This window comes from Manis javanica, chromosome 1 (genome assembly GCF_040802235.1).
Source record: "Manis javanica isolate MJ-LG chromosome 1, MJ_LKY, whole genome shotgun sequence".
Lineage (NCBI taxonomy): Eukaryota > Metazoa > Chordata > Mammalia > Pholidota > Manidae > Manis > Manis javanica.
In genome coordinates this window covers 72,925,552-73,069,730 of record NC_133156.1, presented here as the reverse complement: position 1 = coordinate 73,069,730, position 144,179 = coordinate 72,925,552, and the positions used below count along the sequence as shown (strand labels likewise).

At 35.6% G+C, this 144,179-nt stretch overlaps 1 protein-coding gene across 5 annotated transcripts; it reads right to left on the bottom strand.

Moving 5' to 3' along the window:
- Window positions 1-40,165: 40,165 nt before the first annotated feature.
- Window positions 40,166-114,427, bottom strand: CHD1 (chromodomain helicase DNA binding protein 1). 5 transcript variants are annotated; one of them, XM_037011922.2, is made up of 37 exons: window positions 114,273-114,427; window positions 112,011-112,207; window positions 86,019-86,220; window positions 84,929-85,021; window positions 82,888-82,949; window positions 79,254-79,397; window positions 78,861-79,171; window positions 77,585-77,810; window positions 77,110-77,210; window positions 76,702-76,880; window positions 75,720-75,847; window positions 74,762-74,978; window positions 73,993-74,082; window positions 72,786-72,976; window positions 71,931-72,119; window positions 70,547-70,709; window positions 69,534-69,686; window positions 67,545-67,616; window positions 66,949-67,098; window positions 64,205-64,353; window positions 63,753-63,849; window positions 63,473-63,568; window positions 61,496-61,672; window positions 58,926-59,086; window positions 57,571-57,612; window positions 56,320-56,450; window positions 55,529-55,667; window positions 55,166-55,316; window positions 54,108-54,227; window positions 53,173-53,301; window positions 52,445-52,708; window positions 51,627-51,767; window positions 47,083-47,261; window positions 45,205-45,301; window positions 44,178-44,229; window positions 43,478-43,688; window positions 40,166-41,919 (listed from the first exon to the last, which is right to left on the bottom strand). In XM_037011922.2, the coding sequence occupies exons 2-37, from the start codon at window positions 112,061-112,063 to the stop codon at window positions 41,580-41,582; spliced, it is 5,400 nt and encodes a 1,799-aa protein (XP_036867817.2). In that variant the 5' UTR covers window positions 112,064-112,207; window positions 114,273-114,427; the 3' UTR covers window positions 40,166-41,579. The 5 variants fall into 5 exon arrangements, with proteins under 5 accessions (XP_036867817.2, XP_017521006.2, XP_036867818.1 ...); XM_017665517.3 differs by having other exon boundaries at window positions 78,861-79,135; XM_037011923.2 differs by lacking the exon at window positions 52,445-52,708.
- Between the last annotated feature and the right edge of the window lie 29,752 nt (window positions 114,428-144,179).

Here is a 144,179-nt window from a genome sequence, read left to right as displayed (position 1 = left end):
TATCTATCAAGAATATCAAGATGAAGGCTGTATAAAAGGGAAAAGTTGACTCTAGAACTGGACTGATTCTGCATCCAACAGAGAGGAAGCAAGAGGATCCTGTTTGTTGAACACCTATTATATCCCAGACACAAGGCAAGCACCTTACAAACTCCATGAGCTGTAAGGAACTGAGCTGAGAGGTTGAGTGATTGATTAGACGGTGCTCACCAGGCAGTGAAGGGCAGAGCCGACATCAGCACCCAGGCTCACGGGGGCGGTAAAGCCCACGCTCCAGCCCCATTACCGCTTCACTGTTGCTGTGTGATTTACATTAAATTATAGTACCTACTTGAAAGAAAAGGCTAACAAAGTCCAGATAAATAGCCTAGTAGCCAAATCTTTTGTGAATAAGTAAATACAATAAATTACCATTTGTTTGCTAACAAAGCATCTAAAGTATTTGAGAATATTGTCATAAAAAAGATAAATAATACATCTAAAGTCTTACTTATCAAACATTTGGTTTAGTTATAAAAATGAACTCATCCTTGTTTGAATCAATTAGGTCAAAAATTAAATATAAATATATAGGTATATGTATAACATTGATAAAGCCTTACATGTATCAACATTACTAATCACCTTATAAAAATGTGCCAAAACTTGACAACTCACCAGAACCACATTCTTTGGCAACCACAGGGCAAGATTATGAATTCAATTTATAAAACATCTCACTACAACTGAAGAGGGATCTCAGTGAGTAGGAAAATTGGACTGTTACATGAAAGGGAAGAGTTATTCATTTATCAAACACTTATTAAATACTTACTAAGTACAAAAACATTATAGAATGCCAGAGATTCAAAGCTGAAAATTCCTATTTCCTTACTTAGAGGAACATAGAGTCTAGTAAACAGGCATATGACATGTTCATCCCTCAGGGCTCAACTTTAAAATGAAATGCCAGACATCCAAGATGGCCCAACAGTTGATGGTCAGTGGGGACTGAGTGCAAGTGGGACTGTGAACTGAAGTACCTGCACCTGGCTTTTCCATGTGACTGACTGGGGCTTCTCATACATGGCATGGGGGCTTGGAGGGGTGCACCCTGAAAGTAAGCCTAGTGCGAAAGGAGTGCTTCAATGTCCACGGGAGACAAATTAAATGCATTGAGGGCCGTATAAGGAACTAGCAAGTGTCACTTCCACTTTATTTCATAGGTCAAAACTGTCACAGGGTTTATCCAAATTTAAGAAAATAGGGAAGTAAACTGTCTGCTGATGAGGGCGTATCTAGACACACTGTAGAAGTGGATGTGGGACTAGACCTCTCTGTAGATACCTTTGGAAAACCCCATCTGCCACAAAATGAAAAGTCATTGTCTGGAGCAGTGTTTCATTTCAAATCATTTTAACCTAGCACTAAGACTTCCAAATGCAGTAAATCATTACCTATCTGGCAACTGAGGCTATCCTATCTACAGTTTCCTCAGGGAAAGAAGGAAATGCCTCGTTTGGGGAAAGAGCTCCCCTCAGATGGTAAGACCAGGGCAGGTCTGATACCCATATTAGACCACCACACACAGCCACACCCCACAGAGCATGGGAACAGGTCTTTCATATCCAGGGCAAGATAACAAATCCACATTCCGTCTTCAGTGGTAATAAACTTAAATGCTTACCTTAGCACCTTGGCATGTCATATCCTTTCAGCTCTTCATCAATGCAAACAGAAATTAATCCACTGAATAATCAATATGATGCTGTTAAGTGTTTTAGGCTGTAGAAAAGCTGATAATCCAGAAATCATGTCTTCCTGGAATTTACAGCCCACAACGAAGGGCAGGAAAATACTGTTTCTTTTCCATGATTAGTCTCAGCAGTGGTTGATGTGTCCCTTATTACTTAGTGTTGTTTTCCCGACTTTTTTCCCCAAATGGCTACCAGAATAAGTTGCATGAAACGCAGGATTAATGTTGAGGAGGCTGTCTTTTAACCTGCATTAATTTAAAAATAGGTTCAAGGCATCTCTTATTTACTCATCAATAGAGACAAGATCACTATAAAACTCTCAACATTTTCCATAGTGCTCCATATAAAAGAGAGATATGAATAATATTCACAATAACTAAGATAAATTAACTTTGAGGAAACTTAGCAATTCTTCATGTTTGAATGCAGTCATTAGTAGGCCTGGAAAAATCCCCCAAATTCTCCTGATGCTTAAGAGTTTCTAGGTCTCTGTATGTTTTAGTCTTCTTAAAAAGGCAGTTTACTTAAGTAGGGGCCTAGAAAGTCCCAAATGGTATTCTACAGGTTCTACCATGGCAGGAAGAGAGAAAAGTATGAGAAGGCTGCAGTTTTTTCTAGCAAGAACTTCCTCCTGCCTCCCTTTTTGGTACACCGGAGAGAAATGCTTCCTTTGCCTCCTGTTCTCCATGAGCAGATTCAGTCTCCCGGCCACTCCCCAGCCCAGGGTGAGCCTTGCTGCCATTTACCAGCACGGCCCCAGGCTCTCTGGGATGTGGCCTCACGGAACTTGCAGGCTGCTGGTTCACTGGAGGGAACTTTGAATCAATTGTGAACAAGTGTTGCAGTTTGTCGGCCCATGAATCCTGGGAGTGGGCTCAGGTGGCTCAGGGAAGGAAGTTACTTCCTTGGGCTGCTTTTAATATGACCTTAAACTGAAAAAGCAATTGACAATGCAATGATCACCCACTACGAAGCCCACTCTTTTTCCAGGGAAGTGATGCATTTAGATCTTTGGGAGGAACTTGATGGGCCTAACATGGTAAAGTGTGGGAAGAAATTTCAGAACCAAAGATAAATGGTTTGTGTCTTAGAGGAATATATGGGTCAGTGTTCCAAACACTCTGTTGCATTAATCGGGTTGGCAGAAGCATCAACAAGCTCGATGGCTCTAGCAAATGATTATGTGATTATAATAGGAGGAAGAATATGCACCAATAGGTAGACTGTGGACTAAATTTGATAAGATTTTAGAATATTCAATGCATTCTTTTCTGTCAGTGATATATTGGGTAACACTTTTTATTTTTCTCACCAGGAAAAAAATCCACAGGATTTGCTTCTTTTTATAGACTATCCCTTGTTCTCTTGAGAATCTTACTCCACTTTTCAAGTTATCTCAACTACATTGGTCCACTTAAAAAACTGAACTGACCTAAGTTATCCTTTTTCATCATGACGTTTAAAATGAACTCCTTTAGGTTATGTGTTACATTTGGCTGCGCATTTTATTGTGACATTCCAAAATATCTCCAGGCACCGAAAATGGAGATGGGATTTTCCTCCCAGCCACACCTGCTATGGGGAGGGGGTGGACGGCCCTGCCTGTGAGCACACGTGCACATCGGCCACATCAGAGGCTGACCCACCCCCTAGTGTGTTCCCAGCAGCTGTGCCCCAGTCACAACAGGAGGGCACATGGTGCCACACACTAATCATCAGGGAAATGGAGACTCTGTTTCTGGTGACCAGGGAGGCCTGTGCTTCTGGGCCACACAGGATGCCTTCTATGTAAGATCACTACCTTCAAGACCAGGAGAAGTAGCAGACCTCCCTGATACATAGGAACAAACACGTAAAGTTGGGTAAATTGAGGAGATAGAGAAATATATATCACATGAAAGAATAAGACAAGACCTCAGGAAAAATAACTAAGTGAAGTAAAGATAAGCAATCCACCTGATAAAGAGTTTAAAGTTAATGGTCATAAAAAATGCTCACTAAATATGTGAGAAGAGTAGATTAATTCAGTAAGAATTTCAACAAAGAGAAAGAAAATATGAAAAAGAACTAAACAGCTGAAGAAAGTACTAACTGAAGTGACAAATACACTAGAGGGAACAACAGATAAGAGGATGCAGAACAAATCAGCAATCTGGAAGACAGGGGAAATCACCCAAACTGAAGAGAAAAGGATTTAAAAACTGAGGACAGACTATGGGACCTCTGAGACAACATCTGGCATGATGACATCGGCCTTACAGGACTCCAGAAACGGAAGAGAGGGGGAAAGGGTTAGGAGAAAATGATTTGAAGACATGACAGCTGAAAATTTCCTCAACCTGGGGAAGGAAACAGACATCTGTGTCCAGGAAGCAAAGACAGCCCTAAACAAGATGAACTCAAGGAGGTCCACACCAAGACACATATTAAATTTCAAATATCAAAGATAAAATGAGAATCTGAAAAGCAGCAAGTGAAAAGCACACAGTTAAGCACAAGGGAAACCCATAAGGCTGTCACCTGATTTTTTTTATGAGAAACTTTGCAGCCCAAAGGGGAGTGGCAGGGTATCTTCAAAGTGCTGAAAGGAAAGAAAATAAAACAAAACCCTGCAACTGAGCATGTTCTATCTGGCAAGGTTATCATTTGGGATTAAAGGAGAGATAAGGAGTTTCTCAGACAAACAAAAATAAAAGGAGTTCATCATAACTAATCCAGCCTTATAGGAAAATGTTAAAGGAAAATTTTTTTAAGTGAAAGAAGTCTATAAGTAGAAGAAATTTATGAAAAAATATTTTTCACTGGTTAAAAACAAATGTATAAAGGTAGATCAATCCCTTATCAAGCTAGTATTAAAATTAAAAGACCAAGGTAGTAATATCAACTGTATCTACTATAATTAGTTAACTGATTCCCAAAATTAAAAGATATAAAGATGATGTCAAATACATAAATTGGGAAATAAAAATGTAGTGCCTTTAGAATGTGTTTGAACTTAAATGATAACCAACTTAAAACAGACTGCTGTATACATAGGGGGTTATAGATGAGCCTCATAGTAACACAAATAAAAACCTATAATATATAAACAAAAAAATACAGAGAAAGGGATCCAAGCATAACACTGAACAAACTCATCAACCCACAATGGAAGAGAGAAAAAGAACTACAAAAACAAGCAGAAAACAGTTAACAAAATAGCAGTAAGTACATACCTATCAATAGTTACTTTAAATGTAAATGGACTAAGTATTCCAATCAAAAGACATAGGGTGACTAAATGGATTTTAAAAAAAAACAGAACCATCGGTATGCTGTCTATGAAAGACTCACTTCAGATTTTAAGACACATACAGGCTGAAACTAAAGGGATGGAAAAGGACATTCCGTACACGTAGAATATATCTCAACATAATAAGGCCATATATGAAAACCTCACAGCTAATATTATACCCAGTGGTGAAAAGCTGAACTTTTCCTCTAAAAATAAGAACAAAAGAAAGGATGCCCACTCTCATCACTTTTATTCAACATAATACTGGAGGTCCTAGCCACATGAATCAGTCAAAATAAAGAAATAAAAGTCATTCAGATTGGTAAGGAAGAAGCAAAACTGTCACACTTTGCATATGACATGATACTATACATAGAAAACCCTAAAGACTCCACCAAAAGACTATTAGAATAAATAAATGGTTTCAGATGCAGAATACAAAATTAATATACAGAAGTTTGTTGCATGTCTACACACTAACAATGAACCAGCAGAAAGAGAAATTTTATAAATGATTCCATTTATAATTATATCAAAATAATAAAATACCCAGGAATAAATTAAATCAAGTAAGTGAAATACATGGGCTCTGAAAACTGTAAGACATTGATGTCACAAATAAATGGAATGATATAGTGCCTTTAGAATGTATTTGGATAGGAAGGATTAATATTGTTAAAATGTCCACAGTACCCAAAGCAACCTACACATTCAATGCAATCCCTATCAAACTATCAATGGCATTTTTCACAGAATTATCCTAAACAACAAATAATCCTAAAACTTGTATGGAACCACAAAAGACCCCAAGTAGCCAAAACACCTTGAAAAAGAAGAACAAATCTAAAGTTGTCACAATCTCAGACTTCAAACTCTACTACAGAACTATAGTAATCACAACAGTATTGATACCAGCACAAAAACAGACACAAAAATAAATGGAACAGAAGAGTCCCAAATAAACCCACACTTACATGGCAAATTAATCTATGACAGATGAGACCAGAATATACAGTGGGAAAAAGACTGTCTCTTCAATTAATGGTGTTGGGAAAACTGGACAGCTATATGCAGAAGAAGGAAACTGACCACCTCTTATACCATGCCCAAAAATAACTCAAAGTAGATTAAAGACATGAAAGCATAAAACTTCTAAAAGAAAACATAGCCAGTAAAGTCTTGGACATTGGCCTTAGCAGTATTTCTCTGAATCTGTCTCCTCAGGTAAGGGAAATAACGCAAAAAATAAACAATTAAGAGTACATCAAGTTAAAGAGCTTTTGCACAGCAAAGGAAGCCATTAACAAAAAGAAAAGGTAATCTACTGAATGGGAGAAGATATTTGCAAATGATATATCCATTTAAAAAATGGGCAGAGGTCCTGAATAGACTTTTTTCCAAAGGAGACATACGGATGGCCAAGAGACACACGAAATGATGCTCAACATCACTAATCATCAGGGAAATGAAAATCAAAACAGAGATATCCCCTCATACCACTTAGAATGGCTAAAAGAAGACAAAAAATAATAATAGTAATAACAAGTGTTAGAGAGGATGTAAAGAAAAGGGAGCCCTTGTGCACTGCTGGTGGGAATGTAAACTCATGCAGCCATTGTGGAAAGCAGTATGGAGGTTCCTCAAAAAACTAAAAATAGAAATACCATATGAGCCAGCAACTCCACTTCTGGGTATTTACCCAAAGAAAACAAAAACACTAATTCAAATAGACATATGTGCCCCTATGTTCATTATAGCATCATTTACTCTGGCCATGATATAGAAGCAACCAAAATGTTCATTGATAGGTGAATGGATAAAGATGTGGTACAAACATGCAATAGGATATTACTTAACCATGACAAAGAATGAAATCCTGCCATTTACAACAATGTGAAAGGACCTAGAGGGTATTATGCTCAATGAAATAAGCCAGACAAAGTCAAATACTAAATTATTTGACTTTCATGTGGAATCTAAAAAACAAAACAAATGAGCAAACAAAACAGAAATAGATTAATAAATACAGAGAATGAACTGGTAGTTTCCAGTGGAGAAAGGAGTAAAGGGAAGGGAAAAAAGGCAAAGGGGATCAAGAGGTACAAACTCTCAGTTATAAAATAAGTCCCAGGAATATAAAATACAGCATAGGGAATATAGTCAATACTATTGTAATAACTTGGTCTGGTGACAGCCACTAAGCACACTTATTGTGGTGAACATTTATTAGTGTATTTGTACTATGTGACATAACTGAAACTAATACTATAGTGTATGTCAACTGTACTTCAATTGAAAACAAAAATTAAAATTAAAAATTCATCTGAGCCACCAAAGGAATCTTACAGAATATGTGCACAAATCTTGTACATTTTACTCATAGGAAAATTTCTCTGGCCATCACTCAGGGCCTATTTACTTCTGTTTTAGATATAATTCTTACATGGTATTCAACCAACTTCTTTCTAAACATCAGAAGAAAAGCAATAAATCTGCAGAGGGAAGGAAGAAGGCTGGTGGAAGCAGGCACACCGGCAATAATAAAAAGTAAACCTGTCAACTGCTTTTGATGCAGAAGCTAGAACTTCAAAACATACATCAGAATAAAAGGCACATCATTCCAAATTTGAGTGTGATAACAGACTTACACATTTCAACATACCCGAAGCCACCACCGGCTTTACATTACAGTGGAATGTACATTACATTATACTGTTCATTACAGTGGGACTGAGTCATCAAGAAAACATAAAATTATATTTTGAATTTACCAAAAAAAAGCAGAATGTGTATTGCCTATTATATAAACCTTTTCAATAAAAACAGTTGATACAAAGAGTTGATTCAATTATGTATTAAATAGATATTGAGTGCTTACTATGTGTTAAGTTCCTCTGCCATCCCTTGTCTTTTGTTTTCAGTTTTAATCTGTAGATAAACTCTCTACTTATTCCCAAGGACACTCTCAAAGTTCCTCCTGCACTGAGCCAGGACATAAAGATAGTGTGGAAACGGCCCACAGCTTTCTGCCTTCCGCAGGTTTGCTGCAGCCCAGGGTTACTCTTAATGGATTGCTTATGATGTGACTGAAGGGGATGAAGAGACACAGCCTAGTAAAACCTGTTGCTTCATTAACTATGAGAAACTTAGTGGAAATAATACATACTGGGAACTATGGGTGCATTTCTCTGTTCTTAATATAAGGAACGATCTCTCGTTTTTGGACTATATGGATCATGTAACTGATTGCCCTTCCTGCTTGGCGGTAGCAGTGGTAAGAGTGAAGACAACCCACTTTGCGCATTAACACCAGGATTTCATGGGCATTAGTTTCTGTACCGCATTTTGCTCCCATACCTTTTGTTTATTGTTTGCTTCATCCTCCTCACTTATGTTGAATTCATATCTCTTCACTATACTGTTTTATTTTTCAAAGCTGGTTTGGAATTTACCATGTGCTAGGAACGGTTGTAAGCAGTTCACAAATATGAACTCATCTATTTCTCATCATGCCATGTGCTAGCTCCTAGTGTATCCTTTTATAGAGAATTAAAAACTGAGGCACTGAGAGATTAGTTGTCATATATATCTTTTAATCTATATAAAATCTTTTTGGAAAATAAGAAACACATTAATTAATTGGAAAATTTACTTATATTTCTATTATTTCCCAGCAGGGTCAAATATACCAGAGATGTAGATAAATGCTTGAATTCAAGTAATTTTAAAATGCTTATTAGATTCTTAAATCCCTTAAGACACCCCTGATCTAATCAAAGGCACCAGAGTAGGAAATTGTAGTGCCCTACACATGCCCCACTGAATGGCTGCAGGCCTTCATTGTCTTGGTGAATAGTGCCATTAGCTGTCTGAACATAAGTAATCCAAGTCTCCAAAAATCTTGGGAACCCAGGAACAGCATTTCCATGATTGCCCTGAGGATTCTTCTTGAGGTTTTTAGCGCAGTATGCCACAAATAATTTCTTTAATTATTGAAAATAATGGAACATCTGGGTCAACTAGGTGAGTCAACGTGAGCGACTCCTTTACTCCCAAAGCTCAGTGCTCCTGTCCTCCAGTCAATATTATGCCATTGAATTTGGCCCTGGACAATCAGAGGCTGCAGGAGGTATTATCAGCTCAGACAAGATTGATCACACTCTCAGGTACTAAATGGCAAAGAAAATACCTTTGACCCCTTACTTACTTTAAAATCAGCCCCAAAATGAAAACAGAAAAGAAACAGAATGTCAATTTTTGATGTTACTAAAATAAGTCTATGTTCCCTGAAGCCCCTGTAAGTGAGAAGTGAATAGGGGAATGGTCATTCATCTACCAGAGAGCAGAAAAGACCAAATGCAGGTAAAGGCAAAGGCGGATACGGGCTGAGGGTGGGGGGCAAGCAGATTCGATCGCCCTCAGCACCTCAGGAAGCTGTGGAGTGGGAGGTGCGAGGAGTAAGGGAAGCCTGGGTGATGCTGTCAACGAAACACATGGAAACTACGTATGAGGCAGTAAGGCCCAGGTCTCCACTCAAACACTGGCCCAGAGAGACAGCCTCTAGATATCGCCATCGGGGGAAACCAGTAAAAAGTGACAGCGAACACCTTGTGTCCCAGGTGAAAGCTCACGTACAGAGTCTTCTAGGACACAGTCTGCGCGCCGAGCAGGAGTGGGCTGAGTCTCTGCGCCTGAGCAGGAGGCCTCGGACACCCGAGGGTCAGGGCCCCTCACAGGATGAACCAACCCCACCTCCATCCCTACGCGACCCCAAGGCTTAAAAATACAATGCGAGGAGGGGACAGGGAAAGAGAAAAAGAGGAAGCAAATGGGGACAACGCAGAGAGGCCAACCCCACCCATGCAAGATGTCACATCTGTAGCCAAGAAACTGACTCCATTTTTTAAAATCATGGGAACAAATAAGAGGCTCTGGGAAATTAAAGGTGTGGCAGCAGAATTAAAGAGATCATTAGGAGAATCAGAAAATAAATTTAGGAAACCCAGGGAAGTAGAAGAGAAAAACAAAGTGCTAGACAACTGGAAAGAAACGGTTTGCTCTGTTCAGAGTATGAATCCAGGATGTGAACATCGACTCGGGAGTTCTGGAAAGACCGAACTGAGAAAACAATCTGGAGGAAGACATTTGAAGAATACCAAGCAAATGAAATTAATTGCGGGGAGGTCGGGGTCCAGGGGGAGTTGTACAAGGGAAGTCGGCATGATGCACTGATGGGCCACTGAAGAGATATTTGAACACACCAGTGGGAACGTGGTAAGAATTAACTAGACTCGTGATCATACGGGACTGCAACAAGGAGGTGGAAGAAGGATCTGAGGGCAAAAATTAGCAGCTATTATTAAAATATAATAGAAAATGCTTCAAATTGATGAATTAAGACAAAGCAATAAATATATAGACATATGGAGTAAATATCAGGGGAACAAAAGCTAAAAGTTTAAAATACTTGCTTTTGGGAAATGGAGTTTCGGTGTAAGAGGGTCATGGAAATTTTGCATAGAATTTTTTTTAAAAAAAACCTTTCAGTAGTTGGAAAATTTAAAAACCAGGAACTTGAGTACTCTGAAGTATTGGAAATATGATGAAAACATCTACACAAACTTCTCAGATCACAAAAATGACTCTCCTTTGAAAAATGGCTGCTGTCCACTGAAAGTGTACGGATGGTGTGATGATACATTATTAGGGATTCCCGGGGTGACAGTGAAATTTAATGTCAGAATCTAGATGTGGTTCCAACTGAGGTTAGTATAGCTCTTCTGTCGTCTCACATGTCTTCAGATTTTTAAAGTTCTATTTCATTGATGCACAGTACAGGTCCTTTCAACTCAAAAAAGCTTACATTTCTAACGCTTATAACTATTCACATATATTTCACAAATTTGAAATACAAGATAATATTTTTGCTAAAATCTCATTGTGTTCTAACAGTTTCTAAGTTTTTAGGAGTTGTGCCTGTACTATGTGGACTATACTGATCAGAAACTCTTGCTTAACATTCAGCTAAATTGAAATATTATCCCTTTGCTCACGATTTTTTCAAGTCAATTGAGTATCGCCATTGAAAGTTGTTAAATATGCATTTTTCATGCTATCATCCTAATTCAAAGAAAGCATATCCATTGCTTAAAAATAGTTCACTAAAGATTAAAAGGAGTGATGAAAATGGTAATGTAAATATTGTGACTCAGAATAGCTGTGGGAATATAAGTAAGGAGAACTCCAGTGTGAATATAGAATGTGAAGCTGCATGAGCCACAGCAAGGAAATCTAAGCGTGTATGATTTTGCACAAGCAGCCCATAAAGAAAAATGTGATTAAATACAATGACGAATGTAAGTTAAATGAACTTACCTGAAAAATTCATCTGCTGCCACCAGTTTAAGGTTCTCTATGAAAACACTTGTCTATAGTGGCATATAGCCCTGGAGGGTTATTTCATGTATAGTGACTGTTCTTGTAAAATCAATCCCAGTTTATAAAACTATGCAAAATAATGCGATTCAATACACAATTGCTTGTATTTTTTTCTGATGGCAGAAAAATGGCCAAAATACAGACTGATACTTACTCCTATTTATATGCCTGATACCCTTTATTGCTGTGAAGACTTTAAAACCAAAAAAAAGTCAACATCATATGTGATAAGGGAGAGAAAGCAGAATAGTTTTGAAGAAAAATATACCCAAACACGTTTTACCAGGTATCAATAATTTACATGACACCATAACAATAAAAACAATGTGACTCTAACACAGAATGAGAAAAATAATCTAGTGCGAGAGAATGGAGGCCAGAAGTTGACCCAGGCACTCAATAGGAACTTGATCTATGATGGAATCGATCACTCAGATCAGTGGGAAAAGATGGAAGCAGTTTGAATAGCTGCTTATTTTTTTGCAAAAACTAACATTGTATCCTTACTTCACTCTACATGAAAATAAATTCCAGATGATTTAAAGAGAAAAAGGCCAAAAGAAAAATCTTTTTAAATGTTAGAATATATATATATATATATAATCTTAAATTAAGAATTTCTTAATATACTAAAGGCACAAGAAGCGAACTACATGAGAAAAAGTTTGATACATCTCAATTATTTAATTCTAATAGGAAATCTTAAACATTGCACATTTGTGTACAAAATATATTTTAAAGAATCATTGTTAACTTGGGAGAGGCAAGAAGGGAAACAGATTCAGAGAAGGTATTGAGATTTCAATTATACATATAATATTTTATCTCTCAGAAATATATAACATATGGCAAAATGTTATGGTTTGACAAAACTGACTTGCTGGTGTGAGATATATTGTTTTCTATAATCTATTTTATGTATACAATAGTTATAGTAAAAAAAAATAGAGTGTTGAAGAGACATGGCAGATAGAATATAAATCGTGTTTTCTGATCTGCCTAAATTTTGCGTATGAAGTGGTCCACAATCAATGGAAGTTTGCGTAAAATGTTAAAAGAAATGAAATAAGTATCTCATTTTTTTAAAGGAGTTAATGGCGAAAAAGTCATGAGGAACAAAGTAAATCAAGAAGGAACCAAAGGCCAAGTAAGACTTTGCTAACAGATATATTTCAGGGCACAGAATATCATACAATCAAAGGCATGGAAGTAAGAAGAGTGAAGTGTGTTTGGGGGTGGTGAGTAGACCAGTTCCTGGGAAAGAAATATTCACACATGAAGATGGAAAATGACTATAAACATAATTCAAAGGCTAATTTGTTATTTTCTATAGGGTTGACATATAAAATTCAATTTCCTTCATTTTTGAAGCTTTTGATTTTTTTCTTTTAATTCTACAGCTCTTCCAAAGGTAGAAGCATATATGATCATAAAGAATTCCCAGATCAGGTTGTGAGTGTCTGGCATAATGGATTAAAAGAGTAGGACATGTCATATAAATATGGACAAGGATTGTAAAGTAACATGTTTTTCTAGACACTTTGATTAGAAAAAAGGAAAAATGATTTCCAACCTGGAATTGCAAAACCTTCTTTATTATCAATTAAGTTGGAGATTTTTAAAAAGACATTTTTAAAAGTACATGCTCAAAACTTTAATTTCTATTCACCCTTTCTCAAATGCTACTGGAAAATATGCTCCACAAAAATAAGGGGATAAATCAAGGAGAAACATATGGGATCCAGAACCAGGAAATCCAGTGCAGGAAGGAAGCCAACAGAATCCCTAAGTAAGGTTCAGGGAGAGCCTAAGGCCGCAGCTGAGCCACAGGCTATAGGCACACCCACGGCAAACAGACAAGGTCCAAAGACTGACCACGGAAGAGACTTCTTAAAGATGAAGTGGTAGAGTACCTAATGTGTTTGAACACATTAGTTGAAATTTTATTCAAACTGATGAGACTCTGGAACTGAATTGAGTACACAGAAAACTATGTAAATGAAAAGACAAGACACAAATTTCCAGGAAACAAAATGTGCATCAGACAGAAAAATCATGGACTACGTGGCTCAGCAGTGTTACATGGTCATGATCATGTGAAAACTCAGCATTGTCCCTATTAAAATTATAGTTATTCAGGAAAGATCAGGGCATGGGAACTCTGTGTGGGGATCAGATGAAGGTAAAATTAAATAAATCTTCATTGTTCACAATGGAAAGTTAGTAGTGTCTAAAACTGTAAGATGGAGAATTAGCAATAGACACATTTTGGTATATGAGAGCTACAACAATGAAATCAGGCAAGAGTTAGAAAGGGAGGTAAACAGTTTGCAACAAACAACATGGATGGAGCTAGAGGGTATTATGCTCAGTGAAATAAGCCAGATGGAGAAAGACAAGTACCAAATGATTTCACTCATTTGTGGAGTATAAGAACAAAGCAAAACTGAAGGAACAGCAGACTCAGAGACTCCAAGAAAGGACTAGTGGTTAACAAAGGGAAAGGGTTGGGGAGGTTGGGTGGGGAGGGAGGGTGAAGGGGATTAAGAGGCATTATGATTAACACACATAATATAGGGGGGGGCATGGGGAAGGAAGCATAGCACAGAGAAGACAAGTAGTGACTCTATGGCATTTTACTATGCTGATGGACAGTGCTGCAATGGGGTGTGGGAGGGACTTGATAATATGGGTGAATGTTGAAACCACAATGTTGCTCATGTGAAACCTTCATATGATTTTATATCAATGATACCTTAATTTTTAAAAAAGGGAGGTAAACAATGCCAGGGGTGAGGTGGGTAAGATATAGGATTACTGTTTTTCATGAAAGCTTCATAGAGGTTTCTCTGTCTACACTATGTATATTTTTGACTTCAAGAAAAATTACAAAGTATATTTCAAACAACTAAAATGCTGAATACAAAATCTTATTTATGACTGTATGAACAAGAATTAAAGGAAATTATGGACTAATAAACCATTTGGGGAGAGAAATTTCCTGCTTGAGCCTTAAAATACTGTTTATTTAAATAAAAATCAGATTTTGGCCTTGCACACTTGTCAGTTTCATCACATGTTCTCAACTCAATTGATTTCAAAGACCCAGAGGAGAGAAAAGTTGTGTATTCTGAATTTGTTTTAAGTTAGTTAGGACAATAATCTTCCAACTGTTGTATTAGAAGCCGACTTTCCAAGGGGTATGTGCATGCAATTTCCAGATCCTCTTGTTTTATATGTAGTATATTTCTTAAAATGGTTCTGCCCAAGCCATCCTGGGGTTGAGGATCATGCTGTTTTCCTTGCCCAGTACCTCTTCATAATTGCTCCTCTCCCAGTTTACAAATGAAAGGCATATCCCTCACCAATCCTTAGTTTTCTCATGGAAGAATGATTTGAAAAACCTCTGGAATATGGAGCAATGGGACAATTCAAAACATTGGTTAAGCAAAGAGCAGGGGAGGATGGTGGAGTAGGAAGATCCCAGACTCATCTCTTCCCACAGGCAACAACTACATACAAGGAACTCACTCTGAAGACAACCTGAGGATCAGCAGAACAGATCTCCCATGGCTGAAGACACAAGGACAAGGCCACATCAAGAAGATAGGAGGGGCAGAGACATGGTCAGTAACCAAACAAAAGCACAGATTTAAAAATGGGAAAATATCAAACTAAAAAGCTTTTGCACAGCAAAGGACATCATCAAAAAAATGAAAGAGCAAACTATGGGAGAATATATTTGCAAATGATACATCCATTAAGGGGTTAATATCCAAACTATATTAAGAACTCATATAACTCAACACCAAAAAAACAAATAATCTGATTTAAAAAGGAGCAGAGGATCTGAATAGACATTTTTCCAAAGAAGTCACACAGATGGCCAACAGACACATGAAAGTATGCTCCACATCACTAATTATCATGGAAATGCAAATCAAAACCACAGTGAGATATCACCTCACATTAGTCAGAATGGCTGAATAGCAAGACCAGAAATAATGAATGTTGGTGAGGATGTGGAGAAAAGAGAACCCTCATATACTCCTGACAGGAATGTGAATTGGTGCAGCCACTGTGGAAAGCTGTATGGAGGTTCCTCAAAAAATTAAAAATCAAAATAGTATACAGCCTAGCAATTCTACTTCTGGGTATTTTACCTGAAGAAAAAGAAAAGACAAATTTGTACCCCTATGTTAATTGCAACATTATTTACAATAGCCATGCTATAAAAGCAACCTAAATGTCTACTGACAGATGAATAAAGAAGATGCAATACATATACACAATGGAATATTACTCAGCAATAAAAAATAACAAATCTTGCCACTGCAACAACATGGATGGACCTAGAAGGTATGATACTAACTGAAATAAGCCAGGCAGGAAAATATAAATATTATTTCACATGGTATTGGAATTTAAAAAAAAAGTGAACAAACAAAACAGATATAGACTCATAGACTCAGAGAACAGACTGTCAGTTGCCAGAGGCAAGGTGTGTGGGCCAACTGGTGAAATAGGTGAAGGGGATAAAAAGGAACAAACTTCCAATTATAAAATAAACCATGGAGATGAAAAATGTACAGCATAGGGAATACAGTCCATAACATTATAATAGCTTTGTATGGTGATGGATGGAAACTACACTACACGCACTGTATGTAATAATGTATGTAATTGTCGAATCACTATGCTGTACACCTGAAACCAATATAATACTGTCTTTCAACTATACTTTAATTAAAAATAAATTAACACAAAATATTGCTTAAGCAAGTGAACAACTCTAATGAATGGATAACAACCATTTTACAAATCAAGTATATTTCAATTCTTTCCTACCACAAAATAAGAGGTTCTAATCCAACAGGTATCTGCTAATAGATTATGAATACATTTTGATGATCAATCACTATGTGACTTTTGGCATATAACATGTGAGGAGTTCAAGGAATTTTATGCTACTGACTGAAAAAAACTCCTTCCATTTCTGTCTACTTATTTATGTGCCCATGTTTGTCAGAGTAATAGAAATAAAAAAATAATAAATAGTGAATCCGCATTCTAAAATACATCCTCATCCATCTCAGTATCTACATTTTAAATATAATTTTATCTTTTAGGTTCAGTAATTAATAAAAAAAAGCCTAAGTGTATTATAAATGTTGACAAATAAAGTATCATTGATATACAATTTTATGAAGTTTTCACATGAACATTGTGATTTCAACAGTCACCCATATTATCAAGTCCGCCTACCCCATTGCAGTCACTGTCCATCAGCATAGTAAGATGCTATAGACTCCTTGTCTTCTCTGTGCTGTACTGCCTTCCCCATGAGCCACCTCTACTATGATTGCTAATTATATGTACTTATGCTTTGGTAATTAATCATATATTAGTAATAACTATAATTATAGTCACTTGAAAATTTTAAATTATTATATATAACTATATAATGTATATGTATGTGTGTTGTAGGGAAGTATGAGAGTTTGATCCAAAAACCCTGCAAGTACAGATGTGATGAAAGTAGAATTGATATACAAATTAAGAAGAAAGTAGAAAATATAAATTTTTTGACTGCTAAAGAAAGTTTTCCATCTAAGTTTTTTAGGGGCTAAAAAAGAGGTTGTTTATTAAAAATAAGGAGGAGACCAGGCAAGGCAGGGGTAGGTAAAGCACCCACTTAAAGCCCAAGTTTCTTGCGGCCATCCCTCTCCTGCACCCGATCATATTAATTTTAAATGGACGGTAATGGGTGTCAAACTGTGATGGTATTTAGATTCCTTGGGCATACGGAAAAGGTGATATAAATTTCATTTTGAAATGTCAATATTTCAAACATGCCAAAAATGATATCCTTTGTTATAATATACAAACATCATTTCTCTTGAAAATTTTTAGCAATGAACAAACCATCAGAGAGATTTTTTGCTCTCTTCTTTCTAGAATAGCAAAAAAAATTTTGAAATTACTGATAATCTAAAAGCAAAAATTCTGCAGAATACCTATCAGAAGTAGACTTATATTTAAAAAAAAGTAAACAAATCTTTCTGTGGTTGAGTTTAATGGGTGGATTCATACTGCCCTCTGATGGTTACAAGTATTGAAACACATGAAGTACATATTTGGACAAGTGGCATTTTAAAAACACAGGAATGCCATGTCCTTTCTGTTGCATTGACTAAATAGCAACTTGTAGAGATGACTACATCTCAAATATTCTCCCAAGTTTTATGAAGAACAGGTATAGTAAAAGAATTTTGAAAATTATGATTGCATAACCCAATGGATCTGAAACTTCAGCTTGTCTCTTTAATAATTATGATTTGGTGTTGGCCAAGCAAGATTTTGCTTTCCAGAGATATCCAGTATGCATGAGTCAAGAAACATGACACAGACGCTCTATCAGCTGAATGCAAAATCAGCCAGTCGGTCTGGGTCATTCTCCATACAGTTGTGGAGGTCTACCCTTGTAAAAGTCTCGGCACAGAGTCCTCTCTCCCTGCCCAGCTCTGCCCCCAGGCAGTCCACACCCTGGTGCTGTTGATAACTAGGATGATAATGAAATTTGAAATCTGAAAGAATTATACCTAAATAATACCATCACTAGCTGTGATCATGGGTGAATTGACTTCTCTTGGTTAGTTTCCACAAGAGTGAAATGGTTAACATACTGGCCTCACAGTTGCCATGTAAAGCTGTAAAAACACACAGGTAAGGTTGCTCAGTAATAGCAGCCAGGTGTAATTATTGCTGTTTCACACATTTGAAAGATAAGCAGGTCTATCTATCTGCAGGAAGAATACGGTCACAGAGTCACTGGTTAGGGAGCCATGGTCATTTCTACTCAGTCGCAGCAACACCATCTCAAGTATTTTCCTAAGTGTTTTCTTTCCCATTCTGAGAGCAATGTTTCACTCTGTTTCACCTTCACTGAACTTTCTCAGGTGGCTGAGCTTGGTGTATAGTGAGGAAATAGGTGTGGCCTCCAAAATCAACGCCCTGTGAGCACCATGCCCGCATCCTGCTCCCACTTATTTTACTGCAGAGAGTAACTATCAAGGACCAGTTCCTCCCCGTGTGCTCAAAGCCTCAACCCTCTCCCCCTTCTAAAGCTTGGTCCTTGAAAGTATCCCCTCTGCATTGTTTTCTCCTCAGGATCATTTCCATCAAAGAAAAATATCCTCAAATAGCTGCTTCTCTTTCCAACAGCCTCTGCCCAACCCCACAACACAAAATGAAACAAAAAAACCCCAAACCCAGCTTGTACACAGCCCTGTAGCTAATCACTTACTTCTTTGTTCCCCTTCACCATTAAACTTGTTGAAAAAATTGCCTAGATTCACAGTTCCTAGGTCCTCAACTCAGGTGCTCTCTTCAGTCTACCACTCCCCCATTGTAGTAAAGTCTGTTTTCGTGGAAAACCTTGGCTAATACAGTCACAAAGAACAAGCTTGGCCAGAGAAGTCTCCTTGTGATTGGAGAACAGGTTTAGGAGACAAGATATGGGCAAAGTGGCCCAGCTATGTTAAGCTTATGATTACCAGAGCATTTCAGACTTATTTATAGTCAGTTGTGTGTGCTTAGAGATTTGCCAACAATATTAAACTATTAGCACCTAGTCATTATTGAGTCAATTTAAATAAATAGAATATTCTTAGTTACGTAATTAAACTTTGAGTCTTCTTTAAATAATTTCCCTATTGATATTGACATTTTATTACTTCAGAAGCTAGAATTAAAATAGGAAAATACTTTGGAATCCTCTGTATTCTTATAGTGAAAGGTGATAGCTTCAAAAGATATCCTATATATATAAGAAAAGTTCATGATAATGGAGCAGAGAGGAATTCAATTCACTGAGCGACAGCAGGTGGCTGCTAGTAAACCTATGTTCTTGCTCTCTTCTTTCTAGAATAGCAAAAAAAATCTTGAATTCCATACTAAGTATAAAATGTTCATTCATCCAAATGCTAAAATTACTTAAGAAATATAGATGGGTGGTGTTTTGTTTTTGTGTGTCTTATTTTCACATCATTTGTAGTTAGAGTAAAGCCATAATTAACTGGAATTCTACTGGCCAGAAAACAAGTTATGCAAAAACTGAGGTGAGGAGCAGTGGTCTGAGGAAGGAAAATGGGTTGCTAAAAATTAAACAGAGCTCAAGGTGCTTGAAGACCAGCAGATGAAAACTTCCAGTGGGCCTCTGAGAACAGGGCTCTGGAGCTCAGGAGATGTGACCGTTGGGCAGACCGTGCACAGGGCATAGTGCTTAAAGCCGCAGAACTAAGTGGGATTGCCAAGGGAGAAGGTGTGAAGAGAAAAAGTAGAGCTTGGTACATTTTTAAGGACTTCAAACAGCAAAAAAGGTCTAACACAAAGAAGATAAAATACCTGCGCTGTAGAAGGCACTGCTGTCAGCCTCTCAGGGGCCATTTTCCTCTTTGATTCTTGCTGTCCAAGTTCCAGTTTATCCCATTTTGCCCCACTTCACTCAGGGAAGGGTGAGCTACCGCCAGCTCCAGGGGTAAACCCTGGTTTAGGCATATACATACACCCGGTTCTGGCCAGTGAACGGTGACAGGCAAACCTCTCTAGGAACTGCTGGGAAAGGTATCTTTGCTGGTAATAGGAAACAAAGGAGAAAAGAGGGCTCCCCTTTGCTGTGCACGTTGCTCCTCTTTGAATTGCAGCGGCGGCCTTACAATGATGAAGGAAACTAGCTTAAAGATGGCAGAGTAGAAAGTGGAAGGAGTCTGGGCTCTTGATTATATGACCAAATTATTGATTAACTACCCTAGAGAAAAAGTTCTTCAGACCTATGTGAGATAACTTTTCAGTGTCTAGATTAATTAAGATTTTCTGTTACTTTACTTGCAGCTAAAAGTGCAACTTATTACATAAAATATAGTCAGAGTCTTAAACAAGAAGAGTAAAAATCAACACTGTCGATGTTCCTGATAATTAAAGAAGAAAAAGAGTCATTATTCTAGATCCAAACTGAAAAAAAACCCTTTAGTTTTGTTTAATGTACATGTTATATTAAGTGCATGCAGTTTACGACATTTTAATAACACTTGTGTGAATAAATGAAAACATTTTCTCAGTCAGTTTAATCAGGAAAGAAGAATGACGAAGAGATAAACAGCTGATAGATCATGGACAAATGGAGGAAAAATAGATGATGGGTAGCAAATGTATGAAGGGGAGGGATTGGGGAGGGATTGATAAAGAAGGGGATTTGATCTCATTGATTGTTGGAGCTGGTTAGGCAGTCTGTGGAAAGCTGTTGGCTTCATATTTGATGCTGGAGCTTGAAGTCCATGCAGCAGACGGTTGGGAAGGAAAAATGATCGTCAAGTGAAGAAGAGCAGAAATAATCCCAAACTCACAGGCATGAGCTGGAGCCCACAAGACTGACAAATGTGTCCATTCTAAGTTACCTCTCAGCTTAATGGAGGGTCCTGCAGGAACTAGGGCTCCTCATCAAGCCAAGGAGTCAGAGATGCTGACTCAAAGGGAGGCCCTAACAGGTGCAGACCTGGCCACTGCCTCACTAGGAGGTGAGCTGGCAAATAAGCAGCAAGATGTATAATGCGCAAATGGCTGCTTCTTCACATCTGCTCTCCAAATACCCCACAGAAATCTACCTTGTGTGTGTGGCTCACCCCAACTGGCAACATATAGGAAATCCTGGGGAATGTAATGTAGTCTTGCCAAGTTGACACATTACGAAGCACTAAAAATTGCCAGTCTCTTATGAAAGAAATAGTCTATATTATCATGGTACTATTTCATAATCTAATATGATAAACTTAGAAAGAACATTTAAAAATGTACGTGCATCCTTACCAAAGACTTTTAGTAGCATCTGTTCTATAAAATACTTGCACCTGCTCAGGCATCCTACCATTCCATTTAGAAGTTATAAATAAGAGCATTTATCACCACTGAACTTGGTGAATATGCAGATAGTGAGAATGTGCATTCTAAAAACAGTTTCTTTTACAGACTTATTTCTTGCTATAATAACAAGAGACCTCTACCAAAGCAGCACCCTCTAGTCTCAATTTTGCCCAAATTGATGAAAACTATTATTGTTCCCACTCTAAAAATTTAATCTCATAATGAGGATCATACAGGGACTAATGTGAAAAAATACTTGTTTAATATCTGAAAAACCTATTTTTCTAAAAATGTTTTCCTGTATTGTAATTAAACCAAAGACTCAGCAGCAAATAAACCATAGATAGATTCAGAACCATGTAATAAAGGCAAAGTTAAGAAATATGTCTTAACTACTGAATTCACCAATAATTAATCTGTATCTACTTAAGTAAGTCAGCTTATCTCTTGGTGTCTCTATGTACTAATTGGGATAAAAGAAACAAATTCAAAGATTAATTTCTGATTGATTCTAAAATCTCTAGATATGTTCTATATATTTAGTTATAAAATACTTAAGTATAGAACAATTTAAAATATAAAAATACTTCCAACTACTTGCTCTGACACTGGCTTAAGGATACATTATGTTAACTGTAATGATTTGCATAGACCAAAAACCATAAATCTAGCCAGAGAAATTCTGCATCAAATATATCACACATTTCATTTTTCCTTATACATTAATTTGTACAAATTAGAAACCTTCAGGCCCAAACAGAATATGTACACAAAAAAACATATTTTCTTAAACATACAGAAGTATCCATGACAGCTTTGAGAATAGCAAAGACAGATTTGTCCTACTATATAGTAACACTATTGTGGTATAATATCAGACAAGTGCATAACTGAAACAAAATAGCACAAAATTAGACTCATGTAGATACTCTCAACATCTCCCCATATCAACACTGTATCAGTGGTCCTATCTAATGCAATAAGGCAAGAAAAAAAATTAAAGTATACAGATTAGAGGGAAGGAATTAAGTTGTTTTTGTTTGCAAACATGATTGTGTACATAGAAAAACCAAAGAAATTACCCACCCCAACCCCCACCAATCTACGATAGTAATTGAGCATGTTTCCAGAATGCAAGGTCAACACAAAAAAAATCATTAGGATCAAAAACTATACACTAGGATCAAAAAATTGGTAACTGAAATTAAATATGTACAAAAATATAGAAAATCTTGTACATGTAGTAATAACTTTAACAAAATAAATGTAAGTCCAATTTACTGACAACTAAAATACATTGCTGGGTTCTGTGATTCTGCTGCTGTTTTGTTCCTTCAGTTTTTGCTTTGTTCTTATACTCCACAGATGAGTGAAAACATTTGGTACTTGTCTTTCTCTGCCTGGCTTATTTCACTGAGCATAATACCCTCTAGTTCCATCCATGTTGTTGCAAATGGTAGGATTTGTTTTCCACTTATGGCTGAATAATATTCCATTATGTATATGTACCACCGCTTCTTTATCCATTCATATACTGATGGACACTTAGGTTGCTTCCATTTCTTGGCTATTATAAACAGTGTTGCGATAAACATAGGGGTGCATATGTCTTTTTCAAACTGGGCTGCTGCATTCGTAGGGTAAATTCCTAGGATTGAAATGCCTGGGTCAAATAGTATTTCTATTTTTAGTTTTTGAGGAGCCTCCATACTACTTTCCACAATGGTTAAACTAATTACATTTCTATCAGCAGTGTAGGAGGGTTCCCCTTTCTCCACATCGTCGCCAACATTTGTTGTTGTCTGTCTTTTGAATGGTGGCCATCCTAACTGGTGTGAGGTGATATCTCATTGCGATTTTAATTCGCTTTTCTCTGATGATTAGTGATGTGGAGTATCTTTTCATGTGCCTGTTGACCATCTGAATTTCTTCTTTGGTGAAGTATCTGTTCAGCTCCTCTGCCCATTTTTTAATTGGATTATTTGCTTTTTGTTTGTTGAGGTGCATGAGTTCTTTACATATTTTGGATGTCAACCCTTTATTGGATATGTCATTCATGAATATATTCTTCCACACTGTAGGATGCTTTTTTGCTCTATTGATGATGTCCTTTGCTCTACAGAAGTTTTCAGCTTGATATAGTCTCACTTGTTCATTTTTGCTTTTGTTTCCCTTGCCCGGGGAGATATGCTCATGAATAAGTCGTTCATGTTTATGTCTAAGAGATTTTTCCCTGTGTTTTTTTCTAACAGTTTTATGATTTCATGACTTACATTCAGGTCTTTGATCCATTTTGAGGATCTACACACATAAACAGAATGAGAAATGAGAAAGGAAATGAGAAAGGAAAAATCACAACTGACACCACAGAAATATAAAGAATTATTAGAGAATACTATGAAAATCTATATGCCAACAAGCTGGATAACCTAGAAGAAATGGACAACTTTCTAGAAAAATACAACCTTGCAAGACTGACCAAGGATGAAACAGAAAATCTAAACAGACCAATTATCAGCAACGAAATTGAATGGGTAATCAAAAACTACCCAAGAACAAAACTCCCGAGCTAGATGGATTCAGTGCTGAATTTTATCAGACATTTAGAGACAACATAATACCCATTCTCCTTAAAGTTTTCCAAAAAATAGAAGAGGAAGGAATATGAATACTCATTCTATGAATCCAGCGTCACTCTAATACCAAAACCAGGCAAAGACCCCCCAAAAATAGAAAATTACAGACCAATATCCCTGATGAACATAGATGCAACATACTCAGCAAAATATAAGCAAACCGAATTAAAAAATACATGAAGAGAATCATACATCATGATCAAGTGAGATTCATCTCAGGGATGCAAGGATGGTACAACATTTGAAAATCCATCAACATCATCCACCACATCAATAAAAGTTGGACAAAGACCACATGATCATCTCCATAGATGCTGAAAAAGCATTCAACAAAATTCAACATCCATTCATGATAAAAACTCTCAACAAAATGGGTATAGAGAAAAAGTATCTCAACATAATAAAGGCCATATATGACAAGTTAACAGTATACTTAACAGCGAGAAGCTAAAAGCTTTTCACCTAAGATTGTGAATAAGACAGGCATGCCCACTCTCCCCATTTTTATTCAGCATAGTACTGGAGGTCCTAGCCATGGCAATCAGACAAAAGAAAGAAATAAAAGGCATCTAGATTGGTAAGGAAGAAGTCAAACTGTCACTATTTGCAGATGACATGATACTGTACATAAAAAATCCTAAAGAATCCATTCCAAAATGACTAGAACTAATATCTAATTGTAGGATACGTAATTAATACACAGAAATCTGTTGCATTCCTATACACTGATGATGAACTAGCAGAAAGAGAAATCACGAAAGCAATTCCATTCACAATTGCATCAAAAAGAATAAAATGCCTAGGAATAAACCTAACCAAGGAAGTGAAAGATCTATACCCCGAAAACTACAAGACACTCTTAAGAGAAATTAAAGAGGACACTAACAAAAGGAAGAATAATGCAGGGGGGATCTCGCTACCCAACTTCAAACTCTACTACAAAGTTTCAGTCATTAGCCACTGTTGTTCTTTTAACTGAAACATCTCCCATTTAATACCTAATTACTTGAACCATAGGCCTTACTGTAGGAACACACTGCCCTTTAAAATGAGTTTAAATAAATTGACATATTGTGAGGACTAAATGACGAGGTCAGTAAGACAAAACAATCTACCAGTATAATTGAAACTTCCAGGGAAATTTCAAAGGACGGAATTCTAAGGTCAAGGGCAGGCCACCCCAAATTATGCCACTTTGACATATTTAAAATTAACTCAGTCATTATAAAATGCATGCTAAACTTTTCCAAATACCTTTCACAGTAAGCCAAACCATATTCTGCTAAATATCAATTCAGAATTTCTTGGTCTTAATTTGTACTGATAGATTAAGGTAGGGCATATAAAGTATGGGAATAATGGGATTTTAAAGAATTGTGATATTCTCTGATATTTTCAGCTGACTGCTGTCAGGGCTCATGGTATTCTTATGATTGGGCTACATATTCTGTTAAGTGTAATTTTAATTTGTTCTTCATCTTTTTAACTACTAAGGCTTCTTTTTACTGTATCATGACCCAAGATGTTTCCTGAAATTGATCTAATCTTTTCAGTTAGTTACCTCCTGGGCTTGGAAATCTAATGCACCAAGGTCTCCAACTGTTCTTTCTAATTTTATTTTACTGCTACTCACATTATTTATACAGGTTAAATTGTTCCTGATCACTAAGTGTATCCGACCCTGAACTATGAGATTCACGTTGACCAACACCCGCACTTCTCAATACAGTGCACTTTAGTTTCCAAATGTCAGGCAGGCAAACCCACTCCTCCCATTTTAAAATGACAGTTACTGCTCTCTGAAATATGTTTGACTCTGTCCCAACTCAAATACTTGTTACTAAAAACTGTCCTAACCTTCTCCAGCTGCCACCACACCAAACACTAAATCATCCCTGCACTGGGAGACTACATGGACCCAGGGCAGGAAATAAAGCCGTCCTGCAATGAACTGGGATCTCCCTTAAGAAAAGAAAAAGAAAGTGATCCTCAATACTATCCACTGGGCAGATTTCAACTGAAAGGGGGAAATGTAAACATGCTGCTGACTTTTCTTTAGAAATCAAGATGGAGTCACACTTGTCAATCAAGTGGTCTTGATTGACAGGTCAATCATAATTGAGACAGGACCAAGCACATCCTCACTCTAGTGCAAACTTGAACTTTAAGCTGTGCTAAACCAAAATGTTTGTAGGACCAGTGGGACCAAATTCTGCTGACTGTAACCTTCTGGCTTTTTCAAAATACCAGCTGCAGACTCTAATATTTCCCCCTGCCAATCCTTACTCAATAAGCACCTTCACCTCTTGCCAGTACCAATTACAATTTTCGACAACTTAGATGATTTTCCCTAACCTTGCAGTTTGCCTATAAGATCCTCTATTCTGTAGTCTGATGGGGCACAACTCAAGTGCATCTTGAATCTGTGCCTCCTGGGCTGCAGTCCTAACAAACCCTGAATAAACTTTGTTTAATCTGACTAGGATTTTTGCTCCATTTCTTAGTTGAAAAAACACAGCTCTAAAATAAAACAAGCTGAAAGGGAGCCAGAGACCTCTAAGCATTCTCAAGACTCTTCACAAAATACCATTTCTCAATTGACTGAGGCAAAAAACAAGTAAAAGAAAGATAAAAGAAAACAAGTAAAAGAAAGAGGCTCTTTACCTCTTCACCTCCTGCACTATCCTTTTTCTTATCTCATGTCCTCTGTACATTCCACTTCCTCATCCCAATCCTCTCTCTGAACTTCGCTTTTCACGGCACCTCTCCCTGCTTCCTCCTCCTCTGAAGCCTTTGGAACCTGCCCCTTCAAAACTGGACCCACTGAAGATCTTAATGCCAGGTCCCTAATTTCCTATGTCCCCTGGACTAAGGCTGAAAGATGAGCCACAAAGATTTTTTTTTTCCCAAAGTAACTGAGGATCCCCACAGATTTGCTGAGGAATTTAATATAGTCATTCAGACTTACCAACAGGGATTCTCAGATTTGTACCAGCTAGTTCACATGCTTGTAAGCAAACACCCAGCTCAACGCTGGGCGAACCAGCTAGCTGGGATGATCCTGAAAAATCTCTCCAACAGCAAATGAGAGACCATCCCCCTGCCTCTTACAGGATTGGGTCCAGGCAATCACTACACCACTGCACCTGGCAATCCTTAGTCCTTTCTCAAACCTGTTAATTGGCATACGATTCACACTTACTCTCAGAAACTCAGTGAGCCTGTGCATGACTATTGTAATCCACTCCAAACTATTTTTAAGGAAAATTCCAGCCTTCCTATGGATGTTGAACCCAGGATAGTCTGCAGCTCTATGTTCCTTAGTAGGCTGAACTGGGATCTTTCCTTCTAGTTCACAGAACCAGGACAGAATGGGAAACCATGCCCACTCCAGCTTTAGTTAGTTTAGGCAGTCAGCCTGTCCTCACTCTAGACAGTTCAACTAGAAAGAAGACACGAAAATCCTTCATTTTAAACTCCAACAAAGGGAGGCCCCTGAACAAAACCAAACCCCTCATGGTCTTTGTCATTTTGCTGCAAAAAGCCAGGACACTGGAAGACAGATTATTACAAATTTCACACTTGAAGGGGTTTCAGCCCTCTAGCTAACCTTCCCCTGTTTATGGGACTCCCAGGAACCACAGGGGCTTTACCCAGTCCTTCTCCACACTGGGAATGAATCTGTCCTTAATGATACCAACACCAGAGCTGCCCTCTCAGTGCGGAAACCCATTGTTAGCCCCTGTCTTGGAGCACTGAAATGGTTCAGATACGGGGGTTTCTGATAAGCCTCAAAAGGTTCTTGTCTCTAAATTAATTTCCTTTTCTTGAGGTCCTCTAAGAGTTACTCATCCTTGTACTGTTTGTTCCTCCACCCTGTTCATTCACTGGGCTGAGATTTTTCTCTCGAAAAAGGAGGTATTTCCAGAATTTGATAGTATCAATCAAAATATCCAGCCAGGTGAAATAAATCACCCTTCCACATCTTTTGTTTCCTATGAAAATACTAGAGCTAATTTTAAGGATAGTAACCATTTGTCCCTATACCTGCTCTTAGGCATAAAGCGCATAACAGATTATAAGGCTCAGAGCCTCATAATCTCTTGCCTTGGGGAGAAGGCCAGCCAGTATCTCTTTGCCTTTATTTATGAAGGAAAACAATACAACTGGACAGTATAACCCCAGGGTTTTACTGAAAGTCCTTCCTATTTCTCCTGAATTTTAAAAGCAAATTTAGATGATACAAAGTCACCTGAAGGCTCTGCTTTATTACAATGTAGCTGATTTGCTTCTCTGGTTCCCTTTTCAGGCCTGCTTACAGGAAGACAGCATCCATCTGTCAAAACTTTTAGTCTTCTAGGGACACAAGTCTCTAAGGAGAAATTACAGCTTGCTCAGTCCGTATTTAGATCCAAATAGGCTTCATGGCATCCTGAGCTTCTCCAAACCCCAAACTAACACTAATTACAAGAATTTCTCTGGCTAGCTGGCTACTATATTAAAAACTATAAACCTGGTCCTATTATCTGGGAAGATCAGGATGACAACCACTGAAGGCCTTAAGGAAAGCTTGATTAGTTCCCCTGCCCTTGGACATGCCAGTTATCAACTTCCCCTTTGCCTTTCCCTCCTGAACTTTCACCACACTTAACTGCTCCTCACGTAACTAACCTTAACCCTGCCATTCCCCTTCCCTCCTGTTGTCAATTATTTCTCATGTTTGACTCTGACAGATCGCCTCCTGATCCCCCAGTGACTTACAGGAAAATCCTTTGGATAACAGACTTTCATGGCTTACCAAAGGTTCTTATTTAAAAGATGAAAATGGTAAATATTGTACTGGGTGTGCCATGGCACCTCCTTTTGAAGTCACTGAGGCAGCTCCTTTGCCCTTGGTTACCTTGGCCAACAGTCTGAATTCTTTCATGGGTCTGCATTTCAGCCAAGGGCGAACTGTGTCTGTAGGGCCGGTGGATGCCTTTAGAGCAGCCCTGGACTTTGGAACACAGCGAAGACTGCCACTCTCAAAGGGACCAGCAACCAAACCCCTGTCAGGGTCCAAAGGGACATTCCCCCAAATGATAATGCAGAAAATTGACTAGCGATGTTCAACAATCAGCCCCAGAAAAGGAAAAACAATATTGGGAATCTAATAACTGTTGATTTGATTAAAAAAAGAAAACTGGATTTGGCTTAATAATCCAGCCCTCCCAGAGACTCTTTAGTGACTACTATACCTGCATTAAATCATTGATCTACTGATAAAATGATCACCTTTAGAACCAATATGGTGGGCAAATATTGACAAGGCTACAAAGGCGGCCTACTTTGCTTGCCTCACCTGCCCCAAACACCATTCAAGAAAACCTGTCCACCTTGCTTCCAGGCACTAAATTGCCTAATGGACCACTGGAGGTTCGGCAACAGAATTTCACATAGCTCCCCCCACCTCATGGATACAATATGTCTTGGTAATGGTTTGTGTTTGCTCACTGCACTGAAGCCTTCCCTCTTAGGCAGGCTACTTACTATTACTTTGGTAACCCAGATCTTACTAAAAAAGATCATCCCTACCTGGGCAGCTCCCCATCCCTGCCCTGGCTGAACTTCACAGTGATCAGCGAACTCATTTCACCACTTCAGTGTTTGATGGGTCTGTGCTGTTTGGGCAGTTTTACAACACTTTCCCTGTGCTGACCACCCTCAATCCTCAAATGCACGAGCAGCATTGTTAAAATTCAATTGGCAGAATTTGTACAGAACCTTCAAATACCCTGACTGAAGGCCCTGCCTTAGTCCTTCTAAATCTCCAGTCTACCTCTTTTGGCAACATTGTAAAGTCCTGTTGTATTAACCATGTTTTAGCTGAACAATACATATGCAGTGCACTCCAGGGAGAGGAAGACCTTAAAACATTACAGCTTGCAGCCCGTAGATTTCATCATTGGAAAAGATAACCTCCAGATTCTTCAACCCTGTCAGAAGGGCCCTGCTCACTTAAGAGTTAACCAAACCTTGTGCCACCAAACTGCAAGGGACAAACTCCTGGATCTGCTGCATCTAAAGGAAGCACTAACCCTGACTGGACCTGCATGTCAACTGTGTGTGACATGAAAATGAGATTTCCAGAAATTATAATAGCTGAAGCAGAGAGCCTTTTCTAGGTGATGGGATCAGACCTGTATATCTTTTTCTTGTTCTTCCTTCTTGGCTATTTCTTCCCTTTCTTGGCCCAATCTATTGCAAAAGGGTGAAACTTTTCTGATAGCTGGATCTGTCACTAAAAACTCTGATCTATTTATAAAGTGAGATTCCTTGACTTTATTTGTAACCAGTTCCTCTTTGATTCCAAAGACTTATCAGGTTAGGCTGTTATACCAGATGTTCCCATAACAATGTTTCCACCTTCCTCCAACCATAATTATACCTCTTTAGCTGGTGGCCTTCAGGTTTGGGCTCCTGGTTTAGGACTATTATACATACAAACTGGGATCATTTCTATACTATATAACCATTTTTAAACTTTGTACCTCCTACCTATCAAATCTCTTCAGAAATGACACGCCCCGTAGGGTGATGTTAGTCAGACCTTTAAATGATTTCTGACACTTATGACCTTGATAAGATATAGACCTCAGATGGGAAAATGCCTGCGCGTTTTCCCTCTTACTGTTATTCAAATTGCTCTTTCTCTGAAAAGTGGAATATGACAACCAGGAAAGGTCCTCCCTGGCACTGAAGGATGAAACAGGTAAATATGAAAAATCTGACTCTTGATCAGTGATGATCTAAAGAGGGATATGTGGAAATAAAGGAAACCTTATGTAAAGTGAAGTTGGCAGCCCTTAAGGGGGAGCTCTGTGCACTGTGCACTACCACTTGCTGCGAGAAGCATACCTCGTATTCCACAAGCAGCATCTTACTTCATATACCCCAGCTGGAGGAAGGAAGAATGTCTCCTTGCCCATCAACAGCCCAGCCAATGAGAACTCAGCAAAAAATCCCCTCAGCTTCCTCCTTTCCCCTATAAAAAAGCAACCCCCCCTCTCCAGGCTTGCCCATGGCTTACCATAGTTTGCTTGTCCTGAATCTCAATTCCTCTGCTATCCTTAACCTCATTGTGCTGGTAAAATAGCTGTTCTTTTTGTTTTTTAAGATAAAAAAATACAAAGAGGGCCTAGAGTAGCCAAACAATTTGGAAAATATACAAAGCTGAAGCACTCTTAACTAGCTGACTTCAAGAATTACTATGAAGCTGTAACAATCAAGACTATTTGGCATAGGGAAAGATATGTGGTCAGAACAAAACAGAATGTCTAGAAACACACACACACAACTGTTACTAAAATCCTATTTTTAATAAAGGGGTCAAGTAATATAATGAGGTAAGGTCTCTTTTCAATAAATAATACTGGAGAAACTGGATATTCATATGGAGGAAAAAAATGAACCCCAACTCTTACCTCTCATCATACAGACAAATTAACTTGAAATGGGACAATGGCCTAAACATGAACACTGTAACTCATCCAGAATAAGAAAATCTTTGCAACCTGAGTGCAGGCAAAGGTTTCTTAGATGGGATACAAAATACATGAAATATTAAGGGAGAAAACTTAGAAAATGTATTTCATAAAAATCTAAAACTTCTCTTTCCAAATTACTCTTAAGAAAAAAAAGGCAGGCCATACATTTGGAGAAAATATTAATATAGATATCTGATAAAGGACTGGTATTCAGAATATATAAAAAATGCTTAGAGAGGATGTTGATAACGGGTGAGACTATGCATATCCAGATGCAGGGGTATGTGGGAAATCTCTGTGCTTCCACTTCATTTTGTTGTGAATTTAAGACTGTTCTAAAAAATAAAATACGTTTAAAAATGCAACTAAAAAAATGCTTGCAATTTAATACAAGAAAACAAACACCCTAATTACAAAATGGGCAAATGATTTGACAGTTATTTCACATAAGACATATAAATGGCCAAAAAGCACAATAAGAGATGAAGATAGTCATCAATAAAATGCAAATGAAAACCATAATGTGACTGCATACACAAGTATTATTAACAGCTTTGAAAACCTGACAATAGCTAGTGCTGGCAAAGATGCCAAACAACTGAAACTTTCATGTATTGTGAAATGGTACAGCTATTTGGTACAACAGTTTGGCAGTTTCTCTAACAGTTCAATAAGTACTTACTAAATGACTCAGCAATTCTTTTCCAAGGAATTTATGCAAGAAATGAAAACATGCACAAAACAACTTGAAAAGGAACAAAGAAGTTTTATTCAAATTAGCTAAAAACTGGAAACTTATTCATTAGGTGAGCAGTACATCTATACAATGGAATACTGCACAGCAATAAAAAAGGAATGAACTAGATACAAGCAACAACATGAAACTCAAAAACTATAAAAAAGAATTCATACTCTATGAGTTAGTTTGTTATTAATCTCTAGTTAGACAAATCTAATCTGTACTCATTTGAAGCAGATCAGTAAGTGGGTTTTGGACCACAGTTTTAAATAAGGGGATTGACTGAGGAGGGGCACATAAAAACCTCTGGGATAGAAGTATTCTGTACCTTGATTATGCTAGTGGGAATGTGTCTAAAACCTCGCCAACCTGTATACTCACAGGAAATGTAATTTAGTGTCTGTATATTACACTTCAATAAAGTTGACTAAAACAACACACCCATCTGAGACTTTCCCTTCTTCTTAGGATGTAGATAGCTGTAAGAGAACATTCTTCCTAATCTAATAAAAAAATATGTTAATCTAAAAACTTGTAGTTTCTCTTGAACCGAAGCCAAGAGCCGAAGTCACAAGGCAACCAAGTGAACTGAATTCTAAATGACAGACCCTCCAAAGGAAGCTGATACACATGAGCCATATGCTGCATCTGACATTATATGCTAAGGGGACAGTGCATGAAGCAGGTAAGAATAAATCTAGAACAAGATATTAGAACTAATTACTGAATATAGCAAGATCACAGTATAAAGGTCAAATCCAAAAATCAATGAACACTTAAAAACTGAAATTAAAAGAAATCATAGCAACAGAAAAATACAAACTACTAAGGAGTAAATCTAACAATGTATGTACAAAATTTGTACACAGAAAAACCACGACACATTAAAGACCTAAAAAATGGAGGCATATATTGTTATAAGCTGTTGTCTCAATATTGTTAAATTATTACTATTCTCCAAACTAATTACAGATTCAGTATAACCCCAGTCAGAATCCCAGCTGACTTTTTGGTAGAAGTTGACAAGTCAATTCTAAAATTTACATGGACTTATTTCTGGGCTCTCTATTCTGATCTGTTAGTCTATGTGTCTGTTCTTCTGTCAATGCCATACTGTTTTGATCACTGTAGTTTTGTCATATATTTGAAATGAGGGAGCATGATACCCCCAGCTTCATTCTTTCTTAAGAATCCTATGGCTATGGGGGTCTTTTATGGTTCCATACAAATTATGGCCAATGATATAAGATAAAAGAGGCAAAAATATACAATGGGGAAAAGACAGTCTCTTTAATATACAGTGTTGGGAAAACTGGACAGCCAGATGCAAAAGAATGAAACTGGATCACTGTCTCATACCATACATAAAAATAAACTCCAAATGGATTAAAGACCTAAATGTAAGACTGGAAAGCATAAAAATCCTAAATGAAAACAAAGAAGTAAACTCTAGGACACCAGCCTTAGCAATTTTTTTCTGGATATGTCTTCCCAAACAATGGAATCAAAAGCAAAATAAACAAGTAGAACTACATAAGACAAAGTACACCATCAACAAAACAAAAAGGTAACAAACTCTATGGTAGAATGTATTTGCAAATGACATATCCAATAGGGCCTAATATCCAAAATATATAAAGAACTCATACAACTCAACACCAAAAAATCAAATAATCTGATTAACAAATGGGCAGAGGATCTGAATAGCCTTTATTACAAAGAAGACAGATGGCCAACAGGCACAATGAAAAGATGCCCACATCACTAATCATCAGGGAAATGAAAATCAAAACCACAATGAGTTATCACCTCACATCAGTCAGAATGGCTATTATCAAAAAGACAATACACAACAAATGTTGGTGAAAGTGTGGAGAAAAGGCAAACCTTGTGCATTGTTGATGGGAACATAAATTGGTGTAACCTCTATGAAAAGTATGGTGCCTTCTCAAAAACTAAAAAATAGAAATGCCATACAATGCAGTAATTCCACTTCTGGGAATTACCAAAGAAAACAAAATCACTGATTTGAAAATATATATGCCCTTCTATGATTATTACATTATCACTGATTTGAAAATATATATGCCCTTCTATGATTATTATATTATCATTTATAATGGCCAAGATAATGGAAACAACCTAAGTGCCCACTGCAAGACGAATGGATAAAGAAGTTATGATACATACATACAAGGGAATATTATTCAGTCATAAAAGAGATGAAATCTTGCCTTTTACAACAACATGGATGGATCTTGAGGGTATTATACTAAGTGAAATAAGCCAGGCAGAGAAAGGCAAATACCATATGATTTCACTTATATGTGGGATCTAGAAAATAAAACAGATAAATGAACAAAGCAGAAATAGAGCCATGGATACAGAGAAGGGAATAGTGTTGCCATGGATAAGACAGTTGGATGAAATAGGTGAAGGGATAGAGATACAAAATCTATTTATAAAATAAATTAGTTATGGGAATGAAAGTACAACATAGAGAATATATAGGCAATAATTATTATAGTGTCTTTGTATGTGAACTTACACTGTGGTGAATATTTAGTAATGTAGGTAATTGTCAAATCATTACACTGTATAACTGGAACATTGTATTTTGACTATACTTCAATAAAAGATAAAATGTATGTGAAAAAGTAAAGGAATTTAGAGGAGAACAATTTTGAAAAAGAACAAAACTTAGTTCTTTTTCACTAAGTTTCATACTACCTAATTTCATAATTTACTATGTAGTAACCAAAATAGTGTGGCACTGGTATAAGGACAGAAATATAAATTAATGGGACAGAATAGGGAGCCCAGAAACAAACTCTTACATAGACAATCATTTTCAATACAGCAAAATAAAAATTCAGTGGAAAAGCAGTCTTTTAAACAAATTGCTGGAAAACTGGATATACTTATCTGAGTAAGAAACCCAAAAGACATACCCACCCACACACTTTAATCTATACCTCACACTACACACAAAAATCAACTTGAAATGAAACATAGGCTTAAAAAAATGCAGTTCCTAAAAGTATAATCCTTCTAGAAGAAAATGGGAGAACAATCTTTGTAATCTCAAGTTAGGCAAAGATTTCTACATAGAAATGAGAAAAATATGGATACACTGGACTTCATAAAAATCTTAAAATTATGCATTTCAAAAGACACTGTTAAGAACATGAAAAGCCAAGCCACAGGCCAACAGAAAGTATTTGTGGTTATCTGACAGACAGCTTGTATCAACAATTCTATTTCATAAAATTGGAAAAAATTTGAAGAGAATATTTTAACAAAGAGAAGGGTGGCAAATAAACACATTAAAAGATGCTGAATATTAGTCACTAGGAAAATGCAAATTGTTTCTATTATACACCTATCAGAGTGGCTAAAATGAAAAAAACTTCCAATACAAAATGCTCATAGAGTAATAAAAACCCTCATCTATAGCTGTGAGAATGTAAAGTGATACATCTGCTTTGGAAAATAGTTTGGCAGTTTTTATAAAGTAAAACATATACTTTATCATATAACCCAGCAATCCCACTCCAAAATACTTACCAAAGAAAAATTAGAATATGTCTACCCAAAGACCTAATGTTGACAGCATCTTTATTATAATGGCCAAAAAACTGGAAACCTTGTTGGTTAATAGATAAACAAATTGTACTATATGAAATACAAAGAATACCATTCAATAATAGTAAGTAATGAAGTACTGATAAACGCAAAAACATGGATGAGTTGTAAAAACATTATGCTAAGTGAAAGGTAGGTTCAAAAGCCTATATTCTGTGTGATTCCATTTATATGACATTATGGAAAAGATGAAACTATAGGGACAGATCAGTGGTTGCCAGGGGCTAGGAGTGGGGAAAGTAGCATCTTTTTTAGGGTGATGGAAATATTTTTTATCTTAAATGTTGGTGGTTGCTTAACTGCATAATATGTCAAAGCTTACCACAGTGTATACCTATATAAAGTATGAATTTACCTCATGTAAATAAGACCTAAATATTTTAAATGGGAAAAAAGCATGTACCAGCAAAAGGGGAATGTCTGCTTTTTCATGTCAAAAACATTGGTAGTGCAATGTATTTGTCTTGCATTATAGTGTCTTTACAAGTTGTGTTCTTTCCTTTAGTTGTGAGTAGGAAAGATAGTGCATCATGTCATCTAAAAACATTTCCTTTCAAAAGATAAAGGTATAATATACAAACATTTTTATTTTCCCATTATATGCCACATCTCTGAATATCTCTTGCAAAGTATCATATTTCCTAAGTAGTTGTTAAGTTAGAGAAACCAATTTTTTATTTACATGTGAGCATAACCATTATTTAAATAACAGTGAAATTAATCTGTATTATTCAAGCCAGTAAAATGAACATTAAAATCCCTAAAATCATATTACTTGGGGACTTTCTCTGCCAATTTCAATTCCTAGAAATGAGACATAAGTGCTTCTATAGTTTTCAAGTGTCTCACGTGATTTTTATTAGTAAGTTTAAAGCCTGGAATATAGTAGACTCTAACAATAGAGATAACTGATAAAGCATACAAAAGTTCCCAATAACAGTAACAAATCAGGTAACAATGGCAAGACAGAATGTTTGGTTAATACTGGCCATTTATGGGACATAGCACTTCTGGAAGACACCAAAATAATGGACAAAACACAATTGATAAGTAAGGAACTGTCTTAGGAACTTGGAATATAGCAGTCAACAAAATAAACCAACTGTCCCAAAGGAACCCGCATACCAGTGAGGAGGCAGTCAACGGCAAATGGAAAACAAGTCAAATGAAGGTGAATACCAGGTGAAAAGCAAGATAAGCGACATAAAAATGATAGAGGCAGGTACTAATTTGGACACCTGAGATGAAATTTGAGCTCAGACCTGAATTGAGAGAACAAGCTTTGTACAAACTGGAGGTAAGAGCATTTTTGATAGAAAAATAGTGTAAACACCCAGAGTAGTGGGAGTGAGGCAAAAAGAACTAGAGGGAAAGTGTCCTAGATTACAGAGTTGTGAATGCCAAGTCCATTTAATTATAAAAAATTGTATAACATTGGAAGTTTAAAAATATTTTGCCACTGGTGAAGGGCTGAGTCTAGTTTTAGGTATTTTAAGATCAGATTCCTATTAGATATCCAAGTGTAGATGAGTTCAGGGGAGTGATGGAGGCTGAAGACACTCGACACAGAAATGGAAAGAGAAGGGAAAATAGTAAAGCTGTTGAGGACAGAAACCGAAAGTCGTATGGTAGCAACACCACAGAAATTTCTGAAAGTAAAAAGAACTGTCCAAGAGGCAAGACCTGAGTAAAGAAAATAAATAACATACCTAGACTCAGTAAAGTGAAACTGCAGAGCACCGGAGACAAAAGATTTGAAAAATAAACAGGAGAAAACAAGTAATGAGTTCCAGTTTGATTAAGTCATCTACAGACTGGAAAGCTAACAGCAGCCTACAATAATGAAATCACAATGTAACCCACATTTCTGCTAGATAAAGAATGCATATGTCATTCATGCAAACAATATCCTTAGCTCATTTAAGAGAAACCCTATGAGCTGGGGTTTTTTGACTGTTTACAACTCTTTTAATATTTAGATAAAAAATGATATGTAGAGTGGAGCATAGAATCAAAACTTTGCATTCATTTGGGAGTTAGAACTACCAATCCTGTTTCAAATAAAGGTTGGGTAATTTTTTTAACTGAAGGACAATGTGACTAATAGCCTTTTAGGATAGAAAATCTGGCACATGAAGACACACTGGGTTGGAAAAATATGAGAAGTATTTTTTAATCCTAATTTACAGAGTAATCCTCCTCTTTCATTATTTAACATAGCTAGTATTTCCTATTCCCAGGTCCTTCTTTATAAATAATCCAAAGACTTCCTGTAAAACATCAACCTATTAGATTCTAAAAAAAAAAGAGAGAGAAGAAAATATTAGCATGAAGTATTCTTACTACAGACATTGCCAAGAGATATTTTAACTAAATTGTTTTCCTTTAAATATCTAAAATTAGATGCCTTGAGAATTTTAACATAGAAGTTTTCATATTTTGTCACAAGGTATTTTTGTTCTTCTACCACTTTCTAGATGCTTCCCCTTAAACACATACTCCAACCATCACAAACCTTGCATAAAGTGCTGCAATATTTTCTTTGTATTTTTAAATTTAATCTTGAATTTAAATAGTCTGTTTGATAGAGGCATCTATATTATTAGTATGCTTAACTACATTCCAGACATTTAAAAATATTTTTTGCATTATTTAGTATGTAATGATCTACTCAAAATTTTAAGCCACATTTACAAGTTCACATTTGTTTCTGATAAAGTGGACAAATCCTAAACAACAAAAACACTACAATTTAAATATCAGTTGCTTTTCCAACCCTCACCCACACCCCAACCTCCACCCAAAACTGTCATAAATTATAGATTTATTATGTCAAGTTATTTTTTTATGGTGTAAAGATAATTGTCTCATCAGAAACAGAGTAATGTGGTGCAGATAAGAATTATGCCATTTAAATATTCTAGCATATATTCTTGATCTCAAGGAAATGAAATCTGTTAAAACAGTAATCTATACAACCCTTTCATTAATCACAAGAACATGTTACAAAATAATCATAAAGGTATAATATACTTTTGTTTTATGCAACTGTAAAGGTTCTAATTTCATAAGCCTCTGAAATTAATCATAACTTGCTCTGAAATTAATCATTCACACTCGTTTTCCAGTCTGCAAATTATTTTCTAACATTTCCTAGACAAAGAATATTTTCTTCATAAGCAAACAGGCCATTTTGCTTTTAGTAAGAATCATTTATTGTAAAGTAAAGTGGAGGGTTATTTGGTACAGTACTATGCATAGTCTCTCATTCTTGAAGAATTAAACACAAATGGATGAAAATAGCAAAGCAGAATGAGCATGTAAAAGACAAAAATTAAGCATATTTTATAGAGCATCTTCCCTGTTGAATCTATGTATTAATGCTCTCCATTGTGTCTTCGTAAATTTATGGCTTGTTCCTTTTCTACATGATTGCTGGCTTCTTACAAATAATGAACACATTTTCCATCAATTAATAAACGTTACATACAGCTTTAGGTTTTTCATTCAGCTCAGCTGATTAGTTGACTGAAATATTCAACTAAATGTAGCAGTAAGAAAGTTAGAGCCCATTCCATTGTCTCAAAAATGTAATTTCTTCTATGAAATTTGCACAATAGGATATAATGCAAAAGTCTCAGCTACAAAGTGATGAATTAAAAATGCCAACACTGACCCAGTTATGACGTTACATTAAGAATTTCATTAAGTATTTTAATTTTTTGTTAAATGCTATCCTGTGGAATAAAGTAATCATTTATACTACATATGAAAAAAGTGAAAAAGTTTGAAAACTGTGTACTGGCACTGAATTGTTTTACTACTTTTATATGTAATATTTAAAACTTGAGTTATTCCTCATATGTTATCTGATATGCCAGGAAAAAACAGATTACCATTTTTCAGAGTAACTAAAAGAGAAATCACTGCTTTAAAGAAAAAGGTGGGAGGTGGGAAAAGAAAGTTTTTGTTTTGTACATAGTGTAAATTTAAAACCTAACTAAATAAAAGGAAAATATTAATAAATCCACCTGTGGACCAATCTCTGTATATTGCTCCAACAGCTAATCAATTGGGACACATTTAAGAGTCATATAGGATTATATCAATATACTTATATATTTGTCAAAGATTCAAATTTGTTACGTGTCAGCACACATCCATGATTCAAAAATTCCCACTGAATATAACAAAATAAAAATCTGTGAATAAATATAAGGTATTCTAAAATAATATCTTCAAGAAACCAAAAAGATTACAACAAAGATTTATTTGATCTAAATTTTACTTCATAGATTCATATAGTCTTCAAAATAAATTTAGTTGTAGTGCTACACATTAACAATATTAACTGTTTACCAAAATATCCTTTTTCTGGAAGCTAAATGTTACTACTTGAAAAAAAAGTTAATAAGTGCTTGAGGGAATAAGAATGCAGCAGAAAATTACAGGAGCCCACATATCCTTTTTCTTAAATTTAATTTGTCATATATAAGGTTTTTATATACAATCAGTGTGCATTTTAACAGTTTATATTAAAAGTCAATCAAGTTTATCTAAAATGTTACCTGGCTGCATAGCACATTTGACATTATTGCCCACATGAAAAGGGAAAACAAATGGATTTACAATAACTTTTGGCCATTTTGTATTCTGAAAGTGTTCATACACCTACCCTTTTAAACCAAATGCATCTGAAAAAAGTTTCCAGAGCATGCAGTTCAGATTTTATATTATCTCACCATTCTATTACTACAAACACAATATTGACTATAAAAGGAAAAAAAGGGAAGCAATAACATGTATCTAATAAAAGTCAATATAAAAAGAGGACTAATGGAATTAAGTGGCCCCTTTCCCCATTTTTTTACATTCTAAGCAAGAATTCCATCAAGACAAATCATTAAAAAAGTGTTATTACACTGATATATATATATTTTTAAATGATAAGAAGGCCTGAGTTGGTAGGGAAAGGAACAGTCAAAAAAAGCCTGAGAAGGGGAAGTAAGTAAGGAAAGCTCGTTTAATCCATTTACAATAATTTACAGCCATTTTGTTTGTGTGTGTGTGTGTGTGTGTGTAAAAAGGCATAATAATAGATCACAAACAGGAAATTCCTGGCTATTTTACAGATATAAGTACAGAATTTAAATATTCAAGCTTGTGATGAAAAGCGGCAAGGTGGTCGCAGTGTACAATGTAAACAAGTAGCTTTGGAAAGTGAACAAAGTCCTTGAGTGTTTTTTCTTTACTAAGAAAAGAACTCTCTTTCATTCCTTCCTGAAACGAGATCACAGGTCAGAGTAAAGTTCATATACAAGCATAATTTAAATGGAGGTCAGTCTAAAATCACTGACTTAAAAACAGTTTTATCCAGCCTACATGGAAGGGCAGTGTTGAGGTCCCTGTAATAGTAAACATTTTCCATTTCTTTAAAAAAAGAAAAAAAAAAGTACTACATTTGTAGTACAGTGCAGCATAATCCTTAAATATAAAAATATTTTCTCTTCTGTTGGGATAATAGACCTTGCATCCTGGAAAGAAGTAACAATACTGCTACTGATAGAAGATCTGTTTATATCTTTCAAGTCATGTAAGGCAATTACTGTGTTGGTTTATGATATATGGCTAAAAGAAAAGTCCAGAAAGACAAAGTATCAGTTTTTGTTATGTTTTCCGACTACTCCAGGTATGCTCAGGTGTACTTTTGTGTTCAATTGAGTGTTCAAATGGAGATCTGGAGCCAAAAGGAGATCTCTGATCTAGTGGTGATCTGGGGCCACTATTGGAAGCTCTGTAGTCCATTTGCCAATCTGAGTGATGCCTATAATCCCTGGAAGATTTATGGTGTATATATTCAGAACTTGACCGATGGTCTGAATGTAACCGATGGTCTGAATGAGAGCGATGATCAGAATGAGATCTATCTTTTAAACTTCCTTCCAACCTGTGATCTCTACTCCTGTGATCATCCACTTTTCTGCGTTTCTCTCTCTCACTGTAATATCTAATAAAAGAGAAATTAGGAAATTTTAATTAATAATGCAAATGAGGTTTCCAAACAAAAATCCTATTAAAAAATAAACAAAAATACTTTAAAGCATACTTTTAATTGTACACAAGCTCAGTGCATTTCATTATAAAACTTCATGCGTGAACTTAAAAATCACTGGAAATATCTCTGTATGCCTCTGGAAAAACTATTTGATTCATAAATCTTTTAAAGTGAGCCATGTGGAACACCTTGGATAGCCTTTATTTTCATATGCCCATTTTAGGTTTGTTGGTACTTTTTATCTAAACATGACTTGTAGTAACGCATCTTAATTATCTGGAAGTTGGAATTACGGTAACTGCAATCACCTAGAATCTTTTCTTTTACGATCAGAGTCTCTTATGAGCCTCTAAGCAGGAAAAAATAAAGGTCTCTGAAATGCAGTCTATAAAATAATTTGTAAAAGAGAATTTTCATTGTTGGTAATGCCTTTTAAAAGCTTCCTTAAATTGGATTTAGTTACAGAATAAGAACTGACTACGAATCATTAATGTGAAATTTACTCCATATAAAAATGTGGCAGTTCGCTAAAAAAGTAATTACGGCAGTTTAATGAAGAGTAATCTATTAAATGTTAGCCTTTTCATATAAAACACACTGAACATATAATATTTTGGTTCATGAAAGGCCCTTGTTACAAACAACTATGTTCTGTAAGTCTATGAGACTGTAAATATTTACTATACACAAACATAGCTTTTCCTTTTCATTTTGTGCCCTTTTCTAATTATGAGTGTTTCTCCTATTGATGAGATTATGTGACTGCTTCTCAGAGAGAAGAAATTACTGCAGAGAGCACAGTATATGTTCATAAATACAAAGAACATCTACTAATTTATTTCTGGTCTTTACTTTTATTTCCCTCAGTTTATTTCTTACCTCCTACTAATGATCAATAACTAATGAAACCATTACTTTATTAATAAAGGGAATAAAATGTATTGCTGTTATTAAATTCAAATTGTTTACTACTTAAAGGCTTCAAAAAACAACAATAATAGAGAAAATTCTTCCTGATTTCAGGACTATGTCAGATTGCTGTGGTTTAACCTAAATTATGAGGTGTTTTCACTGAAAGTAAATTTCTTCCATGATTTTTTTAATGGAATGGAATACAGAATTCCCACCAAATTTTAGTCATTTTCCATCAAACTTTTATTTATTTTATTATATTTTGAAGCGAATTTAAGCCAATATTCTCTCCAATAGTCTCCACCAATTACTATAAAATAGCAATAATCTCATGATTTGTAATTATAGAGCTTCCTATACTTTCCTCTTACTAAACTTTGATCTTAAATTCATAACCATTTTATAGAGAAATGCAGTTCTTAATATTAACAAAAAGTACTACATATTGTTTTTTCTTATTTATAAGCAAACATCTTTATTGTACCGTAAGACTTTTGATTACTTGAAGACAAAATTGCCTAAGGTCAAATGCAGCAGATGAAATCAGAAAGAGAAAGATATGAATAAGCACAATTTCAAATCTGATTGTCGAGTTTACCTGCTGTCTTGCTTGTAGTGGTCCCAATCACGATGGTCTTTACCGTTACTAAAAGAAGAATAGGGCCTTTTCCTAGAGTCACTCTTTTTGTAAGAATCTCCCTGATGTCGGTCTTTATGATGATCATGATACTGAGATAAATGTCTATCAGATGAATAACTGTCCCTGCTGCTATCATCGTGATTTGTATTCTCTTTTAATCTTTCCACATCTGTTAGATAAAAGAGCCCAGCTTTTGTTAATGACTAAAAAAAAGAAATACATGATAAACAAAAGTAACTTTGCTGCTAGATTGTAAGAAGTCATGTTTCAATTCTAGCTAACAAAATCAGCTGCCAAATACAGACAGTTCTAAAAGCATTTAGAAATTGTCTTTAAAAGCAATACTAAGGCTTATAAAAGGGTCACTCTGAAAAATCACAACTGAAAATATAAGGCCCAGTTCCTTCCTAGACAGACTTCGCTTTTTTGACTTCTGTACAGAGGGTCTTATTCCAAATAATTTTTAAAAACACATTCATTTTAACAATTTTTCTAAGATTTCTAGAGACCAGTAAAAGATTGACTTACAGAATGGTTAATAAATTAAAAAGGATTATTGTTTAAGATAACAGATTAAATATAATAATGTGGGTATGGATTATCTAAAACAAACTCCCCCCAAAAAATAATTACTTTTCAAAACAATTAGACTACTTACCTGGATTTCTAATCACCTGAACATTCAAGTTGCTGTTCTGGTCATTGATTTGCTAAAAAAAAATGCACATACATAAGAATCTTTTGAGTGGCTTCAACTATTACAAAACAGGAAAAAAAATTCCTAAAAAGAAAATCTTGAGACTGAAAGAAGTCCTCACGTACATAGGCAGGTGTCTTTTTTTTTAAAGCATAAACTATTTGTCCCATGACTTCTAAAAAACTTTTGACTCTGAAATTTAGACTTAAAGAAAATTTGTAAAAATAGTACCAAGAGTCCCCATGTCTTTCATCCAACTTCTTGTAATGTTAATATTTTTTATAATCATAGTATACTGATCAAAACTAAGAATCACTGGTACAATGTTACTGACTTAAAAGTACAAACTTCATTCTCATTTCATATTTTTCCACTAAGGTCCTTTTTCAGTTCCAGGATCCAATATGGAACTCCATAGTGTACGTTGTGTTCATGTATTCTTACTTTCCCTGAGTCTGGGACAGCTTAGCTTTTTGTTTATCTTCCATAACCTTAACACTTTTGAGAAGTACTACACAGTTATTTTGTAGACTATCTCTTAGTTGGGGTTTGTCTGGTATTTGCACATGATATATGTTATGTATTTTTGCCAAGAATTCCACAGAAGTGATATACCTTTCTCAATGCATCGTTATTAGGGGGTTCATGATGTATTTGTATGTATTCTTACTAGTGATGTTAACCCTGATCACTTGCTTAAGGTGCTGTCAGGTGCCAGGCAAGTTTCTCCACTATGAAATTATTATTTTTCTCTTTGTAATTAGTAAAAACCATGGAACAGTTATTTCTGAATATGCCCTATGTTGTTTCCCTGCCTACCAATTATAGCTTTCTTCAGAGAATCTTACCTGCAACAATTTTTATTGTGGTGCTCTAATAGTTATTTTCTGTTTCCTTTATCCTTCTATATTTATCAACTGAATTCTTCTTTAAGGCAAAATGTCTCATTTTTAATAACATAAATAAAAAATATGATGCATTAATTTACCTGAGATTCCTGCCGTTTTTTAATAGCATGCTTATATAATTTATGTAATTTTCTTGCATCAAACTCAGTAAACTTAGATACAAAAATCCACAGGTTTCTAGAAGAAGAAAAGGTGAATTAGTCTGGTTTTTCACAGAACCTTTTGCATCTTGACAGCAACATACATACTTAGCCCTGTATGGAACAAAGTCTAAAGAGATTATTTCTAGCATTTTTTCACAACTTCATGTATGGTTAAGACTCTAAATAAAACTAAACATTACTAAGTTTTACTTCCCTTCCAAACACCTTCATTTTATAGTATTTGGAGTGAAATGAAGTGATTAATCCTAATTTGAAATCAAAGAGATGTGAAGTCAGGAAGGGACTCATTATAATTCAGATAAGGTATAAAAAGAACTAGAACTAGCTACTTAGTAGTCTGAGTAAAGATACCACTAAATGATACAGATTAAGCTTGTGAAAGAAGGGTGCTAACTAATGCATTAAAAAGAAACGTTTGGAGCCATTGACAGACAAAATTGAATTTTGCATCTTGAAAAGAAAAAGAGAATTTGGCTCTATTCCCATTTAAGCCTAATATATATAATTGAACTTCACTGTGTTCCTCCTGTTCTATGGCTCTGTGCTTTGGGGATGATCATGAATTGAATGAACTTGAAAAGGATGGAATAATTCTGTTTCATGGTATTTAAAGAAAGCATTAAAGCTCCAGTATATATATTCCAACCGTAAGTAAAAGATTAAGTGAGACACTGAGTACATTACTTAAGATTATTTTATTGCCTCATTTCTCATAATGTATTGTATTATCATTCAATAATTGAAAAAAGTAGTGCCTTATGCTTTACAAAAGGCTTTAAGTACAGATGTTGCCATTTTACAGATGTTCATACTGCGAAGCTTAGAGATATTGGTAACTAACTGTTCAGGCTCACAAAGCCAAAAATCAGCCAAGATAGGGATGAAGCATTCTTCTGATGCAAACCCCAGTGATCATTCTGTGGCATTCTAAGCACATGACTTCAGGATGTTGTTATTGTCCATGAATGGCTTCAGTTTCTTTAGGCATGATAATTCAGTTTTACATGTTTCAAGAGCCTAGTGACCATGATCAACTTCTTATCTTCTAAAAAATGGGTCCTGGCTGAATTTAAGAAGAGAACAAGAATAGTGTTTTTTTTTAAAACTTTAGTATAATGGTCATCATTCCTTCAGAAATATGTCATCACAGTTTTTGTTTTGATGTATAGCTGGCACTGCATATAACAAGGAAATCAGTAGACTAATATACTGATAGGAATGACTGTATAGTCAATTTTTTTTTTTCTAACTTGTCTAGTGATTTGGCATAACTCTGACCTGGATTTGGTAAAATTATTAAGTGATTTGTGTAATAGTATTATAGCAGCTCAGATCTATAATTTTAAGATCAACTGTGCTACTGCTGCTTCTAAAATAAAGGGGAAATTAGAAGTCTGCATCTTACAATGCTTGAGGATATTAATTTTTACAAGGTTTTATGCTCATACCCAGAAGATGAGTTGCTAAATTTATTTGGCATACCAATTTCTACAGATACTACTGAGATAATTTGGTGACTTGCAGAGATTAAAAAAATAAAACAATCTGAATTTTAATGAAATAGCTTTTACTAGTTCTTGTTTAATGCCACCTGTAGTTTATCATGATGCATAATTAACTGATCACTCACAGATAAAAAGCTTTAAAGTTAAAGGAAAAAAATAAAAACAATTATCCACAGGTCAACTCTTTAGACAGTATTTGTTACCTAAACTTCAGAAGTAGAAAAATAAACTGAAATAGAAGAGATGAAACATGGTTACAAAATTACAAAATGAAAAGTATATCACTTACTTTCTCCATTGCTTAATTTGCTCAGGGTTTGAATACTCTTTCAGACATTCTGTGATATGGTCTCCAATTTTTATTAAACACTGTCTAGTATGCTCCAGTTGTTCTCTTTCTGACAGGCCTTTCTCAGGCCTATCAAGTTGTTTCAGAGCTGCTTTGACAGGCCTCATTCTTTCTTTACACTTTAAAAAATAAGGACATAAATAGATGAATCAAAAACATGAATTCAGCAAACAATTTCCTTCAATGGTAATTACATGAGTAAATACAGCATTGTCTGATGCTAAAAAAAAGCATCAAATCTCATTTAATAGCTCTTAGTATCAGGAACTTTTCCCCTCACATTTTCTTCAGAAAGCAAGATTTTCCATTACTTACAATCAATCTTTGTGTAAGTAAAAGCTTTGGATTTTGCTTACCTTCTGTAGAAATGTTTCCTTTTTATACTACAGCAGTCCTCTTTATACTACCTTTTAAGCAGTCTTAAACACATGTTGAACGATAATAAAATCTTTCAAAGTATAATTTAATATCCTATATTCACTATAATACAGAATGTAATGTAAAAAAGTAAGGCTCTTTATGTAATAAAATTACTGGCAAAACTAGTAAAAGCAATATAGCTACAAGTATAAACTGTCCTTCTAAATCTTTGGGACAAAACAAAATAGTTAATGATTAATTTTGGTACTATGATATTTTGCGTAGTCAGGGAGTCAGTGGCAGTTGACAGACACCAGCCTTTTCCTTAGCCTACATATGTATCACGAGCAGGCTAACAAAAGAATGCTATATCAAGAATTATACATTTCAAAATCCAATTTGTGTAGTAAAAGTTTATTTTATACCAAAACAAGAAGAAAATATTACTAAGAAAGCAAATTGTGGATATATTTTATTTATGTATATAAATGTGAAAATAAATTTAAAACTAACAATAATTATATCCACAAGTAGCAACTTGGTTTGATTCTAGAAATATAAGGATGTATCTAGTACAGACAGTATATTTAGTTGATATAACGCCATTTATTTTAAAATAGAAATCCTCATATTACTGCTGTGAAGAACCACTCTTATTGTAAAATTAAGTGTCCATATATGTGTGAATTTGTGTCTGAGTACTTCATTCTGTTTACTAACCTAACTGTCCAAATCATTCAGGAAATTTTCCAACTTTTGCCAAGAATAATTTAAATAATATTGGAATTATATACTAAAGAGTACATAAAGCAGAATTCAGTCAGGCCTGATGTCTTTTTTTTAAAAAGGGAAAAAAAAATTCTTTTTTTTCTAATTTTCTTTTCTAATTTTCTTTTTCTAATTTTCACTGATATTTAAACCTGTTTTATATATTCCCTGTTTCTTGTTCAATTTTGGTAGTTTATATTCTGCTAGAAAATTACTTATTCAGCATATGTAATCTGAGTGCATACTATGTTCTAAGCATTGCACTAGACCCAGGAAATAGAGCAGTAAATAAGAGAGAGACCCTGCCTTTATGAAACCTGTATTCTAGCAGGAGGAGAGAGCCAATAAGTAAACAAGACATAGTACGTTAAGTGGTGACAAATGTGACTAAGAAAAATAAAGCAAGAAAAAGCTGGGAGCTTTCTACTTTATATAGGATTTTAGAGAAGGATGATGTTTGAATTGACATCTAAAGAAAATAAAGGATTATGACATTTAAAGCAAGATCAAGTACAAATATCCTAAAACTTGTTTGACATATTCAAGGGAAAAATAAAAATGCCATTGTGGCTGGAACCGAGTGAGTGAGGTAAGTAGCAAGAGATTATGGGAGCACACCAGACATTTTATCTTTTAGACTACTGTTATGAAGGTTTTTAAGCAGAAAAGTAATATGGAGTGATTTTATTATCCCTGTAACAGACACTACCACTCTGGTTGCTGTGTACAGTACAAATTGAGGTATCAAAAGGGTATGAAAAAGGGAAGGGTAGAAGTAGTGAGAACAGCTATGAAGCTATTCAACTAATCCAGGAAAGAGGTGGCTGTGGCTTGAACCAGTGTGGTACCAATATGATTTGCTCATTGACTGAATGTAGTGGAGAAAAAAGAACCGATGACTAAAATCTAAACTAAGGCCAAGGCCTGAAGATGGGGACTGAAGCAATGATAACTAATATTTATAAAGCCCTTATTAGGTACCAGAGGCTGTGCACTGCAGCTAAATACACCACATTTGATTCTGACAATAGACCTTCACAATACTATTTATTCTATTTTCTCGAAGAAATTGAACCTTAGAATGAAATACATCTGTCAAACCCAGGTATGACCTCAAACTCTGTACTTTGTTGAATTATACTGATATTTAGGAAGACAAATCAATTAAGATACAAGGAAGATCAAGAGGTGTCAAATGTGGCAAAGATGTCAGAGAAAATGAAGACTGAGAAATGGCCACTTAATTTCTTAATAATTAGAGCTATTTCCAAGTAAAATTTATATAGCAGTAAGATCCTAACCATGGAAGCTCAGAAGTCTGGCTCTAGAGTCTATGTTTAGAACTATTCCATTTTTTCTTCTCCACAATACAAGAGATTTTAATTTTAAGATCACTTATGAAAGTTAATGGAGAAGAAATTCATGCATTGGACATAACAGAATTCTCCACTCAGCAGTTCTACGAATAAGTCAGAAGGCTAACTAGAAAATGTGGGCAAAGATAAGAAGCAAGAGCTGAGATTTTACCTAACTCAGTAATGGAAAAGGTACAGCAGGGGAAGCAGCTGAAGAATTTAATGTTTTCACCTCAGAAAAGCAAACACATACTATCACTTCCCCCAGGGAAAATGGGTAAAGAGGCTCGATTAAGACTTAGGTCACAAATAAAAAGGTTAGCTTTAGAAAGTTGTCATGAAATCCCAGCATGTGAACCTGGAGTAGAGATAAATATGAAAGTACAGATAAGATATGTGTTTGAATAAATAAGATGAAAGAAGCAGCTTATATTTGGATGTCCCTAATATTCTCAGAGATCAGAGGAATGCCAATAGCCAAAAGTGAGGAAGACAAGAAAGTTGTGGTAGGAACTATTATATTTAAAGAACATGAAAATTATCTGAGGCTATATTAAGGTATATCATGGATCTATAGGGAATAAATGGGTTTATTAATCAACATGCATTAGGGCACAGAATAGGAGAAAGTGGGACAAAAAGGTGAGCTGGGGATCTAGAATGGCATACTAGGTCAAACAAACAATTTTAGGTGAAAATTTCCATCTTTCAAGTATAACATTTAATTAGTATCAGTAATAAAACTCTCTTTACATTATGTCTAAGTAGTGACAAAAGTATGTTAATAGCTCCAAAAGTGTTAAAAGATCCAGATTCTAGAAATACCTGAAGACAAAATGTTCTTATATGAATAAGTATTTATGTATATTTGTGCACACTATAAATGTATATACATATGACATATTTACACACCAGACTATATATACATTTCCCCTTCAGTTGCTACCTGTTAAGTATACATATATAGACACACACATACCATGTACAACTGTTTAATATTATTCGGTCTTTTTTACTCTAAAATTTTACTCCTTCCTGAGTTTGCTCTGTATCTGGACTTTCTTAATCATCTGTCAACCTGCTGCCATGTCTGAATTCCCTAACACCCACCACAACCACTACCAATTTTTTATGCAGAGCATTGCTCTGAAAACTGCATGTATCAACTCATTTAATCTTCATACTTGCCTAACAGCAGCACTCTGGCTCCAGAGAGCCAGCATACTTAACCACTAGACAAACATACATACTGCTTTCCCACAAAGCAAAAATTTTCTTCAAAATTTCATCACAATTAATTGCACAGTTCAGACCACTTTGGGTTCCTGATTATATCCAGTAAATGAACCCTTTGGCAGAAGGCCAAGATAGATTCTCTCTTACTTTGATGAACATAAAAGTATGTTAGCCATGTTAAAACAGTGGATTTCAGATCAGTGATACTCAAAGTATGATCTATGAACCTTTGCTAATCTACAATGGGATAGGTACAGACATTTTAGAAACTTTGTATCAATTTGGCTATATAATTTTATGTCTACTGATTCTAGTAATAAACATTGGGGCTTATATTTTGTACTTAATTTTTCTTATTTTCATTTTTCTAGTGAAACATTTCACTTTTTTAATTTTTTTTTCCTAAAAATATGGGTCTGTAAAAGACTGGAAAAGAAGCTAATCCTTCACTGTAGATGAGAAGCACTGGTATATAGGTAATACGTTCAGAAATTGAAAAGTTTAACATTCTGAAGTTGGAGGAAAAAAATTCACTTTATGTATTCCCTAAATACCTCTCCTTAAAGTCTTTAACTTACTAAGAAATTTTTCCAAGTTGATTCTAAATTTAAGACACCTTTACAATTTTAAATCTACTGTTTTTATCAATCTGAACTGCAGTATTACCAAACACATTTCTGAATTAAAGGCTCTAAAAGATGAAACTATAATTTAAATAAAATGTTACATAAATTATTACCAATAGCAAGAAAGTCTGCTACTTACAATGCTGAATGTCTTCTGATCCAGCTCTTCAGATTCTTCAGATATGGGAACTGGTTCACCACTTGCAGTGATATGAACTGGAGCATCTGACACTGAAGATTTCTTGGATCTTTCTTTGCCATCAGACTTAGATTCGCTTAGCTGAAGAAAAAAGATAAAATAAAATAAAAGCAAAAACCCAGCAGCAACAAAGGCAAAATGATTAACACTTCAAAGACAATTACAATTTGACCCTTGAACAGCATGGGGGTTAGAAGCACTGCCCACTGTGCAGCTGAAAGTCCATTTGTAGCTTCTGACTTTCAAAAATTTAACTATTACTAATAGCTGACTAATGACTGAAGACTTACCAATAAGTCAATTAACACATATTTTGCATTTTATATGTATCATGTATTATATTCTTATATTCTTATCATAAGTAAGCTCGAGAAAAGAAAATGTTTTTCAAATTGTCACAATTTCCAAGAAAAATCTCCAACTATTTATTGAAAAATAATCCATGTAAAAGAGTGAACTCATGCAGTTCAAACCTGTATTATTCAAGGGTTAACTATACTGTCTCATTTTACTCTACAATTAATTATTTACATTCAATATTATCTATTTTATCTTTCCCCCAAATAAAGCTACTCTGTAATGTTACCCTATATAGGTAAGGCACTTCAAACAGAATCCAAACCTACTTCTTCCTCTACACATGTATTTTTGAAGAACTTAGTTATTGAGACTACTTTGGGCTGACAGGCAATTTATTTTCCTAAAATGTAAATATGCTGTTGTGTCACTTTCTAAATTTTAAATTATGATTTGCATACCTTTTCTTCCTTTATGTCTTTTTCTTTCTGCATAGCTTCTTTTACTTTGTTTTCTCTTTTTTCTTTAAAATCTTTTTCCTTTATATCTTTCTTAATCTCTTTTTCTTTTATCTCCCTTTTATGTTCTCTTTTATTCTCCTTTTCTTTTGTTTCCCTCTTTTCTTCTGTTTCCTTCTTTAAAGAAACATCTGGCTCAGGTTTTTCTTCACTGTCTCTTTCTGTTTTAATTTTTTTATTTGGATGTTTCACAGAAGTGATCTCATCCTGGAAAGTGCAAGTATGGCCAATGTATTACTAACCAAATCTTGACAAAGACTAATTTCTTTCATTTGCATGACTATGGACTGCATGTATGTGGATTCTGAAAGAAATAACCAAGAATCCCATTGATAATGTTACATGCAATATTCACCTTCCTAAAGACTAATAAGCTAGCCTAGTCCTATTCAAAAATTCATAATGAAATTAAAGGAGACAGAACTTCATTCAAACGGAAAATGTTTGAAAAGGAAGGACCTTTGCTCTAGCCCTCTACTGATATACTGTATTCTAATGGATGGGTAGAATTCTGTTCTGTAAAGGAAACTGTAATGAACTATAAAAAAGAACTTCACTTTTACCTAAAAGTGAAAATTAAGGCCATCGTTCAAATTTCAAATGTTAAGTATACTAAAACAGATATGTTCCCTTTTTATTTAACAGGCTGCTTTTCTAAAACACATTCTTACCTTATCATCATCTTCATCAGACTGTTCTGAGGGCAGGGGAGAAGAATCACTCTTTATGTCCTCTTTCACTTTTACAGACTTTATTGCTTTATTCTTCTTAGTTCTTGCTTTTCTCTTCTTTAAACCTCCCTAGAAGTAATTATTTTTATTCTAACCAACTTCATAGATTCTATTAAAAAAATAAAACTTCAAATACTAAATCTAAAAAGCTAAAAGAACCAGCCCTGAGTCTGTTAGTAATAAGCTACACCAATCTTAGACAACAAAAGTGATATGTAACTTAATGAGTTAGTTTCACTATTTTTGTGAATAAATGCTAACCAACAATAATTAATAATTCTTAAAAAAAAAAAAAAGAATTAGAGAGAAGTACAAGTAGAAACAGGAGGATTTTTCACCTTGCTTGGTATCTTTAACTAAAGTCAATGCTACCAGAGATAGCACTAGAAAATTATTTTTAACAGTACATAAGTAGTTATTGACATCATGGTCATTGGTAAAACTTCTAAAGATTGCTTTAGTTTTAGTTTCCAATCGTCTTTTTTTTTTCAGTGTCTTCCCACTTTTTTCGATCCTCCTCATAAATAAGTTCAGTGATCTTTAATGCTGTCCCTTAAGCTCCACAATGTCTCCAAATAAAACAGTAATGGACACATAACCTCTCAAAAGGTACTCCACTCTAAGCAAGTTACCCTGTTTCCTCTCCAAATACTAATGAAAAAAATGACCTAATTTCTGAAAGGTCTGACTTGCCAGTTTTATCGTGAATGCTGAGATAATTTAAGGTAAAACACTACCACAGTCAAATAAAACTACTAAATTACAGAAAAATACACTTTCAGCTCCTATTAACCACAGATCTCTAGGGTGATTAATAAACAAGATTTGTCTTACTGAAGAGTTAACTGCTCTTAAGCATCCGAATTTTAACTTACTGCACCAGAAAGTCTCTGAGCTTCTTTTCTTGCAAAATCTTTAAGTAATTTGATGAGGTAGTCTGCACGTGTCTGCAACTGTTTTGCTTGTGGTTTTTTATCAGGATCGTCTGGAAGAATCTGAAAAGCAATTTTTTCAGGTTATCTTCACGAGAAACTTACTGGCTAAAAATGCTTACCAACTTAAAACAAATACAATCCACTAACAAGTTACAATTCTTAAAATTTTGGGGAATAAATAACTTAGAATGCAAAATATATTTTTATACCTATGCCACAGCCAAAGAATTAGTTTCTTGGGAATGAATTCTGAATAAACACATGAGAAAACAAATCCTTCCATTCACAATGAGAATACAAAGTGTGAGGTTAGATATTTCTTTCCAATATACAATAGTGTATTTAACATCTGGTATTGTTACACCTTACAGTATTAGGTTTCTTTCCTCTCTCACTAACAGTATATTTAACAATAAGTCTACAAAAGTTCCTAGAATGCAAACTATCATCCATTTATAAGCTGACCCAAAGCACGCACTGTAGGGAAATTCCTACAGTGGGAATTTAAGCCATTTTGTTTTGCTCCACAGTAGCAAAGGACAACACACCAATACCTGAAGGTTCCCATTTGTCAATGAAGAAATAAAATACAAAAATATAAATCAAATGATAGGAATAAGGCAATGTTTCCAGTGTTTTCCATTCTAGGCAAAGAAGGGATTTTAGCTGGTGTGGTAGCATCAAATCATCCAAAACTCTAAAACATTATTTGATATTAAAAAAAGTATATTAGAGGGCAGAACTCTTTTTTGTCCTTGAATAATGTAATGATGGACTGAGAAATTTACCTTTAGCCTAATAATATGAAGAAAAATACAACTATGTTTTAATAACTAAAATATAATTTCAGAAGTAAAGCGGTATTTCAGAGATCATTTAAATTCAATCTCTTCATGAAAACCAGATTCCTGACTCCCAGTTTTTATTTCCTAACATAATTTAAAGGCAAAAATTAAACTCAACATTAACTGTTAAGAGATTTAAAAAAATATAAGTACCTTGTGTGTTAGACTGAGATCAGGATCCATTTTAATCATTTCCCAGCTTCCATATCCATACTCATAGATACCGATCAACAAATTGGAATCATCTTCTTTGCCCCAGTCTATATCAAAATGAGCTGGCTTTGTATGGCATGGGATAGTATATCTAGAATTAAGAAGACAGCACTTTCAAGTTTATAACTGCTTATTAAAAATTAATTTTGAAAAACATTATGAGTCATTAGAATTTCAAAATATCCTATTTTAAAAAATATTTAATTCAAACTAACCAATGACATATAACCCTTTTTACATAACTTCATACCCAAGTTACTGAATAAAACAAGTATTTTACAATGGAAGAAGTAAACAACTCACTGTTTTCTTTCTTCTGGATCTGAAGGAATGGATTTGTGCAATGGTATTAATTCTTCTTCATGGGAGATGACCAGCTTGGCATTCACCTGTACTCCTGATATTCGGAATGTTGGGCCCTTCATTTTTCCAAGTCTACCACCTTAATTAAAAAAATAATAATAAAGTATAAAGTATATAAGTCTACAAAATACAAAGCAACACATGCTGTTACTTACATAGTTAAGTATTACTTATTTATGTTTTATTAGAGGGGGGAGTTGCTGTTAAACCATAAATTTCACAAAATCTTTCAATACATACTAGTGATTATAATATTGCAGATGTAGATTCACAAAAAGCACTTCACATAATTGTTCTATCAACTGCACAAGATATATTGGTCTATTAATACTGTCAGCCTCTAAAGAACAGTACTAGTATGATTTTTCAGTATAACAGATTACTAAATCTTATCTAAATATTTTTGTTAGGTAGATGAATTGCAAAATAAGCATTAATGAAGTAATAACTATGACCAAAAAACAGTACCAATATGTGGATATCTTTGATAACTTTCCCAGGCATCCATACTGAAAGTATTTTACAAAAGGCAGTAATTTCTGAGGTTACCTCCCACGCAGATAGACTCTATTGCCTTCAAGAGTACAATTCTGTTCCCCATTTCCTACTGCCTAGGATTGGCCTTGCTTTGTTTTATAAAGCATCTTTTCTTAAGATATAATACCTACCTAACTATTACATTTTCAAACTTCCATTTACCTCTCTTTAAACTGCTCTCATTTTAGTATTACCTGTTCTTTCCGTTCCTGAAGAATTATCCTTTAAAGCTTTAATGCAACCATTATGTACCAATTCTCCTAGTCGTCTGAGGTCTGTCTCTGACTTATCAACTAATTCAGCATCTCGAGCAATTGCATCTAATCTGAAAAATAATACAGTTTTCAGGTAAATATGCAGAATAAAGTGGTGCCATGTGAGATAGACTAAATTTTACTCTCTTAAGCTCTACAAGTCATTTGCATGCCCTACAAATTCTAGTTCACACAACTGTTATGAGATATATAAAAACCAGGAAGATTTGGTGGAGAAACAATTCATTTATATACTCAGGAATAATAATAAAGTTAACCAGTTCTTTAAAGAGCAAATGTATGCTCCAAATATGAAGAATATTTAATAATTCGGTGAAAGCTCTTCAGAACTGATCAAATCTTGAGTTCAAAAGGAAGTGGTTAAGCATTACGACCATTACAAATGAAAAAGGTTATAAGTAAAATTCTGTAATTTTTTGTTACTATGCACTTTATAGATAATATGAATAATGATTAATGTTCAAACAGTTTTTCATCATCTAAAATAATTATGCAAGTATTTCAGGCAAGTCATTTCAAAACAGAAAAATCTCTATTTTAAGATGGGGTTTTTGGGAGGAAAAACAGAATTAAACCTATTTTAATCTTTGCCACTCTACATCCAGAGTGAGTTTTCCTATAACAAAGGACAAAGAATACTCAAATCACCAACACTTAGTAAGATTAACAGATAACTTAAAAAAACTGTCTTGACACTTTGATTTTTAATAGTTTGTATAAAAGAAGCTGTAATTAAGGAAACTTAAGGAAACTTTCTCTAGTAAGGGAAAATAGAACTGGTCTTTAAGTCAGAATACTAGGTTAGCAACTAGGTTTCTCTATGGATGAATTTGCTGTTTTGTTAAGTTTGTGATGAAAAAGATAAAACATTTGAAAAATGAAAAGTATTTTATAGAAAACTTTGTAGATAAAATTTTAAGGAAAAGTATTAAGGATATTACAAAAATATTTTAAAAATCTGTTTGAAATTTGCTTTCTACAGATTAACTTTGTAAATGCCCTAACTTAAAAAATAAACCGAATGTATTGAAATATACATTAATTACTCAAAAGGGCCACTATTCTGAGCCACATTTTAACAAAGTAGCTAAACTTTTATGAATATTAACATAAATAAAGCTGGTAGCATGTAACACATTCTATAATTCTGAGAATGGCAAACGTATTTACCTTTCCAGAGGGCCACCAAATTTCTTGTAACTCTTGATAAACCTAACAGAGAATAATCGTTTAGTTTTAAGTGTGGGCTTCACTGTCCATTAAAAGATAGATGTATTTATAAATATAGAGAAATAAGAAAATATTTGTTAGTGTAAAAATTAATTCAAGGCACTGTTACTAACAAAAATAAACTATGCTAGAAACAAAAATGTTAAAACATTAAGATATACCAAGTAAAACAAGACATACTTTAATACCCACAATGATGTTTAGAAGCCAATATAAATAAAACAAGAGAAGCTAAATTTTATTTTAGAAATTACTTTATTATTTTCAAAAGACAAAAAAGATTCAAGGCTACCATGAAGTGTCTCCAGAGTTATCAATCATATTACATCTCCTTACATCCCAAGTGTTGATAAAACCACTGAATATAGCTTTAATTCAGAAGATGAATGGTATTAAATCAGCAATGGAAAATAAAAATTTTACTTAAGAACAAAACTACCCAAATGGTTGATGGTTGATGGTTGAGGGAAAATACCCAGGAAAATTAGATGTTGAAATGCCTCTTCAACTAAAGATAGAAAGTGCAGCAAATCAGGTGGTCATAAAAGTACCCTTAATAAAATCTAACAATATGTTTACTTTTCTGGTAGAAAGAATGAAGAAGAACTTTACTGGTAAGGTCTGTGATTTAAAAGAAAAGAGTTACAATGGCTTGAAAGAAAAATTTAACAATGAATAACTTTTTCACAAATTTCATAAGCAAAAATATTGCATAAACAAAAGTAAGCTGCATCTCATTCTTCTTAAATAAATTTGTATATACAAACAAACATTTCTGAAAGAAAAAACAATTAATCCTGTATGGCCAATCTTACCTCAGTTCCCACTTGGACATATCAGAAATATTTTTAACATAGTTACTCTCAAAAAAGCAAATCACCTCAGTGTTCAAAAACTAGAAAAATATGGAACTAAATTATTCCCAATAAAAATAGTAATTCTGAGAGGCATAAATGTGGTGTGACTTTTTTTTAAATAAACCTAATGTATTCAAATATACATTCATTTTCAAAAGGGCCACTATTCTGAGCCACATAATAAAACCAGAAAAATTTTGCAGTCTAAACAGACTAACAATAATTAAATAATATGCAAACATTAGATACCAAACTTCTATTTTTTCATAGCTACAATTAATATCCCAAAGCAGAACTACCCAATCCCTACACAATTATCATACATATTTGCCTCCTCTAAAACTTTGACTTTATTTTTGAAAATTATGAGATTTCTGTATTTTAATTTCATCCTCTAATAAAAGCAAGTTGAAGTAAAATGGTCTTATGTCATCTTACCGCCGAATTTCTGCATCACTAAATCCTTTAATATTCTCCCGAGGGATAGTCCGTGGCCTTCCACGTTTCTTTGGACTCTTCCTTTCTGAGACAGAATCACTATCAGATCCAGAGTATCTCCTACTTCTACTACGCCTCCCTTCACTTCCATTGAAACTAATCTGGAATAGGAAAATAAAAATTGAACCAAGTTTACAGTAAAGAAGGCTTCTGTTGTAAGGGCAAAGAAAATACTTTAAATGTTCTTCTATATGTCAAAATTTCTCTATAAACAAAATTAAAAAGCAAATAGAGAAAAATGCTAATGACACAGTTATTAATAGTCTCAATATATAAAGCATTCTTATAAATCAGTAGGAAAACACCCACTGCCCTTTTGTAAAAATATAAGAAAGGATATTGACAAGCAACTGATCAAGTAAAAGAATTAAACAACCTCACTGGTAAATTTTTTTAAATGCAAATGAACATAACAATGAAGTGCAGTTCTTTTTTTAATCCATCAACTTAATCAATATTAGACTATGCAAAAATAGCCAATATTGGTGATGGTACAGAAGAACGACAGTCTTACACCTCTGGTGGATATTTAAAGTGGAACAGAGGGCAATTTGGCAGTTATATCAAAAGCCTTAAAAAAAAAAAAAAAAAAAGACCATTCTGCTGACTCAGCAACATCACTCCTAGGCATTTTGTCCTAAGATGAGAGAACATGAAGGAACACTGGCCAAAAGTCATTTAGATCATAAAAGTGTTTAAAGAAAGGCAAAAAATCTAAATGTTTATTGAAAAGAGACTGGACAAAATATTACAAAGGAAAGCTGAGATGCCACTAAAAACTGTGCAATAGAATAATTAACATACATTATATACTGTCAAAGGGAAGAAAGCAAGTTCTAAATTAATATGCCTCCAATTAAATTTGGCAATTGATATATTTTTAAAGTATCAGAGTTATGTATACCATAATATAATTACTAATAGTATCTCTGGGTGGACAGATTGTTGGAGGGCTGCTCCTACCTTAATAACAAATCTAATCTACAAAATAAAAACTTTTCTTAAATGTATCAAAATCACAAGGCTATCTAGTCATCTAAAATATAAAGAAATATAGCACTTTGTAAGAAGAGGTGGGACTCCAACACTGGCTCACTTGTGAAGAACAAGAATAGTGGACATCAAGTATCATATAAGCAGATATAGGGAATTTAGCTAAAATTTGCTAAAGGGTGGGTGTGAGCTACCATAAAAGCATAGGATCCCTGGGAACCAAAGACACAGGGAGGACCTGCACCCACTCTCAGGTGCTTCTCCACAAACCTCCACCAGGTGCTCATGAGAAAGACTGGAAGCAGGGAGAAGATTAGAGAACATTTTCCTTCATGGTACAGGCCTGGAGAAAGGCAATAGTCACCACTGAACAGACAAGCAGGAAGCCTTGTCAGATCCAAAGACCTAATATGGAGGTAGGAGAAGAAAAAGAAAACCAAAAACTCTACTTCTAGAGAAAGGTAGCAGGAGAGGGATTAGGCAAGTCCCTAGTTTGCCTCAGTCAAAATTGAAGGAGGCACCAAAAAACTCAGTATTCAAGACAAATAATCTTGTAGTGTAATATTCTAAAAAACAAAAGTTAATGCCAAAAAATCTAGTACTGTTTTTTCCTTTTGCAACAGAATCCAATGTAGCTTAGCATGGCATTGTTACTCACTTAAAAGTTTAACAGTTTGTTAATTTAGGCCATAAAATAAACATCAACAAATTTTTAAAAACTCAACTCACACAAGGGATGGTTTCTGACCATGACAGAATTAAACCAGGGATTAGTAAGGAAGGTAGTTGGAAAATATCCCAAATATTTGGAAATTAAACATATTTCTTACAAAAAAATACCTATGGGTAAAGAGGAAGTCACACGAGAAATATTTTGAAATGAATGAAAATGGAAACAACTGATAAAAATTTAGGAGATTCAGAAAAGGTAGTGCCTAAAGGTAAACTTGTAGTATTAATGCTGATATTAGTAGTAAAGGAGGACCTTGATTCTGTAGTCTAAGATTATACCTTAAGACACTAAAAAAAGAAGAGCAAATGAAAGGAAAAGCAAAAAGAAAGAAGAACAGAGATCAATGGAACCAAAAAGTGGTTCTTCAGGGGATATTATGAATAACTTTAGGTCCATAATTCAACAACAGATAAAACAAATTCCTAGAAAGAAACAAAACTCCCACACTCAAGAAATAGGCATTTTGAATTGTTCTGTATTTATAAGATAAACTGAAGTTACAGTTAAAAAGACCTTCTAACAAAGAGAACTACAGGCCCAGATGGTTTCCCTGACAAATACTGCCAAACATTTAACCAAGAAATAATTAACAATTCTACACAAACTCTTCCCAAATACAGAGGTGGGAACACTTTCCAACTCACTTCATGAGGCCAACATTATCAAATCACATGAAGACATTACAAGAAAACTATGTATGGACCAGTATTTCTAATTAAAAGATCAGTTCAATTGTGAATACTCTTACATTACAGAAATATCTTTTTAAATTTAAAAAAGTCACCTGTTTGGCACAGTTTCTCATTCTTGGGAGCATATAAATTTCTTCAAGTTCCTTTTGTCTTTCTTCCTCTTCTAATCGTCTTCTTTGATCTTCTGGAATGATTTCTTCCCAATTCTTTGAATTTCTTTCAGGTTCCAACTCAATGTCATCTTCATCCATATTTGAAAAGTTGGCAACCTGGTAAGTTCCAGAATTTTAACAGAATAAGCATCAGAGAACTCCTCCTTAAATTATATTTTTCTTTTTTTAGCAGGGAGGAAGCTGGCATACCAGAATAAGACAATAAAATTTAAATATCCTCAGGATAATGAATATGAATAGGGATCAAACCAAGTATGATTGCTAAACTAAGGTCCTTCTTTCATTAGGTCAAAGTGCATCAAACCAAGACTTATAAGCTCTCTTCCAGGAATGATTCTGTTTTGCTCTGCTGCTTAACAAAACGATTACAACAGAACTAAAGTAAATTCCACAGAATAACAACAAAGTAACTTATAGTAGTAGCACACTAAAGCACCTTCTAAAAGAATTACCACACCAGCCATTAACTACCTTAATAACAAATCTAATCTACAAAATAAAAACTATAAGTGCTGCAAAACAATCCAATACTCTTATTTTTTTATGACAATAAAAATAGTAGCTAATAAGCTACTGACAAGATACAATATTTACATTTCCTAAGCTCTGCTTTCTTATTCTCTAGAAAAAAGGGATAATTAACAGCACACTAACATTTGTGAGGATTAAATAATACATTTAAGAAACTGAAGAGGCTGTTTCATAGAAAGTCATTATAGCTAACTGCTAATACTAGTACATTAAATAAACCTTATAGATAAATGATTAAGACAAGAAAGCTATGCTTATGCTACAGAAGGAATGGGGCTGAAAATACAGTTTATTCTCATGTCTGTTACTTCAAATGTGATGACAGCCTTAAAGCCAGCTAGCTGTATATGAGTTATTAACTCACTGGTATAAAAATAATCTATATTGACTGTATATTATTACTATAACTTACCAGTGACTTTTTTCAAATTGCCTATTAGTCAAAGTAAAAGCATATAGTATTAACTTAATGTAAAGAAGAGTTAATTAAATCATATCCAGAGGAAGTGTCTCCCAGAAATCTTGATCTCTTACCAGTATTACTGAAAGTCTTCTCATTTATTTCCCTGCTTCAATTTTTGCCCCACTACAGTACATCCTCCACATTGCAGCCAGTGACCCATTAAAATTACAAAGGTTTTTATTCATTGTTGTGCTCCTGTGCATAGCACATTGTAGGTGTTCAATAATATTTGAATGAACAAATGATACAAACTGAATTGATTCTTAAAAAACCTCAGTTCATGGAGAATGGCTAATATTCAGAGGAACCTACTTTATAGCAAACAATTCACAACTTACTCTATATGGTTGTATATATACACAGCCGACTTGTGTTGCTTAAGGACTCCTTGCAACCTTTCAGCCCTCACCAAACCAGGTGTATTAATAAGTATTAAAAGGAGTCTATTGCTTCCTTTGTCAGACTGATTTACTTGAGTTTTCCTAGTTGTGATAAAGCTTAATCTAATGATTAAAACTACTCCAATAAAACTCAGCGAAGTCTTCAGTCATGGAAATCTAAATAAGAGATCATATTCATTCATTTACCAAAATATTTGAGGACATGCTATTCACCAAGCACTTGTCAGGTGCTACTTAGGAAATTATAGCCCTCCCCATCCCACTAATTGTAATTATTTATAAATGATTTGGTACCTTTTTGACGCAGGTTTTTATTGGTTTATATTTGTCAGAATAAGGGAGAAAAGCTATAAAAGCAAACTTTAGGACAAGAATATTAAACATTTTTGTTTAAAAATTATCTTGTTGATTGTGCTTAAAGAAGAGACTAATAAAACACTGACAAAAATGAAATCAGTCCCTCTCAATTTATATTAAAAAAAAATAAGAGAGAAAATCTACCTTGAACTGGGAAAGCAATTCATCTCCGACAGTTAAAGGGCCTGGTTCATTTTCATGAGTTTCAGCCCTCTTCAAGATTTCATCTATATCCATTTCCTATAATTAGAAACAAACCTTTATTTAAAATATACTTTGATATATTTTTAATTTTAAAGTATAACATAAATAAAACAAATACATTTAATACTTAATATTCTAAAGTAAATATACTTTATTCTTATTAAATGCAGTTTAAAAGATGGCACATTTTGAGGCAAGTGTCTTTTTTTTTTTTTTTTACCTGGGGCTCTTGTTCTTCTCCTTCAGGTTCCTTAAAAAGTTCTTCAGCACCAAACTTTAAAATGGCTGATAACTCTTCTTTATTGAAAGGAGTAGAACTAAAATCAGGAAAAATAAAAATGCTCAACACTAATACTTAAAAATTTAAACACTTATAGCACTTTTGTTAACACAGTCTTTATGACAGATACATGACATATTTAGTTAGGTAAAGTATTATTAGCATACTTGCTTTGAAACTAAAGGATTTGAGGCTAGAAGATAGATTTCCACCAAGATTACAAAACTAAAGTGGTGAATGTATGTTTTTGACTAGAAAAGTACTCCAGTGTGTTAAAAAAATAAAAAAAAGGCCAACACTAAATATAATACTTTAATGTTCCACTTACCATATGCAACATTTCAGAAAAAAAAGTACAGTATGATTCTAAAATGACATTTTTGGGTAAGTACCTTGAGGGGGCAGAACCAGTGTGTAGCACTGTCTTCCCAGTTGTGTCCATTCTTTGAATCACAAGATGATCTAAAACCATCTTCTTTTTAGCCCTTTCAAGAATATCCTCTTCAACTGATCCCTTTGTGACTAGTCGATAAATATTCACCTGTAAAAATACACATGATAAAACAAAAAATGTAGTTAAGATTTGTTTTGCCAATCTGAGGTGTCCAAACACTGGAGTACAGACTGAAGCTCATCCTGTATGAAGTATTCAGAGATCAAAAATCAAAATGTAAATAAAAAAATATACAGCAATATGTTTAAAGCTAAATTTCCTCAATTTAAAGATTATTTTGAGGGTAAGTTCTTCCTTATATTTTGGTTAGGAGATTTTATTTGCTTTCTTTTTTTAAAGGAATGGCAGTAATTTAGAATTATCTTTTACCTGGGAAAAAAAGGACAAATTAAAAATTTTTGACAACCTGATATTAGTTCCCTCAATTATGATTATTACTTCATCATTCCACATAATCTAAAATTCTATAAATCACTCTCCTAGTTAATGACAAAGCTCTGCTATAAAATATAGCCTTCCAAAACAGACAAAAGTTGACGTGCAGTAATTTTATCTAATTTCTTAAGATCAGCAGTTCTATATCTAACAGTACCACCATATAGGAATAGTTTGAAAATTTATGGAATCATTTAAAATTTTTAATGATTAGGTGGGCTTATCAGCATTTACATCACAGGGACTTGGGATATTAGATATTCTGCATCAAACTGTACATAAGAGCACAATGAAAAATTATCCTGAGTCTCCCAAATGACTTTAAAAGACCTTTGAAAAATTACTTTAATGCTAAATCCTATTTTAATATAAACAGGCATTTTTATAATGTACAATATACACAAATTTTTAGGGTTGCAACTATTGTGTAACTAGGCAAGTAATTGGGTATTATTTTATTTGGACTCTTAATCAAAAGATACCATTTCCAAATGCTTATGGCATTGGTGGCACCAATAAAACTCATCTGTATTAGTCACCTACAACTACTCATGTTGTAGTTGTTGCACAGAAATATTTAAGAGGAGATCTGAGACTCCTTTTGTCAGATTTAGAACCAAATACTACTAAAACAGCCAGGTACATGAAGCATAGGAATCTTAATATTTCATCTATAATAAAATAATACCTTATTTATAATCATTAACAAAAACATATTTCATATTTTTCCTTTCATGTTTTGAAAACGTAACATAATGGTAAGAAATCTGTATTGCCATATTTTGCAATCTTATTCAAATAGTCTTTCCAGAGGTCTACCATTCAGCTTCCTATATTATCTTATCTAATCAGATCTTTTTTTGAAGTATCCTTTATTTTCCATCACCTATTAGAAAATGTGACCAAGGTCTTTTAGTAGTATAAATAGAATCTGAGTCTAGCTAGCTATTGCTGAAGATTTCAATATAGGAGATATCTATTCAGTGCAATTAATCACTATTCTCCATCTTGTTCATAATTTAGGGATATTTTGACTCTTCATATATACACTGGGCCCCAATCACCTGTAAGAATATTATTATTTCCTCAGTTCTCCTCTTTGACAGTCTGTAATTGTCTTGGTATGTCGTTACCCCTACTTCAATTTTTCCCTCTTTTTATAATGTACAAATAAGTCTGCTACTATCTAAGCAACAATAATTTTTATTCTTATGCACCAATATGCCCCTGCTCTTTTCTTCCTTTGTACTTCTTATGAAGAGTAAGTCCTGCTCTTATTCTCCCAAATCTAAACTTACTCACTATATCCTAGAATAGTCACATATATGGAAATATGTATTATTTGAAAAGAACTCTCTTTTCACCTAAATTACTGTTAAGGCACTAGAATGACTTCTCAAATTACATGTATCCATTTCAAAGTAGAAAAGGCGGTGCTAATAAAAACAGCTGTATAAAAAGAGGTCATTGGATCTGATGAAGTTAAGAACTACTACTCTAAATACAACCTTTCACTTAGGGGTATGAAATGTTCTTTCAGAGTATAAAAAGTACAGGAAAAAGCATGACACATTCTTGCTGGGGCTGTTTTATGGGAATTTTGGGTAAAATATTTTCAGTTCAAGGTTATGGATATATTTTTCAGTAGAAAATGTTTAAAACGTAATATAAATGTGCTAAACCTTTTTGTGCTGCTTGTTGCTATCTCTTGCTTTGGAGAAGTTTGAGAAATATTACATTAGATGGAGGTAAATGAATTAAAATCCAAGAACCAAGGCATCGTCAGAAGGATGACAGATGGTTTTTCCCAAGGCCTATTACAACTGTGCCAGACAGTTGCACAAAACCAGTAAAATGAGAATGGTTCTTTTGCATGGAGAATCTTGTAGGCACATCATAAAATGAGGCTAACAAAAAGGTAACAATGTACTCAGCAGAATATATTTCAATGGTCAAAATTAGCAAACGAAGATACTTTAAAGTTTATACATTTGAATAAAAAACATTGTACTCTACAGTTGTAAACAGAATGTATGATCAGAAGAGAATGTGTGATCCTATTTAGGCATGGTTTTATCTAGGTTCTATCACTTTAGGTGACTTTGGTAAATATGAGTTCCTTTATATCCTGTTTAAGGCAATGTTACTGTGTTTTAATGATCTTATCAGGATAAACCAAAATCATTTCCAAACACTGATCATAAAAAAAGCTTCTCAAAGAGTAAAATAAGGGGAATAAAATAATACCTGTTTCTTTTGCCCAATTCGATGAGCTCTAGCCTGTGCCTGAAGATCATTCTGTGGATTCCAATCAGAATCAAATATAACAACAGTATCAGCAGAGGCTAAATTAATTCCTAGACCTCCAGCTCTTGTGGAAAGTAGAAAACAGAAATCCTGTAAGGAATTACAAATAGGTACAATTTTATATTCTTCTAGAACTGTGACTGTGAATAATCAATATGAAAATTTTACAACTGATTTCTTTAAAACATATTTTCCCAATAAACTAAAAGGTAGTTTTTAAAAATATTAACATATATAAACCTCCAGCCAAAACAATCGACAAGACTCCAAAATACAAATACACATGAGAATAATGACCATCAAATTCAAAAAGAATTCTAAAGGAAAGTGGGCTAATTTATTTTGAAGCAAATTAACCATCTTCGGCTGAAACAATATTGGTAAGTGCAATAGTCTTCAGATATAACAGAATAATGAATTTAAAAACCCAACTTGCAAATCAAAAATGGCTAGCATCAATAGGTTTTCTTTATTAAACAAACTGTTAACTATGACTGACTAAAACAATTTATTTACAATTTAAAAAGCATTCATACCTCTGATCCTTCAGCATTAAAATGATCTAGAGCTTGTTTCCTCAGCTCCCCTTTTATTGATCCATCTAATCTCTAGAATAAAACATATTAAAATATAATAAGATAAAAAATTTAAAAAGGAATTAAAATCAATTACAAAATTACATAAGTATGAAAATGCAGCATTATTTTTGTTAAGACTGTAAGAGTCAAAAGTACTTATTAGGCAGTAAAACCATTCCCAGACATTCTATCTCCAGAATCTGTGCTCTGAAGTGCTAAGACTACTTACTCTAATAAGTAATAACAGCATTGGTTATCATCCTGCCTGAGATACATTGTAAGAGATACATTTTACATGTGAAGGAGACATCTGTACACCCCAAGTTTCATGACCCAATGTACTGATTAAACATTGATTAAGTCCAGTGTGGTTACTGGACCAATAGCATCAATGTGATCTGAGAACTTAGAAACTCAAATTATTGAGCCCCATGGTGCCTTGGGTATGTGACCTGATTTTTCTCCTTGTTAGTTTCCTCCTCAGTAAATGGGTGTAATAATAGTAACAATAGTAATTAGTACTTCCTTCACAGAATAGAGAGGATTCTATGAGAGAACATAGTAATAAAACATTTAGCACAGTGCCTGACATACATCAAGTGCTTATCCCAAATGTTATCTAAACAACTGATGTCCAGAAACAAAATGTAAATAGTGTTGTTTCTTTTTCACTAAAAATTACAATTAGTAAAACTTTTTACAAAGTAGTGATGTATCATTTATTAAGGTGTGACCTGAAACAAAAGATTGTTAAAAATTCTTCTGTCCAGGAAGTGATTTGGGAATGACCAGGGATTGAGGAAGAGTGTTTACAAATACTTCTGTACTATGTTTTTTTGTTTGACCATGTACACATAACAGTTTGTCTAAAAACAAACCAACACAGAGTTGGAGTGGGAATGGGAGTAAAATGGGGGAACATAGGGTGGTAGCTAAAGAGTAGGGTTTCTTTTGGAGGTGATGAAAACATTCTAAAATTGACTGTGGTAATGGTTACTATGAATATATTAAAAACAACTGATTTGTGTATTTCAAATGAATGAATTGTATGGAATAGAAATTACATCTGAATAAAGCTGTTTAAGAAAAAGAAAAAAAAAAGCAAACAATGGTACTCTTCCTATACTTTTTCCCCTAAATGACTACATTATTTTTCAATCATGTTCATATCACCAAACATCTGTCCTTCACAGCACTTACCACAGTTGTAATGTGATATTTATTTGTAATTAGTTGCTTAATTTCTATGTCTGAACATCAGGTTGTAAACTCCAACAGAGTAGGGATTATGTGCACTGTGGTTCATCATTATGCTTCTACTTCTATTTTACTACCTGCACTAAATATACATCATTTACTAGCTGTACATACTGTTTGCTATTTCAGGCCCTGTTCATAAAAGCACTAAATAAATTATAAGATGTAAAGTACTGAAAACTAGCACCTGACTCTAACATTAAACACTCATCCATATTAACTTTAATCATGTTGAATGAATTTGAAAATAAATATTGACTAGATGGAATATAAGCCCATTTTGATCTTTTGGGATGACCTAGTTTTATTTAGTAAACTATTCATTAGAATCATTATGAGCACATAGACCTTCAAAATCTCCAACAGTCTTAGTAGCATTCACAAAGAATGCTCTCTCTTTTCCTTCCTCAAACTGAAGCCTAATATATATGGCTGCCTCTTTAGATTTGAGCACAGAGGAGATCTAGAGAACTAAAGTAAAAATTAAAGAAAAATTGTTTTGCTGCTTAATATAAGGTCAAGAGAAAAAAAGGGAATGAAAAATAGAATTAAAAAAATAGTATTTTCTTAAAGTACAGTTTATATAAAAATCTATACATTTACTAAAGATTTTCAAAAGTAATTTTGTAGAACATGCTTAGGAATTAGATATAATTTAAATAGACAAAAAAGACAAGATGAAATGCTTACTTGAAAGGGGAACTGACGGTATTTCAAATATTCTGCAAGTATATCTAACATCCGCACCATTTGAGAAAAAATAAGAACTCTGTTGCCTCTTTCTCTTAGGCGAATTAACAGCTTGTCAAGAAGAATCAATTTTCCGCTACTACGGATTAGGTGCTAAGAAAACAAAAATTACTACTGTTATAACATGTTAAAAAGAATCAATTAAATGAAACAAATGCTCCACTTAACATTTTAATTTCTTTCATTATTTTAAATTGTGATTTTGTTTTTTCAAAACATTGAAAAACAGCTCATTTCAGTTTCCACAGTTTTGGAACTATCATTTTGCTCTATGACTTAAAACTAAAATTTTCCTTGCAATTTACCACCTAGGTTTTTGCTGTATTTTCAGGAGGAAAAAAAGCACTGTTTTACTCTATTTGCTGGTTATTGCACTATTTCTCCAAAAACCTGAGCTGAAAACCAAAGCACTGAAGAGAAGCAGCAACCAAGCAACCAAAGGCTTAAAGAGTAAGAAAATGTGTTCTAATTTATATGTATCAGTCACTGATCCCAGCACTGCTTAAAATTACAATGATCAAAGCATTGCTGTGGCTGGACGACCATTTATACCTTCTTCACACTTCTCTTTTGTCTCCCAGAAGTGCTCGGAAGGGTAAGATCTGAGGCCAAGATGTCCTTAAGACTTCCATTTGCCATTACCATGAATTCAGCATATCACTATTAGTGAATTTTTTTTTCACAATTAAGAATACACTAAGGGATTTTTGCTAGATAAATTATGACAGCCCACAGTTAGAGAGATTAATTTTAAGAAAAGTGATCAAAATAATTAATTGGATAAATTATTATTTTAAGGGGCTTAGAGACTAAAAAATAATGAACACCATTAAATATACCATTAACCAGAATTTCTAATATATTAAAGCACTGTGCCTTGTTCAGTTATAACTAAAATAAACACTTTCAGAACTTTGTTTTACCACAAAGTAACAATATTTTAAAATTCTTACTTGTAAGGCCTCCTGTTTATTATAGAATTCATTATTGTCTGGTGGTTTAATGAGGTAGCAATGGTTACAACATTTCTTTAGCTCCATCATAATGTTCAAAAAGCCTGAGGTACTGCCCTTGGAACCTTTGCTGAGGGCTTTGTAATTTCTAGTTAATATCCATCTGCAAAAATCACACAAATGTTGTTTAGCAGAACAGTTACCAGGATGAAATCTAAAACCATGAAAACAATCAAACAACAAAACAAAATTGCACCATTACAAAGTTCACAACTAGATGTAAAATGGACCAGAATTTGTTCACAAGATTAATGAGAACATAACCTGTTATCTGAACTATTAACTATACACGGTAAAGGCTTAAGGAAACATAGTGACTACAGTGTACTAATCCTTTTCCCTTCATGAGGATACCTGGTTTAGCCACACTGCCTCCTTGAAATTACAATTACACATTACATATGTAACTTACAGAAAAATTAAGGTTATTTTACTACTCTGAACTATGTGTATATATATATATACATATATATATATATATATAGCTATATAATATTTTGTCTTCTATCACCTTTTATTTTCTTCCATTTTTACAAGCTTAGTCTTCAAGGGGACTTAAAACTATTATTACTCTAATTTGCCTGAAAATGATAGCAGTGGGGAAAGTGGAGATGGTTAGTGATAAAATAAGACTGGCTATAAGGTGGAAATTAAGCTGAGTGATGGAAATGTATTACCCTCTTTTTGTACGTTTGAAATTTTCTGTAATAAAAATTTAAAATTAATTCAAAGGATGTGTCTTTTAAATATATGACTCATATTGTACCATAAAATATGTCTGAGAATTCAATGCATCTAGCAGTTTTATACAATTAAATGTTTAAATATATATTTAAATTAGTTTTAGGACAGATACTCCTTTTTGATTCTTTGAAGTGTTACTATATGGATCTGACATACATAAATTTTTGTAAGATATCTATTACTATTATTACTATTCCTCAGTGTGTGTGGGGGGGCTAAAATTTTGTTCCATGTTTCTTTTTCTGTCCTCTACACCGCTGTCAATGATCTAATTATCATTAATTACCTAATAATGCCTTAGCATCATGGAAATCCTAATGTAAGAAACCCTCTATAAGGTAAGAGCATTAAAGAGAGAAAAGCAATTAATGATGAATCATGTAGTCTTGTCACCTATGATCTTGAACTTGCCATTAAATCTCTCTTTATTCCAATATACAATTGAATGAACCTAGTCTAAAATTCAAGAATTGCTATTACTCTTTAAGACCCTATTGGGGTGACGGAGGCACCTTGATGAGACAGGGACAGGAGGGTTATTTAGACTTTGTTCAGAACATGAGCTCTTTTTATATCTTACTTGTAATATTGTTTCTGTAAAGCACTCATTTCCATTCTTAGAATCTGCTCAACCTTGGCAGGAAGAGATTTTTCCACATCTTTTTTAACTCTGCGTAACAGAAACGGCTCAAGCTCTTTGTGAAGGCTTGCATAACCATATTCTCTGCCTTTGCCATGTTCTTCTTCAAAATCTTCCCAGGAAGAAAACCTTAAAAATTTAAGAAAATGGAAGAATCACCAAAAGAAGTAAAACTGCATATGAGATTTTCCAGGGTAGTCACATATAAACAAAACATAGAGTTTTAAAGAAAAATTTACTACTACTAGTAACTATCCTTCCTGAGAAATCCACCATATATCTATAAGGAGAAACACAAGAAATCGTTTTATAAGATTTATTTTCTCCTGAAGTAAATATGGAAGCATTTTCAAATATGAAAGCAATTGCCACTAAAGTAGTTCTCAAAAGAATAATTTTAAAGTTCTGAATCTATTGAAACAGAAAATGTATGCAACCTTGGACAAGTTATTTATCCTTATCTAGTCTAGTTTTCTTTATTTGCTATTGTTAAATACTAAGAACGATATTGTTAGTTTTTCAAGCAGGGTATACTCTGATCATGGGCAAAATCAACTGTTGTAATTTATTATACACGGCTCAAGCTTATTTATTTTCAAAATTGAAAAATTAAATTATTACTGAAAATATGAAATATTCCAGCCCATTTCCTTTCACTCCCTACTTCTAAGTAATCTGTGGCCCACTGTTTAAGGGCAATAAAACTTCTTATTAACCTTATTAACTACAACTAATTATTTTCCTGATAAACTTAGCATACAAAACATTAAAATTCTATATCCCAATTTATCTTACTTTTCTGGCATAATGAAATGTAGCAAAGACCAGAGCTCTTTGAGGGAGTTTTGTAGAGGAGTTCCAGTGATAAGGAGACGGTGATTGGACTTAAAGTCTATTAAAGTTTTATATAGGAGAGAATCATCATTCTTTAATCGATGTGCTTCATCTACACCTATAAATGCCCAATTTAGACCTCCAAGGAATGCCTTAAAATGAACAGAAAAACATAGTTAATACTTTGAGAGAAAAATGGTATTCTAACTTAGCCTCCCATTTGACATGAATTTATATTATTAGTAAGAAGCAAATCAAAATAAAAGACAAACTTTAGTCTAGTTTTCAAATAAAAATTATTTCAAGATTTATTAGAATCCTCAAGTCAAGTAATTCATTATGCAAAATGAAGTTCCTTCTGTGACTAATTTTACCATTAGAAAACAGCATTAATATCAAGTCAAATTTTTACACTGGAAAGGAAGAAAAACAATAGTATCATGTAAAATTTTTACAGAAGATTTTTAGTCTATATACCCAGTAGAAGCCTCTATTAATGCCAGTTTGGAGTACATAAGAACACTATCTTACTCCAAGTGTAGATATAATTCACTCTATGATTTTCATGAACAGTGCATATCTAATATATAAATGTGGGTCTCTGATTTAAAACAGATACAGGCCTGACTCTGTTCCTTAATAGTTGTATTGACTAAGCAAGTTCATTAACTTCTTTAAGACTTGACTTTTCTTTCCAATAGAGATAGCAATATATTATAAAATAGTTGGGAATTATTTCAGATACTAATATAAAGAATTTAATAAAATAATAGTTATAAAGCATTTAGCAGTGTTTCACCCACTGATAGTTTCTTAATCCTGTTAGGTATCTTCTCTTCTTAAAGACCTCACAAATCAAACCTACACAAACTATTTTCCTTTAAGTCAGCAAAAAGTTGACAAACTTTTTCTGTAAAAAGTCAGATGGTAAACATTTCAGATTTTGCAGACAAATGTGTGGTGGGAGATCTCTGATATTTTCTGTGGTTTGTTTCTACAGCCCTTTAAAAATGTAAAAATCATTGTTAGTTCATGGGTCATAAAAAAAAAGCCAGAGTTGACCCACAGGCTGTAGTTTGTTGACCCTTATTTGTATTTTTATCCTATCCACAACATATAGTAAATGTAAAATTGATATACACTGAACAGAAAAACGTGTAATACATACCTTATCCTTTAACAGAATTTCATAAGTTGTTAATAGTATATTAAATTTTAACCGTTTGGTCTGGGGATGCATCCATTCATGAGTTCTGATCTATCAAGAAATTTTAAAGGCAATTTTAAGGTAAACATTACTTTGCAAAATTGAGTGTACCCATTTAACACTAATTTTTTTAGGTATATTTATTTGAGTATCTAAAATGAAATCTATTCAAAATACACAAAAAGCTATGTATGTATGTAATAAAACTTTCAGTTATTCTTTATATAGTCCAGCAGGCTATGCTGATCTTACCTATCATAAATAAAATACCACAGCACATCGAAACATTTTATATATAAAATAAAGCACACGTTTTTAAGAACTGAAGAAAGTTCTCCTTCAACAAAACACAAATGATTAACTCATTTAATAACATAACACTTAGGGATGAAATATTTTGGGGTTTGCTTCATAATTAGGAGGGAGGAAAGTACACTGTAGAGGTACAGAGGATGAAAAAAGTTGGCAAAGATTAAAATTTTGAAGTTGCAGATGGACACATGGAGTTTTATTATACTCTGTCTGCTTTCACATATATCTGAAACGTTCCTATGACAGATAGGAAAAAAGATACATATGAAGTAACATTAAACCAAAAGCTGATTTTTATTACAGCCAATTAAACCATGTATTAAGCACCTACTCCAGCAGCAAAGATAGAAATTAAGACTATCGAGATCCTTAAAGACAAGCATGCCTATATTTTTAAATTTATGGAGAAGCAACTTACCATGTTTCTGCTGTTAATGTCGCCTAAATAAACCACAGCATTCATTTGAGAAGCCCATGTCTGAATTTCCCTTTGCCAGGAAGTGAGTGTGGAAAGTGGTACTACTAATAGAAAAGGTCCATATAATTGATGTTCATGAAACAAATAGTTCAGAAATGAGATCGTCTGTATTGTTTTTCCAAGGCCCATTTCATCAGCAAGTATGCAACTATTTCCTCTATAAAGTTAAAAACAAAATAATGCATGCAATAAATATTAAAATTTACAAAGAAATCTTTTTACATAACCCATGTGCAAGTTTATATTATATGAATAGTTAAATAAAATTAATCTGATAGGTATTATATATAACATATAAAACGTTCACTAGTTATAAATAATAAATGTAAAGGCCTTTGTAATAATGTAAGAGAAGTGGATGTAGTTTATCATAATTTTAGGTTAGAAAATGCATGAGAAGTGACAGTATATCTTTAGTTAATTATGTACAAGTGGTAGAGTCCTGATATATTAAGTAAAAAGTAAGCAGAAAGAGAACACACCAGCAAAAAACTACAGCTATGGGAGGTTAAAAAAAATGCACGCTAGGGTCACCTATATTCCTACAAATAGAGGAGGGGACAAAGGAGAAAGAAAAAAAATAAGAGCTAAATGAGCATTAGAAATAACTGGGAGTAAGAAGAATAGTCCAGACTAGTGTGGAATAAGAATGTATATATATTTTGGTTTTCAGTTCAATAAAAACTTATTGAATTACTGCAACAAAAAGGTTAACTCAAACTCCACTAGATTTTCTTCTTAGTATGTAGTAAGTTATTCACATACTGGGAAATTGAAAGACCTAAATATAAATATCAAAGGGTCTTAATCTTCATGTTGGTGAACATTTTCCAAATCTTTTATTTGTAAAAATTCAAACCCTTACAAATAAATGTTTTATTTGTAAAATTCTACTTACTTGCACCAAGAATGAGCAAGCCAATTTAAACCATTCAGTTGATAATCTCTTAGTTCTAATCCTTCATGTCCTCCAATATAGGATGGCTGCTTCTTTAGGGCTACAAATCTTGGCCTTTGTTTTAATACCTTTAATAAAAATAAATGTCACATGAACAATTATTAAATATAAGAAATTATATTAGAAGATGAAAATCTCAGCTTTGATCATAAAATCCGAGATTTCATCTCAAATCATCAGGCTTAGAAATTCCATGACTCAAACTACACCTGAGGATTCAGTTGAAGATGACTGTTTCCTATTACTATAACCAGAATGTAGAGTCAAATATTTCACCTTTTTTTTAACAAAAAATTAAGAGTTAAGTGTCTACCGAAATAGTTGGGTTTCATGTATTTCAAAAGCAAACAGCTATGTTAAATTCATTCAACTATTGCTCCAGCTGTGACCTAGAAATAAACCATAAAATTGGCTTGGCTTCACATTTGATTTCTGATTTCTAAATTACCATTATGAATTTAACTTAATCTTCTAAGAAAACAAACTGTAGTACTACATGGACCCCTAAACTATCATTAATACTAACTTGAAATACAAAGATGTATTACACAAGGTAGTCCTCGATACTTTCTTATGGGCACATCCCTCTCTTCCTTTCTTACCTTCAGAGAAAATATTTACTACCCTTCATACCACGCCTACTTCCCTAAGACATTTTTCCTATTTGGTTTGGTTTCCCTAGTCCACTCCCCACACTGACCACCAATTTATAATCTTTCTAGCAGTTTCACTCACCAAGGCTAAAAAGACAGTGCCACATCTAAGACCAGTTACAGGGACATCATTTCTTATAACCTCTAGCAATCAAGCAGTTCTTTCCCTCAGCCTGTCTGAAATCAGGATCCAACTCTCTATTTAGGCTTCTATTATTTATGATGCATAAATATACTTTCAGTCATTAAAAATGTTAAATAATACTCACTTTGCAATCTTTAAAAGGAGTGGTTTTTGACTGATTCCTGCTAAAATACTCATCTATGCATGCTTGAAACTTTTTGGAAATGAGAGCTCCATCTTCCCAGCTGCACTCTGAGTATGGAAGGCCCTGCCACTTGCAATAATAATCAGGATAACCAGCTGCTGACTTTTGATTGGAATGAGCTGTGACACAAATCAGGTTTAAAAAAAAATTTATTGGTTACATAAACTTACCAAAGTAATAACTCTTAGTAAAAATTACACAAATAAAAATTAGTCATCTGGTTTAATATCCTCTATTATAGTAAGAGAAAGCTACTGTATTTGATGTATAAGCAGTAAATTCAGGAGTTTTTAAGGATGATTTCAAGCATGGAAAGAGAAAAGTTTTTTAGAATCATTTATTACTAACCAATTATTCGTTCCACTATTTGATACTGTTTATGTAGATCATCTGTAAGTTCCTGCTGGCAATTATAATATTCCACATCTTCTGGAGAAGCATTTTTCAACCTGAAAGATTATTAATGCAGGAATAGACTTCAAAATCTCCTCTGAATAACCCACACCCCCCACTACTATCTGTAACACAAACTCTTTTTCCACTTATCATAATGAAGAAATTCAAACAGAAATAAAGCATCATTAATTTTTAACTTTAAAAATTTGTAATTTAGGAGATTCATTCTAACGTTACTGTTATCAGGAAGAGTTTAGAAATGGCTGTTCCTAAGTTTTACCTTGAGATGAAATACTGGTAAGTCTATGTAGAAATAGTTGTTTTAGCTTATCATTTGATTCTTGGCTATGTATTTTTTTAAACAAAAAAACCCTAGTAGTAATTTTTGAACTATAAAAAAATCAAGCATAATATAAAACATATTTACCATCTTTTTGTCTCCTGGTCTTTTTTCTTATAATTATCCAATTTTTTCATTCCTCTAACATTCTGCTGTTTAAGGGTTTCTTCTGTCTCCCAAGTATTGTGGATATGGGACCAGCCTTTCCACTTAATTAAATATTGGATCTCTCCTGGTTCCTTGTTTTTTTCAAATTCTGCATTTGGGTCACCATCTGCTTCAACTGCATAGATGGTTGTAGTAGCACCAGTGGCTGAAAAAGAAAGCATAATACATTCATGTAATTATGTTACATATTTGCTTTCGACTCAAAAATTAAAGAGTATGAATAAAAAAATATATGCTCTCATTTTTAAATAAGTAAAATATCAGGATACAAGAGTTTATGGGCAATTATATTAAACATATATAAAAGAAACTCAGAATTTTGGAGAAGATGATCTAATTTAATACCCTCAGCTTTAAATTAATAAAAAGAATGACACACCTATGATCATATAGCAATTTATAATAAGTGATGATTGGGAGACTGAAAATTGGAAATTAGAATAATTTAAAATCATCTTTAAAAATTGCATGACCAGAATTACTATGCTGAAGAGATATCTGCACCCCCACGTTCAATGCAGCATTATTTACAATAGCTAAGACATGAAACCAATTGAAGTATCCATAAACAGATGAATGGATAAGGAAAATGTGATAGACACACACACATAGAAACACTACTCGGCCATAAAAGGAAGTGCTGCCATTTACAACATAGATGGATATTAAGGGCATTATGCTAAGACAGATAGAAAGACAAATACTGCAAGATCTTACATATTTGATAAAAACAACAACAACAAAAAACACCTTACAGAAAACGAGATCAGATTTGTAGCCAGGGTTTGTGGGGGATACGATGAAGGTGATCAAAAGGTACAAAGTTCCAGTTACAAGATAATAAGTACTATGTTGTAACCATACAACATGATGACTACAGTTAACACTGCTGTATATTATATCTGAAAGTTGCTTAAAGAGTAGATTCTAAAAATCCTCACATCTATGAAATGATGGTTGTTAACTAAAGTTATTATGGTAATCATTTTATAATATATGTAGGTCCTTATCCTATCCACTTTAAATTTACATAATGCTGTGTGCCAATTATCTCTCAATAAAATGGAAAGAAAAAAATGCACATCAAGATAACTAAAAATAATCCACATATATGGATTAAAGGAAAAAACAATTTAAAAACCAAACTGTGAAACTGAAAGTGCCTACATTAACAAAAGTATTAAAAAAAAAATACCTCCTTTTCTCCCAATCCGACAGTCCATAAATCGTTCTATTGTTTCAAATTCTTCTTCCTCAGGTTGAGGAACATCCTCACCACAGACTTCAAGTAGGTCATCAGAATCTGTTTTCATTTCTTCATCTTCCTTATAGCTAACATTGACAGTTGCTTGGCGACGAGAACTTCTTTTATCATTATCATAATCTTCTTCATCATCCTCTTCCTCCTCAGATGAATCAATCTGTCTCTTTTTTTGTCCAAGAATCTTCTTCCCATTCTTTGACTTAGATCTAGGGAAGACCAGGGGGAGGTGTTTTACAGAAACACTGTAATAAAACAAGATTTCAGAATTGAATACCTTCTGCAACCAACAATTTTCAGCATCAACTGAGAATAGGATATACTTACCTATTTTGAGATTTTCTGCTTTTAACTTTGTTTTTTGGCTCATAATCAGATTCTGTTTCATCACAACTGCTTTTATCTCCTTCAGATTCTGAATCTGAACCAGACTGAGACGGAGATCCTGACCCAGACATTTGCCAATCTTCACTGTATATAAAATAAAGTATGTTTATTTTACACTTATATCATAAAATAAATTTTACCGGATAAAATATAAAACTAAACAATATTATATTCCAGATAATATAAAAAATATTGCTTTCACCCATAGTAAAAATATTAAATTGCTTGTAGAATAAGAAAAATGCTGAAAAATATTATTTACAGATTTCTCCTATAAGGATAATTTTGTTATTAGTCATTTAGTTACACCTCAACGAATAGTAAGTAAGTAAATGTTATTGTGATTACCATAAGGATGAACACATTTGTTATTATACTTGCCCTCCCCAAAACAGAGATTCCAATCCCTTTCATCTTAATTTTCTGGAAACTGTGACATTTAAAAATAAACCCTTTGTAACTGAATTTTAAAATAATATACATTCATTAAGCTTAAAATGCAGTATAAAAAATGTAAAAAAAATATCAGTTCATCTAAATATTCAATGATTATCTTACCTTTATTATTATTTTTAGTCTATTTAGTCTAATTCCAATCAACATGTAGAGAAAAAATATTGATGCATATGCTATTATTCTGCTATAATATAAATTTCAAATGACACATTAAATTCTTATTCATACACTATATCCTCTCACAACTACTGCTGCTTCTCCACTGCCCACCATGTCTTGCATCAACCATGACCATGTTAAAGCTTATATAAACAAGCACATATGAATAAAATATGATTTATGACAAAAACGTAATAGAGTAGAAAATTTTATTTTACTTGGTATCTTTTCAGAGTTTGCAAATTAGAAGTAGCAATAGGGAGAACATGAAAAGTCTCCACTTCATATTTTTTATAATATAAATTATAATGACTTTTATATCCAAGCAAGTCGATCCAACATCCCAAAATACTTTTTTTTAAAAATATTTTTTGCCTGCACGATGCCAAGATTAGAAATTACCAACTCAGTAGAAGGGTTAAATAGCTTATGAGACACAGTAATTGAAAATGTACTGAATAAACTGGAAGACAGATCTAAAAAAATTAGCTAGAATGTAGCACAACAATAAAGAGGTAAAAAACACAACCACAGTTGATCTCCAATAGGTTCTTCACAATGGTATAAAGGTCGTATCAAAGTGTGGACAAAGGGTTTGTTTGTGTTTATACAGAGGATCAAAGCCTAATTTGGCTACCCAGAAAATGAACTAAGATACGATATGAAGAAGAACTTCCAACATCAATATCCTCTGGAAGAGTCATTCCAGAAGATGATCATCAAAAAACTTCAACAAAGATCCTGGTGCTGTTGCAGTTGTAGCTGCATTCATCCCACCGGTTCCTGGACTTGCCATTGGAATGAAGAAGGAGATATCTAAGCTGGCCTGTGCATATAGTAAAACAACAAATTTGACTGGATCTATACTGTCGGAACTCAACCAAGAATTAGGAGAAGTGCAAGTTGCAGTGCTTCAAAATCATGCAACTATAGACTATCTACTGTTAAAAGAACATATGGGATGTGAAGTTTCCAGGAATGTGTTGTTTTAATTTGTATGATTTTTCTCAAATTATTCAAATTCAGTTAGACAATATCCATCATATCATTGATAAGTTTTCACAAATGCCTAGGGTACCTAAATGATTTTCTTGGTTTCACCGGATATGGCTGGTAATTGTAGGTCTGCTTTTGTTATGTATCTGTATTCCTATTCTGTTAATGTGTGTATGCAATTTAATTAGTAGTTTGTTAAAACCTATACATGCTTATGCTACTCTACAAGAAGATATGTCAAAAAAATTATCAATCTTCCCATGTTTCCTTCCATCTGCTACTTCTATAGCTTTTCTTCTTCCTTCCTAATTACAACCCTTTAGTAAAATTTGTGCCTCATATCGAAAATTACCGAGTATCGTAATTCTTCCAAGTGGTAAAGATACCTCAAGACAAATGCTGGGCATAGAAGCCACAGGGCGTAAATCTGCAAAGAAGTAAAAAGCTAACCTTTTCAAAGAATATTGCTTCTCTCTCACTTAACAAGTTTACATTTCCCTGTATGGCCCTGGAAGATGACTGGTTAGCCAGAGACGGGTAAGATTCCTCAAGGGAGGAACAACCTAAGACAGGCACAGTCGCAGGGGGGCCATCAGGTGAGATATTGGGGATCAACAGGTGAGGCTTAGAACCTCACCGCCCCTGTTTTGAGAGAAATCTTCTGCATCCATGGATGTTTGTTGCCCTTGTCTAGCTTGGATTAATACTTAGTCCTGATCATCTACATTTGCCCTCTTACAGCACTAAATTATGTTTTCTACCTTTATCTTGCATCTATCTACCACTTCAGCATTTTATTAAAAAAAAAATAATAATAATAATAAGGGAGAAATGTGGGATTCACATATAAATCAAGTATAAAAATCAAATGAATAATCATCTTACTTGATTGTTTATAGTTCATGATGCATGATCAAAACTGAAAGTTTCTGTGATATGACTGCCCTTGCACTGTTCACCATGTAAGAACTTATTCACTATGTAAGAACTTGTTCACCATGTAAGAATTTGTTTGTTATGCTTTAGAAGATTGGAGACTGATGAGAATTAGGCTTCGGGTTGATTAATGATTGTGCATTGAGTCCCCTATACAGAATTTTATTGTTAACAACCATTTGATCAATAAATATGAGAGATGCCCTCTCAAAAAAAAAAACAAAAAAAAACACAACCACAGTAAGATTCATAATAGATAGGACAGATGATCCAATAGATACATACAATACACATGATACAATAAGACAGATATACTATATAACAGTAGTACTAGAGAGGTTTACAGAACGAGAAAGAAAAATTACAGATAACAAGAACTGACTTTTCAGAAATAAAAGATAATTTAATATTAAAAAAGCATAAAACAAAATTCATAAAGTGGGATGAATAACAAATCAAAAGCTAAGACACACCAAAGTGAAAGTGAAGAATATCAAAGACAAATAGAAAAATAAAAGAAAAGACAATGGAATAATGTTTTTGAAAAAATAAAGAGAAAAAAAGACAGACCATCCAAATATCTGAACTGAGAATCTGAAGCACTCTTAAGACTTTCTGGGTCAATATCTTCAGGATAGTGAGTTACTAGATCAGTTCCACAAAGAAAATAAATTTCATGTGCAGATCAATAGTTAAGAATAGCTATTAACATAAATTAACATAATCACCCCAAATCCATCATCTGTTCATCCCTACTCAATGTTTCCCAAGTCATTAAGATTTTCTGATATTATGCCTAGATCTTTAAAAAAAATATAGGAGAAAGGAGTTATGGGAGATAAGATAAAAATCTCTGGTCACAGAAACATAAATGTTAAGGATTAATGATTTAAATTAACCTAATAAATATGCCATGAACCAATTTACAAAAGTCCACTTTTGGCAACAATTTTTCATAAGGAGTGAAATGTAAAATCATGAGGATTTTCCTGATTTGAAAAGCATTAAGTTGAATAAAAAGACATACTCTTTATGCTTTTTCCTTTTGACTTCACTTGAGTCATCAGAATCTTCACTGCTCGAAGAATCCTGTAGAGAAAAACAATGTTAATGTTATTAATGATCAGAATTTAACCATGGTATCAAATTTTTGCTTGCCATACTTAACATTCATTTTGCTAATTAAATATTAACTATAAAGCCTCTATTTTTCATGCTGTTATATTTATACCATTAGCACAGAGTAATTATTAACATTTTTATTGCAGATTTATAACATAGCCAGTGATATTAGGTAAGTATCACAATGTCAGCATTTTTTATAAAACCTTAACATCTACCATCTCTGGAGACTACTGATTTGCCTAATACAGCCTCAAAAAGGAATCACAATTGGTAGGTCAAATTTTGAGTAATACCTTTCTTTGTCATTAGACAATTTTTTTTATTTTGTTATCATTAATCTACAATTACATGCAGAACACTATGTTTACTAGGCCCTCCCCTTCACCAAGTCCCCCACACAATCCCCATTACAGGCACTGTCCATCAGCTTAGTAAGATTCTGTAGAATCACTACTTGTCTCTGCATTGTACAGCCCTCCCCATGACCCCTCCCCCCACATTATACATGCTAATCGTAATGCCCCCTTTCTTTTTCCCTGCCCTTATCCCTCCCTTCCCACCCATCCTCCCCAGTCTCTTTCCCTTTGGTAACTGTTAGTCCATTCTTGGGTTCTGTGATTCTGCTGCTGTTTTGTTCCTTCAGTTTTTCTTTGTTCTTATACTCCACATGAGTGAAATTATTTGGTACTTGTCTTTCTCCGCCTGGCTTATTTCACTGAGCGTAATACTCTCTAGCTCCATCCATGCTGTTGCAAATGGTAGGATTTGTTTTTTTCTTATGGCTGAGTAATATTCCATAGAGTATATGTACCACATCTTCTTTACCCATTCATCTACTGATAGACACTTAGGTTGCTTCCATTTCTTGGCTATTGTAAATAGAGCTGCAATAAACATAGGGTTGCATCTGTCTTTTTCAAACTGGGCTGCTGAAATCTTAGGGTAAATTCCTAGAAGTGAAATTCCTGGGTCAAATGGTATTTCTATTCTGAGCTTTTTGAGGAACCTCCATACTGCTTTCCACAATGGTTGAACTAATTTACATTCCCACCAGCAGCGTAGGAAGGTTCCCCTTTCTCCACAACCTCGCCAACATTTGTTGTTTGTCTTTTCGATGATGGCGACCCTTACTGGTGTGAGGTGATATCTCATTGTGTTTTTAATTTGCATTTCTCTAATAACTAGCGATGTGGAGCATCTTTTCATGTGTCTGTTGGCCATCTGAATTTCTTCTTTGGAGAACTGTCTGTTCAGCTACTCTGCCCATTTTTTAATCAGATTGTTTGCTTTTTGCTTGTTGAGGTACGTGAGCTCTTTATATATTTTGGATATCAACTCTTCATCGAATCTGTCATTTATGAATATATTCTCCCATACTGTAGGGTACCTTTTTGTTCTATTGTTGGAGTCCTTTGCTGTACAGAAGCTTTTCAGCTTGATATAGACAATTTTTTATATGGTTTTGACTGAATGCTTTGTGCAAACATATGTGCATGTGTGCTCACATGTACACATGACCTACATTGTTTACAGCTGCAGTCTATTCTTTTAGAACTATGCTGAAAATTGTCATTAATATTCTATATAAATATGACTTAATAGTACTTAGTATTTCTTCATTTATGTGTGCAAACTTACATGGGTGTTTGCGTATGTGTATTTCCACAGTATTCACATTTTGTTTAATTCGAGTTTTGCTTTGATGAGCACATGCACACATATTTGCAATGCTTCTTTTGGATTAATCCCTGAAAGTGAAGTTATTGGATGAAAGTATATGTACATTTCAAAGTTCCCAATATATATATTTAAATATGGTTATTTCCTATTTATTTTTTTGAAACACTTCTTGTTTATAATAATTTCAGAGACATGTACACCTAGTTAAATGATTGGGCATTATGTTCACTTTTAAAATACTAGCTTTCTTAATGAAAACTCACCTCTTCTGATCCACTATTTGATGAGGCATGTTGCTGCTGTTTGAGCACTGCAGATCTCTGCACAGCCAGAATACTAGGGCTGGACTTCCAGAACTGTAATGGAAATGTGAACCAGTGAAGAATGACGTTTGTGGAAGATTATTTTTGAAAAAAATCAATTTATTGAAAATCAGGTCCAACATTTTCACTTCCTCCAAATAAAAAATAAGACTATTTTCCTTACTCATATGTAATACATACTATTAAAATAAAATGCTGAGCTTTAGTTGTATATAAAAAAAATCTATGGTGTGTTTTCACAAATAATATTAATATGTTCTTCAGTATTTATAGTATTATTTTCAAAAAAAAGTAATAATATGCAACATCAGTGCTACTCAAAGTTTTGTCAACTTTTTTAAATTGGTGTGACATGAAAATGAAAAACTTGAGCCAGAATGCAAATCAACTGTGTCAGTAAGTACAGTTTTAAAAGTTCAGCTGATTTTTTTTTTTTCTGGTAGCAAGATTTTTTCCAAGGAAGTCGTATTGATTTATATTCTGGCTCAAGGATCTTATCCTAACAGGTACTCTAAGTAACACTACTGTATATGCTATTATGAGGTATAGAAAAGTTTTAGTAAATCCTATAGTATTTTTTTCAAATAGAATAGTCCTTAGCCTATTCTACCAATTATCTTCAAGAAAGCAGAGTTCTATTAAATTCTACTATTAACAATAAAATACCTCCTTTGAATAACTTGAAAGTAGAGATCAGACACTGAAAATTAATAAAGACCTTACCAAGTCTTTACTTTTTATCCTTGAGACAGTGAATATTTATCAAATGCAATGTCTGCCTCATGAGGATGAAGAAAAGATTTTGTGTGTTTATTTTGTACTTGCTGTTTTATAGCTATACACTGCTTCTCTTCTAAGCCAATTAGTCCACAGACATTTAACTACAAGTTTGAGAATCACTGCAGGTAAATTTTAACATTAAAAATTAGTATTTTCTGAAAGCTAGATTAAGAATGCTATAAACCAGTCCTATAAATTTTCCCAAAGTAATAGAAGAAATCTACCTTTCACTGAATATTTTATTTATTACCTCAGCTCCATCGACTTTCGGTGGTTTTGCTTGAACCTTGTTTTCTCGGGAGGTGTCTGACTCGGACTCTGACGGACTGCCCGATTCAGATGCAGAGTCAGAGTCACTGGTACCTGACTGGCTGCTGCTTCCATCACTACTGCTTCCAGAACTCGAGCCAGAGCGAGAGACTGAAGGTGACCCAGAATCATCATCTGATTGGCTACAATTAGAAAACAAAAAAGATTTTAAACAAAATTCATTAGAATTTAATTCTTAAAAGTCAGGAGAAAGCCCCAGATCATTAAAGCCTTGTTTATTTCATATTTCAACTTTCTATAGCCAAACAAATAGAAAAAGGAATTAGATTTGGTACAGCTTTAGCTAAAGCATAAGTAATCAGACTACCATCTTCCTCCAAGATAAGGAGCAAAATCTACCAACTACAGAATCCTGGACTAGAAACTTAGGAAGACAAGAAATTTCAGCCACAGTCCACACCCTTAAATGACTGTTTAACTGTAGTAAATATAAAGCAGAAATTGTGTGAAGAAAACAGATTAAATGTGTTGAAAATTCTCAGGTAAAAGGCAGAAATTTATTTGTAGTTTCTACTTGTCTTCAAGTTTCTATGTTCTATCATTCTAGGGAATGTAAATGATTCTAATTAAGCTATGATAAAATACAGTTTATTAAAAAATAAAATCAGTAATCACTTCTCTGAGAAAATCATTCAATCTGTCATAGTTCCCACAATAAATCTGAAACGAATTCTCACAACCCTTCTAACCTCTGTATAGACACATGTGAAATAATTAATAGTTCATTGAGAAACTACCTTTTCTTCCATTACTAATTTTCAGTCAAGGTAGTCTAGAAACTGTCTGGACTCAACAGCTGACTGTATAAATTACTATTATTCCAAAGGCCTATGTTCACATGGTGTATACATCTGAATTGTTGAAAACTAGGATATTAACTTTTTGATACATATGGTAGACCCAGCTGCTAATGTAATTGCATCTGGTTTTATGAGAAACAATAGGTAATATAGTTTATGTATATTGTATACCGCAAAACTCAAGATTCATATCCTCTGAAGTAATTTTCAGAAATACCACAAGATGGAGGTATTACTCTAAGAAATAAACTACGATATTAAAATTAATCCCTTTATAAAATTTCTCCTTTCCTAGAGGAAGGAGTATTTCAAATGGAAACACATAAAAGTTTGCAAGACTTCTGATTCCAAAAGTTAAATATAAATGAAAATGCTTAAAACGGGAACAACCATAAGCTTATTTTTTAAATCCAGTAATCTAGTGGAATAAAATGTTTTCCTGCACAGAAATGATAAAAATCTGCCTTTTAAAGAATATGATATATCAAAATCAGTTTTGCCACAATTTTTAACCTCTGGTCACATGGTTCTGAGGTCCAAAAACAGCATAATGCTTTTCAATTTAAAACAAAAAAAATTATCATATTTTACTTGGGTCCTAAGAGAAATTCCAGCAAAAACATTAGAAAAGGTACTTTTCCAGAAACACAATTTTGTATCTCCTTTAACCCACTAGGTATTTTCTTTCTTTCATTTATTCAATAAGCTTTACTTAGAATGTGTCTGGTACAGGGAAGACTGAGATGAGACAAAGTCCTTACCAATAAAGTAAAATACCCTTAAAGTGGTATTTTATTACCTAAATAAATAAAAAGATCTGGGATGAAGAGACAGTCATGTCCACCAATAAATATCATTTTGTGCTATGTTCAAGATTTTTGATCCAGGTATATGGTGAGCACAAAAATACACCTAAGTCTGGTATAGTCATGAAGTTGAACTAATTTTCTAGGAAAGGCAGAAGTGTATCACTTTAATTGCTTATAAACTTCTTGAGGGTACTGTCAATTTTTCCAGAGTAACTACCATACCATACACAGTTGGGTGCTCAACCAACACTTGAAAAGCAGATGGGTGAATGAATGAATTTGGGAAGGGCATTCATGGGCTTATATTCTTAATTACCTCTTGTTCAGTTCTGAATGAATAGCTAGTTAAAATTCCTTCTAAATAAATCAAAATTCTAAGTGAATGTGGGAATCTTTTTATGGTTACTCCTCCAACAAAATGCTGGGAGTACTGACTCCATTCTAAAGCCAAAATTAAGTTAAGTACCCTTCTACAGCACTTCCAAAACATACTATACATACTACCACCTTGGCTATGAGCACACCATGTAATGATCACTATAGTTTTCTGTTTTCTTTTGATATTTGGTATTCCATCTTTGATGTTCTACCATGTATTTGTTCTTAGAGTGTTGGGATATTTACTTGTTACCCTTTGAGTGCCAAGCACTAAATAAGAGCACAATATATGTCTGCTGGGTGGATATATATATAAACAAATCAGAAATGTATGAATATATATTCTCGTATAAAATCCACAAATATAATTTGGCTATAAGAAATATTTCTGAGCACCAAATTTACTTAGATAGTAACTGATCTTTTCACTTATTTGGATAACAACCAATACCACTGATCTTTTTATATAACACTAAGTATCTGAACACCTAAAATCTGAACACCTAAGAGTTATCCTTGTTATGTTAAATCTCACTAACACAATAGTATTAAAGTGTAAGATATTAAAAACATTGAATTCTTTTCCTCACCTTTCTCAATTTATAAAAGAAAACCTACCACTATGTATATATAGATACTTGGTAAGATTATATTGTTTCTTAGTGTATATTAAGTAGAAATACCATGTTCAAAGGATAAAACAGTTTAAAGTTCCTTTTCAAGTTTTTTTATGCTTAATATCAAATATAAATGAGTAATATAATGAATTACCATGTATCTATCACCCAGCTTCACAATTATCAACTCATGCCAATCTTGTTTCAAATAAGTCAGCTTCCCATAGACAATCTCAGACATTTTAAATTTTCATCCCTAAATACTTAAGTACTCGTGTAAAAAAATAAACCCATTATTTTTAAACACCCACAATACCAGTACCATACCTTAAAAACATCAGTTACTCCTCAGTATTATATGTGAAATTAAGTATTAAATATTACTGAATATCCAGTTCAGTTTACCTCTTCTTTAGTTGCATGATTACTTTTTCTAAACTGAATGAGAATCCAAACAAGGTTTACGCACTGTAAAGAATCATATTTCTTAAGTCTCTCATTATTCTGAAAGTTTCCCCTCCCTTTTTTTTTCACACTGGAATTTATTTTGTGGAATAAATTAGGTGGTTTTCCTGCTTTCCAGATTTTGCTGACTGCACCCCTACAGTATTACTCAACCTATTTTTCTGTCCCTTATTTATCTTATAAACTCCAGGCAAAGATTCAAGTTCAGTTTTTCTTGGCAAGAACGTATTTGAAGAGTTATAGATTTCTGTCAGAAGAAACTTAGTATTTAGTGTCTCTTTTCATGTGAGGTTAAGTTTGATCTGTGGGTTCAGGCATTTTCAGCCTTATCCATAAATTCTATATCTAATTTGTAAGCAGCCACTGAACATATGACTCCATCAGCTCTTTATTCAGAAGCATTAAAGTGGTGATATTTATCATTCTTCATTTACCCATTATATTATTTCTTCACTAGTAGGTGGATTACTTTTATAAAGAAAAACCTTTCCCCTATCACATTTGCTAACCTTGAGGTACAAGTCATATAGGAAAAGCATTTTCATTTCCTTTCTTAATTTGTCAGTTTTCAAAATAAGTTAAATTGCTATCCTTTCAAAACAGACTGATACTTTAAGTCTTATTAACTCAAGGATTTGAAATTATTTGATGAGTTTTCATCCACTGCCAATATCACTGTTGATTCCCAAACTGTCCCATGTTTAGCCAATAGGAAATCCTTTAATTCTTCAGTCTTTCTGACAAGACCTCAAATAGTCTTTGATAGCTTCCTCACTTCCTGGGCTGACAAGATGAGCTAGGCTTATCTTACCTATTTCTTGCAGCCAAATGTAACTCATCAAATAGCCACGTTTCTTTTTAAACTGGAAATCAAATTGGATTCTCATTCAGCTTAGAAGAAACAATCTTGCAACTAAAGAAGAGTAGTATTAAGTGAGCCAGTACTACTGGATCGGTCACTGTTTTCAAGACTTTTAAAAATGAAATTAGCTAGGATATGTGTATTTTTAGAGACAATGTATTAAGAATTTATACTAGTTTTTCCAATGCGAATTCCTAAATTTTTTATGTTGGTTTTATAACATCACTTGGTTATAAATGGCACTAATAAAATTACTCATTTGCTTTATCCTAGGATATATAAAACAGTTTCAAAAAAACCCAAAAAGCATTACTATTAATAATATGATTACTAAATGTTAAGATTTCTTTTCATCTCATTTTGTCCTTCAGGAATACCTCAGCAAATTATTGCTTTAAAGTCAACTGATTATTTATCTTATGGATACCAATTTGGTTTAATTACGGTTATTTGCTTTTTCCCATTTTTAGGGATTGCTTTTTATTCATGATTTAATGTTGCTTTATTACTTCAATCCAACCTGAGAGTTACAAAGGTATAAAGTCCAGCTTCTGCCTTGTCTCCTCCACACTATGCCCTCTCTCCCACTATAGTTAGTTTTAAAGTTTTTATTTTCCTTTTTTTCAATATAAGCAAATTATGAATGTTTATATATTCCCTTTCATAAATAATCATTAACATATCTCACTCATATCTACAATTGGAGAATATACAGTTGCATAAAGGAAAGGGGAATGTATGTAGTGGAATGATCTTCTGGATATAATATGTGTATATGATATCATTTATATATCAAGGATGCAATTTGACCCTCAAAGATAAATATGTTTTGCTTGTAGTCCTTTGATATTACAAATAGTAATACATAAAATGACCTTTTGCATGTAATCTTTTTGAATTTATGGCAGTGTGTATCTTCTGATTTGCTATTTATCAACTATTGTAAACATATCCCCTTTGAAGTTTTAAATTACAATCACTTGGCAACCAAATTTTGATTTCTAACTATTATTCCACACTTAATAAACTAGGAGTCCTTTGAGAAATGGCAGATTCTAGGACAGGGACAGAAAGGATTCAAAATGAACCTAAATAATCTTGCAGTGCCAAAATGTAAAATGCTTTCAAAATAAGGGTGGTGGTGGTGGTGGTGGGGTACCATGTCAAAAAGACAGGGAAAAATAAAAATAAAAAAAAAGACACATGGGAGCCAACCTGAAAGGGCTTTCAATGGCCAAATCTGACTGGAACATCACAACAGACAGTAAAGGATTATCACCTAGTAAGTAAAACAGGAATCCTCAGGTCCATGCTGATGGTAGTTTAGTAGACAGGCAGACAGACAAGACAAGACAGGAGGAGCATCAATACAGCTCTGAATGCCAACTGGTAAATGTGGACAGGGTGGTAGTGTTAGAAAATTACCATTTGTAATCATCACAGAAAATATTGTTTCGGGTAAGAATAATAAAAAGCTGCTAATTCTAGGGTGAGTTTTTAATAAGATCTGCATAGTCTGAAAGTTTCTCATAAATTGCTTATTTGCTATATTGGGCAAATTACAAACTACAGTGGAAAAACCAGACACCACCTTGTCCTCACGATCAAAACTAATTGTACCAATAGGGATAGAAAGACAATATGAGCCGCCACATATACCTTTAAGAAAGACATAATGTCACTTTTTTACAAAGAACTCTGGGCAGGGATAGCGTAGGGGATGCATAACGTGGATCTAATCGTAACTCAACATAGGTCAAACCCAAATTGAGTAATACATTCTATAAAACAACTAGCCTTTAGCCTTCAAAATGTAATGTTATGTAAGACACAGAAAGAGGAACTCTTCTAGATTAAAGGAGATCAAAGAGATGTTAACAGTCAAATGTAATAAGTGATCTTAGAGTGGATCCTGTACTGAAAGATAACTGGGATGACTGACCAAACTAGAATACAGACTAAAGTTAAAGTATTACATCAACATAAATTTTCCTGAATTGAATAACTAAACAAGGCTTACATTAAGGAATACCTTTGTCCTTAGAAAATATAAAGTATTAATATATAAAGCAGCATGATTTTTGCAACCTACTCTCAAATAATTCAGCTAAAATACGTATGTATGACATATATGTCATGTATATAACTATACATATAAAGAGAGAATATGAGGCAAAAAGTTAAAAAGGAAATGAGGCAAAAGTATCTAAAGAAGTTTCTGGTACTATTCTTACAACATTTACACAATTTGAAATTAATTCAAAAATAAAAATAATAAACAAAAAAATTTATTTCCAATACTACAAAGCTTTTACCATTAATATTCAATATGGTGAAATTTTGTTTGCAGGTAGTAAAAGGTTCAAAGATGAGGATATTTAAAAGCTGCATGAGTCAAATGAATATGAAACAGGCAAATAATGGTATGAAAATGGTATGAAAAATAAAAGTAATGCAGTCTGTCAAATAAAATGGCCAAACTAGCAGATAGACATATAAGAACTGAATAAATCTTTTCCTTGACAGATATGAGAAGGTCAAAATATTAAGGAAAGGAAATTAAAGAACAACTGTATATAATAGCTGTCTCAGAAACTGCTAGCTGCCTAACTCAGCATGTCTTCTTTTCCTTAGTAACACAGAAACCCCAATTGTTAGGGTCATCCAGAATAAAACAGTGTATAGCATAATCTCTCTGCAGCAAAGTGTAGCTTTTAGTTTAAGTTCTGACAAATGAGACATAAACAGAAATGTGGGTTACACTTCCCAGAATGCTGTTCTATGGGGGCTGACTCAGCTAGGAAGTACTCCTCTTTTTTTGGTCCTTCAGATTTGCCTTCAAAGTTCACAGCTTACAGGAGGAAAAAGGGAAAAAGCTCAAAAATCTATGTCTGTTCAAGTTCTTTTACTGTAGAGACTAATATTCTTTTCCAGTATTCTCAAGGTTATTATAAGTCAATATTCTTAGTAATGTGAATGACCAGAAAAAAATTAATATTCTATTCAATAAAGACATGAAATCCACTTTCAAGTTGTTTTTTCAAGTTCAATTTTCAGAATTAGTGCAGCTATTGTCAATCATTTACTTCCTCATGAATTCCATAACTAAAAGGTTAACATTCTGTATCTGTGGATCAGCTTAGAGAATTGCTTTTTAACCCCTTAAGAACACTGCAATCAGCACTCCTCTCCAATTTTTTAATTGCCTGTGCACCATCCTATAGCCTGTGATGAAACCAGCACTAAGACTATCTTGAGGGTTTTAATGGCTTACCTTTGTATAACAAAATGACTAAAATCTGACCTTTGCTTACCTCTCCAATTTCATCTGAAAGCCACTCTCCCTGTCATTATTCTGCACCTCGGAATGACTTCCTTCAGGCCTTGAATTTACCATGCTTTCTCACCTTATAGCCTTTGTATAAAGCAGTTCTCTCACCTGGAAAGTTTGTTAATCCCTATCCCACCTTCTTCCCTTAGTACTCCTAACTCTGCTTCATCCTTCTCAAATCAAGCTTTTCCTAGACCTCACCAAACTACAGGAGAAATCTAGCACAATGTCAGGCTTAAGACAACTAGTATGAGTATACAGATACTTTACTTAACAAGTGTAACCCTACTTTCCAGCACTCTGACAAACTCAGAAAATACATGTTTATTAATAAAATGGTTAATACTACTTCCTTTTTGCTTTTTATACATAACCACCATAAGTCTAAGCCTTTCACACAAATTTTCTTATTCTTTCATCCTGGTTTCTCTGCATCTGTTTTTCTTCTTTGGGGTTTTTCCTTCTGCCTACTGTTGAGTGGAAGCCTACTGATAACAGGTAACAGCTTTTGTATGTTAACAGGTAGTAAATACTGTATTCTTAAAATGAAGTAAGCTAGAAAGAAGAAAATGTTTTTCCAATTATCTAATTTAAGATTGTTTTGGGGAAAATATTTTTAAGAAGCCTCTTTTGAAGAATCAGAAAATATGAAAACACTGGGTCTACTTCCCAAATGGTCACAATTGTCTATTTCTAAATAGACTGGTTCCTTTTGGTAATACACATGATCTCCAATTCACTAGTTGCCTCCCCCAAACAAATGTCTTAATACCTCAACAGTTTCATTCATTTATGTTATCTGGTTGGCCCTTATGGCCCTTTCTCTCATTTATACTCCAATAAAGACAATTTAAAATAACTTTTAATAGCTTTCTAAATACATTCATGCTGTTTTCCACTATATCCTCACAACAACAATAACAAAAGAACAGTCCTTGCAGCTATACAAGTTTTTCTAGACCCTTTCAGAGAAGGCAGCCCTTCTAGGGCCCAAGCTTTACGGAGATATAGTTCCATAGCCAAATACTTAGTTCCAATCTCAACACCAAACCCCTGTCCAGAAGGCCTGTATCCCTCAAAGTATCTCCTGTGCTACCAAGTTTACTCAAAGGCTACTGCTACTTATTGTTCTGGCTTTGTGTTCCCTTTTATTCCTGGCACATGAAAGTTTTCTCTAAAGTTCAGCATCTATTTTTCCCCAACTCTATTTTATTTAGCATTTTTATGAGTATGTGGGTAGGAAGTGCTTCAGGATTGAATGTCTATTTTAGTTCAGTCCAGCATATGACAAAGTAACATCTCCTTTCTCTGTACCAAAACTCCTCCCAAACCAGTCACTGAACTAAAGAAAACACTAATACTTATAATGGATACATGAGAATGTATTTTCAAGTGAATAAACAAAGTTTCTGTATAAGAAAAAAAAAGTCTTCAAGTATTTTTTAACTTTTCTATCATGGGAACTGGAAGCTAGTCTGCAATAACATAAAGGAAGAATGAATACAATAATGATCTTGTAAGAAACTGATAGCAATCGGCAGTGGCTTTTTTTTTTTTTTACCACCAGATTACCAAAGAAGAATCTGGCTCTCATACATCTTGGAATAGATCAAAAAAGTCAACAGAGTGAGCATTGAAATAAATGAGGAGGAATGAAAAGAACAGCTCAGAACAGGAGGACTAAAGAAAAAAAAAAAGTTTGTGTATATTCACACATTTTATGTAAATTAGACTACCTGTATCAAAAGCTGATATGTAATTTCTTAATTTTATCAAATAGTGTATCCATTTATTTACTTCTTTTGTCCCTAGTACATAGATTTTCTTTCTAGTGTATCTCAATTCTCTACTTTTTGTCTTTTTTTTTTTTAACTGATAGTAGTATTTAGATGAGTTAGACTCTAGGGAGAAAGGGGAGGGATGCTTTAGGATACACTGATATAAACTAATTTTCCTCAGAAATTATTATTATAGAGGATTGTGTGCCCGACACAGTAATTCATACATGAAGAACTGTATTTACCACTCTAAAAAAGATGCACATTACACTAAATTCTAACTTTCTGCCTTGTTCCTTTCTCCCTTAACTACTGCTTAAGTGTCACTGTCATTCAAAAGGACTGCTCTCAGGAGTTTTTGGGAGAATTTTTTGATAGACACTTGTAGGGGAAATTCAAGACTAACTTGATGGCATTCTGAAGTTCAAACTTGACTTTTCTCCTAGCTTTTGAAAGCCCTTTCTTTTTATTATAATTACAGTTGACCACTGAACAACACAGAAGGAGGTGGGTGGCGGTGGGGGATGTAGAAATCTGTATATAACTTTTGATTTCCCAAAATCTTAATAGCCTACTGTTGAGTGGAAGCCTACTGATAACAGTTAACAGCTTTTGTATGTTAATAGGTAGTAAATACTGTATTCTTACAATAAAGTAAGCTAGAAAAGTAAATGCTTTTCCAAACTCTCACAAATATCTAAACATTTTTAAAAAATATTTATTGAAATAAATCCTTAAGTGGTATAAGTTTAAGAAGACCACCATGCAATTCAAATCCACACTGTTCAAGGGCCAGCTGTTTATTTTTATCTGTATACCCATTAGACAAACGTCAGATTCCCGCCACATGAAAATCATAAAAGTACTTAAGGATTACTGTCAAAATTAAAGAGATGTAAAACATACTATGTGATATATAACAGGAGCTAAAGACTGATAGCTATTAAAAATAAAAAAACACTGGGGCTCAGGATTAAAGATGGCATCATGAGAGGTGAGAAAGAGTTCTCCTCCTAAAACTGCATATAATATGAAAATATAATTAATACAACTAATTGTGAAAGAGCAACAGGAAAGAGGTCTGTGCCAGACTGCATACACCTGAAGAAAAGAATAAACCTCACAGATCAGGGCACCAACAGCACTACCCTGAAACCCCCGACATTGCTCCAGAGTCTGGGGAGCTCCAGAGAGTAGAGCTTCTGGGCACTAGAGGACACCACATACAAATATGAAATGTGAAAGGAACCTGATTCAAAGAAAAATTATGAATACATCAGAGAAAGACTCAAATGAAGTCGACCTCATGAAACTTCCTGAAAGAGATTTCAAAATAAAAATCATTAACATGCTCATGGAGGTACAGAAAAATATTCAAGAACTCAGGAATGAATTCCAGTTGGAGATCCAATCATTACAGAACACAGTATCAGAAATGAAACATACAATGGAAGGTTTTAAAAGATTAGAAAAAAAAAAGGCAGATTAGATATGGTGGAGGAGACGATAAAGGGAGAAGAGGAATACAAAGAAGCTGAGGCAAAGAGAGAAAAAAGAATCTCCAAGAATGAAAGAATATTGAGAGAACTGTGTGACCAATCTAAACAGAACAATATTCGTATTATAGGGGTACCAGAAGAAGAAGAAGAGAGAAAAAAGGGATAGAAAGTGTCTTTGAGGAGATAATTGCTGAAAACGTCCCCAATCTGGGGAAGGGGATAGTCTCTCAGGCCATGGAGATGCACAGATCTCCCAACACAAGGGACCCAAGTAGAACAACACCAAGACATACAGTAATTAAAATGGCAAAGATCAAGGATAAGGACAGACTATTAAAAGGAGCCAGAGAGAGAGAGGTAAGATCACATACAAAGGAAAGCCCATCAGGCTAACATCAGACTTCTCAGCAGAAACCTTAACAGGCCAGAAGGGAGTGGCATAATATATTTAATGCAATGAAGCAGAAGGGCCTCCAACCAAGAATACTTGATCCAGCAAGATTATCATTTAAATTTGAAGGAGGGTTTAAACAATTTCCAGATAAGCAAAAGCTGAGATAATTCACCTCCGGCAAACTGTCTCTACAGTGTATTTTGGAGGGAGTGTTATAGATGAAAGTGTTCCTAAGGTTTAATAGCTGTCACCAGAGGTAATAAAACCACAGTAAAGAAAGTAGAACAGTTAATTACTAAGCAAATGCAAAATTTAATCAACTACTCCCTAAGTCAGTCAAGGGATAGAAAAGAGTACAGAATATGATACCTACTAATATATAAAGAATGGAGGAGGAAGAAAAAGCAGGAGAAAAAAAGAACCTTTAGATTGTGTTTGTAATAGCAAACTAAGTGAGTTAAGATAGACTCTTAGACAGTAAGGAAGTAAACCTTGAACCTTTGGTAACCACGAATGTAGTCTGCAATGGCAATAAGTACATACCTATCCATAATCACCTTAAATGTAAATGGTCTGAATGCACCAGTAAAAAGACACAGAGTCACTGAATGGATAAATAAACAAGACTCATCTATATGCAGCATACAAGAGACTCACTTTAATCCCAAAGACATACACAGACTAAAAGTGAAGGGACAGAAAAAGATATTTAATGCAACTAATATGGAGAAAAAAGCAGGAGTTGCAGTATTTGTATTAGAGAAAATAGACTTCAAAACCAAGAAAGTCACAAGAGACAAAGAAGGAATTACATAATGATAAATAGGTGAATCCAACAGGAAGATGTAATTATTATAAATATCTATGCATCCAACACAGGAATACCTACATATTAGAACCAAACACTAACAGAATTAAAAGAGGAAATAGAAGGCAATGTATTCATTCTAGGAGACTTCAACACTTCACTCACACTGAAGGACAGATCAACCAGACATAAAATAAGAAAGGAGACAGAGGCACTGAAAAACACATTAGAACAGATGGACCTAACAGACATCTACAGAACTCTACACCTAAAAGCAGCAAGATACACATTCTTCTCAAGTGCACATGGAACATTTTCCAGAATAGATCACATACCAGGCCACAAAAAGAGCCTTGGTAAAGTTAAAAAGACTGAAATTGTACCAACCAGTTTCTCAGACCACTAAGACATAAAACTAGAAATAAATAACACAAAGAAAGTGAAAAATCCCACAAACACATGGAGGCTTCACAACATGCTCCTAAATAACCAATGGATCAATGACCAAATAAAAACAGACTCCAAGCAATATATGGAGACCAATGACAATAATTTAATGCCGCAAAATCTGTGGGACGCAGCAAAAGCCGTGCTGAGAGGGAAGTATATTGCAATACAGGCATACCTCAGTAAAGAAGAAAAAATTCATATCAACAGTCTAAACTCACAATTAACGAAACTAGAAAAAAGAACAAATGAGGCCCAAAGTCAGTAGGAGGGACATAGTAAAGATTAGAGCAGAAATAAATAAAATTGAGAAGAATAAAACAATAGAAAGAATCAATGAAAGCAAGAGCTGGTTCTTTGAGAAAATAAAATAGATAAACCCCTTGCCAGACTTTTCAAGAAAAAAAGAGTCTACACACACAAACAGAAACAAGAAAGGAAAAATCACTACGGACACCACAGAAACACAAAAAATTATTAGAGAATACTATGACAAATTATATGCCAACAAACTGGATGACCTAGAAGAAATTGACAACTTTCTAGCATCACTCTAATACCCAAACCAGGCAAAGACACCACAAAAAAAGAAAATTACAGACCAATATCCCTGATGAACACAGATGCAAAAAGCCTCAACAAAATATTAGCAAACCAAATTCAAAAATACATCAAAAAGATCATCCATCATGATCAAGTAGAATTTATTCCAGGGATGCAAGGATGGTTCAAGATTTGAAAATCCATCGGCATAATCCACCACATCAACAAAAAGGAACAAAACCACATGGTCATCTCCATAGATGCTGAAAAAGCATCTGACAAAATTCAACATACATTCATGATAAAAACTCTCAACAAAATGGGTAATAGAGGGCATGTACCTCAACATAATAAAGGCCATATATGACAAACCCACAGCCAACATTATACTTAACAGTGGAAGCTGAAAGCTTTTCCTCTGAGATTGGGAACAAGACAAGGATGCCCAGTCTCCCCATTTTTATTCAATATAGTTCTGGAGGTCCCAGCCACAGCAATAAGAGAACACAAAGAAATAAAAGGCATCCAGATTGGCAAGGAAGAGGTTAAACTGCTCCTGTTTGCAGATGACATGATATTGTACATAAAAACCCTAAAGAATCCACTCCAAAACTACAAGATCTAATATCTGAGGTTCAGCAAAGTTGCAGGATACAAAATTAATATACAGAAATCTGTTGCATTCCTATACATTAACGATGAACTAGTAGAAAGAGAAATCAGGAAAAACAATTCCATTCACTATTCCAACAAAAAGAATAAAATACCTAATAAACCTAACCAAGGAAGTGAAATACCTATACTCTGAAAACTACAAGATACTCATGAGAGTAATTAAAGAAGATACCAATAAATGGAAACACAGTGTGCTCATGGATAGGAAGAATTAATATTGTCATCCTGCCTAAAGCAATCTACAGATTCAATGCAATTCATATCAGAATACCAACAGCATTCTTGAAAGAACTAGAGCAAATCATCCTAATATCCATATGGAACCATAACAGACCCTGAATAGCCAAAGCAATCTTGAGAAGGAAGAATAAAACTGGGGGGATTACACTCCCCAACTTAAAGCTCTACTACAAAGTCACAGTCATCAAGGAAATTTGGTATTGCCACAGGAACAGAACCAAACATCAATGGAACAGAGTAGATAGCCCAGATATAAACCCAAACATATGTGGTCAATTAATATACAATAGAGGAGCCATGGATATACAATGGGGAATGACAGCCTGTTCAACAACTGGTATTGGCAAAACTGGACAGCTACATGCAAGAGGATGAAACTGGATTATTGTTTATCCCCATACACAAAAGTAAACCCGAAATGGATCAAAGACCTGAATGTAAGTCATGAAACCATAAAACTCTTAGAAGACAACATAGGCAAAAATCTACTGAATATAAACATGAGCAAATTTTTCCTGAACGCATCTGCTTGAGTAAGGGAAACAAAATAAAAAATGAAACACATGGGACTACATCAAACTAAAAAGCTTCTGTATAGCAAAGGACACCATCAACAGAACAAAAAGGCATCCTACAGTATGGGAGATTATATTTGTAAAAGACATATCCGACAAGGGGTTAACATCCAAAATATATAAAGAACTCACATGCCTCAACACCCAAAAAGCAAATAACCTGATTAAAAAATGGGCAGAGGATATGAACAATTTTCCAAAGAAGAAATTCAGATGGCCAACACATGAAAAGATGTTCCACATCACTAACCATCAGGGAAATGCATATTAAAACCACAATGAGATATCGCCTCACATCAATAAGGATGGCCAACATCGAAAAGACTAAGAACAACAAATGCTGGCCAGGATGCTGAGAAAGGGGAACCCTCCTGCACTGCTGGTGGGAAATGTAAGCTAGTTCAGCCATTGTGGAAAGCAGCATGGAGGGTCCTCAAAAAACTAAAAATAGAAATACCATTAGACCCGGGAATCCGACTGCTTGGAATTTACCCAAAGAACACAAGTTCTCAGATTCAAAAAGACATATGCACCCCCATGTTTATCGCAGCACTGTTTACAGTAGCCAAGAAATGGAAGCACCCTAGGTGTTTATCAGTAGATGAATGGATAAAGAAGATGTGGTACATATACACATTGGAATACTATTCAGCCATAAGAAAGAAACAAATCCTACCATTTGCAACAACACGGATGGAGCTAGAGGGTATTATGCTCAGTGAAATAAGCCAGGCGGAGAAAAACAAGTGCCAATTGATTTCCCTCATTTGTGGAGTATAACAACAAAGCAAAACTGAAGAAACAAAATAGCAGTAGACTCACTGACTCCAAGAAGGGACTAGCAGTTACCAAAGGTGAGGTGTGTTGGAGGGTGGGTTGGGAAGGAAGGAGATGGGGATTGAGCAGTATTATGTTTAGTACACATGGTGTCAGGGGTCACATGGAAGACTGTTTAACACAGAGAAGGGAAATAGTGAATCTGTGGCATCTTACTACAATGATGGACAGTGACTGCAATAGGGTATGTGCAGGGACTTGCTAACATGGGTAAATGTAGTAACCACATTGTTTTTCCATGTGAAACCTTCATAAGAGTATGTATCAATGATAACTTAATAATACAAAAAAAGGAAGACATGGTGATTACTAATGGGTGTTATGTGCCAGACAATGGGCTTTTGTTTGATCCTTTCATTTTTATATAATAATAGGCTCAGAGAATGCTAAGAAAACAAATACCATTACATAGCAAGTGTACAAATGTTAAGTACATGTGCAAAAATTTCAGAAAAATCAAAGCCACTAATTTCTTATGAGTAATTTATTTTAAAATATTCCTTTATGTTTGTGGCATACAACGTTATGCTGTCATCTACTTGCCCACCCCCACTGATTCAGTACCCATTTTTTCTTTGTCCTTTAGTATGATACAAGTGTCCTTCCAGTTTTATCTAAAGATTAGTTCTCAGCATCTCTTTCAGCTAGGTGTGGCCACGTGAACAAATATAGCCAGCCATTGGGTTATGGCTAGAAGTGATGTGGGATTTCTCCATTATACCCTTAAAAATGAAGTGGCTTGACTTAAATCCTCCCCATTCCCATCTTATCTGCAGGCTGAAAAATAGCAATCACTGGAGCAATAGAAACCATGTTAAAAATAGCAAAGCGGGTCCATCCCACTGGCAAGAGTATCTTGATAACCTCAAGGGGTAGAACTCTCTTACCTAAGAGTGAAAAATAAATAATTATATTTGAGCTCCTGTGTGTCAAGGTTTCTAGTATATAAAAGTTAAATGGTTCTTTAACATACCTTTATGCAAAAAACATTTTTGAAAGGACATATATATGTTTTGTACATATATAATTTAAATTCATTTGCTCATCTCTTCAACTTACAAACGTTGAGCAAGAATTTCTAATAGGGACAAAATACCATGGAGAAAACTAAAAACTTATAAGTAGATTCATACATTAATTCCTGATTGAGGTACTAGAGGTGGAAGAAACAGGATCAAGGGCAAGGCTTCTCAGAGGGAATGATTTTAGAACTCAGTATTGGTAGTATTCATCATTTTCTTTTCCCTTTGGAGAATGCTTCTTCTCTGAAGCAACTGATAAAACCTCCCACTCTTTTAGATCACTCAAAATCATCTTAGCCTCTATATAATCTTCAATTTCTCCAGGCATAGGTCATTGTTACAGCCTATGTGTTTACAGTACTTCACTCCTACATTATTCATAATTCCTTCACAATAAACAACTATTTTTATACATATCTCTCTTCTAACTACAGCCTGGAATTCACAAAATTAGGGCCTTTATTTTACTTATTTTTATAGACCATTATCCACTTCAAAAGGACTAGAGAAACAATATAGAAATTAATTTAAGTATTAAGTAAATACTTACAATTAAAAAAATGAATTACTGGCCAAAGGCAATGGCTTTCAAACTTATTGGATGACTTATAAAATACATAAATTTTGTATCATGATGCAGTACACACACACGTGTGTACCTACAGAAGCAGCAAAAGTTTGATGAAACAGTAATCTAAAAAAGGAACACTGTATTTTTTAGTTTACATTACTCTTTCATTTAAAAAAAAGAACTGATCATGACCTTCTAATGTACTGCTATTCAGTATTGAAATAGATATTAGCCTAGAACAAGTCATTTGGAAAATGTGAAGGGTTCAGCTAGATGACTGAGATCAGACATCCTTGAAATCCTTTAAAATTATATTAAAATTTTTTATCTATGTTATCTTCACCACAGGCCATAAATAACTATCAAAGGTTTGAGAAATCCAGAAAGTATCTATCCATCTGTACAGTTCTGCAAACCAGTTAGTGAAATTGTTAGGTACTGAGCAGCAGACACCAAGTTTCTTTTAGCAGTCTAAATTACCATTCCCTGACAAAATTCTATTACAGGCTCTTCTTAAAGTACAGTGATGCTTCTATCACCTTAAAGTCTCTAACTGAATAAATGAAAATAAAACTGCTAGAATAGGTGCTGGGATGGTAACATTTAGCATGAGTAATTTCAAAGGTGATTGTTTAATCATGTTGAATCTGAGGTAAGAACAGTAAATTTGATTCTCTAGTAACCTGATGAGAAATGTGTATATACACTTGAAAGTCACTAAAGAATAGTTTCACAAAACACATATGAACCTTGTTATAATATCAATGACATGACAAACATCTCTAAGTCTATAATTTATAATTATAATCAGTGGGCAAAGCTTAATGACATTTATTTGCCCCCATTAATGTTACCTATCATGCAAAAGTCTAATGTGTAGAAATTACATGATGTTTCAAAATAATCTTCAAAATAATGGGAGTGAAAGGGGAACAGTAAGCAGGATTTAGAGATTAAAGTAGATTGGTCATGAAATAAATTAAGCTGAAGCTAGATGGTGTGTATATGAAGGGTTATTTTTTTACTCTTGTCACTACTTCTGCATACACTTGAAAATATCCACAAATTTTAAGTTACCATAAATAATAAGATTAATGTTTTCATTTAAAACTTCAATTTAAGATATTATCCATTTCACTAATCTGCTTTTTAAAAGATTTTGAAATATTTGTATGTTTTTAAATTAGTTTAATGGACATCATCACAAAAAAACACTACAAAAAAAAGAAAACATGCTGTATTTTCTAACAAAATTATTTATTTGTTGGCATTTCATCACAGTCTGCATATACCCATGATGGTGTGATGCACATAAGAACCTCCATCTATGGTGAGTCATTTAGATAAAGAAAAAAATGAAAGAATCAATGTAATACATAGTATTACTGAGATATAAGCTACTGCACACTAGGTCAATCTTTAGGTATAAATTAATGCTAAAACAAATTAAAAAGATTTTTTACATTTCACATACAGCTAATTGTAATTTTTTCCTTATAAAATTTCCTTTCAGATCAAACTATTTCCTTTTATTAATATAATTCAGGATTTGGTCATTTGGAACTGGGAATATTTAGCAGTTGAATCAAATGGCAATAATCATATAATAATCTATCTCAAGCATAAAACCAATAAACTTCTTTGAGGGAATTTAGACTGTTTACTCTTCAACTCCACTGTAACCCCATTCTTCAGCATAGTATTTACTGCCTTCTAACATCATTTTTTCTGAATATAAAAATTACTCTAACCCTCTCAAAATACCTCACCATTATTAAAGTCACTTACCAGGACATTTAACATACATAAAATTATCAGGGCTTTAAATGATCTCTCAAAAAAAAACTCACAAAAAGTCAAATACTTCATTCTGATATTGGGCTTGATGTAGAAATTAATCATTTGGCTTATGATTAAACTTCTCTCTCTCCTAGTTTGAACTGCTACAGACTATCTCTATTTACCATATCCACCTGATACTACAAATTTTAAGGCTTAGGATTTTTTTTTCTTTTAAGTTTTACAGAAGAATCTCAAATTTAGTATTTTAATATATTTTGTATCTACCACAAAGTAGTTGCTCAACCACCTAAATTAAATAACTATCTGAGAATAGAGAACTGAAAAGAGCAATAGGAGAAATGTGACTACCTAAAGGGAATGGTTTTCTCAGTCATTCATACACCAAGAACTTGATTCTGGTACAACATATTCTTAGCACCTCTCCCTAAAACCAGTCTATTCACATGGGTAATGTACTCCCATGGTTATCTGTCAATACTACTGTTTATTCAGCTATACTTTCTTTTTTTCTCCTTTTTCCACATGGGACTAAATCATACAAAAACTTTTGAGTAGCATCAGATAAACCTCAGGGTAAAGCCCAAGACATTATCTTTATTAGGGAACTTGCAATTCTTTATTGGGAGATTATGTCCTCTGTAAAAGCCTTCCTCTCCATCATGCTTCTAATAAATATATGCTATTTGTTCTTTCTTCCTTTCCAAACTATATCATTTCTTATTAGTAAAATTACAAAAGTTAATAAAGAGCTCCATGAAAACTTCCCATTGGGCCCATTACATAACTCCAGTAATTTGCCCAATTCCATCTTCTTTCACCTCACTGGCATACACATGCGGCCCCAAGAATTTGAGTTTACTCACTTGAGTATGTATTTAAATCTGGCTTTTCCATTATTACCTTTACATCATGATAATCTTTCTTCCAGCTAATTTATACAACATGACAACATACTGAATGACTACAGGTGAACAGCTTCACAAATGTGATATGAATTTAATATGCATACAAATCTCCTGGGAATCTTTTTAAAGGAAAATTCTATTCAGCAGATCTGGGACACAAGGGAAACTTCTAGGGTGAAGGAATCTTCTGTACCGTACTGGGGTGGAGGACAAATGATTCTACAGGTTTGTCAAAATCCATAAAATTGTGTATCAGAGAGTAAGTGTAATACACACAGGTTTTAATAAATCAACCCATATGACTGAGAATCCCAGAATGGAATGTAACTGTGATAAACAAATCTAACTCTACTACAAATTTATGACATAAGTTTGTCTTAAATTAGTGAAGGGGGTAGAGGTTAGGGGCCAACTTGAGTAACTTTAGAGAACAGTGTTTGGACCAAAAACTGTAAAGCTGAATATAATAGGAATTGTACACTATAAACACTGCACTGTAGATGATAAATTTGTTTCTTTTGGGAGTGTGGCCTAAATATTCTGAAACTTCTTGACTTATATTGAGGTTTAAATACATGGATAGGATGGTGGATGGTGGGGCCAGATTTTATTCTATTGGATATGGAAGTTATAAAGAAGCAAGAAAGGAAGGTTATGGTGAAACCTGTAGTACCAGACTAGAGTTGGAATCACCAGCACAAATTCATGCTTAACCCTGATGTGGATACAGATGGACACACACAGAAATTATACGTGTATAGATATACATGGTTTAATATATATACATGTATTACCTAGCTCTGCCTTGTCCACTGAAAGGGCCTAGAAACTGAGACCTGAGTAGCAATGAACCTACCCAGCACCCAAAGCTTTTATTTCTAACATCCTTTTTTCCAATAAAAGGAATCTTTTTTCCAATCTTTCGAAAAATGACTGATTCTAGGGCAAAAGGATGGGATTGTGTAAAATGGACACAGAAGCCAACTTAAAGAGAGCTCACAATGGGAAAGGCCAGAGTAGTCTGAGTAACATAACTTACTGGGTTATAACCTAAAGTATAAAGTATGTATAGAGAGAGGCTGATGTTTATGTAAATGAATGATCGAGTAAATGGGGGACAAATAAGTTCTTACAGAAGAATTTAATACAAGTAGACACTCCCTCCCAACAGGAGATAGAACTTAATTCCTACCTCCTTTCCACCCTCTTTAGAGTGGGCTAGACATTGTGATTTGCTCCAAAGACTACAGTATGAAAAGGGAAAAACTGTAACTTTATAGAAAGAAACAAGGCAAATACTATCTTGGCCAAGCGATGAAGGTCAACATTATCAGCAATGCCACAGGGATATTATGCTCCCTATACAATGGTGGAGGGACGGGACAGGCCTTCTAAAAACTGCTAACCCTAGTTAATCCCCCAAAAAAACATCAGACAAACCCAAACTAGGGGACATTCTACTGGATACATGACCAGTACTTCTCAGGACTGTTAAGGAATCAAAGTAAAGACTTACAAACTCCCACAGACCACAGGACAATGGGAAGAGTTGGCAATTGTATTTTGTTGATTTCTTTTTTTTTTTTTTGGATTAATTAAAAAAAAATTGAAGTATAGTTGATATACAAAGAAAGGACAATTAAATACAAAATGGTACCCAGGATGGAAAATGAGAACAGGAAGAGGGCATTCACTGCAATCTCAGTAAAGTCTGGAATTTAGTTAATAGTTTTTTAAATAGATTTTTTTTAATGGCTATAAATCTGGTTTCCCCTTCTGAAGAGTGGGAATCACAAAACTGCATACATCACAGTTTTGTGAAGATGAACTGTGATAAACTCATGTAATATAACATGCACTATATGCACCCTATCAGGCTCAGAGTTAAGAGTTCAACAATTATAGGTTGCCATTATCATTGTTCCTACAGAAATGAAAGGTACCCAGCCTCTTAATGGCATAGGGTATAACAGTTCTTTGGGCATTCCCAGAAAATAAAAAGCATGCATAATGAAAAAAGTGGCAAGGGGCTGTAAGACTCTAGGCAAAAAGCTTTATATATATGTGTATGAATTTAATATGAATACGAATCATTTGGGAATCTTGTTAAAAGTCAAGATCCTGATTTAGTAGGACTGGGGAGGGGTTCAAAGTTGTATGTTTAGAAAACGCTCCCAAGGATCACAATGGGACTTGCTACTTTTCTAATTCTTTATGTTCTTAAATTTTCTATTAAGAAGCGGAAGAGAAAAGTTCTTTCCATCTATTCTTTATTTCTTCACCACAAAGAAACACTCTTATTTTTGCCAGATGTAACTCACCAGTCACTGAGATCTTAAAGAAGCACCAACAGCTTAAGTGTGTAAATGGGGCAGCTACACATTACTGTTTGCCCCCACACTATCTCATGCTTACACAGGTGAAAGAAATGTCTTTGAAAGACAAGTCATACACAATTTTCTTAACCCTACCAGTTAAAATTAAGTCGAACTACTTTATAGTAATCTAGATTAACCACAATTCTTGGAAATTCTGTGAGCTTTTAATTGGCAAATTGTATTTAAAGATAGAGTAACCAATTACTGATGCTCCTACTTTCATTGAGTTTTCAAAGCCTAAAAAATTACCTTAGATGCAGTAGTATGTGTAGCAATTTGAGGAAAGAAAAAAATAGGAAAAGATGAAGAAAGCACATACTGAACTGAGAAATAAGGATTAATAAAAAATGAGATGTGAAAGTTATACTTTCCTACAATCAATGACATCACAGGAAATGTTAAAAGCCAGTTTCCTTAATGTGATAATTTCCAGCCACTCTAGCTTTGTTTCACATTTTCGTATCTTCTTTAAAATGCTTCTTAGTACAAATTTTTGAAATTTAGGAATTAACAGATTTTTTTGGGAAGACTAACAGCAAAGCTCACCATTTAACTTGTATTGCCTTTAAAAATAGTTCAAATTCATTTACTGAAGGAAGCTAACTAGTTTTGATGGGAAGAAATATTTCTGGTATGTGTATACATAAATGCAATATTTCCAAAAATGGTATACCATAGTAGTATTCAACAGGACACTTTACAGATGTTTGGTGGAAAATATGGCCTGTGTTCAAATTAACTTTGACTTAGTGTTCCTTAAATTTTACAGGTTATTTAGTCTATGTGGCTTCTTAAAGCATTTACAAAGCCTTTTTTTAAAGACTCTGAATTTCTAAAAAAGAGAGTCTTATTTTTTTGTTGTTGATTGCATTTCCTATTCACCACCTACCCAAAACACTTTAAAAGTTGAGATCTAAATATTCTTGAAGCATAAAACGATAATTAAAATATTTTCTATAACCAAGGACATTTAAGTGCAACATAGAGTTCCTCTAAGTATAAAATATACACACACATATATTTAAAATATATAAATATATTAAATCAAGCATCATTAATGCTATAAAAGCTATAATGAAAATAATTCTAAGAATCAGGTCAACAAAGCTCTTGTCAGCGACAGATTTTAATTCTAAATGGTTAAGACCATTACAGCACATCATGAACTATTTCCCTCACTCTGTAAGATTTTTTCAAGAGCTTAATAATTCAAGGATTCAAATAAATTCTCAGATTTATACAAACTCACATCATTGAAAAAACCTACAGGCAAGCAGAGAAATTCTTCTGAGTATTAAAGCATGCATCAGTCATCCCCAAATTAGCAAAATGTGACCATATATTTCTGATTTTTACCCATTAATCTATTCTTAGAGTAAATAATCATTCAAGACAACTTTAAAATAAAACATGTCTTAACCAGAATTTGAAAAAGCAATCGCAAATTAACAACAAATCCACACAGCTGGAAATTGATGCTTTGAATTTTTTTAATAGTATCTTTAGAAAGTGTAACTTTAACTAAATAAAAAACTTTGTGCTCAGTTGAAATTTATGTACAGGTGCATCCTGACCCACATTTCTTAGTAAATAAGTTTCAAAACTGTCAGTTACAGCACAGCCAAAGACACACTTTCCTCTGTATTCTTCTTAATTTCAGTTAATGGTTATAGAGAGCTTTCCACAAGGAAAGAACTAAAAAACATTTTTCACTACAAAGCTAATTATACCAACCAAAAATGTCAATGACTTTTTGCTTAATTCTACTTCATTTTGTAAACTTGCACAAAGAAAAATCAGAAGCAAAAACACATTTAAAAATTCTAGCCAATAAAAGTCAAGTTTTACTTAACTATGATGTGTATCAGTTTTAAAAGCAGATCATATTTCTCTTCTCATCACTTATATTGATATTCATAGTTATGGTAACCTTTGTGAGAAAATCCCGGTATCTATAAAATTCACCTCCTCACCCTTTTGTACCCAATCTCTCTTCTTCATACTGCCTTGTTATGAAAGAAAGCTTGAGGTTGGGGGTTAGGTGGAACGTTTTAGAGTTATTAACAATGACAGCAGAGCAAAGGGAAAGGACAGCAAAACAGCAGTAAAGAAGAAAATGAAAGCAAAATAGAAGCAGGTCTCCCTTCTGATAAATACCAAGGCAGTTGCAAGAACTAGATAACAACCACACTTCTCAGAAACACATAAAACCTGTATGGTAGAAATCATGACTCAGAATTATTAGAAAATGTGCTTTGCAAATATTTAAAATGAGTGTGCATTGTAAAAGATTCCTTTAAGTCAATTTAATTTCATAAGGTTTAATTTTTTTCACCTACACTATCAAATTTGACATACTAATCCCCTTTGTTTTTAGATATGGCAGCCAAATACATGAAAGATTATTGGAACAGGTAAGGGGTCAGAATATAACAGCACCTGACCTCTGTATATTCCAATAGATGATTTAGTCCCTAGAGTCTTATTTTGTGGGTAGTTTAGTTCCAGTGTTTCCCCTAGACATTTCACCTATTATCCATTTCATTGCTAATGAATAAGAGAATGTGGCAAATGTGACTCTCCTATTCACTTACTACAGTCAGTATACCTGTAAAGATTTGAATCAAAGCTGAATTCAAAATTCTTCTAATTTACCCTCTCAATTGTGGTGACGCTAGTCCAACTTTGCTGTCCAAAACCTTACTACACTTTGTAAATTAAGTGATAGGATGAAATTTTGTTCAATTCTTATTTTACAGTTGAGAAATCATTCAGAAAACTAGTTAGTACAGAAATGTGTCAACTTAGGTTTGTAATTCTTATACTTGCCCACCTAATCAGGCTGTTTTCCTTTAACTGCTCCTTTTTCTGTGATGTTCTTGTTATGCACATGGTCTGCCTATGAAAGCTGATAAAATGTACCTACCATGATTAGAACATCCCAAGTCTCAAGTTAAGTACATATACTACTGCTTCATTTTCTATCCAACATTTTTCTCTGAAATCCTATCAAAAATTTCTTCTTTCTTGTCTTTCAAATCTCTGTATCACTGTAATTAATGTTTCAGTTATGTACTGCCCTGTGTTACATAAAACATTATGCTAATTATAAGCAAATACTGTTCATTATATTAGAAACTATTTCAAACTCTTTACAGTAGCATTTCACTTCAGCCTCAGCTTTAAATAATACAGTAATCCCCACTTGAAGTACAAAAATCAAAGTCTCAAAGGTTAAACACTTTGCCCTAATTCACATATCTAATAAGGAGAACTAGGATGAGTTATCAGGCAGTATGACAATCTTGATACTCTTGATCTCTACAAATGATAAGTGTACATAACTACATGAATTGTATTGTTAATGTGCAGATAACTCAAGATTTGGGGTCTACATAAGAATCTAAAGTCTTTGTATTCAAAGAGGTTTCTTATATATTAAAATAGCTTAATATGGCTTAAAACTATATTATACCTTTTTTGCAAAGACATAGTGCAAGTAAGAACTCTTAACTCATTCATATATAATTAAAACTCAAAGTTGAAAAGAAAATGGAGGGCGGGGTAGGAAGGGTTACAGCAATACTTTAACACATGTCCAGATCAGCATTGTCAGAAAGAACTTTTGTAGTGATACAAATGTTTTCTATCCATACTGTTCATTCTGGTAGCCAGGAGCCACATGTAGCTATTCAGGACTTGAAATGTATCTAGTGTGAATGAGTTTTCAATACTTTGTAACTTTACTTAATTGAAACTTAAATAGCCACCTGTAATTGGTGGCTACTATATTATACCAGATATAGAAGACAAAATTCCAGAAAATGAAGAACAAAGAAACTGCTTTTATTTCGAGAATGAACTAGTAAGACTCAAATCAATTTAAAAGTGTCTTTTCACTTGGTCTAGCTTCAACATTAACTCAAACAATATAAACCCTCAAACAGATTTAAGTAACCCAAACTTTCTACATTTATTCTTTATGTATCTCCATGGAAAAAAAATAATAAAATCTGTACTATCAATAAAGTTTCATGTATGAGAAACTTTTTAATACTTGGATAGCTATGAGGAATAATCTGAATCTGAAAACTCTTGTCTCCTATTAGGTAAACTAAAGTCACACAAGTCTTCCAATTCTCTTAGTAATAAATGCTTGATAATAAAGTGCTTACCTTGATTCTCCACTACTGTTTCTAACACTTTCTTCATCACTGTGTCCATTCATTGTAAATATCAATAAGTTTTAAAATAAAATATAAATCTTCCCAGCTTAAAAGATGAATATAAATACTGACTCCTTGAATATCAAAAATTCACAGATGAATTTTCTACAACATTCACAGGACTCCTGGGATCCTTTTTGATTCACCTAAAGGAAATACATTAAGAAAGTAAGAAAATTTCCTGTAGAGAAAAAATAAATAAGTCTACATAGAACTTACACAAGTCTACCTAGGCCAATCAGATTAGAGGTGGTAAGGAAGGGGTAAGGGTCTTTGTCTCAAAATACTTAGGCTTCTGTTAATTACAGTCCTGACTACTTATTAGAATTTAGCATACCACTGCTTATTTTTGATAGAAGTATTTGTGCAGTGATAAAACTTTCAGACTAACTGCACCTGTACACACACACACACACACACACACACACACACACACGCTGAATAACTAAATCATAGTTGTAGCATATAGCACACATATATATATATACCCGAAGAATAGAACAGATGAGTCTGAGTAGATGCTTGGTCAAACAAATGAAGTAATGGGGGAAAAGGTTACCTTTAATCAAGCACTAATTCCTACCACCAGTTACTTCATATATTTGAGAGAAGGAAAGTTTTCAAAATGCTCACATGAGGAGAGTAAAAGGGCTTCATATAAATTTCAGCCAAAAATGTATAGGTCAAAATAAATGTGTCCTTTCAGAGGTAAATTGAGAATGCAGTGATAAAATGTAAATCATATTTATCCAGACTGGACTAGCAGAGGTTCCACTAAAAAAAAACCAAAAACCTAATAGTATATATACTCTGATTTTTTAAGAGGTTCGGGACATTAATCATGGACCAAGATACAGCATTTCCACCTTCAAGATTTTAGCACATTACAGTCACCTACAAGCCATCCACGAATAAACAAAGGAGATCTCTGGCAGGGGAGGGAGAGGAAGAAGCGGGGGAAGGAGACGTCAGATCCTTCCCCAGCGAGAAAGTACCCAACAGCCGACTGATAGCAGAGCTGTCCTCCGACCCCAGCAAAGAGAATTCACTCCTACGATTATTTCCATTACACAAAAAAGAGGGGGAAAATAGGCTACTAGCAACTCAATTACAGCAAACTCTGCATCTAGACAAGGATTTTTAATTCTCCAGAGACTACAGTCCAGTGGACTCTATGCAAGAACTGCTTATCCAAACAGTAAACTGTTACACGCAACATTTATTCCTAACGTTAATATTAATTCCAACTAGTCCAAGAGCTTTACTATTAAACAATTAGGTCTTAAAAATCTAGGCACTCTTAACAAACTGCCTCCCTGTTACAGTAAGTCTCTCTTCCTTGAGAAAGTTCACTCCTCTTTTCGTTTTCCTTTTCACCTTCCTTTCGTCCCTCAAAATGGCTTTCTCTGAACATTGTAACTTCCTTTTCCTCTTCATCTTCCTTCTCTGAGTTAAGTCCTCTTTCTGAGACCCTTCTCACAACCGTTAAGTTCTGAAGCTCCAAGCACAAGCAGCTCTCCCCTGCTTTCACACCTCTTAACAATGACCCTCCCCTAAGTCTTTAAACCTCTTCCATGCTCCGTCTTTTTAACAGTAGGTTCTCTCCTAAGTTTTCGAAACGGCACTCCAAGGAGGTAGGAAACCTTCCTAGTTCCTCAGCCGTCCACGGCAGCTTCGCTCCAATCAGACTCCCACCGGGACGCGCACACCGCCAAACCCCATCTCCCCAGGGCCTCCATCCCGGTCCCGGAGTGTCCCTTCCCGCCTCAAACTTCCCGCAGACCTGCCCCACGCCCTCCCGGGCTGGCCCGGGCCGCCGCCGCCGCCCCCTCCCCCTCCGCCTCCTCGCCGCTCCCCACGTGTAGGGAGCCCGGGTCGCGGCGGGACCCACGCACCGCCAAGTGCTCGCCGCTCGCAGTTCTCCACTAGCGGCCCGGCCAGTCCCACGCCACGGAGGCCCGGGATCGGCCATCAGCTGCCCGCCGGTCCGGAGGATGCGCTCTGCGGCGCTGGCCTGCGCTCGCCACTCACACGCCCCCTGCGCGCAGAGCTCGTCCGCAACCGCCGGCCCTCGCGAGCCGGGCCCGGCCTTCGTCCGGCGCCCGACCGCTCGGCCACCGCCCGGGCACCGCGCCGCCGCCGCCGCCCTCCGTCTGGCCGGCTCCCGTCCTCCCCGCCACATCCTGACCCGCCCGCCGCCCCCTTTCTTACCGGCGTGCAGGCTTCGCGGGGCTGAGGGAGCTGACTCGGATCGGCGGCCTGCCCCGCGCCCGGGCCCGCGGTCTCCGTCGCCGAGTGTGTCCTCGGGCTCCGGGCGTCTCGGGGTAAGCAGGAGTCCGTGAGGAGGGGGAAAGGGGAAGGGGAAGGACGCGGAGGGGAAGGGGAAGCCCCGGCCCGCGGCACCAACGCGCGATCCCTTGCGGAGCGGATCCAACAATCAATTCATTATTGAAGCTCCAACGGCGAGAGCAGCTCGAGCGAGAAGTAACGAACTGTCGTCGTCTCCGCGGCCACGCGCGCGCTCCCGCTCCCGCCGCTTATCGGCTCCGGGCAGCCGCCATGACGCCAAGAAAGCGAACACAACCGTAGCCGCCGCAGCCGCCGCCGCCACCGAGGTCGCCGTCGCCTCCGCCTCCTGCTCGACGTAAGCTCCTCTACTCACTCCCCTTCCCCACTGAGCGCGGGGCGGGAGAGAGGGCGCGCGGACGGTGGGCGGGACTACATTGTGGACTCGTGGGGTGTAAGAAGAAAGCGATTGGTGCCGAGGCGGGGCGGAGAGCGAGTGCGCGCGCACTTATGGGAGCGCGCACGCAGGCCGTGCGGAGGCCGCCGGCCTCTGGCCACAGCTGTGGGCTGCTGAATCCTTGCTCCTGCGCCCTCCCTTAGAGGCTGGGAGTTGAATTCCGGGAAGTGGGAGCTGCAGGCTCGCTCCGTACGGGTATGGACGCTACTGTCACTGAACCGTTGCGCAAGGACGTCGCTGCGGAGAGGCTGAGAAGGAACGGAGAAAGCGAGGGCTGGAGACAGTCTGAAGCCTATATGATGGGCTCGGGATGCTGCGGCAGGGCTACACTGGATAAACCGAGAGAGCCGGGTCGTGCGTGGGGTCCGGTCACGCAGGCTTGCGCCCGCATCTCCCTCGGGCCTCTGGCCTCGTCTGATCCAGAGGGCCGGTGAAGGGGCTGCTGCGTCACACCAGGCAGCCTTGGAACCCAATTGTTGGGCAACTGTGGTCACTTCCCGCCGCCTCCTACGCCTAGGAGACCTGTGGTAGAGGCTCCCTCGGTGGGGGCGGGGCATCTGAGGAGACAGAAACATAGAGACCGGGTTGTTGACATCCTGTGACGTTTCTTCATTTGTGGGTAACCCCTGGCTGGTTAAGAAAAAAAAAAAAAAAACTTTCTAGGTCCTTCCCTGAAGGGCGGGGTGGAGGGTGCGGTGCCGAATCGCAACAACAAAAAAAGCAAGTCGACGGACGTTAGTAACTGTTTCAGTTTAGCGTACCGCAATTCAGTTGACTTTTTTTTATAACTGTAACTACGGGCCTCAGTTACAACCTTTCTGTGCGTTAAGGAAACACTATTTTCAAGCATGCTGGTGACACGCTGCGCTCATTATGAAAGCATTTTTTTAATCAAAATTCTTTAACACTTCATTATCTTTCTGGGCCACAGATTAGTCTTGAATCACTCGAGGTTAATGTTAATAGTCATTTTTTTAAATTTTCTACTCCCATTCTTGAGTTATTTGGTGTAAAGGCCCACTTTCCAGGTCAAGTTAGTCGGGGTAGCTGCATCCCCAAAATAATTATTTTCGCATGGGGGAGATATTAAGGGCTTAGTTTAGGAACTGTTGAAACAGTTTGGTTCAAAGCCTTTAAGATCTCAAAACATAACGTCAAATATGTGTTTGTTATGTGGTAAGATGTATGTCCCCTTGAATAGAGGAAAGCAAACAGATACACGTGGTCCACTTAAAAAAATAGTGGGATCTGTGAATAGTGAAACAAAATGGAACACTACCATAGTTTGCAAAGTGATCTGTGCTTAGCCTCTTTTTTTTTCTTTCCTTTTTCTGTTGTTAATCATTAGCTATAAGGCTGGGTTGTGAGGAATAACAAGATCATACAAATCTCCATTTCGGAAGACCCTCTAAAAGTAGGTGTGCTAAGTGCTAACTTTTAATACTAGGCTTTAAAAATATACTAAAGGTGCCTTAATGATCGGAACTTTCTGCACTTCCAGTTAATTTCTTTCTTGGATTATTGGAGTAGTAAGTAAAAAATAAAAACCCCAGAAAAACAGTAACCACGGTAGAGAGAGTTTTGTAGTCCATAGTATGATTCAGATAGTAAAGTCTTCAAATGTAACTATATTATATTTTATCATTATCTTACAAAAAAAGATTTACTATATGGACTTAATCCATTTTATATGTTTTCTGAAAGCACATGTCAGACTTTTTTAAACTACTAATTTGCCATTTGGATGTGATGTGTTGAATATAAATGCTGTACTTTTTTTTTTAATTTTTAATATTGAACCTTGGATATTTATATTTCTGGTAAAGTCATAAAATCACAGAATTTTATAATGACTGGAGAATGTGATGAAATACAAGGTAAGTAGAAAATTGAAACAATCTTGCTGGTTGAGTTTTTAAAAAGTTACTGGATAAATGAAGTAAAAGTAAAAACCATTTGTTATCTGCACAGTTAAATTTTCAGTTTGACCTTGTTTAAATAAACTTTCTACTTATTGATATTAAAAACAATAGCTGATAATCTCAACACATGACTAGCAAAAATCCCTGAAAATTAGTATCAACCAGAAAGTCTTTACTACAGTCTAATTTCCCACTTGGGGCATTTCATAGTCTTTGTAAAGAATATTACTTTTACCAAATCTAGGACAACACTTTGTGGATACTTAATTCTGATAGGCTCTACTAGGGCTTGTTACATATTGGTATTTTTCAATAGGGATAGATGGAGAACCACTTACCCAGAATTGTGAGATGTGTAACATAAAGACAGTAACTCTTGCTCTGTTCCTATTTGAATTCTAAGAAAGGATTCTAATTCCATAATGATCTTTATTGACTAGAGGATTTGTATGCTAGAACTGCTAAAACAGGACAGTATTAAAATATCCTAGAATCTCAACCTATGACATCATCCCCCAGGTCCTTGCCAAACAGAGGAAGAGCTTTCTAAATATGATCCTTAAGTTTACAAAGTCCTCTATAAATAGAAACCATGAACTCATAAGTTACCTTACAGTGAACATTTACTTCACATTTTTTGGTTTTCTGAATAAAAAATTAGAGGAGCTGTGGTTTGGCAGGAGACAGTCTCCTAGAAAATTTTTCCTTAATTACGTATGTCTGACACTTCCATTCCTCCCCTCCTGATAGGCAGAATTTCTAGGTTCAAGGTAGTGTTTGGAGAAAATTCCTAGATTGTTCCGATACCACCAACAGCTCATCCACCTTGTTAATGGCCACTGTGGGGATTTTTACTGATAAATTCATTTACATTAAGTTAAATTTCAAATGGAAAGTTCTTAGAAATGATACTAAGGCAACTGTATAAAATCTAATAGAAATTGAAGTAGATACAAAGATTCTGCTTCGTCTACTGACATTATTAGGTGTGTACACAGAATAAGAAAAGGTTTGTAGGTATCCTCAAAATACCAAATTGGTACATTGATGCTATATCATTCCTCTTTCCCAAATCCTTTATTTACTTGTCCATTTTAGCTCAAAATGTTGTCTTAACCCTTTCTTCTTAATCCCTACTACTTTCATTATTTAGCCCCTATGTTCTGTACATCTTTTCCTCCAGCTTACCCTTCAGACTTGAAATCTAATGAAATCACTTCCCTGCTTTAAAATACATCTATTTACATATATATATTTGCAAATGTAGTATTTTGATTAGTCTTTCCACAGTCTGACCTCAGCATGGCCTTCCATAATTCTAGCAGACACTTGGCACTCTAGCCGCACATTTCTTCAGGTCACTGGAAAGGTATCTCATTGTAAATGAATATAGTCCATCTATCTTATGAATCAGTCTCTTGTAGGTTTAAGTAAATTTTCAAGAACTCTTGAGTGCCCTGACAAAATAGTACTTATACACTGAGACCTGTCACGCAGCTCTCTCACCTCCCTTTAAGGACATCAAATCATGTATTCTGTATGTGCAGCATATCACTGTATTGTGATAAAGCATTTGTTTCCATACTACATTGTAAGCCCTGGAGTGTAGACTCTTTGTGTCCCCAGTGCAGTATGTTGATATTCACGCAATATATTGCATTCCAGACATTATGTTGGGCCAGGGGGAGAGGGATTATAATAGAGCAAAAACAGACACTTTCAAGAGTTAAAGTCCAGTACAGGAAACAATGATATTGCAAAACCATAGCAGAAAAATGCTATTAAAGAGCATAAAGTGCTATGAAAACTCAATGGAGAACCCTAGTTAGAAAAGTCTCTCCAAGGGAAGTGACACGATCTGAGAACTGAAAAGTTAGTATGAATTAGATAAGTAACTGAAGAGCTGCTTTTCCAGACAAAATAATATGGGCAGAAAATCTGGGGCCAGGGAGATACGTCATTTAACATCTCAGCCAGGGATAAGCTTTCTTTTTTTACTTTGAGAAATATCCCAGTTTGGATGAAATATTACATTGTCATTCTATAAGCAACAACTTGAAGCGCAGTACTGCTAGAGCAGACGAAACTGAGGGAGATGAAGCTGCAGTGGGGCCAGGCCATTCAGGGCTCACAGGCCAATAAAAAAGTAGGTTTTTATCTTTAGAGTAAAAGAAAACCTTTGAAAGATTTAAAATTGGGTAGTACCCATGGGATTTGCAAATTGAAACATTTACCCTAGCTGTAAATTCAAAAAAAGTGTTAAAGACAGATCAAAGTAGACACATATTCTTAAACTAATTAGGAGGTTAAGAGATTAGAAATAATTTGATGGGCCCAGAATAGTTTTATGGAAGTGGAGAGAGTAGATTTGGAAGGAAATGGCCATAGAATTTGTTAATGCAATTGGATTCAGAGTTAGGAGGTGTAGGGAAGGTGTATATACTATAGAATGAAGTGAAACTAAATGGTGATGACATCCACTTGAATGGTGGTAATATGTTTGGAGATGTGAAGGTAGAGAGATCATAAATTTGGGACTTACTGAGTTTCTATTGCCTTTGAATCATCTAAGAGGCTTTTGGATAGCCGTCTGGAGCTAAGAAGGGAGATCTAGATGGAAAATAAAAACTGTTAAGTGTGTAGAGAGAAATTAAAGTCCTGAATATACACGAAATAGATTTCGAAGATAGCCTAGGAGTGTGCAATAAAGAACTTCAATGTTTGGCTCGGTAGAGGAAGATGAGCCAGATAAGGAGTTGCAGGTATCAGAGAGTGTTGTGCAATGCAGGATAAAGGCGTTAAGTGCTTCAAGGAATGAATGGTGAAGAGTGGACCGTGCTGTTGAGATGCCATATGAAATAGGACCAGAATCATATCTACTAGATTTAGTAACATGATGGTCATGTGTTACTGTAGCAGAAACTATTTTGTTAGAATAACAGAGCCAGAATCCAAATTGTGGTGGAATATGATAAATGAAGAAATGGAGTTAATAAGTCTAAATATCTCTCAGGTTTGATTTTGACTTGGGAGGTAATATGAATTGTTTTGTGGTGGGAGTTGTGGATTTTTATTTGTTAGGTGAAAGACTTAAAGTGTTTAAAAGATGATGGAACATGTCCTTTTGGGAGAAAAGTTGAATGTATTAGAGAAGAGTTAGCTACATGAATTATCTGGAAGGATTAATACTTATGCAGAAAAGGAAATAAATGAATATTTTAAAAGTCTGATTTGGGAAAATAAATTTTTTAAAATCAGGAACTGATTATTAGATACCAATGTTTATAATTATGGTTATAGGTGGTCACTTAATTAATGTGATTTGAGAGTTTCTCTGAGCCTTCTACTCCCCAAATATATGCCCCATGCTCTACTAATGTTTGAGAAATTTTTGGTAAGTATTTATTTTAAGCAAATATTCCTGAGAAGGGTTATATGTTAGAAAGGTAATTTTCTGCTGTGTCAAAATTTTAAATTGCCTTACAAGCTTTGCAGTAAAAATAATCAAGCTGTACCTCAGAGATTCCATTCCATTATTATGAGGTGGGGCCTTGATATAAACATTGTTCAAAAAAATGGTCCCCTTTCCAAAAGATTACTCTAATGTGCTGTTGGTATTGAAAAATTATGGATATTGTGTTAATGCTGCATTGAATCATAACAGATGAAGTGTGGAAAGGCCAGGACACTTATTTTGAAAATAGTGGTTATTAATGGTGTGGGTGGGAGATTTTGTCCTGCAAGGGACATTTGGCAAAACCTGGAAACATTTTTGGTTGTCACAATGGATGGTGTTGGTGGGAGCTGGTGCTGCTGACATCTAGTGGGTAGAGGCCATGGATACAGCTCAAGGTCCTACAGGGCACTGGACAGGCCTCCAGAACAAAGAACCGTCTGGCCCCAAATGGTGATAATGTCATTTGCTGAGAAATCCTACTGTAAAGAATGGGAAGCTAAGTAGTAGGCTTTTTTTGTTTGTTTAAAACTGTATTTATTTATTGTGAAAATAACACACAGAAAGGGGCATAAAGCACAGAGATACAGATTAATACATTTTTTAAAGCAAATGTATTCATGACAACAGCCTAAATCAAGAAACAGATCCTAAACACTCCCTCCTCACTCTCCACCAACAAAGCCTGGCACATTCCCTTTCCAATCAAAACCCCAGAAAGCTAACTACTATCTTGACTTTTATGACTTTTTAATTTCTTACATGTCTTTATAGTTACACTACCCAAATATGCATGACTAAATAATATAATTTTATTGGTTTTGAACTTTATGTAAATGGATACTAAAATACATATTCTTTTGTGTCAGGCTTCTTTCATCCAATATATTTATCTATTTGTTATTGAAAGTTTTGGGGGTTATTTCCAGTTTTGAACTAATGTGAATAATGCTGCTGCCAAACATTCTTGAATTTGTACTTTATTTATATATGCATATAGGCATTTCTGTAGGGAATCTACCAAGGAATAGAACTCATGGGTATAATAAGTTTGCTAGCATTTGAGAACCAACACCTAAGCACTTAGTTTAGTTAGAAAACATGATGGAGTTATGTTTTCTATCATATCTTGTCTATCTTATCTTGTCAAATCTTGTCAAAGACCTAATAGGGCTAAGTTGTATTTTTAAGTGCGATCTTAACAGGTTAAAGTTGGTGTTCTGGTAAAGGTGCTAATAAATGAGGGTCTACTCTACCTAACAAGTTAGCCTAAACTCACTCATGCTTGTGACCAGCAAAAAAAAAGCCTCAAATAAAATATATTTGTAAAACTAAGAAATGTGATTAATACAATAGACTGATTATGTTATTTTCTTTGTTAAAAAAGAAATTATGGTGCAACAAACTCTTATTGCTGGTGGGTGTATAAATTGGTTACAGCCATGTGAAAATTGAAAATTGATAGGCCCCATCTGTTATAGCTGAACATAGGTTTACCCTGTAACTCAGCAGTTTCCCGCCTGGAATTCTCTTTGATCCAAGGGAAATGAATGCAGATGTCTACTAAAAGTCTTGTATTAAAATGTTCTTAGCAGTTTGATTCTCATTATGGTAAACTGGAACAAGGTGATGTATATTCATACAATGGACTACCATCTAGCAGTAATAAAGAATAAACTGCTACACACAATAACATGGATGGATCTCATAGGCATTGTGTTGAGTGAAATATACACAAAAGAATTCATACTGCATAATTCCATTTATATGAAATTCAAGAACAAACAAAATTTAGGATGACAGAAGTCAGGGTAATAGTTATCTCTCAGCATGGTATCTCGGCTCCTTATTGACTTATAAGTAGCATAAGGGAGCCTTGTGAAATGATGGAAGTGTTCTGTCTTGATCTAGATGATTGTTACATGTTCATATACATATGAAAAAGTTTGACAAGCTCAACTTTTAAGTTCTGCGAACTTTACTGTATATATGTTATACCCCACTTTTTAAACATTGAAAATTAGGGGGAGAAAAAGTAGGAAACCTAATTCTGAACCACTTGAAGTCTTATATCTCAGGTGGTTGGTTAACTACAGGGCCAGCTACCTAATATGTTCTCAAAAAATATAAACAACTCTAATGCATTTGTTTAATGAAAATAAATTTTGAGTTTGGAGTCAGTTTTGAAACACAGCCTCATCCATTATTAGTTATGTGACATTGGACAAGTCACATTGTGACTTTTTGTGGGAGAAAAAAGATCAATGAATTGAGAAAAGTATAGAAAAATACCCACTTTACAAAAATTTTTAGTCTTCATGATTCCCTACCACTGAGAAATATCCACAGACATTCAATGATGGGCCTTAGAGCTTTGTATGAGATGACTTAATGCCTCTCACTTTAGCTAGGATGAACTGAGCCCTATCCAGACCAATCAGATTGTCTTGAGAATATAAAACTGGGATTGAGAAAGTTTATTGGACAACTAATCTGTTCTAAGAAACAAAGTTAGGCCAGGGCTACCTTGTTTGGGAGCAGCATGTGGCTCATGAGAGTTGTGTTGCTAAACAAGGATAATCTCAGATTACTTACATGTCATTCAGTGTTCGAATCGTTTTAACTCTGAGGATGGTACTATTATTCCTACTTTACTGGTAAGGAAACTGAGAAGCTTAATTAAAGTGCTTAAGCTAAAGTAAAACCCAGGCAGTTTGACTCCAAAGTCTGCTTTGATGAAATGTGCTGACATATCAGACACAGATATAATAGCTGCCTTGGCTCCTGATAGCTTTCCAGTTCCTGATCTCAATCCCTTGAGAAGGTTGAGCCTGCTCCCTATCTTTGAATTACTTATCATAATTTATCCTTATAATAAAATTTCATGTCTGCTTAAGCTGGTTTAAGTAGATTTCAGCCAATTGCAACTCGAAGAGTCCTGCTCCAGTTTGAGTTTGAATGGGTTGCAAATAATAGAACTCAGAGAAACAAACTAGCTGAATTAATATAGCATAGCAGGCAATAAAGCTTTTCCTACCTGTCCTAAGATGGAAATGTCTGTTAACTTGTGTTGTGCAATAGGGAATCTTTTACCCAGGCTTTCTCCAGTAGTGTCTCAGACTATATCATTGAGTTGGACATCAAAGAACTTGGTAGACACATATAAAAAATGTCAAGTGCTTTGGTATGTGGAGTTTTTAAAAGTACATTGAAAAAGAGATTTTAAATTTCTCAAAGTAGGTTGGAGCAAATTTGGCTACTTGTGCCAAATTTAGCAGATTTGACAATTATTAGAAGCCAATTTGCCTTTAGTCTGAGAATATATAACCAGATCAAGAAATTCCTCAAGGGACTCATTGAAGTGCAACATGACTCTTTTTTCTTTTTTTTTTGCCACTTTGCTTCTAACACAAATTTCTACATTGAGTACCAGGTGAAATTTTAATAGGAATAGGACTCTCAAGGAGAAGCTATTAAGAAACTCCAATTCCTCTTCCCATTAAAAACATTTTTCACTGCTGGTTCCCTTACATGCCTCACAAAAGTGTGAAGATCCTTCCCATTGTCTATCAATAGCCACTAGGATTGGAATGCACTGTGTCTGGGAATATTACTAAATGGCAAACTGCAAGCTACCATGCCCACTTTTTCTCTTGTTTGCTCTGAGGCTAAAGCAGAGAACAATGAGGACTGGCCGAGTCCCAGCTGTTGCTAAGAAACAAGTCCAGAAGAATTGACAACTTAAGGAGAAACCTGACCCACTAAGGTCTTCAGCATTAACTAAATACAAAAGGAATCTCCCGAAAAGGATATTGGTGGGCAATCCTCCACAGTAGAGCAGTTGCATGCAATAAAAACCCAAAGTAGGCTCAGACCACAGACGTATCTCAACCCCTCAAAAGAATCTGAACCAACCAGAACTGGGTACCTTTGACCCGAATGAAGAATATTGGTGTCCTACTCAGGAATGGCCCTGGAAGACTCTAAAAGAATCCAAACTGGGTGCAGCAAGGTTTTCTAATAACTGACAAAATAACTATAAAAAAACGGATTTTCTAATACCTGGGTAAATTAACTCATGCCTTATAAGATTTCAAGGGCCTATTATTTACTAGCCATTCCTGATGGTTACAATATATATTTTAGTTGAGCTATTAAATTTATATTTAGTCCACATATTACTGAATTAATCCATGTTTCTTGGATGCTCTTTACATGCCTACCCTTGGGCTAGGTACACGGAAAACAGTATTAAGATGGACCAATTTTTTTCTCACATAGAGTTGATGCTCTGCTTCGGGGGCGGAGAAGAGAGACAGATGAATAAGGAAATAAGGTTACAAATTGTAATGGGTTCTGTGAAAGAGTTATGTCAAAGTAAAGAAAGACATACTTAAATGGAAAGAGCAGTAGAGCAGTCAGAGAAGGCTTCTTTGAGCTGTAACTGGAAGAATGAGATGGAGCCTACCATAGGGAAAACCATGGGGAAAGCAGAAGTGCAGAGGCCCCAAGATCAGAAAGTGTTACAAGTGAAGAACTGAAGGAGGCAAGTATAGCTTAAGCATAGTGAGTAGTTAATTTTAGATTGAAGAGAGAGGGAACTTCCGATCTGGAGCCTTGTGGGCTGTGGAAAGCATTTTGGGATAATTCCAAACATGGAGGATACCATTGAAATTTTTTACACCAAAGAATACCATAGTCTTACTTTATACAGGATTTTCCTAGCTGCTAGAAAATGTAGAAAATGGATAATAGTAGCAAGAGTTGAAATGGCTCTCTATACTCTCTTCTAGTATATAATGGCTGTTAGGATTAGAGTAGCAGCTCTGGAGATGTGGAGAAGATGGAATCAAGATAAATTTGGGGTGTAAAAGTAACAACATATGAGGTCTTCATTTGCCAGGCATTACTGTCTAAATAGGTTAATCAAAAACAGTAAAAGCATATTGGAAATGTAGAAATAAATATCAAAACGAAGAGCTAGAAATGAAGGTAGTTGGGAGTGGAGAGGGGCAGGAGAGGGGAATGTGTCTTTATTATGAACCTTCCATATAATTTTCTTACAAAAACTGTACATGTGTATATGTTTAACTTTTGCTGTGGAAAGGTTAGCAAGGTGTTGTAGATGGAGGAGGTCAAAGTTTTTTTTAAGTAGAAAATCCTAATATGTGTTGGTAGACTGGCATGAATAATAAGTAAAGAATGAAGATTTGTTGATGTGTAACAGACAAATGGGAATAACTGAAGAAGCAAAATACTGAGAAGAAAAAATATAGGTGTCAAGAGTTGGAACTGCCCACAATAGAAAAAATGACACTCTTTCAAGGTTAGCAGAAAAGAAGCTTGAGAAGACCAGTGAGTACAGATGCAAGGAGGTTTTAAATACTTGTTGGAATGAAAATGAAGTAAACCTCTGATGGTTTCTGTATTCCCAATGAATTACAGAGCAGGATCATCAGCCAAAAATAGGTAGAGTGGAGGAATCTGAGATAACAGAAAACAATATGACATCTTTACCTCAGAGAATGTAGAGAAGAGCTTCCTAGGGAACCATAGTAGGGTTACCATGTTGGCTTGAGCAGACATTTGCGCCCTGTGGTCATGAATTTAAAGAAACACAATCAGCTAATTGCATTATTTCTTTTTAAGTTGCTTGGATCTCTGCACAATGAACCAAATAATTCAAGGGGTTTGGGGTTTTGTTAAGGGAGTTGGAGAGAGATGGGAGCCAAGACAGACAGTTGACTGTGCTTGAAAAGTCCTGGTTACAATGATGAACCATGAAATTCAACTGGGTAAACATGGGAGTGTGTACAGATAATTAAAAGGAGTGTGTGGGGCTGTGGGTGGTCAATGATGGGAAGTCACTAAGAGGCTAAAGAGTATTGCCAAACCAAAGTGAGTTGGGTGGATAAGAGGTGGTAAACTGAGTAAGGTGTTACAAATTGATATTTCACAGGTAGTGCAGTTACTGGTGCTTACATGGTCCCAGGTTAGTCCACAGTGTAAAATGAGTTTGAGTAATTAGTGTTTGGAGGTGATGAAGTTAAGGAATTAAAGCTTCTTTGGTTCTGCATATAAGAAGCTTGAAAGTTGTACTCAGTACTAATAGACTGAAAAAGCAATAACTCTTCTTGGATCTGTAAGAGGGGATAATGAAGGACAAACCACTGCCCCCAGGACTGCAGAGACAGGTGAACACAAAGAGTCATGGTTTCCTTGAGCAGAGAACAAGCAGTAACCACTGTGGGAACCAGTCCTGGGTAGGAAAATCCAAACTGTAGTTGATGAATTGCTGGAGTCTCTTTGTAGATAACTCTGACAGTTGAAAACTTAAGGATGACCCAGTCATGGGGGCCCCCCATAATATTGTGAGATTTACCTTCAGGAGCTTGACTAGGTTCCCACAGTAAATACCTAGCAAGATTCCCGTTGTGCTTCTAGCAGGATGGGGGGAAAAGGAACCATTTTGAGATACATCAGAGCACTCGGTTTTTCTACACAAGGCCCGACCTCATGGGAAACTATCTAGCCTGAGCCTAACCTGAGCCTCTGTTATCAGAGCCTAACTGACCTGAGGCAAGGGAAATACCCAGCTCTAGTCCCTGGTAGCCACCCTGTCCCACTGAAAGGGGCAGAAGAAAACTGAGAAAACACTTGTGAAGTTCAGTCTAGAGGCAGAGGCTCACTAAAAGACTGAGACCTAATCACAGGACTATAGAATGCTTCCCTCCTCCCACACCTCACCCCACATCACTAAAGGCCTATTTACAGCAGTTCCTTTTACCTGATACAACATATCCAGCTATCAAGAGGCAAAAAAAAAAAAACACAATTTGAAGAGACAGTGCAAACATCAGAACCAGAAAGAACAAGAGTGTTGGAATTAGACCAGGAATTTAAAACAAATATGATTAATAAACTAAGGGCTCTGATGGATAAAGTAGACAGTATATAAGCACAGATGGGCAATGTAAGCAGAAAGTGGTGGTGGGGGGGGATGGAAATCCTATGAAGAAACGAAAAAGAAAAGCTAAACAAAATAACAAAAATCCACTAACAGAAAAGAATCAAGTGACTATGCTGTTTGATGATTTATCTGCTTGTATTTTGAAAAATCACCAAGAATGACTATGAATAGTCTTGGAAAGAGAAACTATAATAATAAACCAGGAACTGAAGTTGAGAAAAAATGAAAGTATGACTAGCAGTGGATGGCTGGAGAGGACTGACCATGGCAGAGCTGGTGACATTAGCCTCAAGGGAGCTTGTGTTGCTGGAGACACAGAGACATGGCCCGAGATCCTGACCCTGAGATTCATGACAGCAAAGACAGCCTTTACTTGAAAAAGGGTGTAGTTGAACCATTATTAGTGTAAGACAGTCTAGACTCAGTTAATGCTAAGAATATAGGTCTTAATTTGATATGGACATACTGCATTCAACAACCATATGTGGAACATGTGTGTGTCATGCCCTTTGTTGTAGGTGTTTGAGATACAGCAATCAACAACAACAAAAAAGTCCCTGCACTTTTGGAATTTATATTTCTGTGAGGGGAGCCAGAAAGTAAATACATATTTTATCTGGTACTGATAAATACAATGAAGAAAACATAAATATATATATATATTTAGAGGGATACAAATATATGGTAGGGATGGTATTTTAAACAGGGTCAGAGACAGTTTTTCTGATAAGGTAATAGACATCTAAGCCAACAACTGAATAAAGTGAAGAAGAGACACTTGCAAGTGTTTGGCATCCTATGTAGAAGGGAGAGCCAGGACAAAAGCCATAAGGCAAGAGTGTGCTTATTATATTTGTGGAACAGCCAGAGATCTAACGTGACTTAAGTAGAGTAAGTGCTCACATACTACTTATTTATACTAATTTTTGTATTAACCAGAAGCTTTTTCTCTTCATATTTTTAATTGTCTATAGATTTTAATTTTTCAACCTGAAATTTGAAGTATTTGGAAACTTGGTATAACAATTATAAGGTATAAATGCTTTATTTTAAAAAATGTTTTTAGTCAATTTGATTTGATGGTTTCTTAATATTATTTGTTATTGTGGATCACTTGTTTTTCCGTTTGATTAGGTAATATCACTTTACCCAGAGAAATGTTAAGTAAAAATTACATGAAACTGTCATTTCATACATATCATTAGCAAAGCTTCCAGAGGAGATGATAGGTAAGTCTACATGAGTCATCTGAAATAATTAGCCAAGACAAAGAGATGTATTTGAAGGGAAGGAAAAATATGTACAAGTGCTTGATCTAAGTTTGGTGTTCTGTGGGTCTGCAGAGTTAAATCAACATCTAATTTTAAATGACAATGCAATAAATAAATCTGATTAGACATTTTCAAAACTGTTCAAACTTTTTTTTATAAACTATCTTTTTATAGAACAAAAAGTTGTCCAGTAGAATTGCTATGAGGAAGACAGAGGCAATAGAACCCTGTCAGCTTTTCATACTTCCATTTCTGCCCTACCCTGTCCCCTATCTGCCCCCAAATCTACGTACTCTCAACAAAGAAACCAGAGGTCATTAAAAACGTAAAACAATTCATATTGATCCACTGTTTAATACCCTTTCAGAAGAATCCACCATCCTTTCTATGGTCTTCCGAGAGCCTGCGTGATCTCATTTCAGCCTCGTTGTCTAAAGTCTTACCCCTTCGTTTCCCCAAATCTTCATATGTTCCAGTCACTTGGCCTCTTTTCTATCCTCAAGCCTGTCTAATTCTTTTCCACTCACAGGCTTTTTCTCTGGTGGTTTTTGGACCTGGGTGCTTCTTCTCTCGGCTCTTCTCATCCTGGCTATTTTTCACCCAAAGGTCTCAGGCCATATGTCACTTCCTCAGAAGAGGCCTTTAAACAACTTTCTTCCTTAGTTTCTTTTTCTAGTTAACCATGTTTATTTTCTTCATAGTAATGATCAGGATTTACAATTACTTCATTTTATTTGTCTTACTTGTCTTGTTTCTCCCCTACAAGAAAGTAAGCTTCCTGATAAACTGGTATGATGAAACATTTGGAAAAGTTAATGATATATTCAAAATAAATTTTGTAGGATTTCTTTTTTAAAAAGCAATTAAAAATTATGGATAAAACATAAATGTTCTACAGAAAGGAAATCAAATCATAGTGTTCTGTAGCCATCTTTTTTATGATTATCTTGAAGTTATACTGTTTCTGATTTAAGTAAATATGGTGATGTAATACTATTGTTGTGGTAGGTGTTGGCATAGTATATCGGTGCTAAATGACCATGCTGGAAGTTGTCATTGTTGATACAATATCCATTCGACCTTTCCCCCATTGCACAGTGGCCATGTAGTCCAGCTTCAGAGGTTTGCCTGATTAATCTAAATTGATGAGTGTGATCCGATTCCCCTTGCCTCTCTAATAAATGTATGGATGTGCAGATCTAAGCCAATAAATTTGTGGAATTCCCTAGGCCATAGGGAATGGCTCAAGAATGAGCATATAACCTAGTTTGTAGTAAAGAGCTATAAGAGATCTGTCTAGAAATGCAGAAAAGAGATTTCCCTATTATATTGTGAAATATCAGAGAATGAGCCTTTTTCTTCCTTTGGATGCTAGGTGTGTCAGTGTAAAACCAGGAGCTGTATAGCTTATTTTCTCCCACAGGAGAAGCAGTCTAAGGATGGGGACATCACATGGAGGAGAATAGACCTGAGGGAACCACGGAGATAAGGCACTAGAGCCACTGAATGAAGCTGACTCAGGCTCATAAACTCTGACTTCCCCTGTGGAAATCAGTGCAGTTCTTTATTTCTTACACCAGGTGGGATTGGGATTATTAGGAGTTGGTGCAGCCTGACTCATAAAATCTTACTTCCTCTTAAAAACAAGTCAAAGAGATACTTTCTAAAATATGTAAATGAAGAAATGGCTAGTAATATGTATTATTTAGGAAAATAGAGCTTGCTAACAGAAGAGACAGCTTTAAATTGCTGGTGTTTGCCTCTGAGGAACAGGAACCAGAGAAGGAGAAAAGAGAGGTGAAGCACAGAGTATTCATTTTAGTTGCTAGCCTTTCAAAACCATTTGATTTCTTAACTATATGCTTAAATTCTTAGACTTTTTCAAAAAGAAACTAATGAACTTTAGAATTTTAAGTTAAGTCCATTTTAGAAAGTATTTCTATAATTACTATTTTAATACAAGCAATTAAAACTTACAATATTTGGTGTTCCAGATGTAGAGAATGGTAATGGAGGTGTGGCGTACATTAGAGTAGACATAGAAGGAAGGAAAGACAGGGTCTTAAAAGTTAAGAGTTTTGAAGGTGTTTTTGTTTTTTAAGCGCCCGAAGGCTAATATCTCTAAATATGTGTACTATGCTACAAAAGTACTGAACAGCCAAAAAAAGTACTGATTTGGTTGTTAAGATAGATTTCTTAAAATGAAATGTACATTTATATGTGTGGTTATCATAGTCTGTTTCTGAGTGCTAAGAACATCTTACCATCTTCCCATGACATGTTTTTCTTAGTTTAATTTTGATAGTATGATTTTTCTAAGTAATATTATGGCTCTCTATTCCGCTTGTAAAATACTAACCTGTTTTAATGTGAGGCAAATTTATTATTTCCCAATAAATTTTCTCAGTGCTGAATGTACACTGTGCATAAAATTCCAGGTAAATATTTGATATTTTCCTCCTCTTACTACAGATTCACTTTGCATCTTTTCTCATCAGATTTCAAATGTCATCTGACATATAAGTGGTGTGTTTCAGTATCTTCCATAATCATGTAAGTTTTATACAGGACAAATAGTTGGAGACTCATTGAGCAATTTTTCACTACATAAAAATGCCCATGTGAGGGTAAAGTGGTGGCTGAAACCCAGCCTGTGTCCACTTGCTTTGTAGTCTGGAGCTTGCTGCCAGGAAGAAAGGGCACATTTTGTAAATCATACAAAATTTCTATATGTATTAGTGGTGACCAATGCAGGAGAGGGAAATTAAAATAGCATCAGAGAAGGTGATAAAATATATAACCAATTTAACTAAGATTTTTGGAGCATCCACTGCATATTAGGCACTGAGATCACAGAAAGGAGGAAATCTATGGGCAAATGGGTAGGGTGACCTTAAGCCTGTTTGCACTGGATGGTCCCAGTTGGTATCTGTTTTCCCATTGTTGCTCTGGTTAGTGTCCTCTTTCACTCTCAAACATGTACCAGTTTGGACAGTAAATTAAGCAGTCACTCTAAAAAGAAGGAAAAATTCATTCTAAACTGAGTAGTAAAGTCATGGGTGAACGAAAAAGTGTGATCTCTGGTTTGTCATGACAGGAGGGTTGGCAAGGGAAAGGCGAGAGGTAGAAATATGACTGAAAAGATAGGGAGTCTGAGTTGGTAAAGGGCTTTGTAATCACTTTAAAGGAGCTTTGCTTGTCTTGAAGGCACTGGGGACTGATGGTTTGGGGGCAGGCAAACAGCAAAATCAGATCTGTTTAGTGTTGAAAGAGCAATGGTACCCTTCCCCCACCACACACACATGAGCTGGAGAGGAGAGGAGAATCATCCTTTCTGCGTGTAAACACACTCTTAACTGAGCTCCACTTAATCTTAAATCTGCTATAGCTCCTTGAAGCGAAGAACTGACCCTCTCCATTCCATCTGTACAATACATTGACATCTGTCCTTGGCAGGCTGAATCTCTAAATGCTTATAGGTAGGTTACTTTTGAACAACATCCATTTCTGCTCCTATAAATTGAAGTGTCTATTTTAAGAGATTATGTGTTTGTTCTTAAGCTAATGTTAGCCGTACTTGTTATTGCAATTAAGTAATTGAAAAAAGTTATGTAAACAAATGAACTAAGAAGGCAAATAGTAGTTTCTATGAAAATGTTGTGAAATGCTTTTGTAAAACTGAAAGACAACTGGCTAAAAATATTCAGATAAGTGAGGTGTGGATTAGGCAACTTTAAAAAGAGAAAGAAAATGGCATAAATATCTGGAAGGTTTCATGCTCAGTTTGCTTCACCACATACTGTATAACTGAAGCCATGTTAACACACTCTAGAAAAGAGATACATTGAGTCTGGTACCTGCAATCAGGGCTGCTACTTGGTTTTTGCAGAAGGAAGACAGGTGAATTAAATGGAGATATGATAGAGAACATGTATTATTCATGGTTCTGCAAAGAAACAACCAATAGGATATATATAATGAGATTATAAGGAATTGGCTCATGCGATCGTAGAGACTGAGAAGGGCCCAAATCTGCAGTCAGCAAGCTGGAGGCTCAGGAGAGCTGATGGTATAAGTTCCAGTCTGGGTCTGAGTCCAAAGGTAGAAGATGGATGTCCCAACTTGAAGACAGGCAGAGAGAGCTAATCCTCCCTCACCCAGCCTTTGTATTCTATTCGGGCTTTCAACAGATTGAGTGAAGTCCACCTACCTGGGGGAGGGCAGTCTGCTCAGTCTAGTAATTACAATGTAAATCTGAATAATTCACAAACACTCTGACAGATACACGCAGAATGTTTAAGCAAATCTCTGGGCACCGTGTGGCCCAGTTAAGCTGAAAAGTGAAGTTAACCATCACAGACCATCACCTAAGCATCCTTGTGATCCTTAAGAGTGGCACTAATCTCCACCATCCCCACCCAAAATATGATTTCTTGGATTTTTTTTGTCTAAAGATGACTGGATATCCATTTCCAAGACTTCTTTTTGGCCTTCCCCTCTGTAACAGCTCTAACTTCAGGAGCTAAAACCCAATGAGGGGATTACTCCAATTGCGAAGTATGTCAGTTGCAATTGTAACCTTCATGGACTGAGGAAAATGGCCATGAGCTGTTTCTGTGGACTCAGTGCACCCATTGTGACCCAGAATTTGGCCAGGACTATAGTAGTACCTGGCCTCTGTATGTTCCCACTCTTAACCAGGAGGCCAGGATGATATTCTGGGTCTCCAAGTATCAATGTTGACTCAGGCCCTGTGTCTAATTTTCCCTGGAATGTCTGGATGTTTCCATTTTCTCAGTGTGCAGTCAACTAAGCAAATGATCTAGGTCCCTTTGGAGAAGGACAGGAAGAATCATTACAGCAAATACTCCATCAGTGGGGTTCTTTCCTCTACAGTCAACAGGTTCTGGGTCAGAAAATTGGTTCAGATCTGGCAGCTGACAAGGTACCATGGTACATTTTATTGTCGTGACCACCCTCTGTCTCCTCATCTGCTCTTGCTTATTCAGTTACATATGTTAGGTAGTACCCTTATTGTCTGCCCATCTATTTTCCCCCTAGGGACATTGGTTCTATAAAACATCTCCACAACTCTCTCCAGAGCTCCCTTGGCTGTCACTCTGATTTTGCTAGTCATTAGGGTAATTGTGACTAACCTAACTTCTGGCATTAACTTCTGCCTCCTAGATCTACTGTGCATCTGGGCCTCATCATTTTCATTGCTATCAATTAGCCAAGCTCTGTGATAGCATCTTCTACTATGAGCTTTGGCCCTCAGGGGTGAACTGTTAGTGAACATAATGAGAATGATGTCTTTTTTACCAGGGCATTCCTAATGCTCTTGGTGACTGGTGCCCTCCCATGTAACATAATCTTCTACATGGGCTTCTGACTTCACATAATATACCCACTCCAGCTGGCCCACTTCCCTGAGCTGTGGAATTCCATCCTCTACTGTTTGCCATGGCAATTCAGGCATTTCATCATCTCTCAGCATGGGCCATTACTTTCTCCAGACTTCTAGGAACCATACTAGCAGAGAGATTGCACCACTCCCTGGAACCCTACCAGGGTATTAAATCCCATATCCCAAGAATGCCTCCAAATAAATAAGTTCACCCTTATCAAGTAGTATGTCTAGCTGTCTTGATCAAGCACTCTCAAAATTTAGTCCCAAATACCCCCATTTCCTGCCACTATGTGTTGACTAATTCTTGCAGCTTCTTTGGGGTATAGATCAAGCCTAGTACATTCCCATATGGATTATGCTATGACTTGACCCGAGTCATTGGTGTAGCAGCCATTGGATGAGGCAGGACAGTTGTCTGAAAGGGCCCTCTGTTGCCTTGTTCAGAAGCACTCACCTGGGGTGACTTTCTGATTTGGGATAGTGCTAGCTTTAATAAGAAAGGTAGGCATACTCTGAGTGTCCAGAGGAGTATCTGGAGCCAGAATCTTTGGGGATATCCACCCAACTGTTCCAATCCCAGGTGTCAGGGTCCCAATTTTTCCAACAAGTTACTTATCATTGGCTTCAGTTGTTTCTGAAGCTTCTTGACAGTTAAGCTCTGAGTTTGGTGTTTAAGCTTTTTCTGTTTTCCCAGGCAGGAGATAAGGGCTTCTTTGGAAGCCACTAATGAAGCTGTGTGTCCATTTTTAGTAGCTTCACTACAGTGTAGTGAATTTTCATTTGATTGCCAACTGCTATCAGGTTTTCATTAACCTTCTGTAGGCTTCAATATAACTTAATAATAACCAGCCAATAATGGCTTGTATCCATGGTTCATACTGGTACACACTCTTTTGAACTGCCTGTTTTTTTGTTCCAACCAGGGCATTCCTCTGCATCAGAATAACCTCCTTCACGTGCAGTAAAAATTTTCGTAACCAGGCCCAACATTCAACCATGGACTGTGCCCCAAACACCACATGAGGTTCACTGGCAGTGGGATGGTTCTGATCTAGCTCCCCAAGCCCCGTCTTACCACCTGCTTTCTCAGACTACTCCTTTTACCACTGTGTCACCTGGGTGTTCTAAGAACCAGAAGATGGCATGAAGCTGGGAGCACAGGAAGTGTACAGGAAAGCAGGATTGGGAAGGAAAAGCCTCAGATGGTGGTGCAGACCTGATAAAAGCTCAGCCGACACAATGTTGAGGCCTGGAGCATACGTTGCCTATCAGGCCAATCCTGCATGGGTCAGACATGTCTAGGCCCTAATACCATTACCATGCTCTGTCACTGACTGAGGGCTGCCAGGGAAGAGGTCACCTCAGCTGGGATGCTGAGCAGATCTTGAAAATGTTGCAGAAAGAGGCTATTAGCTTAATGGCACTCCCTGCAACTGAGTAGCAAGTAAATTCTATCTTGAAGGGAGATCTAAGTAGTGCTCTTACATGGCCGTCTTACTGACCTAGCCTGAGAAGGCTCAGGGTGCCAGCAACTAGTAGCAGAAGAACTAGATGGGTGTAGGGAAAATGGAAGTTCCTATTGCCAGGGTGCCCACCTGACCCTGATCTACTTGCCCACTGCACACGTGCAATGATGTAATGATTAGCCTACAATGTAGGTGCAGGCTTACACACGTGTAGGCAGTGAGCCATTATTGACTTGGGTTGCTCAAAAGAGAGCTCTGCCGAGTGCTCTGGGTGGAGGTGGAGAAGGAGGCAGATGCAGACACAGATGCAGGCTGGCAGATGGCAGACTGTAGACAGCCGACTTGCCAGATGTGGACATGATTCTAGTGCTCTACCTGCCTGCGAGAATACAGCTTGGTATAAAGACCTCTTACCCCCAACGTTCTGTGGTTGTTACGTGGTCTCACCAAATCCCTAGTGTACTTGCCTGGAGCTGAAAACCTCCAGCAATGGGGTAAGTTGGAGTGGGGATCAGGAGTAATGCTGACACACTGAGGGCTGGTTGAAAGCTACTAGAGAAGCAATTACAAATTCAGATCTCCCTAACTCCTTATCACTAGGCCAAGGCCAAGTGCAGAGTGGACTTTTACTGGAATATAGCCATACCCATCTGTTCACATATTGCTTATGGCTGCTTTCTTGCAGTGACACAGAGTAGAGCAAATTGAAAATATTTACTACTTGGCTGACTCCTGATCTGTTCATGAGGTTATTTACAACTATTTCTATGGTAGAAATACTATAAAATGTCATGCTGCTGCATCTGTTTTCCCAACCCTGCATTCAGAGGAATCATATTGGTAACTTGAAATTGGCTATGGTGGGAGCATTTTTACCACGGAAATAAGCAAATGCTGTAACTCAAGGCTTTTTCTTTTTGGAAAACTGCTTATTACTAGTAGCATTTATTGCTGCATAGTAAGTATCATAGACTGAATTATGTCCTCTCATAATTCATTTATTGAAGTCCTAACCCCCAGTACCTCAGAATTTGACTGCAGTTGGAGATAAGGTCTTTAAAGTGGTAATTTAGTTAAAATGAGGGCATTAGGGTGGGCCTTAATCCAATATGATGTCTTTATAAGAAGAAATTTGGAAACAGACAGGTACAGAGAGAAGACCATAGGGAGAAGACAGCTATCAACAAGCCAAGGAGGGAGGCTTTAGAAGAAATAACTCAGCTGACACCTTCATTTCAGTCTTCTAGCATCACAGAACTCTGAGAATTTTAGTTTCTATTGTCTAAGCCACCCAGTCTGTGGCACTTTGTTATGGCAGCCTAGAGAACTAATGTTAAGTGACCCAAGAAAGCATCTAAGATCTTACAAAGTAAATTTATTAAAATGACTTTCAAAGAGCTTTTATCACGTGAGTATCTGCACCCCACTCTCCTTATTGCAACTATATTTTGGGATCAGTAAACCTGCTGGGCACTCCAGGTGCCAAGTCAGCCTTTTGTGGTCTTTGAAGGTTACTCCCCTAGGTATACTCACTATACTAGTGGTGAACTGTACCAGTACTATGGATATGCATTTGAATAGACTTTTGGCAAAGGAACTTTGTTACTCTTTTAGTCATAATGTGACTTTAAACCCTTACAAGTACTTCCTTAAAAAAAAAATGAAGTGTTCTAGGGAAAATGCTGCTTTATTTTCAATTCAGATTAATTACAGAAACTATAGTGACAGTATGTTTTTGAATGTAGAGAGATTTGTACTCAGTTAACAAATACAATAATTTATGCACGTGTCTTGCCAATGGGTCTTGGGGTGAAAGGGTAAATTTATTACCTGGCTTGTCCTCCCAGCAATAGGTCAAGTACTAGAATTACATCTGCACTCAACAGTCTACAGGTCTGTCATCCTCCCTGTTTCTGCCTCTGCCCAGAGCACTGGACAGAGGTCTTTATATAGTGACTCAGTCAATAAAAACTTACTGCCTATGGGTGTGGAAACAGTAGCCTAACAGTAGGCCAATTACATCATCAGCTAGTTTAGGTTTAGGTGAGGATCCTGACCATATGAACTTCCATTTTCCCCATACTCCACCCCTCCAAGATTCTCACTGCACAGTCTACATGCTCTCCATCTTCTGCAATGGTCCCTGCAGGAGAAAGCTGGAGCACTGTAACCAGATTCCAAACCAGCAACAGAGGATAACAACAGCATAGAGATAATAAAAATTATGACATAATAACATTTTGATACAGGTAACAAAAATTATAATAATCATTACACTTGAGGAGGTTATTTCAGCTATATTCAAAACCAGTTCTACTCAGATGAGTTCATGACTCACACTTAGTAGTGGTTCTGATAGGGAGCTCCACACACCCCAGTGAGTAGCAATTTTTTGCTAGGGTGTGTGCCCAATCCACAAAGACCTTAAAGACAATCAGACACATGTTTTAATGACACCAACATAGGCAGATCTTCTCCATCACGTAGGATGCATGCAAGAGAGTGGTCCTGTGATAGGACTGTAGCAGGAAGGGGGTCCCTTCCAGCTCTAGTATACCATACCTTTACCGTTATCCCTGTGGGGATTACTGAGGGGGTCTATATATAGAGATACTGGAGGTGCGTGCACTGGCCATAAAGATAAAAAAAAAAACTCCCTGGTAAAATGCTTCTACCTTCTGGCCATTTAGATATACTACTGTAATCTTTGGGGACCACTCTGCTGTTACTCCAGGAATACACAGGAGGCCAGCTTCCAGGACTTGTCCCCAAGACACCAGGAGGGCCAGCCATCACTGTTCCATGTGTTGAAATGTTCAAGGCCAGATCCACTCAATGGAGTCTCCAGGGTTTAGTGCAGTTAGTGCTGGCAGCAAGATATTAGTCTGGTGGCCAAACCTTGACTTCAACAATTCCTTCTTGTTTTTTACTTGCAATTGTATAGGGGAGGCAGCAGTATTCATTAGCATGTCTATGAGGCTTAGTGCTCCCTTTTGAGTTTGTCATTCAAGCACCATAGCATTGTCCATAAGTGGACTGACCATCCCCATAGACTATTGGTGTCTGATTTTAATCCAGGTTTTAACAAACCATTGTACCTCTATCTTGCTTCCCACAGTAGGATCGTATAGCACATGAAACTTCTATTTGATTCCTAACTGTTGCACCCATTCTTATAGTGAATGTCTAGTAAAGTGGGTGCCTTGATCACTCTCAATTACCTGTGGTCAGCCATAGGCTGCAAAGAGATGCTCCAGGCCTCTTTTGGTCATCTGGTGGTCTGCACAATGTGTAGGAAAAGCAACCAGAAATCAAGTAGCTGTGTTCACACAAGTTATGGCTTATTGGTACCCTTCTGACATGGGCAGAGGCCCAATATAGTCTATCTGTCACCTGACAAGGGGTATCAAACCCTTAGCTATTGTCCCATGTTGCTGTAGAACTCAATATAAGTACCTTTTAGAGCATACAGTGCACTCCTGCCGGGCTCTGCTGGCTTCTTCAAAGGTCAAAGGCAAGTCCCACTGACAGGCTAAAGCCCACATGATCTTGCCCTGCATGCAAGGAATGATGTAACCATTGGGCCACATCAAAGCCAGGCTTTCCTTCTAACTGATGTACCTGGGTCAATTCATCTGCTTCATCAATTCTTGTGGATACCAGTGACAAATGACCTGTCACATGATATACTGTAAGTGTTTTAGTCTGACTACAGGCCCATAAGACTTGCTACAATTCTTACCCCCAAAGGGATTGGTGACCAACCAGCCTGTTGGCATGGTACCATGTTGGTAACCACAGAGTCAAGCCTCAATAGAAGGCCCAGCTGTCAGTGCAGACAGCTATAGGGGAGGCCTCCTGGGTGATCACAAGCCACACTACCCTCAACTCTGCCCATTGACTGCTCTTCCCCTCACCATCTTCCATCCATATTGTCTCAGTCTTAGGATGGAAAGCTATGGCCCTCCATTTTGGGGCTGCCATGGCTGGAGCCATGTGTGTACCAAGCATCTTTGGGTATAGGGGCTCCTCCCTCCCGATAGGGAGACTCTCTGTTACTAATGGTTCTAAAGTAAATCCTTCCTACTTTTCACTTGTATATGTCACTGGCCCCAGTAAGCATTGGAGTTCTTCACTCAAGGGGCTAGTAGAGAGGGCGCTACACTGCTATAGGTATGCACCCCACTTGGCCTTTGTAGGTGTCTGTGCCACACCACTCTATGGCTTTTGGGTCCAGTCTTATACCCACCCCATGATGGGATAGGTGCTTATTACCTTTATCAGGGCTATTCGAGTGATGGGTTCTGTAGCCAGCAAGGGATGATACATGGCAGCCAATTGTTTTTCTATCAAGATGTACCATACCTCTGCTCCTTTCCAGAGTTGCAACCAGAATCCAATAGGTTTGTGAGTTTGTTTGAGCCACTGCCAGAGACCCCAGCAATAACTGTCTTCAGTCACACAAACACATGAACATCCAGCTCACAGGGCCTTGATGGGTCTTTCACACTCAAGGCCTGCACGGCCTTGACTGTCCATTTTGCTGTAGTAAAGGCAGATGCACATGTCTCATCCCAGTCCCAGGTGATTCCCTTACATACAAAATGGTGTAAGGGCTTCAGAATTTCTGCCAAGTGTGGGATGAACACCCTCCAGTAGCCTATAAGAGCCAAAAACTCTTGTAACAATGCCACAGTGGTAGGGGAGGGAAAATCCTGGACCTTGTCTATGACTGCTTCAGGAATAACTTTAGTCTTACCCAACCAGATGACCCCAAGAATTTGACTGACAAACCAGGTCTCTGAACCTTGGTGCTGTTCACATCCCATCCTTTATCCTGTAGATGTTGCAGCAGTCTAGGTGTTGCACCTTCTAGATCTTAGATTGAATCTGAAGTAAGCACATCATTAATATAATAATACAACCGCACCATTGGTGGTTTCTACCATGCTGCCAAGTCCTGGGCTACAAGTCCTTGACATATGGTGGGGCTGTGGAGGTATCCCTGTGAAAGGACAATGAAAGTCCATTGCTGTCCTTCCCATGTGAAAGCAAACTGTTCCTGACTTTCCTACTCAATGTCAATGGAAAAGAAGGCATTAGCAAGTTCTGCAAGATGAAGGTATATTCCTAGTTCATGACTGAGGGTGTCCATCAGGTCTGCAATAAAGGGGACAGCATCATGCATAGGGGGTATGACTTTATTCAATTCTTTGTAGTCCATGGTCATATGCCAAGAGTCATCTGGCTTTTTTACTGGCCACACTGGGGAATTAAAAGGACTATGGGTGGCCTTTTCCAGTTCCTGGACGGTTTCTCCAATTTCTTTATGCCCTTCAGACAATTTGTATTATTTGGTATTAGTCACCTTCTGAGGCACAGGCAAAGCTATGGGTGGTGCTTAGCAGGCCCCCTTGGAACTGCCTTCACCACATGTATCCTTAGTCTGAACACACCTGCAGTGGTCTGCAACCATAGGACCTGCAGGATATCTATCCCCAAAATATATTCAGGGATGGGAGAGAGATATACAGTATACTCCTTTGTGGGTATATGCCCTATTCCCAAAGGGATTTGGGCTTGTTTTATTCTGATAGTCTTACCCCTGTATTTGTCTCTAATAGTGGGGGTCCTGGGAAACCACTCAGGGTTGCCATAAATCAGTGGACATTCAGCTTCTGCTGTCTACCACAGCCAGGACATGTTGTATGTTCAATGGGGACCAAAGGATAGATATTTCAACATGTGGCCTCTGGACCCCCTTGGTCCCTCAGGGCAGGTACCTGGACCTCCTCAGTCAAACTGTGTCCCCCAGTCATCTTCCTGTGTGGGTTCAGGTGAGGTTGGCTCATTGTCCAGCAGGAAGTCTTGCAAACACACAGGCTGGCTCTGTCTCTGGCCTCTGCCTTTTTGTTCTCAGTGGCTGAAACTGCTGCTCTGGTTTCAGTTGTTGCCACAGCTCCAGTATGAGTCTGTTTGACTTCCCATCTAATTTCCTTCTGTCCACTCCTTCCTGTATTAAATCAACCTACATATGGGTCCTTGTAACCTTCTCGGGGCCCTTTAAATTCTTTCTGTGAGTAGCAGAACTTACTTCTTTCTGTACTTTCATTGCTTCAGTATCTCTCAAGTCTGTTTCCATATGGCTAATCTCACTTATGGACTCCCCTAAGTGAGGGGCAAGAATGGCCACTAGGGGCCCAAAGAGAGATGTGGGAACCATTTGAAACACAAAATTTCTCATACCTGCAGTAAAAGGCTCCTCATCTGGGCCATAGTTCTCTGGACTATAGATAGCATTTTTCACACCTAGCTCCCATAGTACCTATTGGGGCTCAGCATATATCTGCCATTTAGCAGGGGAAAGTGGTAAATCACCCTGATTGGGCCTCACAGCATTAAACACAGCCATAGCCAGTCAAGGAGATTCATTTCCTGAGCTCTGATGTGCATTTTGTAGTCGCTGTCTCAATGCAAGATTAACTGTCAGGGAAGCCAGATTTCCCATCTCTGATCTAGACAGAACAATTCCATCCTCCCTTATATCCCAAAGATGCAGGAGCCAAGCTAATATTGACTCCGAGGGCTTCTGCTGAAACTGGGAGCCCAAATCCACCATCTCAGCCTAAGTATAGGGGTGCAGCATAGAGTGCTCCATGACCTGGGAAAGGGGCTGCACCTCTTCCAGAGGGACCCTTGCTTGCTGTGTCTTTATTTTCTTTACAACACTGAGCATGCTTTCAGGAGAGGAGGGGTTGGTGCCTCTGGCAGCACCCCTTTGTCCTTCCCCAATTCCTCCATTTCTGGTGCTGATGGTACCTTTTTCTCCACTCCCCTGAGTGCCTGCTCTGCTACACCATTTACCTTTTCTACCATACCTCACAGCAGCACTAGCTCAGTCTCTAACAGCTCTCTTACCTTCCCTTCAATACCTTGCAGCTGGCATTTTCTTGCTGCCTCTTCTTGTGCTTCCCTCAGAAGTATGTCATTCTCTTCCATGACCTTTGCCTTCTTCAGAGCATGTAGCAGAACTGCTGTCTCATTCTGTAAAAAGTCTTTTACCTCCTCCACTGCACTTTGCAGCTCACATTCTTGCACTGCCTCTTCTTGTGCTTTTTGCAGGGGTACATCCTTCTCCATCATGGCCTTTATCTCTTGCACAGTACCTTGCAGCAGCACTGTTTCATTTTTTAACAAATCTTTTACCTCCTCCACAACACCTAGCAGCTGGTGTTCTTGTGCTGCCTCCTCGCGTATCAATGCCATTTCATTCTTCAATGAATCCACAGCAATTCACTGCTTGTATTTTTGTGCTGCCATTTCTTGTGTCTCTTTCAGGAGGACATTCTTCTCATCTATAGACTTTTTTAATACTGTAAGAAATAGCAAACCCACAGTTCCCCCCACCTCACAAGGGCATTCTGTTTTTCATAGGACCTCCTTATTACCCACCTTTACTGCCTCAGGTGACACCTCCACCTACCTCCAGTCCTAGGGTGGGGCCCAGCCCTCTAGGAGGTAAGCCACCTCATACCACATGCACATTGAGGGACACTTAACTGTCTCCCCATTTATAGGTGCAACCCACTGAAGTGCCCCACCCATAAGGGCAGCCTGTTCTGTTCTTCGGTCAACAATGAATCCTGCCAAAATCGCTAATTGTCTTGCCAATGGATTTCAGCCCTGGACAAGTTCACTATGGATACAATAAGACTGAGGAATGATAATGGAATGATCTTTGGGTAAAAGGGTTTATTACCCGGCTTGTCCACCTGGTGATAGGTCAAGGACTAGAATTATGCCTGCATCCAACAGTCTGAAGGTCTGTAATCCTTCTTCATCTCTGCCTCCACCAAGAGCACTGGGCAGAGCTCTTTATATAGTGACTCAGTCAACAAAAGCTTAATTGCCTAGGGTGTGGAAGCAGTAGCCTAGCAGAAGGCCAGTTACATCATCAAGCAGTTTAGGTTCAGGTGAGGATCCTGGCCATGGGAACTTTAATTTTCTCCACAGCCTGTATATTTTTTTTTCTTAAATTTCTGTACATGAATTTGAGGTTAGTAGTGAAAGCCTTGTTTAGGCTTTCAAACATGCATAATACATGCTTAAAATTCTGCTAGCCTGATAAAGGAGGAATTCTTAAAACATAATCTACTTACAGAGAAACCTGTTAAGTGTTTAGCAGTTTTCCAGCAGAATATTTAAATTGTCTGTGCAGTGTTAGGTCCATACCTCCTCTGGACAATAAGTAGTAGCTTAGTGATTCCCAAAATTTTTTAATAGATTTAGTTTTCAGCCACAAAGCTTTCCTTAATCAAAAGCTTGTTTAGAATCTTCTGAAGTTAAAGAATTAAAAGTAGAGATGCTGCAGTTGAAGTTAGAGGGATGCAGAGGCTTTTCCCTCAGCCACCCCTCCATCATCCTCAAGTCCTGTGGGCTCCTCCAAGAATCCTGGGCCCCTGAGAAATGCAGTTTGGAAACTGTTATAAAGGAATATGCCCAAATAAGAATCTGAAAACATGGCTAAAATTTGTGTTTGGAGCTGGTCATTAACTGTCTCTGGTCTTTGGTTCTGTGGTCTGGACAGTGGAAATATAAGATATAGGTGATTTCTAAGGCACCAGCCAGCTCTAAAACACTGTGGTCTCCAGTTTTTTCCTGGTGACAAACCATTACACATCTGTCCAGCCAATACCAGAGATTTACTCTAAGTTCACCAATAACCAAGCTATGCCGAAGGGTAAACATTCTTGATTCTGTACTGTGCATTGTCTTTAGCTCTTGAAAGCTGTTTTGCCAATGGGTTTCAGCCATGGGCAAGTTCACTATGGATTCAGTGTGACCAAAGAAATTGGCAGCAAAACGTTCTTTGGGGTGAAAGG

Bases quoted from the DNA above. Each gene is read 5' to 3' on its own strand.
- CHD1 (XM_037011922.2), bottom strand. From the start codon at position 112,063: ATGAATGGACACAGTGATGAAGAAAGTGTTAGAAACAGTAGTGGAGAA. The intron at 67,617-69,533 runs GTAAGCATTTCA...GTTTTATTCTAG, and splicing joins ACCGTCAGTTCCCCTTTCAA to AGATTAGATGGATCAATAAA. The intron at 57,613-58,925 runs GTAAGATGACAT...ATTCTCTGTTAG, and splicing joins AGTGATGCAGAAATTCGGCG to GTTTATCAAGAGTTACAAGA.